A 144,179-nucleotide genomic window follows, 5' to 3' on the forward strand; every position below is an offset into this window, starting at 1 on the left:
GATTGCTCACAGCTGGGCAGGGACAGGGAGCGCAGGAACACCCAAGGCTCTTGTCACCTGAAAGTCTATCCTGGGGTCCTTGCAGGTAGAGAAATGAGTGGATCTAGACCAAGGATGCAGTCACGAACTGAGCTGCCCCAGAGCCTCTGTGCTTGATCCTGAGTGTCTTGAAGGTGACTTAAGCCTGGGATGAACAACTGACTCCACCCAACTAAGAGAGACTCAGCCAGCCTGACAGTCCCCCAAAGGCAGTGAAGACAGATAGACCCAAGGATGTGAGGCAGCTCACAGGCCAGGCCTCAATGCTATGCACTGTATATGCACAGTTCCCAAAACGGGCATAAGCCAGAAGCTTGATTTCTTGGTGTGTTGGGAGGTAGTGGAACCATTAAGAGTTGGAGCCCAGTGGGTAGGGATCAAGTCATGAAGGTGCAGCCCTGTGAAGGATTAATGTAAGTTTCTTCTTCCCAAGTCCAAGCACAATAGAAGGGCAAGCCTGGCCCAGAATCCCTCTGGGTTCTCAACACATGATCTCCCTCCCTCTTGTATGTGCTTCCACCATAATGCCACCAGCCATGTTGTGATGCAGCCAGGGTGGCTCTCACCAGGGCCCAAAAGAGGCAACCTGATCTTGAACTGCCAGCCTTCAAAACCATGAACTAAATAAATGTCTTTTATTTATAAAGCACCCAGCCTCAGGTAATTTGTTACAGCTATAGAAAACAGATTGAGAAAGCTGGGTTCACTGCAAAGCCATGGTGTTCTTGCCCAGTTATGATTTATATCTAGGTATCCCCTAAGACCCTCATGTTCTCACAGGTGGACCTTTGGAAGGTGATTGGATTAGGGAGATGCTATAGCTGCCTTGTTGCCAGGAGGTGAGCTCTTGTGGGAAGAGATGGCTCACTGTGGGAGTAACCTGGAATGTTATATCTCCCTTCCTGGCTCCTCCTTCAATGCCCTTTGCTTCCCAGACACCGGGATATGAACAGCTATTCTTCCTCCATGCCACTGTGCCATGCTGACCTGCCTTGGAGCCAGCCAACCACGCAAGGATTGAGACTACTGCAAAATGAGCCCAAATAAACCTGTCCTCCATTAAGCTGTGGGTGTCCTGTATTTTCCCCAGTGACAATGAAAGTGACAAACACACCCTGCGAAGGTGCTCGTGGAGAGCACCATTCCTGCTTTCATTTAGCCTGAGAGCTCTTATGATGACCCATGACTCACCCAGAACTTTGCCCCTCCACCTTCGACTGAAAATTGGACCGACATGTGCCCCCTGAGCTCAGGTGGTGGCGCTGTCCTGGCACTCAGTGCATTGTTCTGGTGCCACCTGGTCTCCTCCCGGCAGAGAGTGGCTCTACTCCAGCTCCATCCTCCATGGCTGGTCCAGAGGATGGTACAAAACAGCTGCCCTGGACTCACCTGAACTTGGTCTGCTGAGATCCAGATGGAAGAAGCCAGGGCTCACAAAAGTTATTTCCAAGCTTTTTAGAAACCTGAAAACAAACTTTATGTTTTCATGATTATAAAACTACAGACAACTTGCAAAGTGCAGCAAAGCCTAAGAAAAAGAAGAATGAACAATATTCTGATCACCCAGAGACAAGGCCTATGATTGTTCAGTTTACCTGCTTCTAGAGTTAATTTTTCACACACTGTCCTGTTTGTGTTCTTTGCCAGAGTTATAATCGTGTTATATACACAATGCTGTGGATTCTCCCCACCCCACTTGACATGGTATCATAAGCATGATGCTCTCAAGTTACTCTTTGTAAACACCTTTTATAAACAGTTGCATAATCTTCCTCTTGATGGGTTTGTCATGGTTTACTCAACTTGGGCTATTAGAAATTCAGATTGTTTCAACATTGTCAGTGATATAAATAGTGGTGTAATGGCACACTTTGTCCCTCTCTGGCCACCTAGGTGGAGATACAGGGTCCACTGAAGCTTGACATCTGCCAGGCCCAGCCTTGGTCAAAGAGGAGAAGTCACAGGTGTGACTTGTTTCATCCTCACAGTGTCCATGTCTTTTATTATTTTTAAAAGTAATTGGAAAAACCTAGAGAAATCACACAGAAATTTGGTTTTACAGTTTCTTTTGAAGAATCAGAAGGTCAGGTAATCTGAGTGCTATGATGTCACATGTTGGCAGCTGCTGAAGCCCCTTGAATGGGGCATGAGCTCACCTTGCCCCAGGGCCCACACCCTCTCCTGCCTTCTTGACAGGGAGGCCAAGTGGCAGTAGCCTTTATCACCATCGCTCAACGGAGGTTTTTTCCTAATGAGAAGTGCAAGTATTTCTCCTACTTATGCTTTCTCCAAAAGTGGAATAAGAGAGACAGACCAAGAAGACCTTGGGCCTCATACAACATGAGAGAGAACACTTTACTTGCTGGCATTGAATAATATTCCTAACGCTTGGATGCAAACGTGTTGGTGTAGAACGAATGGCCCATGCTGACATGGCGAGAGAGTGTGAACGGAGCACAGGTCCCTAGACCTTGGCTTGTTCCTCTGCTGTGATTCTTGGCTCAGCCTCTGCTCTCATCTCTGTGTGCACTTCCAGAGATGCTGGACCAGTCAGGAGGCTTCTTAGAAAAGAGAGATGTCTGATTCCAACAGGCCAAGGCACTGAGGAAGGATGTGTCTTCCGTAGCTCTTCGGCTGGAGACAGGGCTTTCAGGTGCAGGATCTGATGCTGTCATCAGAGACACAAGCTCTTTGCAGTCTCTCTCCTCTGCCACTTAGCACTAACATCACCAGGTCTGGTGCATCTCATGGTGGCCAACAGCAGCCAGTGACATTTGGGACACTATACCTCCTATTCACAGCCACCAGAAGGCAGGAAAAATAAATTCTCCTTCAGTCTGATTGGGCCAACTTAGGGCACATGCCCGTGCCTTGAGAGGTGACAGTGGCCAGGGGACTACTGGGTGCCATGGTTAGACCAGTGCCTGGGCTGGAGGAGACCACAGGGCATCAGCCTCAGGCCCCACCTGAGCCTTCACGGAGCCCTACTGCCTCTGTCCACCCTCACTCTTGGCTGTGTTTTGTGTTTGCAGAGCCCAGATCAGCTCTGAAGTCAAATCCATGTCCACCTGCAGCTGGAGCCAGTTGTTGTCCCCAGACCAGACAGAGAGACTTTCTCCCCTCAGCTGTCCTCCTGAAGGCCACACAGGCTGCTCTGACCTCAGAATCCCAGTAGTTTTCACTCTTCAGTTTGAGCCTTCAAATACTGTTCTCAATGATGTCATATATTAAAAAGTAATTTTTTAATTAACCCCAGGAGATTGGATGCCTGGTGCCTTGATAACGTGCTTTGCTGGATCATAAATATTTAAGTGAGCAGCAGTAGAGTTACTTTTCCTATCAGGCTCCTAGTTTCCTTGCAGCGTCTGCCCCACATGCTAAGACAGGCTGTAATTGTGCTGCTCCCGCACACACAGCTAATGTCCACTTGGGACCCATCCTGGGGTGCTGGTTTGCAGGTCCAGGCTCGCACAGTTGGTGGGCTGAGATGGGGAGGATTCCTAGCTAACAGCCCTGCCACACAGTTCTCAGCTCTCTGCCCCTGTGCCCTGGGCCACTGCCAGCTACAATCCAGTAAGCACAAATCCCTAAAGCGATTAGCCACGCAAAGGGTCCGGGATTTGAAGCTGCCTTCCAAATGCTGATGTAATTATGCCTCTGCTTCCATAGCCCCCAGACAGGCAACTGGTCTCTGAGGATGCTTCTAAATGCACATTAGGCCCTCAGCCAGAGCCACATGCTTATGTACAGGGGACCCTTGTAAAGATGCTCGCTTATACTTAGCAGAGGGTGAAATCATGCAGTATTGGAACTGCAGAGAAAGAGGTGGCAATGTGAAAAGTGACTTCTTAGAGTACTTACCTGGTGTCACCTCTGATGCTGAAGAATGGCTGGCTTTTGGACCTCTATTCCGTGCATTCCACAAGGGCACAGTAGAAGCTAGTGGTTTAGAAACTCCCACAGCCAGTTCTCCCCCAGCCACACCCCTCCCACATGCACAGGATGACTTATTTAGAGATGATGAAAATGAGCTTAGGAGACGGAGCGTGTCTGCTTAGGGCCACACACAAAGAAAAAGAACCCACATTCCTGTTCTCTTATCTGGTTTAAGAACTCAACTTTTCACCTCCTAGTCTGGGCACACCTGTCTTTCACTCCAGGAGGACACTGGGTCCAAATGTTAGCAGAACCAGGCAGGTGGTGCCCTGCCCAGGCCCGGGGGCCATGGTGCTTGGTGCTGAAGTCAAGCTTGCTTTCTGCTCACTGAGCCAGGTCCTCAGCACATGCCTTGCATACCTGGAGGAAGTTATGCCCTTTACATATACATTTCCTATTGTACCATTCAATTTTTAAAATCTATATAAAAATCTATTTTCTCATTTTTATATTTTTATGCATCTATATATGGAATTCTTCAGTTGATGTAAAATTTATTTACATATAGAGAAATCCCTAGATTGCAAATATACAATCTATGGATTTTGAAAAATGCATGTTTCTATGTAATAAACTCCTGATCAAGAAAGTGAGTGTTTTCCATTTCCATAGAAAGTTCCTTTATGGTCCCTTTGCATCAACCTCTGGCTCTCAAAGGGAACTGCTTTTCGACTTATGCCACCACAGATTAGTTTGCATGTTCTCAACCTCATAGAAAGGGAACCCTGTGTTGAGTGGCTTTTGTGTGTGTCTTCTCTACTCAGGGTTGTGGCTTTGAGAATTTCCTACATCATTGTGTGTATTGGCGCTCATCTCTACTGCTGCACAGTACTCATCAGAATAAAACAGTGCATAGGTTTGTCCACTCGCTTCCTGATGGACACCTGAATTATTTCCAGTTTGGGGACACTTAAGTCACCTAACGTGAACAAGCTTGTACAGAACATGTCATGGACAGATGTCTTTGTGGGCTCTTGGCTTCCGGGTGATGGTGCATGCGTGTTGGACTGTGTGAGCAATGGTGTGAGCGCACACATTGGTGTGTGGCACAAGTGTGTGCTGTGGTTGTGTGTGGGTTCCCAGTGTTCCATGTGCTCGCCCACAGTTGGTGGTGTCAGAGTTTTCAGCTTTTAGCTCTTCGAGTAGTATGAATGGCTCTCATTGTGGTTGTAGTTGGTATTTTCCTAATGATGAGTAATGTGGAACATTTTATCCATGTGTGTTGACCATTTGTAGATCTTCTTTTGTGAGATGTCTGTTTAGATCTTTTGCCTAATTTTTATAGTGCTGTCTTTTTGTTATCCACTTGGAAGAGTTTAAAAACTATCCTAGATACTTTTTATTCATCAGATATATGTTTATAAATATTTTCCCCAAGTATTTGGCTAACTTATCCACTTTTAATGAAACAATGTCTTTCGGGGGAACAGAGGCCTTAATTTCAGTCAATTTGAATTTGCTATTTTTTTTCATTTATACTTGTTGCTTTCTGTGTTCTGTGTAGGTAAGTTATACCTATCTCAAAGTACAAAGATATTTTCCTGACTTAGAATTTTTTATTTTAGTCTTTTTGTTTAAGTACTGCTTGCCATTTATAGTAGATTAACTTGGTTAATGATGTGAAGGGGACCAAATAAATAAACCTACTATGAACATGATCGTACAGAACTGATTGATTCTTTCTCTTATCCCATTATTTGGTTACTCTGTAATTTGTTGAATAGACTTTTCTTTCCCTATTGCAATGTGGTGGCACTTTATCAAAAACTAAATAACCATATATGTGTGAATTTACTTTTGCAGTCTTTATTGTGGTCTATGGATCTATTTGTCAACCCTTCTGCCACTGCCATACCCTCTTAATGAATAAGGTTTTATAGTAAATCTTGAAGTCTAAAGTTAGAAAGTATGTCTTTCAACTTTGTGGTCTTTTTTCAAGATTTCTTTGGATATTCTAAGTTCTTGCTCTCATAATTCAAATTTCAGAACGACATTGCCAAGTACTAGTAATTGACTTGATTAACACTCAATTAACCTCATACACTAATTTAAAGAAAATTGACATCTACAGAATATTGAGTCTTCAGATCCATGAGCAAAACGTAGTTCTCTGTTTATTCGATCATTTTTCATTTCTCTTGGCAACGTTTTTCAGTTTTCAGTGTACAGGATCTTACACATGTCTATTTTCTTTGTACATTTATTTCTAAATATTTAAGTACTTTTTGATATTTGTGTGGATGATGATGCTTTTTAAATTTCAAGTTGCTTGCTGGTAACATATAAAAACTGGATAAAGATGATGTGGGTTTTTTTCTAAAATGGAGTACTACTCAGCCATAAAGAATGATAAACTAGAGACATTTATAGCTAAATGGATCCACGTTGAAGATGTACTCTTAAGTGAAATAAATAGGTCACACATGTGTAAATACTGAATAGTTTCTCTGGTGTGAGAAACTGAAAGTGTAAATGAGGACCAAAGGGTGTAATAGATAACGTGAAATGGGAAGAAAAGGTCCAAAGGGAAGGGGGAGTAGGGAGGTGGAGTGGGGGAAAGGAAAGAATGAAAGAAAAATATGAAAAAAGAAGGAAAAACAGGAAACAAAACTTTTGTAAATAGAGGGGGTGGAGGGGGGAAGGGAAAGAAGGGGAATGGGGGAAAAACAAGAACCAAGATATATCATGTACAGGTACAAATTCCCAATGGTGAATGTGATCATAATGTATACCTAAAATGTACCAATAAACTTAATGAATAAAAAACAATTGATTTTATACATATTTACTTTGTATTTTGTGATCTTGCTAAATTCACCTGACTCTAGTACACTAATCATTTTGTAGAGTTCTTAGCATTTTTAAAGAATCATCTCATCTGAAAACTGCTTTATTTCTTCCTTTACTATCTTTTATGCTTTTTTTTCTTCAACTGTTTGTTACATGGCTGGAACCTTCAGGGCAACATAAACAGAAGAGATGAGAGCATTTGTCTGTGCCTTGCTCCTGTCTTAAGGAAAAGGCATTAGATACTTCACCATTATGTATAAGGCAAGCTGTGTATTTTCACAAATGCCCTTTGCTTGGCCTTTTCTGAGAATTTTATTATGAATGGGTATTGAATTTTGTCCATTGCCTTTTTTGCATGGATGTAAATTGTCATGTGGTTTTCTCTTTTATTTTGTCAACATGGCAATTTACTTTGTTTGATTTTCAAAGGTTGAACTAACCTTGCATTCCTGTAGTGAAACCCACTCAGTCATGATGCATTATCCTTTTTATGTACAATGTATTTGGCATGGTGATATTTTGTTAAGATTTTTGTGTCTCTATTTATGAAGGATAGTTACCTGTAATTCTGTTTATATAATGTCTTTGTCAAGTTTCGTACTATGGTTACTCTGGTTATGCCTGCAAAAAAACCCTCTTCATTCCTGATACTGGTAGTTTGTACTTTTTTTATTAATCTACCTAGGTGTTTATAATATTTTCTTTTATCTTTTCAAAGAAAAAAGTTTTGGATTTATTAATTTTCTCTATTATACATGTTTCTGTTTTTATCAGTTACTGATGTGATCTTTATCCCTTTCTTCTTTATATTTACTTTGCCCTCCTTTTTCTAACTCTTTTCTATAGAAGACTAAAATATTGTCATTAGAGCTCTCTTCCTTTGTAGTGTAAACACATAATGCTATTTACTGTCTCCAAGTGTTGCATTAGCTGCATTGCAAGATTTTCTTATGCTTTTAAATATTTTCTACCTTCTTTTGTGAGCTCTTCTTTGACCCTTTGGTTATTAGAAGTTTGTGGTTCAATTTCTGAATATTTTTTGAATTTCTTGATATAGTTCTATCATCTATTTCCAATTTAATTCCTATTGTTGCTCTGCATGATTTACATCTTCATAATTTTTTAAGACTTCTTTTACTTTGGTAAAAGCACAGTGTGCACTTGAACAGAGGTAGATTCCACAGTAGTGGAGTGGTTGGTTTGTTGTTCACATGTTATGTCTTCCTAAGCTTTGCTACAGCACTGTCCACTTTGCTGTCAGGTTGTTTTGTTAAATGTAGAGAAAGGGAAAGTGTTGAAGCTTCTTTAGGCCACAGCCAGAGTTTTCTCCCCAGCATATACTTTAGATCAAGCCTGCTGTGATTTGAAGATGGTTTGTACTTACAAAATCCACATTGTGACATGGTCCTCAGTATGACAAGTTGACAGGTATGGGCCTTTAAGAGGTAATTCAGTCATTAAGGGGGATTAATGCTTTTCTTGAAGGACTGGACCTGTAACTGCAAGAATGGGTAGATATAGAACACACCTGGCAGCTCCCTCCTCTCTCTTGCACACTTGACTCTCTTACACATATATCCCCTGGATATTCCACTTCCTGTCATGACTCAAAGCAAAGAAGACTCTCGCCAGAAGCCAATCAGATACCTGTGCCTTGCCAGCCTCCTGAACCAAGAGCCCAGATAAACCTCTCTGCTTTTAAATTACCCCACCTCAGGGATTCTGCATAGCAACAGAAGATGGACAAAGACACTCCCCTTCTTTTCAGAAACTGGCAAGGGCTTCCCCCATCCACAGGGCAAGGCCAGACTCTATGTTGTGGCTCTGGGGTCCACCAGGCTCCACTTGCCCCTTCCCCAGCTCCCTTTCAAGGTGCACAATCAATGTCCATGATGGACCTGCTGCCAGTGAACCCTTGGGGGGACCTGAGCAGGACTTCTCTCTAGCCTGCCCTCCCTCTAGCATCCAAGAGTCTCACTTTGCATGGCACTCCAACAGTGCCCCATTTCGAGCAGCAACTTTGACTATTTTCAGCAGGCCAATACACTCTCCTGGTGTACCACCCTGTGTTTCTGGTTTTCTCAAGTTGAAATGGACAGCAAAAAGGAAGCAGCTGTCACATACAAGTTGGGCTCTTCTCCAGTTTCCAAAGAGGAGTTTGAGGCTGTTTTGAGAGGTAGAAGAACCAGGACAAGTGACCACGTGCAAGAGAGGCTTCTGAGAACCAATGACCAAGCAGCCATCAACAGCTAAATAAAGTTGATTTATTTGGATTATGCTTGTGGGGCACCTGGATGCCATTTCCCCTCTTTCTCCTCTTTTAAAATTGGGCCAATCATTCAAATCCTTACTCCAGTGTCTTCTCCTCCATAGAGGCTTCCTTGATTCCCTTCTAAGAATTGTCACCCCAATCCCTGCACATACAAGTTTGCTCATATCCTACTTCAATGTAAAGTAGTGGACATAGGAACTGGCTTTGGAGACAGACTCCAGTTTTGTATCCTGGTCTTAATGTTGACTTTAAGTTGAGGCCAATGAACCTCTCCAAGCCTCTGCTTCCTCATCTGGAAAGTGGGGCTGGGAAGGAGAACTTCCAGGGCACAAACACATAATAGGCACACAATCCATGCTAGTGGCCATTGACTATGGCCAATTTTGTTTTGAACTACAGTGGCTATTCTTATCTGTCTCCCAGAATAAAAAAATGAGGGCCTTTTTTCTTTATCCCAAGTTCTACCATGGGCCTACACTTAGTAAACTCTCAGTAAATATCTCTTAATGTGCAAAGTGAAATGAACCACACCCTAAAACTGGCATGAAAACATACCTCTTTCTCCAGGAGTCCTGCAGAAGAGTAAGAGTTTAATTTTTTTCAGATTCAGATAATGTGTTTACTTGAGCCCCTGCATGCTAGAGAAATGCAAGCACAGATTTAACTCTTATTTGCACTTTGGAGTTCTTGTAGATGTTTTGTGCTCATTGAGTTCCTAAAGTTGCACGTCTCAGGATGCAGGCTGGGCGTGACCTGGGAGTTTTTACCTTGTTTTGGAAGCTGACTCTACCCTGCTTTTCAAACACTCCCCATTTCTGCATGGTGAGTGCTGGGTGGGGAATAGACTGAGGAACGGTCCAAGGCCAGTTTCATACACCACCCATTAACGTCTTGGTCCAGAGGGAATAGGCTGGCTGTGTTTTCCCATACTTGGCTCCTGTACAGAGAGTGTTTATCCTGCAGCATCTGGAACAGCCACAGGCTTAAAACAATGGTGAATGATTTATTTGGTAGTGTGTGTTTGAATCCAAAGTGTTGCTAAGCATGTTGAATAGCTTCAAAGTGTTGAAAGCGGAGTCTTCCCTCCTCTTTCCCAGCCAGCAGTTTCCGGATACATCCAGGAGGAATCTAGCTTAACCTACAGGAGTTTTCAAAGTGCTGCTTTATCTTTCCTCTCAATCTTCTCAGACTTTGCAGAGATAGGAAGGAGATCTAGGGGTGGAGGGAGGGAAATGGGAGGGGAGGGGACAGGGCAGTAAGAAGGATTAAGATGCATTGTGTATACATACCAATTCCCCAAGAAGGAGGTAGTTATTATGTATTGCACACTTATTCTAATAAAAAAATTTGCCTAGTGCTTGTATAATAATCACTGTACTCATCAACCTTTTAGCCATGTTAACTAAAAAACGTAAATTTAAAAATTCAAAAGTTTAAAAGATTTATTACAAATGAGCTCTGATCCACTCTGCATTAGAATGGTATTTCCTCATGCTCTGGCTTTCCACATGAATGTCATGTTTCAGTGTCTAAGTTGTTAAGATGTCCTGCCTGAGTATACCCCAGGGAGCTGGGTCAACTCTTAGGGACAACTCTTTTACCTTCTTGTGGCAAAACATCGCTCCTAATCCCAGCACTCCCTTTCTAGTCCATGCCACAGCTATGAAAACAGTCACAAATGAAACAAATTCCTCCCTTAGAGCATGAATTTTCAGTCAAAGCCCAAAGGATCATGAAGCACTTGTTTCTCCAAAAATGAATTGGACCCAGGCCAGGAATTGATTGATACCCTGTCAAGTTGTGGAAAATGTTTAGTTTGTTTCCTTTTTTTAACCAAATTGTGTTCATAATTTATGTGTTATTTTGTAACTTTCTCTTTGAAATTGCAACATCATGTCATCATTTTCTTACATCATTAATGTCATTTTTAATGATTGTAGACCACTGCATTGAATTTTTGTACCATAATTGATTTGTCCAAAGTATTATTGTACCTTAATGCAATTCATGAACTCATTTGCCAAACAACCTAGGAAACATAAGCTGTGTACCAGGCCATCTAGTGATAAATAAGACAATTTAATCTTCGCCCTTAAGGAGTTCCAGTCTTGGAAGAAGATCTTGTGACCTGTGTATTAGAGCAACAAGAACTCACAAGACAGACAGTGGGTGCTCTCCCTAAAACCTGCCTCCCTCACTCTCACCCCCAAGTGCTGCTCAGACCCTCATCTGCACCCACTGGAGGGGAGGCTCGCATCAGGTCATGTGCTGGCAAAGTCCTCTTCCTTCTTATCTCCTCTGAGAGAACGTGGTTCTCCGTCCCTCTGCATGTCAGTTGCATCTAAAAGACTTTCAAAGAGTACAAAACCAAGGCTGATCAGTCCTGATCAGGAATGGTGTTTGGGCACTGGTGTGCTGGGAAGTATTTAGCAGTCAGCAATTGGAAGGTGTATGCATAATTATACATGTATAGAAATTTATTATCATTTTTCTTGGCACAAAGGATGTGTAGGACACCATTTACAAATGACTAAAACTATAAAGTCATTTTTACTGTAAATTCTGTAACAATAGGTTCCTTTAGAAGGCTTGTGGCAAACCAAAACTAACCTACATTACAACTGACGGAGCAGCATAGTTCCACTATCAATGATGTTTGATGTTTTCATCTGCATTCGTGAGTCAAGTAAAACAAGGAAGACCTATTAGAACTTCACTCATGTATCAATAAGTGACTTCTTGGCTATATCAGGTAAGAGATTTCAAATATCAGAAGAATATTTTCTGTCTCTGTTTTGTACAACTCACAATGTAACAGCTACAGACATATCAGTCTGTTCAGTTGATTCTACATTATTAACATGTTATCCATTAATTTCTTCAGTGCAGACAATCAACAAAGTAACAAGTCAAGTTCTGACTTGGGACATTTGCCCATCCCTGTGGTGTAAATACCTCATGGCTGATTTCAGGCTGTGGACAGTCACAACGTTACTGAGCCCAGGGCAGGGAGGAGACTGCAGTAGCAGACTGTCAAACAGAATTTCCATCTGATAGGCACAGTACATCCAAATGATTTCAGAAACGTAAGTAGTCAAATCATAAGGATGACAACTTTTGGGTTTTTTTCACTATTGCTTTATACAGGCTTATACAGCTCAATATTTAATGATGCTGGTACAAAACTTGTGAACATTTAATAGTTGGCTCTCATATGCATGCCAAGAAAACCCAGTGCGTGTGCACCCTGGAGTCCAAACTAGATGCTGAGCTCTGATGTACAGCTGTAGTTATTCCACCACCCAAGGGAGAAGTCTTAATTTTTTTGGACTGCTACCTCCTTGAGATCATTTTGAAAATTATCCCCTTGTGCATACTTAGGTTGACAATTAAAATTCCTCTTAAAATAGTTAAAAAGCCTATAATTTCTAAAATGTTATAAACATTTTAATAATAAAATGGTTATATGTCCTTTCTGGATGCATCCTATGGAATCTAAATGCCACAGCAATTTGATAGTCACTATTAAGCATTTACATACGTACATAACCAACCTGTCTGTAAAAGTAATAATTTTATATTGTTCCTTTTTCTCTTTGAGCTCATATTTATGCTCTACTTCCATCCCCCAGATTTTATCTTAATGTATTATATTCTTCATCTGGCATGAAAGTGTGGATGTAAATGGAAATATAGACAATTACAATTGCCTTTGAATATAAGCTAAAACGTTAAACTTTTGTCTAAATTATCATTATGACTATTAGTTTAGAATTGACTAAACAACATACTCTATTATAAATTATGTTAATAAATAAAAAGTGCAGTGTTACCAGAAGAGCCTCTCCCAGTGACTACGTAGATTTTCTCCTTCCATTAATGCATGCATCTGTTGGATGCATAGTAATTATTGCTAGAAGACATCAGGAACTATCATGAGTTCTAGTTCTGTTTTTCATTTTTATAACTTCTGAGGAAAAAAGTGAAATTCACAAGGATGGGAACAACTCTCCTTCAGATGCCACTCAATCTTTCAAAATCTCCCAGCTCATGTGCCAGAAGTGACACGCCTACCTCTCATCCAAAGTGAGTTTGAAGCTCTATCCGTACAATCGAGTTCTTCTGCAATTTAGTTGAAAGATCCACTCCTCTTAAGTGGCAAACTCTCAAGCCAACTGTCTTTGTGTCTCTCTGCTCACCATGATTTTAACCAAGACATTTGCAGACACGTTAGAGATCAACAAGGCTGTGGTGGAGGCCATGGGCCACCCCCCCTCTCCCTTCTCCTTCTGTCTGTCCCAAGGACACCGCCTTCCTCCACTTACCTGGCTGTGGCCTCTGCTCAGGCCTGGCCAATGCCAAGCTTGCCACAGCCTGCAGTGAGCACCCAGGTGAAGTTGGTCCAGTTCCCAGCACTGCTTCCTGTGTCCGGGTAGGCTTGTTCTGAGGCCCTCTCGCCCCCACTGAGAGTTTACATTTGGGCTTCCGAGGAGAACAGTCGCACCCCCTGCACTGTGCTAAGGGGTGTGAGTGAGCAGCGCTGTCTGGACAGAGAGGGGAGCCCGTCCCCACCACCGGGCAAGTATTTGTCCTCAGAAGCTGACTTATCCTAAGTCATGCTTTTGGAGCCGCCGGCTTTCCCAAGTTAGACATCAAAGACTTCCTGGGAAGCTTATCTTGGAGTCAAAATCTCCCCTCTCCATCCCAGTTTCCTCTAAGAAGTTCTGGAAAGAGCCAGGGGTTATGGTGCAAGGCTGTAATCCCCAACGTGGTGGGAAGCTGAGGCAGGAAGATCAGAAGTTCAAGCTCAGCATGGACAACTTAGTGACTTAGTGACCTGTTTCAAAATAAAAATTAAAAAGGGCTGGGGATGTGACTGAGTTCGAAGGCCTTGGGTTCAATCCCGAGTCTCACCTCCACCATACATACTTACACATACAACCAAAAACACTTTCTTACAGACTTTGTGTGTGTGTGTGTGTGTGTGTGTGTGTGTGTGTTGTGAAGCCTAGAGGGAAAGAGTAGCATAAAAAAATAGAAAATGGAAACTCAATATGCAAAATGATTCAGAATTTTTCCTCAAGTAGAAAACCAGACTGCAGCTCCTCAAAATGAGCCTTGAACTTCCTCTGCTGAGTCTCGGAGGGAGAGGACCGTTCATGGAGCTGTTGGGATCCCAGGAACCCATGCAGATGTGTGCACGTGGACACTCTTGAGGTCTGCTGTGTGCTGGGTGGGACGTTCATTACGGGTCTGGGACGGAGCCTTCTGGCCAGGGAGCACCTGGCCCTCCTCTCAGGACCTGGGAGGATCCCACGAGGTTTGCTTTCCTTCATGCATGTCCAGGAGGTTCTGCCATGGGAGAGAGAAGAGGGCACCGAGTGTGACCAGAGGTCCAAAGAGGTGGGACCTGGGGACACAGGTGGAGAAGAGGGGACAGAGTTCACTCAGGGTCTTCAGTGGGGTGACCTGGTGGTGTTGTCCCCAGTGGCAGCACAGAGAGGCTGGTGTGAATGCAGGAGCCGGAACAAGGAGAGGTGAAGAGGACTATGCCTGCCTCCAAGGGTCCCACTAGGTTTGGGGATAGAAATGTGAGCAGAGCCTGTGGCTGCACCAGGGCTGTGTGCTCTCTGGTGTTAGGCTGGGGATGAAGGCCCCTGGATCTCCCACAAATAGAGGGTTGGTGTTGGGGGCCTAGGTTGGTCCCAGCCATCCTCCTGTATCCCCAGCCCTCTGGAACTGTTAAGTTTTGGGGTAAATTTTTCTGTAGCAATAGATAACTAATACGCATGCGTCTAAGGATTACGGCTAGAAAGCTTCTGCATAGGTGAGGAAACATAAGCTGAAACCACCCGTAGAATTCTGGAGAGGGATGGAGCCTTAGAAATCATCTAATTCAACTATGTCATTAAAAGAGATAAAGGAACAAATATAATTTATTATTATTATTTTTTGGTACTGGGGATCGAACTCGGGAACTTGTGCTTCGAGGGCAGGTGGCAGCACCACTGAACTAAATCCCCAATAATTTATTATTAAATAGCTTTGCAAGATCACAAAGTTGTACCCATGACACCATGGTAAAATATAAACTACTGTATTTACAGTTTTCCACAGTCCTTCCACTATCTAGTGGAATATAAACTGAGACGGTATTATAAGCTGGCTAGTTATTTTCCCAGTATATATTCAGTTTTGCGACCAACTTTTTGCAACTTGACATTCACACATTTCGTCTTTCTGCATAGCTATCACAGTGACCAGTGTAAATGCGTTATGTTCTGTGGCACCCACAAGCCATGTTTCCTAGGTTTCTTAGCAAACACTTCTGTTGTGTATTATAAGTAACACTAGGAGAAACAATATATACATGATTTTTCCATTTCCCCCTAGTAGTTTCTTTTAGATACATTCCCAGAAGTGGAATTAACAAGAAAAACAAGAATGATAGTCTTGTGTGTGTGTGTGTGTGTGTGTGTGTGTGCGCGCGCATGTGCATGTGTGAGATGCACATATATACATCCCGCTTTATAGATGGAGAAAGCCAGGACACACAGCTGGTAAGCACTAAAGAGAGCGAGTCAAACCAGCCCTGTCAGCCTCCCACACTCGTGTTCTTTCCACTGCAAAAAACTGTCTTGAAATCACCTCTGCTTGATACTCGGTGTTATATTTTGTGACTGCTTTGACCTCCAGGGTCCTCTTGCTTGATATTACCTGGGGACACTAGGTCACAAGGATGGCATTGGGTTTGGCATCCACACAACCACACCTGCTTCCCTGCCAACTCGCCTGCACCAGCAAGTAAACCTCTCTAACTTGGCCCTAGTTTATCACTGCCCTCAATTGAAATTCAGACTTGGGGAAATTCTTGAGGTCACCCAGTGAATGTGCTGAGCAGTTTCACTCAGAGCCCTTATTTCCAGTTCATTATTTTCTCTCCAGCGTCCACTCTCCCTACCTTCCAGCCTATTGTTCGTGTTTCAGAGAGAGGCTGAAAATGGCACCTTCTGCTCACTTTTTGAGGGAAAAAGCTAGTTGAGAATTGACTTGCTCAAGAGTCTTTTAGATGCCAAGTAAGGGTGTGACCAATTCCCGCATCTCTGTGTCCCCAGACTAAGCTGAGCCTCTCACTTCCATGTCTCAGGAAGCCTGGACCACAGCCTCTGCCAACTTTAAAGTGTCCATTTCCTCCGAGCTCAGGGCTGGGGCAGCCAGTCCATTGCCTGAGATCCCTCCCTATATGGAGGTTGTTTTTCTTTGCTCAGGCTTGGTTCCCAAAATAGGTGGTGATGAAGCAGGGATATTTTACTCACTTCCAGAAAGAACAAAGGGATCCTGCAATGGAGTGGGGGACAGGGAAGGCAGAGAGACAGTTGGACTTGGGGTTGGTCATTTGGGTCGGGGCATCATGTCTGGTACTGTGGGTTCCAAGTGGATTAATAAACTGTAAGGGGAGGAAGGGCATGTGAAGTGATAGGACTCAGGGCTCAGGGTAGCCTTGGAGGGGTTGAGGTTTTCTTGTTTGTTTGTTTCTGTTGTGAAGAGATCTTAGAATCATTTCTTTCAAGAAAAACTTAAGGTGAAATTCATGATAACATAAAAACGAGCCACTTTAAAGTCTGCAACTTAGTGGCCGTTAGTATGCTCACACTCATGCTTCTGAGCCGTTCACCATGTTTAGTTCCAAAAAATTTTCATCACTCCGAAAAAAAAACCCTTCTGTATCCACTAAGTTACCCCTTATTCCTCCCTGCCTTAAGCCCCGGAAACCACTAACCTGTTTTCTGTTTCTACAAGTAACTGTTCTGGATATTTCCCGTAGGTAGAACTGTAGAGTGCATGATCTGGTTGCTTTCACTTAGCATGTTCCTGAGGTTCATCCATGTAGTGGCCTGTAGCCATGCTTCATTTCTTTTAATGGCTGCATGATATTTCATTATATGGATAGATCATGTTTTGTTTATCCATTCATCCACCAGTGGACATCAGGGTGTTTCCGTAGAGCTCTATCCATCTGAGTATCTATTTTCAGTTCTTTTGCAACTATGCCAGGAGTGGGTTTGCTGGGGCACATGGTAAGTCTATGCTTAACTTTTTGAGGAGCCATTTAACTGACTTCCACAATGCTGTGCCATTTTCTATTCGATGTATGAGTGTTCAAGCACTTGTTGTTTTCCATTTCTTTAACTATGGCCATCCTGATGCACATGAAGTGGTATTTTATTGTAGTTCTGATGTGCATTTCCTTAATGGCTGGTGATGTTGAGCATCTTTTGATATGCTTGTTAGCCATTTGTACGCCTTCTTTGGGGATGTGTCTATTTAAGTCATTTGTCCAGTTATTTTTGATTGGGTTGGAATTGTTTTTTAATCTCAGATCTGAAAAGGACTTTGGGGGCCATCTATTATCACCCAAATCCCTCCTGGTTTATGGGTGAGAAACGAGCAACCCAGAAAGCACGCAGATATCCTCAGCATCACAGTGGTGGCTGAGTGGGGACAAGAAGTCAGCCCTCCTGGCTGCAGGTCACAAGCCTGGAAAGCCTGGGCTTTGGCCCTAAGGAGAGCACCTGAGGAGAGCAGGTGATCCATGGTCCTACTGATTTGGCTTACTGGTCACACAACTGACAGAAGTACAGTAGGACCTTAAAAGCAAGTTAAGAAGTCCAATGTGGTGGTGTATGCCTATAATCCCAACACTCTGGGAGGCTGAAGCAGGAAGATCATAGGTTAGAACCCAGCCTAGGCAAATTAGTGACTCAGCAAAACTCTGTCTCAAAATAAAAAAATAAAAAGATCTGGGGCTATAGCTCAGTGAGAAGGCCCTGGGTTCAATCTTCTCCCCTACACACAAGAAAAGCAGGTTAAGACCCATGGAAAGTGAAACCAGTCAGATTCACACACCAGTAAGGCTCCATCACCCACCTAGATGCCAACCTCTCCAGCACTGTGCCCCTTATATTGTTTAATTTCACTATATTTTCACTTTCATGCAAATGGCTGGCTAGCTAGTTGGTTGGCTGGGTGGGTAGGTGGGTGAGTGGTAGGGTGGGTGGATGCACAGGGGGATGGATGGATGGATGGATGGATGGATGGATGGATGAGTGGATGGATGGGTGGATGGATGGATGAGTGGATGAGTGGATGGGTGGATGGATGGATGGATGGATGGGTGGATGGATGGATGGATGAGTGGATGGATAGGTGAGTGGATGGATGGATGAATGAGTGGATATATAGAGCATCTGCCCTGTCCCACTGCCTTTTTTCTCCTCTGTTTTCCTGCCAAATTCTCTGGAATCCCCATTCCATGTCTGGTACTTAATCACAGGGGGTGCTGATAGCACATAGCTGCCTGTTTTGATGTAGACTTATCTCTCAGGCAGAGGAATTACAGATTCCTGCAAAAGTACGTTTCTATGGAGGAAGCATGGCATTTTTCACTCTTATCTTTAATGTTCACTCTCTCAGGGATCCCAGCTTTTAGTCTTTTCTTTACCAATCTCATCAGTTTCTTTCCATCAACAGTAAATTTACTTGCTCTCTCCTATGTTTACAAACCTCTCTTAGAACTCACGCCCCCATGTCATAGGGCTTTTTCCTCTCCTTTCCATTCATAGGCAACTTTATGGCCAAATTATTCTCCTCAGTCTTGCTTATTCTTCAACCAATCTTGTGGGTTTTGTCTCCCACTCTCTACTTAATCGGCTTTCACCAAGGTGAACTGTACATCTTTAAATGTAACCACGGCTTTTGAGACTTCGTCTCGCTCATTTCTTCTCAGCATTTAAACTGCTGACCTTTCCTTCTTAAAACACCTTCCTTTGCATCCTCTAAATCTAGTCACCTAGATCCCCTCCCTCATACCTGTTCTTTTTCAGCCTTTTTTGCCAGACCCTTTTCTTGTCTCCAACCTTTAAATGTTGTAGTTCCTCACAGTTCCATTCTAGGCTCCTTTCTTGCCATTAATTCCACATAGTGTATAATGATCATCAATCAGTTCTGGTCCCCAAATTTCCATCAAAAGCCAAGATTCCTCTTTGGGAGCCCAGCCCAGAAAGTTAAACTCCTATGAACTTACAGTTCCCTTAAATGCATTCCTGAGACCTCAGACTCATTGTGTCAAAGGCAAATCTTTCGTCTTCCTTCTCCAGGTTTGCTTCTCTTCCTAGGATTCTCTACCAAATGTAAGTGCATCATTTGTGACTCTAACCCCCAGTTCTGGTCTTGGCATTTCATCAGCTCTTGTTCTACGAGCTCCTTAATTTGCATATCAGTAAACCCCATAAACCAAAAGAGTGGAGGTGGGCAAATCAATGTGTCCACTCGTAGTATGCAAGATCAATCAGTTGGGGTTTGCTGGTTTGCATGCAACCAATTGCAAGGACATGAACACCAACATCCCTAGGGACCCTTATTTTTAGAAGGAAATATTTCACTAGGAGCAAAACTCTGAGACTGCATACCCCAGTGATTCCTGCTCCCAACACAGGGCTACATGCCGAGCCTCATCTCCTATTGCTGCACAGATGAGCAAGCCACAGCAAGAAGAGGGAGCCCACATCTCCCTAGGGTTAGATCTGGCATCTCCAGACACCCACCTCATTGAGGTCCTGCGGCTATCTGCCCAATCCCAAAAGTGTGTGTGTGTGTTGCATCAGTAGAAAGCTCTGGCTTAGATAGACTGAATAACTTTAATAGGAGATTATGCTGTACCATGATTCTACAATACACATGAGTAATTTGAGAAGTGGTGCCCATCTCCCTCTGCTGGGATTTAAATGTGTCCTCCCAACCTTAATTCCCAGTGAAGTGGTGTTGAGAAGAGGTGGGGCCTTTAGGAAGTGATTAGGTCGCTATGAGAGATTAATGCTTTCAACTGGGACTGGGTGAGTTCTCGGTAGTGAAGGAGTCCTTGCGTTCTGGGGACTCAGTCAGCCCTAGAGAGGGAGGTTATGAAGCAGGGCTACCCTCGTGTTTGGTCCCTTCCACACCCACCTGCTTCCTCTTCTGCTTTCTGCTGGGGGTTAAGGCAACACTAAGCTCTTGCCAGGTGCGGTCGCCTGACCACGGACTTCCGGCCTCCAGAACCACAAGCCAAAATAAATTGTGCATCAATCCACTTTCCCTTGTTAATAACACAATGCCACAACCTGAGTAAATTGTAAAAGAGGTTTATGTTGGCTCACAATTCTGGTCCAACACCACTGACCACATGTGGGGGCAGCTGTCTTGTTGGCAGAGTCCCAAGGCAGCATAGGGCACGATATGGCAGGAGACAGGAAGCATGTGTGTCACAGACTCACTCCCTCTTCTTTTTTTTTTTTTTTGCTTTCCCCATTAATTTATTGGTACATTTTAGGTATAAAATACAGTTACATTCATCACTGGGATCTTGTACCTTTACATGATGTGTCTTGGTTCTTCTTTTTTTTCCCCCCTTCCCCTGCCCTCCCTTCACCCCCTCCACTCTTTCCTATTTGCAAAGAGTTTGTTTCCATTTTTTTCCTTTTCTCATATTTTTTCTTTTCCCTTCTTTCCTTTCCTTTACCCCTCCCATTTCCCCTGCTCCTTTAGACCTTTTCTTCCTATTGCACAATTTCAATTATACATTTTTAAAATTACACCATCAAGATCTAGGAGACATTACCACAGATTTTACAGAATGTAAAAGGATATAGAAAGCATATTGCAAAAAATCTTTTTTGAAATAAATTTGACAACTTCTAAGAAGTACCTTGGAAGACAAATTAAGGAAACTAACTCTGGAGGAAATACAAAATTTGAATAGCACCCATTAAAGAAAGTATATTCCTAGCTTGAAAAACTACCTATATGACAACAACAGGCTCATATACATTTTAACTGATAAATTATATCAAAAATTTAAAGCAGAAAAAAGAAGGAACACTTCTCCCCTCATTTTAGGAAATCAACATTGTGCTAATCCTAAAACTGGATAAAGATAATAGAAGAAAAAAGTATGAACATAGATAGAAATTTATTTAACAAAACAAACTATTAGAAGTCAGATCTGGCAGTATGTAGAAAGTGGTTTTATTATAGGGATGGCAGTGTTGGTTCAGCATTGGAAGATCCACCCCCCAAAAGTCATCATTTTAACAGAGGAAAGGAAAAAGCCATATGATCCTGTCACTAGTTGCAGAAAAAGTATTGGACTAAATTCTACAGCTGTTCATGGTAAAAGCTATCAGGAGACTAGAAGTAGAACAGAACCTTCTCAACAGATCAAAGACATGTACTCCATACTTCCAGCAAAAACGCCTTATATGAATGGAGAAGATACAATGCTTTCTCCCTAAGGTAGGGAACAAGGGCAGATATGCCTACTTTTCATCTGTCCATTAAACTTTGAAACATAGGCCTAAACCAAAATAGCCTGGCAATAAAATGACACAATTAGAATAGGATTGGCAAGGTAGAAGCAAAATCTTTATATGTAGATGAAATGATCATCTACAGAGAAAATACTAAGAGATCTCTAGGAGCCCCTAGAACTTGTATTTGAATTTAGCAGGATTAGAAAACACAAGGTATATATAAAAATTCAGGTCCATGTATACTTGCTATAAATGAAGAATTGGATATTGAAATTTAAAAGTTATGTAGGAGTACAAAGGACCTAGAAAAGTAAAAAGAAAAAGAAAAAAAATAGTGTTGGAAGATGTTTAGTACCTAATTTTAAGACTTCCTTTAGAGCTACAGTAATCAAGGCAGTGTTGGTGTCAGGAAAGACATATAGATCAATGGAATAAAATAGAGAATCTAGAAATAGAACCACACATATATGGTCCACTGAGTTTTGAAAGATTATTTAACATTAACATTTTATAGAATATAAACTCAATTCAAGAGCCGAGGAAGAGATAGTGTTTTCAGCAAATGGAACTAGAACACCTGGTATCCGTATATAAAAATTTGACCTCAACCCTTTATTTCCATACATGAAAATAACTTGAAAGGATCTATGAACCTAAATATGAAAGACTAAAACTATAAACCTTTAAGAAGAAATTATAAGGGAAAGTGTTTATGAATTTAGGGTAGGCAAGAACTTCCTAGGATGCAAAAAAACATGATGTATAGAAGAAAAAAATTGATAAATGAGATTCCATCAAAATTTAGAACTTTAAATGACATCATTAAAATGAAAAGTAGTCCTTAAAAAGGCCATATTTACAATGCATATAACCTATGACCAGAATATATAAAGAACTCTTACAGTTCATTAATAGACAACCCAATTAAAAAGTAGACACAAGAAGATAAATAGCCAGCACAGAACAAGGAAAGGTGTGCAACACTAGAATCAGAAAAATACTAATCAGTACAATAACAAGATTAAATTATACACTCATTAGGGAGATGAAGTTAAAAGTTGTAAAAGCCTTGTCATGACTTTTTTTTTTATTGGATTCTCCCCCTTTGTGTTTAATTTGTCACGCCCAACGGATTCATTCTGCTGGGCTTCCTGGGGTTGTGATCCAGATTGTCTTTTCCTAGGATATTGTCTAAAATTTTTTGGAGTGCTAGTTTGGTATTCGTGAAGTTCCTAAGGTGCTCTATGTCATGAAAATATCTTATTTCTCCATCAATTTTGAAAGATAGTTTTGCAGGGTGCATCAGTCTGGGTTGGAGGCTGTTTTCCTTTAGGGCTTGAAATACATCGCTCCAAGCTCTTCTTGCCTTGAGGGTTTGCATTGAGAAGTCTGCTATGATTCTGATGGGCTTTCCTTTGTATGTGATTTGTTTCTTTTCTCTAACTGCTTGTAGAATTTTGTTCTTCTGTTGGGTTTCTGGAATCCTAATTATTATATGCCTATGTGTAGATTTTTTTTGATCAAGGCTAGTTGGAGTCCTATATGCCTCATTTATCTGTATGTCAGGTTCTTTTCCCCTGCTTGGGAAGTTTTCTGCCATCACTTCTGTGAACAGTTTTTTTATGTCATCTGCACTCTCTCCTGTTTCTTTATTGACTCCAATCAGTCTTATGTTATTCTTTGCATCATCTAGCAGCTGCTGGATTGATTTCTCATGGTCTCTTACAATTTTGAAGCAATTCTTCTTTTCCTGGTCACTAATTGCAATCTTATCTTCTATATCTGAAATTCTATCCTCACATTGGTTCATTCTGCTGCGTAGACTTTCAATGGAGTTTTAATCTCCTGGAAATCTGTTTGTATCTGTTTTATGGATACCATTTGTTTCCTATGTTGGGATTCCATCATGTTCCTCAGTTCCTCTATTTTTTTTTTATCTCTGTCCTCTCTAAATGTATTAATCATGTCTTGCGCTATGGGCAGTCTCTGCTGTTATCTGAGAAATTATTTCTGATTTCATTTTTTCCAGATCCTCTTTCATTGCCAGTTCAGTGAGTCCAGGTGGTTGAGTATCAAACTGTTCCATCTTATTTCCCTTTGGGGTTGCTGTAGGTGATCTGGAAGCCTGTTTTTGAGGCGTGTTTACGTGTCTTCTCATTTCGACGGGTGGGGGGAGGGGTGCTGCTGGTGCCACATGGCTCGCCTCCTCTGCCCTGAGTTGCTCCTCTTTTTACAAAGCCACCAATATTCAATCATGGATTCAGTCCTGATGACTTTACCTAATCCTAATCACCTCTAACTATGGTTGGATTAAGATTCCTCCCTCTTAAAAAATACCTCCCCTTGAGGATTGGATTGCAGTATGAAATTGCAGTGTGAATTTTCAGAGGTGAAAGCCCATACTCAAGCCATAGAAATCTCCTTACTTTGTAAATAACTCAGTCTCAGGTATTCTGTTCTAGCAACAGAAAAAGGACGGGACCACACTTTCCATCCCCTTACCCCGCTTTGACATTTTACCCAGTAAATAGTCCCACCATTTACCCAGTGCTCAAGCCTAACTCGCAGGTCCCAGCTGACCCTTCGTTTACATCTCATGACTGACCCATCACCAAGGCTTCCAATTCTTCTTAGCAGTGTCTTGAACATTCATCTTTGCAGACTGCAGGGGTGAAGCCTGGCCCTGCCACGTAACAACAGCTTGCTTGCAATGTGTTAGCCCTTCTGCACCTTGATTTCTTCATCCCTGAAATGAGAAAAATAGCACAGAAACCTGTTATACTACCACAATTATCAGTAATGTTTTCTTTAACTCCCCAAAGTGTCCCAACATGATGTCATATGGTCTAACTAATTGATAGGATTGTTTAGGGTGCTTTTCAGGCAATGCATCCATCACCATAGCTCTGGCTGAGAGCATCCTTTCTGTTTTACTCATTCACATATGTAAATATCAATCATCATTCAAAAGTCAGAGCTACCTTCCTTTGTTAATGGTAACTATCTGTTGACTGTGGCCCCTCCTGTGACCAGCACCTTGCCCTGGACCCTTCACTGGCTATTGTTTTCTGCTCCATCTTTGTTAGCCCCTTCCGGGGAGGTACCACAATCAGGAGCTGGCTGATCATGGTTATGAAGACTGAGCTCATTTGCCTCACTTGGTGCCACTGAAGTACCCTTGATGCTCCAGCTCTACATGCAGCATCATCTGAGGTCTCCGTTGCACTATGGTGCTGGTCTCCTTCCCTCTCCCCAGGCTTGTCTTCCTCCTGTCCTTACTAGTGAGTCACCACCCAAGAGCACCACTCAATGACTCTCTTGAATCCAGTTCTCCAGGGAGCTGAATCCTAGACACTAGTTATGGCTTTTAGCTAGATGTCCCCCAAAGCCTCATGTGCTCATAGGTGAGGCTTTTCGGAGGTGGCTGGATCATGGGTGTGTGATGCTGAGGTTAAGGGTGTGTGGCACTGGATTTGTTCACTGATTGCTTTAGCATAGTTCTGGGGTGGCTGAATGGACTTACTGAAGACAGACCCACCCTGGGTATGGGTGGCACCAACTAATAGGCTTGTAGCCTGGATGGAATATAAAGGAGAAAAGATAAAAGGCAGGCTTTGCTACTTTCTGCCTACCCTGCCATGGACTGTTTCTCCTCTGCCATGTTGCTCTGCCTCAGAATCAGGTGATTAAGAACTGTAACCTCTACAAACTGTGAGTTGCAACAGACCTTTCTGCTTTTAACTTATGGGGGTCACATATTTTGTCCAAGCAACAAGAAAGTAACTAAGACACTAGTGATCGTTGTCAGGTTCTTTGCAGCATGACAGAGTCCCTGGAGGGCTGGGCTCTTGTTCACCATTCTGGCCCTGGTGAGTGGCACATTGATTAGATCTACTGCCCACTGTAAAGTATTAAGAGGGAAGAATCTTAATCCAACCATAGTGTTTAGAGATGAGGCCTTTGGGAGGTGACTGGGATTAGATAAAGTCATCAGGATGGATGGGTCTGTGATTGAATACTGGTGGCTTTGAAAGAAGAAGAGACCAGGATACACATATGTGTACTCCCAGCCTTTTAAAAAAATTTTATTTTGAGACAGGATCTTGCTAACTTGCTAAGTTGTCCAGGCTGGGCTTGAAGTTATGATCTTCTTGCCTCAGCTTCCAAGTAGCTAGGGTCACAGGTGTGTGCCACCATGCTAGGCAAGACTGTTCATATATTTTATATTTTGTTGCCTTTCATGATCTCTCTCTCTCTCTCTCTCTCTCTCTGTCTCTCACAGGGGCCCCACCTTTTCACTTTGAACCCTGCAAATGATGCAGTCAACCCTGAGAGTGGGATGTGGTTGCTGAGGGGTTTCTAGCATCTCTGGGCTCCAAGTGACCAAATGGGGTCCCTTGAGGAGGGTCAGAGCAGTCAGATTTGGTGCAGAGAGCAGACATCATGTGAGGAGAAGGAATCCCTAGTGGGATGAGTTCTCAGGACTTAAGTAACGAGGCCCTGGCTCTGAAAGCAGTAACCAGAAGATCAATATCTGTGGGAGATGTAACAGAGAAGTCGCTGTTCTGAGTGCAATTGATTCCTAAGGCTTCATTCAAGGCTAACAATTCTGAAGCTCAGTAGGAAGAAGACAGGTCCTGGGCCCCTTCTCGGAAGCCTCTGGAACAGATTCTTTCAGCATTCAGAGCTTTCCAGATTTTAGGGAGAATATACTGTGCACACACTGTATGTTATGTGACACCCTGCATTAACTTTGCTACTATTTCTGGAGCAAGCCCTATGCAGATGATAAATAACAACCATGAAGTGCTTCTTGTCCCTGTCCTGGTTTATTGGAAATGAGCTCAGGGCAGGCTAAACCATCCTGCCATATACGGGAAGCCTTTTGAAGTTCTGGAATTGGCCACTGGTGTTGCAGATAAGGGTTTGTGGACCTGGGTGGGAACTTTCAAAGCTCTTCACTGACATGGAGGAAAAAAATCCCAAACAACATGTAAATGGAAGCACTGGATGCATCTCTAAATGTCATGACTGAAGAGAGAAGCCAGCACTTAAACCATGACTTGGCTTGATCAGCACACTGCGCTCTATGGTCCATCTGACAACCATATCTCCCTGCAGATAAGGACCTTTCTTCACTGCACAGAGGTGAGGAAACCAAGGATCCTACATGGCCAGTGCCACATGCTTGATAAATGCAGGCAGCTGCATGAAAACCCAGGGTTTGGGATTTCAGATGCCATCCTTTTCCTCAAAACCTCTGCGTGGTACCCAGTAGATGTCCCAGGCAGCCCTGCAATTCAGCAGGATGCTTCTGCCCCACAAACTAAATGCTGAGACTTTGCCTTACAAGGGGGTATGCAAACAAATCCCTAAGCCTTCAGCCTTAGTGTGCTTCTCCACCTCCTCCCCTGGAAGTCCCCAGATTGCCCCATATTGCAGCACCCAAAGGGCAGACGCCTGACAGAAAAGGAACCCCCTAAAGCCATTGCTAGTACCAGGGGCAGAGACTGTACCCTACTATAACTATGTCTAGTTACTTTCTCATCACTGAGACACAATGCCCAACACCTAAAACTTAAATGAGGAAAAGTTTATTTTGGCTCACAGTTTTGTAGAGCATTCAGTCCACAGTTGGATGGTTCCAAGGGAGAGTAGCATGGCAAAGGAGAAGCAGCTCATGGCATGGCAGCAGGAAACAGAGAGATCAAGGGAGGAGGAGGGAGACAGACTCTTCCCAGTGACCCACTTCCTCCCACCAGGCTCTACCTCCCAAGTCACATTCAACTATAAACCCATCAGTGGACTAATCCACAGATAGATATCACATATGAGCCAATCAATTCCCCATCCATGAGTGCATGAGGCTTTGAGGGGACATCTAGATATAAACCATAACAAACTACAAGCTTTGGATATGCCACCCATCAAAGGCATGCTAAGAAATCCATCATTCTTGATTATGTTGCCTTTGACCAAAAATAATGCACTTCTTGCTCCCCACTATTTTCCACATGTGTCCCTCTGAGATGAAGCTGCACAGCCCTGAGCAGCTGCATGCTACTATATCCCATGCTTGTTCCAGTGCCACAGTCCCCTGGTGCTCCTTTTAGAAGAGACTGCAAGGCACCCGGCCCACTGCAGCATCAGAATTTCCACTGGTGTTGGGTCTGTGAGAGAAGGTTTGGGGGCCACTCCATGTACTTTGGTAAGGAGAACCTACTCCTTTACATGAGGGCGTGCAGCAGGAAGTAACACTCCAGGTTCTTGTACTTTCGGACAACTTTACAGACCAAAGCAGGCTACAGCGGTTTCCACTCCTCTGCAGCCTGGTCACTTCCTCCCTTTGTGGGTGTATATGTGTACCTCTCCAGCCCCTGTTTTCTGTTTCCTGCATTGGCCCAGCAGGCTCACCCCTGGCCTGGCCACGGCTCAGTGAAGGTTTCTCCCTGTCCTAATGTTGGGATCACAGAAGCAGCAAGCTCCTTCTGGCGCTCAACCTCAAATGCCTCTCTGTCATCCTCACTTCCTATGGGCTTGTTTTGGCAACAATCTGATAACGTTCCTGAGCACGGGGAAATTTTCCACAGTATCGTCTTACTGAATCTCAAGGTAACTACAGGAGTGGTCAGCCTGACCATGCAGAACGCTTCTCCCTTCTTTGCTCTCCACTGCCACCAATCTGTGGGTCCTGCATGGACATGGGCTTGGGACCCCCAACTGCGCTTGCCGAGGAGTCTGCTTGTGGTTTTAATGCTTCTCTTTTTCTAAAGGGTGACACATGTGAGACGCGTGGAATATTTACTGAGGATAATCTCAGCCCCTGATGCTGCCAAAAAGGAAGCGGATTTCTTTGCTGGTTAGGTCTCAGCAAATTATCTGTCACATTCAAAATCATTTCAGAAACATCAACTGCTCGTAAATTTCCTGCTCCTCCATTCTCGGACCTGTTGATTCTATAGCTTTATAGAGGGAATAGTGGATTAAATGGCATAAATGCTGGAAATTCCCTAAAATCACCATGCTATTTTGTTGTGGTAATGGTTTGGAATTGGAGCCTCACCACTACGCATTTATTGGCTGTGTGACTTCAGAAAAATGACTTAACTTCTCTGAACTTCAGTTTTCTTCTACATAAAATTACAATAATGATTACAGTAGGTTGCAAAAATGTTAACAATCCTCTACCTTTCTGTATGAATGAACTAATGATTTGGCTAGGTAGCTATAGATTTCACACCTCCTGGGTAGAACCTGCCAGCTTCAGTTTCCTTAACTTATGTTAAAAGGTAAGCAAGTTTCCCTGAAAAGGTGTGACAATAGTATACGTAGAATGGTTCCCCCCAAATCCATAAAACGTACTCAGCATCCTACTGTTCCTAACACAGGATAAAGTCCAAATGTCCACAGGGCAGGCAAAATCCTTCAAGCTCACAACTGAGGCCCTGCCTGTCTTTCTTCCTCCTGCCTTTCTTGAGATCTTCACCCTTGTAAATGGCACCTGAGACATTCATTATGGAAAATGTCCTTTAGCTTTGGACCTCCAAAAATCTCAGTGGTGAAATGTGCTTTTAATCAACTTTACTGGGTATAACTTATATACAATAAGGTATGAAATGATGAGTTTTGACAAATAAATTTACCATCTAATCGCCACCTTGATTAAGCCAAGAGCTCTCCCAGCACCTCGGATACTTCCCCGTACCCCTTCTCAGTCAATGCCACGCATCAACAGTTTCCAACTGACACCAGTCTCGTTTCTATCATTATAATTGTAACATTTCTAGAGCCCTTATGAGTGGAATCCTTTGGTATATGTCCTTTCTTGGCTGGCTTCTTGCCTCCAAGAGGTTTTTGAGATTCATCCACGTTGTCTCATGTATCATCGGTTCACCCCTTTTGACTGCTGAGCACTAATCCATTGGACGGCTACACTATAATTTGTTTATCCATTACCCATTGATGTGCCTTTGGGTTGCTTCTAGTTTTGGGCTTTCTATGAATAAAGGTAGTAGGAACATTTGTATATAATTTTTGGTGTGTTTGTATGTATGTTTTTATTTTTCTTGCATAGATACCTGGAAGCATAACAGCTAGGTTACATGGTAAGTACAGTCAGTCCTCTGTATCTAGGAGGAATTATTTCTAGGACCCAGCATCAATACCAAAATCCTTGCATATCCAAGTTCTTTATATAACATGGCATAGTATTTGCGTATAACCCATGAACGTCCTTCTATATACTTTTAAATCATCCCTGGGTTACTAACAATGCTTATTACAGGGTAAATGCTAATAATACCTAAACAAGGTAAATGCTAAATAATAGTTGTATTGTTTAGGGAATAATTGCAAGAACGAAAGTCAATACGTGTTCGTGTTCCGTATAGCTGCAACTCTTTTCCCAAATATTTTCTATCCATAGTTGGTTGGAGCCACAGATGTGGACCAGATGTGGACTATGTATATTTAACGTTGTAAGGACTGTCACACGGCCTTCCAAACATCACTACCATGTGGCATTCTGACCAGCAATGCTCCAATGTCCCTGTGACTCCTCATCCCTGAGAATACTCTTCATTATCAGTCTTTTCAATTTTAGTGCCCCTAATGGGGATGAAGTTTTGTCTCATTGTTGTCTCAATTTGCATTTCTCAGAGGACTAACTATGCTGAAAATATTTTCATGGACTAACGGGCCATTTATATATCATTTGTTCTGAATTCACTGTTTAAATCTTTTGCTATTCCCATTTTAAATTGGGTTATTAGCCTTCTCACTTTGAGTTCTAAGAGCTCTTCACAAATTTTGTATACAAATCCTTTGTTAGACATATAAACAGGGAGTAATAAAAAATTCAGTAAATGTTTAAATGAAAATATTACAGTAAAAGGCATACTGGCATTAATTGGCCCCCCTTCCTTTCAACACTCTTTTGTCACTCTTGCCACTTTCAGAAGTAGTTCTGGATGTCCTCTTTTGTGAATGTCCTCTGTTATGTTGCTGCCTTGATGTCCTGAATTCATGCAAAACCCTCATGGCAATTTCTGTCAAATAAAAACATTACAGTGCTGCCAGGCATGGTGGTGCTTGCCTGTAATCCCCAAACTCAGGAGGCTGAGGCAGGAGGATTGCCAGCCTGAATAACATAGCAAGACCCTGTCTCAAAAAACAAAACAAAACAAAAATAATTACAATGTGTCCGCCCCACCTTCTTCACTGTATCTGGCACCCTGTGACTTCTTGCTCTTCCCCAAAGTCAAAATGACCATGAGAGGTCAAGATTTTGAGTTGAGTCAGGGTATCAAAGTAACCCTGACTATGCAACTAAAGACGCTCAGGAAAGAAAACTTCCAGAACTGCTCCAGGAAGTGGCAAGAACAATGAGATAAGTGTGCTCAAAATGAGGGGGAGGATTTTGAGGGAGATTCATGGCAATCTGCTTTTAACTGTAATAAACTTTTAAAAATTTAAACATTCACTGTATTTTGTGATCATACCCCTCACTGCCATTTTCTTCTTGTTTGAAGCTTATTTTCTTGCTTTCTTAATGGTGCCTCCTGAAGAGCAGAAGTTTTGGATTTATATGAATCCCAATTTGGCAGTCTTTTTTTTAGGGTTAGTGCTTTGTGTTTAAAATTTTTACCTACAGGGCATAAATGTTGTTTCCTTCTGGAAGTTTTATAGTTTTGGCTTTTTGATCTATGATACATTCAAATAAATTTTGTGTACACTGCGGGATAGAGGCTGAAGGATTTTGTTTTCCATTTACATACCTAGTTTTTCTAGCTCGACTGCTTGAAAAGATACTTCTTTCCTCATTGAGCTGCACTGGCACTTTGCTGAATATTCACTGACTGTATTTAGTGGCTTTCTTCTGGTTCTCTATGGAATTAGTTCCCTGGGGGTGCTGGAGGTTACTATAGACAGAGTAGCTTAGCAGAGCAAAGCTCATATTCTCACCTGTCATTCTGTTGGCAAGGCCACACTGCCTCCTGAGGCTCTGAAGAAGCCTTCCTTGCCATTGCTCCCTTCCAGTAGCTCCCAGCATTTCTGGGCTTGTGGCTGCAGGACTCCAATCTGCTTTGTCTTTACATGTTCTTCTGCCCTGTGTCTCTGTGTCCATTTTTCTTCTGCAAAAGCCAGCCGTTGGGTTTAGGGCCCATCCTAATTTCAGGATGCTCTCATCCTGAGGTTCCTCATGTGATTATGTTGGCAAAGGCCCTATTTCCAAATAAAGACATGAGAGTCTAGGAGGAGATGCTTTTTTGGGGGGGGGGTACTGTTTAACACACTGCATTTATTGTGTCCCACTCATTTATTTGTTTACATTTTTTAGTGCAGGGTTAGAACCTAGAGCCTTCTGCATGCTAGGCAAACACTCTGCTAGGGAGCTACTTATTACCCCTAAAGCCAATACCATTGTCAGGATTAGCTATGGCTTTAGAGCATGTCTTGATATCAGGGAGGGCATGTCCTCCAAATTTGTTGATTTTAGAATATGAATTGTCTATCCCATGTCATTGATATATTAATATAAAATTTGGGTCAAGCCTGTCAATTTCTCTAAAATACCTTGTTGGGATATTTTGGGGATGTTGAGTCAAATCTACAGAATAATTTTGGGTTAATAAACACCATAACGATAATATCTTCTTATCCATGAGATAGTATATTTCTATCTTTAACTTTTTTTCAGTGAAGCTTTATAGCCCTCTGTATATATAGTCTTCCTAAATATTTTTAAAGCTGTTATAATAATATTGTTTTTAAATTTTATTTTCCAATTATTCAATGTTAGAATATAGAAATGCAACTGATTTTCAGATATTGGCCTTTTATCCCATGGCATATCTGAATTTACTTACTGTAGTCGACATTAAATAGAGTCCTTAGAATCTTTTATATAAAGACAATCACATCATTTGTGAATAGAGACAATTTTATATGTTTATTTTTAGTCTGTATGGTTTTTATTGCTTTGGTTTGTCTTTTTATACTGGTTAAAATCTCCAGTAAAATGTTGAGTAGAATTGGGGAAAGTGGAAATCTTTGACTTATTCCAGATATCAGGGGGGACACATTGAGCCTTTTATCACTGAATATGGTATTAGTTGTCGCATTTTCATAGGTGCCCTTTATTAATTTGAGGGAGGTTTCTGGTTGTTTGTTTGTTTTGTTTTGTTTTTAACTCTTAGGTTTCTGATAAGTATTTATTCATCACAAAAGGGTGTTGAAATTTATCAAATGCCTTTTCTGCATCTATTAAGATGAACCCATGGTTTTGTCTCTATTCTGTTAATGTAGTCAGCTACACTGAGTTTTAAAAGTAGCTTCTGCTGTTGTTGTTGGGATAGGGTCTTACTACGTGTACAGGTTGGCCTTGAATGTGTTATATAGTCTAAGATGGCCTCGAATTCCTGATCCTCCTGCCTCAGACTCCAGAATCCTGGGGTTACAGGTGTACAGCACTGCACCTAGCTCTAAAAATAACTTTATTGAAGTATATTTTATTTACCATAACAGTGGCCCCTTTACAAAATAAGATGATTTTTCTGAATTTGCTGGGTGGTACAACTATGACTAAATGAGTTTTAGAATATCTTTGTTGCTAAAATAAGATTCCTCATGCCCATCTCAATTAATTCTTGTCCTACTGTACATTCTTAGGCAACTACTAATCTTATTTGTCTTATCTTCTCTGGACTCTTATCTATAAGTGGAATCATATAGCATGTGTCTCCTGTCTGCTTCTTTCACTTAGCGTACTATTTTTGAGGTGTAGCATGTACCAGTAATTTGTTCCTTTTGTATTGGCACATACTACCCTTTTCCTGTTTATCAGTTGATGGATGCTTAAGTTGATCGCAGCTTTTGGCTTTATGAATAATGCTGTTATGAATATTCATGTATACTTTTTAAAAAACATGTGCTTTCATTTATATTGGGCACAGAAGTAGAACTGCTGTGTGATAGTTCTATGTTTCACTTCCTCTGAAACTGCCGAACTCTTCATCAGAGTGCCTTTGACTAATTTTTAAATATTAAATCAAACTTGATTTTCTCGATAAACCCCACTTGGTCAGGATGTGATATACTTCTTTACAAGTTATTGAATCCATCTGTTAATCTTTTGAGGCTATGTGCCCCTATATTCATGAGCAATATTGGTTTGTGCTTTTCTGGAAATATCTGTGTTTATTTTGAACTGAGGATAATGTTGATCTCATAAAGCAAGTTGAGAAATGTTCCTCCTCCCTCTAAATTCTGAAAAAGTTTATGCAGTATTGATCTTATTTATTTCTTTAACTATTAACAGAATTCACCACTGAAACCACTTGGGCCTGGAGTTTTCCTTCTGAAAGGGTTTTTATAACTTTTAAATTCTTTTTTTTTGGAACTGTTTTAAATTCTGTAATAGACATTGAACCCCTTAGGTTACCGATGCAAAAATCAGTTTTGATAATTTGTGCTTTGTGAGTTATTGAATTAGTTAGCATTAAGAATAGTTTCTCTGGGGGGTGAACGGAGCTCGGTGCTGAGGCCCCTCAGGGAAAAAAATGTCTGCCTGAGGAGACCCACAAGTTCTGTCGGGGAACTGCAGCCCGCCTGGAGGAAGGCGGTCGCGGAGCCTGTCCGCGGGCGGCCTGAGGGAACTTTGGCCGGAGGCTGGACCTGCGCGAAGTGGCCGAAGATGAACCCCCAACAACAGCGCATGGCCGCCATAGGGATCGACAAGCAGCTGAGCGACCTGCTGGACTTCAGTGCGATGTTTTCCCCACCTGTTAGTAGTGGGAAAACCAGACCACCGACCCCGGGAAGCAGTCAGTTCAGTGGATCAGGCAATGCTACGCTCCTGTTTCTTTAGCAAAAGGAATTTCCAAAGGATAACAACAACAACAACAACAAAGACAAAACAAACTACACTTCAAGAACAATTAGCTATAGTCAGGGCTATTGTGCTGGGGCAAAAAAACCTGCTCAGGAATCTAAAAGCTTGATTATTATTATTATTATTTTGGTAGGATTTGGGCTGGAGCCTATCAGTTACGGGAAGGGGTTAGAGTTAAATTCTCAGCTTGGTGTGCTGGTGCATGCCTGTAATCCCAGCACTTTGGGAGACAAGTCAGGAGGATCACAAGTACCTGGGCAACTTAACAAGACACTGTCTTAAAAGAAAAATAGGATGGGCTGGCCCATAGCTCAGAGACAGAGTACCAACATTTCCACCAAAAAAATCTGAATACACATCAAGATGAAACATCTAAATAAATAATCAACAGAAGATTGAACCTGGAGGCCATTAAGCTAAACAAAATACATCAAGCACAAAAAGATAAATACCATGCAATCTCACATATATATGGAATCTAAAGAAGTTGAACCCAAAGAAGCTGAATAGAATAGGTTACCAGGGACTGGGATGGAGAAGGAACAGAGATTGGTGAAATGTTGGTCAGCGAATACAGTTTCCTTTGTTGTACAACATAGTAACTATATGTTAATATCAACATGTGTTGCATATTTGGAAATTGCCAAGAAAGTAGATAATTACTCTTGCCACAAAGAATGTTAACTATGCAAGTTTATGCATATGCTAATTAGCTTGACTAGCCATACCATAGTGTGTATATATATGAAAACATCAAGTTGTTCAAGATAAATATATATAATTTTTATATCAGTTTTTAAAAATAAAACTTATTCCCCCCCCAAAAAAGAAGAGTTTCTCTAGTGTGAAATACTAAAAGTGTAAAGAAGGTTCAAATGATATAATTGATAAAGTGAAATAGGAAGAAAAGGTCTAAAGGAGTAGGGGAAGTGGGAGGGGTAGGGGAAAGGAAAGAAGGGAAAAGAAAAAAATATGAGAAAAGGAAAAAATGAAAACAAAGTCTCTGTAAATAGGGAAGGGTGGAGGGGGTGAAGGGAGGGAAGGGAAATGGGGAAAAAATAGAAACCAAGATGCATCCTGTAAAGGTACAAGATCCCAATGATGAATGTAACTGCATTTGATACCTAAAATGTACCAATAAACTTAATGAAAAAAAAAAATTCATAGGATGCCCTTTGTTGTGGCTTGTGTCTAGATGTCTCCCCAAAGCCTCGTGCAGTCTTTTTCAAAAGTAGCTAAATCTGGAATGTGTGATGCTAAGATTAAGAGCATGTGATTACTAAACCACTCTACCTGAGTGATTGGTTTGGCACCGCCCTAATCCCCCGGTAGTCTGAATAAGATAAAAGGGCCCGAAAGACACTGTTAAGGTCCCTTGTTGGCTTGGCTGCCTTGTGTGTGCCGTGTCGTTTCTCCTCTGTGATGCCTCTTTGCCATCCCTGCCTTGGAGCCAGCAGATTATGGACTGAAACCTCTATGAACTGTGAGCCACAAAAAACCCTTCCCCTTTAACTTACAGTGTTCGGTATTTTGTCCCAGCAACGAGAGAAAAGTAACTAACACAGCTTTCAGTGTTCTTTGAACCTGGGTGAGATTTGGCTAGAACTCTAGCATCCCAAAGAACCATCCAACCTCAGGTAGCTTATTCTGTTCTCAGCCCCACAGCAGCCATTCCCTGGAAATGTCATAAGGACTTGTGGGAACCCCAAACCTGTGTCCACCCACCCCTCTATACTGCTCCCTCCCTCAGATGCGCTGGCCCACAGATCAGGCCATTTCTGCTTCCCTCAAGTCTGGCTTCTGCCTCCTCAGACCAGGGGAATTACGAGCTCTGCTCAGACTCCAGCATATGGTGTCACGGCTGGGAAGCTGTCCTCGTGGAGGGTCAGGCTTAGAATGAGGCATTTCCTGTGAGTTTTCCTAGAATATAAGTTTGGTTGGGTATTGCAGACTCAAATTTCTTTTTTTTTTCCTTTTTCATAGCCACCTTGCTAAATTTCTTCCTACTTTTGTTGTATTTTCTCTTAGCAAATGCAATGCCTTCCTTTGACTCTCTGAGCATCTTGAAAATATTTTTCATAGTCTTGTTAGATATAGTGTTTCATAAAGCTTTTAAAAATTCAGAGTGAACGTCCTTGTCCCTCAGTGCATTGACTCTTGCTTGTATTAATTTTTTCCCACAGTTCTGACATTTCATTCACAAACTCAAAGTACATTTGTGATTTCTTCTCTTTTTGCATTTATTTTGCTCACTCTTCGTGTCTGTCAGTGTAGCAGTTTTTCTGTTGTTTCTATCCGGCCTGATGGGGTGAGTGCAATGTGTTCTTATAATGATGTCTTGGCTGCAAGCACAGGAAACTGGGTGGGTTTCCCCAGCCCCATCTGTGAATTGTGTACTAATCCCCAACCGGACTTGAACCCCAACCCGGGGCTCTTCCCCTGGGGCAGTTAGCACTCTGAGTTTTGTTTGCATAGCCTGGAACAATGTGAATTCACACCTGAGCTCCCCTTTTGTACTGCTGTGGAATGACTCCAGTCAACTAAAGGCCACAAATGCTTATTGTGGTCAGCTCTACTTGGTTGGTGGGACTGAGGATTAAAATATAATAACAGCATTCTTCAGGCGGTTTAATCGCTCCTAATAAGGGAAAGTAACAGTTGCATGATTAAGCTTCCCAAAATGGCACTTTGAAAATCTCTGGCGGCCTTCAGAAGCCTACTCCTGGGGCAGGCTTGTATACCTTACTGTCTAATCTAGCCACGCCGTCGCCTCCCACTACTATCAGCTTCTGGCTCTGCAGTGCTGCTCAGTCTTGTGGCTGGGAAGTAGGCTGTTATAAATTCTGGTGTGGGGGTTAGGACAGCAGCATAGGCTGAAAACTGGGATTTGGGGTCTCAGCACAAAATGTGTATAGATTTGCTGAGGCTACCATAATGCAGTGGCACAGGCTGGCTGGCTTACGGAGACAGGCATTATCTCAGGGTTTCAGAGCCTGAAAGTCTGAGATGAGATCAAGATGCCAGCAGGGTTGACTTCCCTGGAGGCTTCTCTCCTTGGCTTGCAGATAGCAACTGCAAATGCCCAATAGGGTCACTGGTGCTCAGCCTTAGCTTTGGGGACACATTGGAAGTGGCAGTGGCCATGGAGACCCAAGAAGGACCCCTGTGTAGCATGCCCATCACTTGTAGATGACATGAAGGGATGGAGTTGACCCAGGGATGCTGAATTTCCATAATTTCAAAAGAAGCCAAAAATATACATTTGTAATGATCATCTCTAGTTCAGAACATTGGTTTCACTGTTTTGAAACCACTGTGAAATTCACATGAAGCACATCTCCAGGCTGTATTCAGATGATGAGACAGAGTCTAACCTGAGACTCGAGGAGAGTAGAAGGGGCACAGGAGGCAGGAGCCCTAGGTGATTAGCAAGGACACAGCCAGAGCAGTGCTGGCTTCTAGTGTCAGGTGGAACTAACTTCTTAGCCTCTCACGAACACCTCAACAAGCACAGCTCCATACTGAGCCACCAGAGGAAAGGTTAATGAGCAACTTTACAGGAGGAACCAAAGGCATTATTGCTGATGCCAGAGGAAGTGTCTGTCCACTTGGGAAGGTTGTTGCCCGCATCGCTCAACCTGAATCTAATGAAGCCTCTAGACCTAATTTTCAGGAAATTCAAAGAATAGAGGGACCGGCCAAGGACATTAGGAGGATGTGCTCAATCACATCCAGAATGTAGGAAATCCTATAGGACAAATGGCCTGGTTTGTTAAGGGAGAAAAGGTGAGATGAGACCACTATAGATTAAAAGAGATTTAAAAGGGGCTGGGAATTAGCTCAGTGGTGCCACCAACTGCCTCGAAAGTGCAAGGTCCCAAGTTTGATCCCAGGTACCAAAAAAAAAAAAAAAGAGAGAGAGATTTTAAAGACGTATCTACCAAAAGACCATATTTGGAGCCTGGTTTTAAAACTTTTTAAAACACTTTTGACACAGTTGGGGAAATTTGGACTTTGGACTAAGGAAGTCTTTTTAATCTCATTACACGTGATAATGATGTTGTGATGCTTTTTTATTTTTATTTTTTCAGATCTGGGAACTGAACCCAGGGTATTTGTACCACCAATCCGGTCCTTATCTGTTGGAAATACAAACTGAAGTATTTATGGGTGGAATGATAAGATACCTGGAAACAGCTTCAAAACATTCAGGGAAAGGTAAAAAGGGAAGCGATGGGGTGAGTGAAATGAAGTTAGCCAAAAATGTTGATCATGATTGATAATTATGCTGGTTGCAAAGGGTGGCCATGTCACTGTGTTACCCTCTCTGCTTTTTTTGTGTACATCCGAGCATTTCTAGCCTGAAAACCGGAAGTCCCAAAAGCTCTAAAATCTGAAATTTTTTGAGGCCTGACATGGTACCACACGCAGAAAGTTCCACACCTGACCTTGCATGACTAGATGTGTGTGAGGTACATAGGAAGTGTAAGTGAATTTCACATGTAGACTTGGGTCTCCTCCCCATATATCCCATTTTGCATATGCAGAGGTTCCAAATCAAAAAAACAAAAACCTCTGAAATCTGAAACGCTTCTGATGCCACACATTTTGGGTAAGGGATATTTATTGCCAGCATTCTTGATTAGTACTAGTAATCTTAATAAACAACTGAGCCTAAGCCCAGGCAGAGCAAGGAGCCCCTGCAGAGGGGAGGGGAAGCCACAGGCCCTCGGGGTTGCTCTGCCCTGTGCTGTGACTGGCTTGCAGCTGGGACTGCCTTCTGTGTTTCTACTTTCTTTCAGCAGACAGAGCATACACCTGCTAAGTGGCAGGGCTGGACAAAGACCTGAGTCCAAAAACTGAGATAAATGAAATGTTGCTCCCACCAACAAATGCCCCCTTTCTGAATTTGCTAGCAACAAGCTCCTCTGGGTGCCCTGAGTTCTGGGCAGAGTGTGACCGTGTGTGGGAGCCTCCTGGTTGCCAGCTCCGTGCTTCATGACAGGGTCATGATAGAGCCCCTCCTGGGACCACTGGCAGTCTCTGACCAGCCTGATGCCCCCATAGCCCCACTGTCTCTGAAATCCTGAACAAAGGATCGTTCATGGTACTTATCCACAGTTTCTCTGCCAAGCAATTATTTCTCATATATATATATATATATATATATATATATATATATATATATCTCAAAGATATGCATCTCTCATTCAACTTGTGGCAAAGGGAAGCTCACATCTGTGTGATTCGAGCCAGAAACCACCTCAACAGGTACAGAGACACAGGTCAAAGTGGCTCGAGGCTGCTTAGTCCACAACTGAGGAGACAAGTGGACTGGGGAGCACAGGAGAGGGGAGACCTTCGCATACACTGATGTCCCTGCCTGGGCATTGCTTCCCTGCCACGTTCATGAATTAATAATAACAACAGCTCTCCTGAGGGAAAGCAGCTGTTTTCTGTAAAGGGCCCCCAGTGAGCAGCTGCTGCCCATGGTGTCCCTGTGGATTCGCCATACTGTAGCCTTTGCATCACTGGAAATGGTGAGAAAGCCATATCAGGTCTGGGCATTGAGCTCTGATACGCTGCCAAGTGCATAGCTGGCCCTCAGGGAATCTGTTGACCACATGCATACATCAGCCTTTGGGTATCATGTGTGTGGTTTGGGGTTCAGCGGTTTTGCACAAGATCCGCTTCCTCCTCCTAATTTTCCTGGTATCTGTCCTGGGATGCCTGGCTCCCTCCATGATTGCTTGTGGCTTCTTTGTGCCTATGAAAATATCATGAACACAGCATGAAAGAAGGCTCTAGAGAGCAGGTGAGAGACAGGAGTCACTTTCCCTGCTTGCTGCCCACACCTGGTGCTGTATGTAGTCTGCAGGGGCAGACACCAGGTGGCTTGTCCTAGTGCCCTGAGCTCTTCACACAGCTGGCATCAGAAAGTGTGCTTTGAACAAGCAACCGAGAGAGGGCGCTCTCGCTTTTTTTTTTTTTTGTCAAGTAACACTTTATTTTTTTAATGTAAAAATGCTTCCTTACAAGTGGCATACATTTTTCAGAAAGTCTATATTCAAAGGCATATGATTTGAATGCTGACTATTTTAACATGAAAAGTAATTACATGAAGAAAAACTATGTATAGCCTCAGGAGAACTGACAAACAGCAAGCTATTTTGGGTGAATTTTTGTCTTTTCCTACATAGAAGAGCAAAAAAAAAGTTTTTAAAGTGTATGTGGTTTCCAGTAAAGGAATCCTGGATAAATTATCTTGTATTTCCCATGTTTTGTCCCCTAGTGTAAAAGGACACAAAGAGGACACCGTGATTTTCGAGCACCAGTTTGTCTCTACTCACAGCATCCCAGGGTAAGCACCTTGCTTCTTCAGAGAGGTCTGGGGTACCTTTCTGCCTGATGTTGATGATGGGTTAAGTTTCCTTTAGTCTTCAAATGGTGACTGTCTACTAATTCCATCCCATCACAACATGAACAACAAGAAGATAGCACATCCCGACAGTGCAGGACACAATCATCATTGGGAACCCCAACCTGAAAAATTCCACGAAAGAGAATCCGTATCCATGCTGCTCTGCAATCCCTGCACAAACCACGTTGGCAGATGCTCCAATCAGTGTCCCATTACCTCCCAGGCAGGCGCCCAGGGCCAGTGCGTACACGAGTGGCAAGGTGGGCAGGCTGACCCCAGGGTCTTGGCTCAGGCTCAGGAGCACAGGAATCATCGTGGCAGTGGATGGGATGTTGTCGATCAGGGAAGATGCCAAGGTCGAGACCCACATCGCCAGGACCATGGCAGCAGCCATGTGCCGGTCCTCTGGGACCATCTTTATTAGCAAAGCAGTCTGCTCCCCGACATATTCTGTTAAGTGGAGATGTGCCAGGGCCTCCATCAGAACAAAGAGCGCTGCAAAGAACAGAAGGGTTGCCCATTCCACTCTGTGTAGAATTATCTCAAAATCATGGACTTCAGCTAAAATCAGTAACCAGATGGCACCCAGAATAGCAATCCATCCGAGATGGAGGTGAATGCCAGAGGCAAAGGAACTGAGGAAAAATGTGAAGATAACAAATCCCAGCACTGTGAGGCATTTGACAAGCAGGATCCTGTCTGATATCCTGTGCATTTTTTGTAGCTCCTGGATATTGGTCTCCCAATTTTTATCTTCCTGTGAGATTTGTCTCCACAGCTCCCTGCTCGGCTGCAGGAACCTTTCAGCACTCCCGGGGCTCCTACTGGGCTCCAGAGTGACCACAGGTTGGTGCTTAGCACCTTGGAGTAGCGAGGAGCAAACCTCACCCATCTTTTTTTTTTTTTTTTTTTTAACAAATCATTATGCATTTAATTAGTCAACATTACAAAGTATTCACACCACATCCAATACACCTTTGATGTTGAACTCTGGGTCTGTACACAGCAGGTGCTCAGTAAAGCTTACTCTGCAGGAGCCCAAGCAGAAGTGCTGGGAAGTGAGAAGCATTTCGTTCTCTGGCAACAGCTGATTCCAGGCCGGATAAAGAGATTTTTCAAGTATTTGTGATTAGACCCACTTCTGACGCACATGCTTCCAAATTAATTTCTCTTTCTTTGACTCAGCTCCCACCAGGGCCAGAACAGAGGATGATGTTTAGCAGTCCTCGGAGGGGTTGGTACAGGGGGTTTCCAGGCCAGCACCAGGTTCCTGGGAGAAAACCAAGGGATTGGGAAACTAGGGTGGAGGTTGTGAGTTGTCCTTTTCCTCTATCTCTGCATCCGGTCAGGGGAGAGGACCCCAGCCAGAGCCAGGCATTCCCTGCCTGCTAAGCCTCTGGCAGCAGAATAAAGCTGAGTTTTCGTGACAGCCTAGGAGTGGGTGTTCTCCCTATTCACAGATTGGAAACTAACCATGGAGGCAGGGTAGATAATTGGTCTGAATTCCTGGGGCTGCAAAGAACACAGCGGGGATCCAAACAGGCTCCAGACCTGGAGTCTCTCACCCACACTGCCAGGTCCCAGCACAGAATAATGCTGGTGTTCACTGAGGGCCACCAGGAGCCAGGCGGGCTCTCAGAGCACTGTGGGAACACAGAAGGGGCTGGCCAGACCTGCACTGGACAGTCCAGGGACAGGGCCCAAGGTCACCAGTTAGTATCCAGGCCTAGACTTGAACCCAGGAGCAGGCTCTACAGCTCTCAAGCCCCACAGGTGCCTTGCCGTGTCCTCCTGGCCTTAACGTTCTTGGCAGAACCATCTGACATCTTGTCTCTCTTCAGTTTATCCCTTCCACCCCACCACCATGGGCTGAGCTGCTTTTTTGGCCCTACTGGGCCCTCTGCAGCCCCTTCTGGGAGATGCTCTGGTCCCAAGATCAGATGAAACCAGGAGAGCTGTGTATCTTGGAAATACTTTCTGCAAACACTTACTTTGGTAGCAGACATCCCTGCTGCTTTAGCAGGCTATATGTGGCACAAGCTTCTTGCCCTTCCATAATTTGGTTGTATTGCATTAGGGCTCAGACCAAAGCTTTGTGACTCAAATGGGTATGTCAGATAGCAGAGTTGGGCAAGTATAGCTCTTCCATTAATGGCTGCTACTGAGACTTAAGTCTTAGTCCATGAAGTGTCAGGGCCTTGCTGAGTTAACTTCCAGCCAAGGTCAGCTTGACTCCAACTAAATTCTTTCCTTCTGAATTACCCATTTGCTCTCTTCAACAAGATACACTAGTGCCTCCCTTTTACAGTCCTGCCTGAGATACCCACTATCACCACCTGCTCCTGTCCTTCCCACCCTTGTAATGAATAAACACTGGATGTCCTTGGTGCCTTTTGTCTTTGCTGCCAGATCAGCCCAAGACCTATCTTTCTCTCTAAGTTCTCTCTTGTCTTTGTTCTTGTCAGCTTGTGTTGTATTGCCTTACAGGAGACTGAGACCCATGACTGGGGTTCTCAATAATGTTCTTGATATACTTTATTAGTAAAATCTCATCTCCATTCATCTTAGCTTTCCCATCACTGGGACACGATATCCAACACCCATGGCCTAAAGGAGGGGAGGTTTAATTAGCAACATGTGAGGCAGCTGTGCCTGAGCTGGCTGCAGTCCAGGCCTGATGACGATGCCACTGTCCACATCTGTCTGGTGTCTGAGCCCAGTAGCACTAGAGCCCAAGAAGGGACCCAGAAGGGACCCTGTCTCCACAACCCCACCCATGGCCACACGGCCTTCCCATCCCAAGGGAGAATGGAAAGAGGGACATGGCTATGGTCATTGCTGTGGACATGAGACTAATGCGTTTCCACAACCAGGGGAGAGGAAGGATGTGCTCTGGCACCTTGGGTTGGGGTGTCAGTGGCAGCAGCTCCCCTTTGGGGTGTGGACATGTCTCCAGGGTGTGGCTCTCTGGCCTACTGTCTCACACAGAGTCAGGACTGGTGTGAAGTCTTGGCACAGATTTGAGGACTGGTTGTGTCAGGGGAATCTGAGAAACAGGAGCTGCTCTCCAAAGAGCACCGGAGGCTCTCTGTACACCTCTCAGCTGTCAGATAGACCACCAGTGCCGGCCACACTCCAGCAAGACTCAGGCAGGACAGTGGGTTCTGTGCCGGGGTGCGGCCCTGCTCAAGTAGAGGCTCCGAGTCTGAAGGACAAGGATAGCTTTGGGGCTTTCCCTCCTTCCTCCTCTCCCCTTCCTCCTTCCTTCTCCCCTAGCCCACACTTACGAGTGACAGCAGTACATCAGGCCCAGGGGCAGGTGTTGAGGATTCAAGGCTGGCATACAGCACAAGGGCCCTGGGCCTCCTGGAGCTGACAGTCAGGGGCAGGTGAGGACAGATGAGGCTATAGTGAGAAGAGGATGGGGTGCAGAATGGAGGGGACACAGCAACAGTGACCCCAACAAAGCAGGGTGGTGAGGGGCCCTGGGCAGTCCTGGCTGTGACAAACCAGAGGCAAGCAGGTGCTGGGCATGGGGTTAGTATGGGGAGGACCCTGAGGCTGGGCAGGACCCCAAGAAGCAACAACATCTTAAAGGGGAAAGAAGCATCCACTCTCGGGCGGGCTGTCCATGCTGACAGATGGGGAGGACTAACTGCCCCGACTTTCTGGAGACCAGGGGGCTTCCCTGGACATGGGGCTTTCAATACACAAGCCAGGAAAGTTCTGGGCAGTCTGGAATGAGCTGGTCACCGGGGGCTGTCGTCAGAGGAGGCCCCCAAGGGGGAGAGGAGCCGGCCCAGGAGGTGTGAGGGCCAGGACAGCCGAGGCAAGTGTGTGGATGGGGTGACTATCCCCATGTGGTCTACTATGGTAGAGGATGGTTTGCTGGGGGCGCAGCACTGAGGGCCAGCGGGGATGAACTTCACTTTTGCTGGCTTGTGTCGCTTGACAGCAAGGATGGGACCATGTAAACAGCGACACAGTGCTGCACAGCCCCTCCCAGCTTGGCATATCTGGAAGGGGCAGGGATGGATCACCGTCATCGTTACAATATGGCATCCCCCGGCCTCCTTCCCCTCCCCACACAGCGGCTCCCTGGGCGACTGACAGGGGCTCCAGGGAAGCAGAGGTCAGGCATCCTCCGTGGACTTCGATGGGACTGTGATCGCTCTCCCATGTCCCCCGATCATCCCCTGAGCCCTCACAGTTGGCTCAGGGTGCTTGAGTTTGGGTTGCCCTGTGCTGCAATAGCAGACCCTTGCCAACTGAGCGTCTCCAAGCCGGGAAGTGACGTCTTAGAGCGCAGGGTGAGAAGCTAAAGCCAGGCGCTGGCAGGGCTGCTCCCTCCTGTTCTTGCTTCCCGCACCAACCACGCCCCTTGGCTCACAGCCCCTGCTTTGCATCATGCTGACCTCTGCTTATGTTGTCACCTCTCTCGCTCTCCTCTGACCTCCTGCCTTCCTCTCACAGGACCCTTGTGATGCCATTGGGCCCATCCTGAGACCCTCAGCTGAATCCCATTTGCATGGCAGGCAGCACAGGCAAATGGGATTAGGATCAGGATGGGGACATCGTGAAAAACTTTTATTCAGCCTGGCTGGGGCTCTTCTTGTTCCCATTGTCCAGATGTGAAGACTGAAGCTGGGAGACCATGTATCTGTCACCCAAGGTTGGGGCCAGGGTGGGAATCATAGTCGAGTCCTGGAGGGCCACTGTCCTAGCCACAGGTTCACAGGCACCTCCATGAGAATGAGGAGAGGGTGCCCCTTGATCCAGGCAAAGGGAAACCATGCCGGGCACATGGCCTGGGGAGTGGGACCCCTGGATGACAGCTACACACGTCCCCTTGTGTAGATGGATGGCTGGATGCCCTGGGCAGCGACAATCAGTGCAGCCACAGTGGCTATTGAGGCCATACCCTGTGGTCCCTCTTAACCCAGGAGTAATGAGGGAGAGGAGGGTTACTGGGACAGACAGATGTGGAGTTGCCTTCCTGGGCTCCCGAGCGCCCCAGGGCGGTGGTCCTCAGGTGACAGAGAGGAGGGTAAGGAGGAGGGGCTTTCCCACCACTACCTGGGAAGACCTACCTGCTCTTCAGGAAGGCAGCTCCCACACAGGCTTCTACAGTGGGGTGGCAAACTCTCTATAAAGAGCCAGGTAGGAAAGACTTTTGCCTTTGCCAGCCACTCAGTCTCTGTGGCCACTTCTCAACTGCCATGCAGTGTTTGAACATCTAGAGGCAATATGTAAATGGATGTGCATGGCTCTTTCCAATAAAACTTTATTTACAACAACAAACACGACTGTTTCCAATAAAACTTTATTTATAACAACAGGCCTTGGGCTGGCTTTGGCCCTTTTTTGAGGGCATTTTGTCTTCTCTTACCACCTCCAGGACACTGGTCAAGGAGACAGGTCTTCCCTGAAAATCTTTAAGGCAGAACAGGCCCTGCCTAACTCTTCCAACTAGGAAAGAATGGGCTTTACTGGAAGGCTATGCTGTGCTATTGACAGTGAGCTCCCAGAAAGGCAGTAACTGCTAGAGGCTGTAATTGTACCCCATGTGTGAAGTCGGCTTCTGACACTGTTGCACTGAATCCCCAAGATGCTCCTGTGCCTTGTCCTGAGGCAATGGGATCAGTAACCCTGTCACTCCTCTGCCATATGACCCAACACAAGCTGGGGGTGGGGAGGGCTTAGCAGAAGGTCATAAATCCCCATGCACTGGGGCATGACTGATATGCACAGATAAGTTAATAATGCTACCCACCAACATGTCTTCCAAACCCATATTCTTTAAATCCAGAGCTACAAACCTACTGCCTTCCAGAGCAGACGAGTAAAGTCAGATGGACTCACTGCTACAGAACCATCTGGAGTTACAGGCAGCTGCCCTTAACTCCTGCTGGCCTAGGTCAGCTGTACAAAGGGCAGATGGTACTTGTCAGGACATTTGAAAGGTGTGAGTCAGCTAGCTGATGAACCATGGTGTAAAATGTGTCCCATCCTCTTACCTGGACACACACACACCCAAGGACCTGGTGAGAGGGCCACATCTGACAGAGCTTTCTGGGACCCTGTGATGGTTCCTCTGATGTGGCCCAGTTGTTTGGTCACATACCTTGCTGGGAAGGTGCCTTTTAGATGTAACTGACACTTAAGTCAGCAGACTGTTAGGACAGATCACCCTTCATAATGTAGGCAGGCCTTGCCTGAGTTGGAGACCTTACCAACAAAGATGGAGGCAGACTTTGCATAGGAGAGGAAGGAATTCTCAAGGGTGCAACAGGGAAGTCTTGCCTCAGTTTCTGACCTGTTATCAAGGGAATTTGGATGTAAGATGGCAACATTAACTCATATCCAAATTTCTAGCCTGCCAGACTATTGGCCTCCCTACAAATTTTGGATTTGCCAAGTCTTACAATTGCATGAACTATTACCTTAAACATCTCACTGTCTTTCAGCCTCTATCCCTTGGTCTCTGTCTCTCTCTGTCTCAGACTCAGCTCTCTCTCTCTCTCTCTCTCTCTCTCTCTGTTGTCCCTCAGTATCTGCAGAGGAGTGGTTCCAGACTCTTGCAGATACAAAATCCTTGCAACTCAAGTCCCTTATATAAAATGATGTAGTATTTGCACATAGCTTACACACATCCTCCCATATACTTTCAATCATCTCTAGATTAAGCCTAATCTTTATACCTAATACAGTGCAAATGATATGTGAATAGCTCTTCCACTGTATTGTTTAGGGACTAATGACAAGAAAAGTCCATACCTATTCAATACAGAGTCAATCATTTTTGGAGATATTTCATATCTGAAGATGGAAAAACACAGCGAGCAGGGCCCAGCAGGGGCCAGTGTGGTGTTACGAACCAGCAGATTTCCCAGCTGCCCACTGGGCTTTCAGGCCTGGGGTGCACACTGCTTAAGAACCTTGTGGTTGGTCGAATCCTCTAACATGGGACCCGCAGACCGAGAGGGCTGACTCTGTGTGTGTGTGTGTGTGTGTGTGTGTGTGTGTCCCCACACGCACTTGTCCCAGGTCTGGCCCCGTGTTTTCTCCCCTCTCTTCATCTCCACAGCTGTCCCCACACTGTTCTGGGGCCTGCAGGTGCTGACACTTGTGGCAATGAGCTCTACAAAATGCGAATCTGCCCAGGCTCAAGGGAGGCAGGGGTTCTGGCCTGGAGGGAAGTGGCTGAGAGGGTGGGTGTTAGCCACCCCCCCAACCCTTGGCCATGTAGAACAGGAAAGAGCCTTTAAAGTGGGGCCTGGGGGCCAGGCGTGACTGTCAGGGCCTCAGTCACTCACACTGGCAGCCAATGCCAGCCCAGCTCTTCATTACTCCACCCCACAGCCGGGTGGCCACCCTGTGGATCCTTCCATTTTGTAAAAAAAAAACAACCCAGAAGTCAACAGTTTTGGTTCCTGCCCATTGGCAGCCAATCACATCCCATTTCTCAAGGCGAAGGGGCTCAGGGTGTCCTGAGGATGCTCTGTTCATTGGCCTGGTTCCTGGTTTATGGGCACCATGACTCTGGGAAAATTTGCTGAACTGTGCACATAAGACACGGGCATTTTTCTGTCTCGGTGTCACATTTCAATAAAAAGCCTCATTAAAACAAATAGAGCCCTGCCCAGAGCCGAAGGCCCAGAGCCGAAGGCCCAGCGCCTGGCCCCGCCCAAAGGCCTGCTGGGCATTTCTGGAAGGCAGGGCCGGGCTCTCAGGAGTTGTTGGTTAACCTCCTCTCTGGGACGCTGTGGACAGGGGCTGCTCCAGGAGGGGACATGATCACTGGAAAGGCATGGGGCCATCTCAGAGCTTCCACTGTCCTTCCTGAGGCCGCCAGCAGCAGCAGCTGGGCAAGGGCCCTGGGCCTCACAATAGTTCTTATGTGATCAGTGGCAGCCACAGGCCTGAAAGCCAGCCGACAAAGTGGGTCTGCTGGTTCCTAACACCACACCGCCCCCTGCTGGGCCCACCTCCCTGCGTTTTTTTCCATCCTCTGGCAGATTGTCTACAGCCCCTGACAACTCTCTGTGCACCCTGGGGGCAATTTTGCAGGGAGAGTTTAATGCCCCTGGGTTTCTTGGGCACGGCAGGAGTTTGAATGGGCTTCCAGAGAGTCAAAACCGGAACATCAACACTTAAGACAGACAGCCGGGACAGACAGGTGCACACACTCCCTTCTGATGGGCCCAAGGGTGGGAAGGGGGACATGGAGTGGTGACCTTTGACAAATGCCCCTCTGCAGGCAGCCCCAGCTCTCCATGGCTCCACGCTACCTCAGGTCTAGGTGTGACAGAGCCAGGACACAGCTCCAGCAGCCTGCAGGGACTCCGCCTCTCGTCTGGCCTTCAGCAGCACTGGGGATACCGCCACCATGTGCCCACCTGAGCTGCCATGGGTCACGCTGCCTTCTCACGCTCTCATTCACCCACCGATGTGCCTACACTGTCCCCTCTCCCCAGACCAACTCATCCTCAGCCCACAGGAAGAGGGGAGCCCTGAGCGGATGTAACAAGTGCCACTCGGACAGGGACAGTCACAGCGGTGTCTGAGGCTGAGTGTGCAGGCTGGGGTTTCCTCTCCGGGCTTTTGGGGATGGCCAGGAGATGACAGCTACAGCCCAGGTCCCACACCCTCTGCTCACAGAGGTCAAGGTGGAGGGAGGGTGAACTGCAGGCTGAGGCTGCCAGTGCTCCCTTGACTCTGGGTCCCAGGGATGCCTCACCTAGCCCAGGCTCTGCTCTGAAAGTCTGGCTTCTGAAGCCTGACTGCAGTGGCAATCAATAGGGAGTGACGTGGCTTGGGTTGTGGGGTCCAGGAGAGCTGAGTTTGAAGCCCATCCCGTCATTCAGTGTTTGCGTGATGTTGTATGGGTCATGTAACCTCTCTGAGCTTCAGCTTCCTATCTGCAGAGTGGAGATGACTGTATCTGGGTCTCGGGCAGCTGTGGTGATTGTCTTGGAGGCATTCCCAGAATCCAGTGCAAGCAATTTCCTAAGGAAGTGCTTCTGGGAAGACTGGAGGGTGTTAGGGGCAGCAGGGGAGCAGCTCCAGGTGGAGTCCTGTAGGGCCAGCTTCAGCCTGACCGGTCAATGAGCCCCAGGGTGGAAGTGGCGTAGTCAATATTCCATGGAGGTGAAGGGCTGGGCTCGCAGCTTGAGCACCAGTGTGTCAGTCAGTGGTCAAGGCCACCTCAGGGTGGGCAGGGCTCTGTGGCTCCTGTGTCCAGTGCAGTGTGCCACAGAGACAAAGCACAGTGCAGCTGAGCCGAGGCATCCCCAGATGCACACATCCCTTGCTGTGGTTCGGATGTGCACTCTCAGAGTTCATGTGTTCAAGGCCTGATCAGCCAGGCGCTTTGAGAGGTGGAGCCTGGCAGGAGGTCCTTGGGTCATTGCAGGTGTGCCCCCAAGGAGGGCCATGGGACCCCAGGCTGTCCTTGTTCTCTTTCGGCTTCCTGGCTGTGATTAAGCTGTTTGCACTTCCATGTGCTCTGACAATGATGTGCTGCCCTGGCCAGAGGCCAAAGCAAAGGAGCCTTTCAGTCTTGGACTGGAATCTTTCAGCCAAAGTAACCCAAGTTAATTGCCTCAGGTATTTCATTATAATAATGTGAAGCTGACCAATGTATCTTCTGAAGGAATCTGAGCAGAGCACTGCAGGTGGAGTACAGCAGGGCTCACGCCAGGATCGAATGAGAAAATGTGTATGAAATATGTTTATCACCTTAACTGCTGTAACAAGGAGCCAGAGACTGAGTGGTTTATAAGCAGTGGCAATTTATTTCCTACAGTCCTGGAGGCTGGTTGTCCGGGATCATAGACCAGCACCTTCCAGGTTGTGGCCTTCTCTCTTCTTGTCCTCACATAGCAGAAAAGGGGGGTGGGTCTCTGGAGCCTTTGACCAGGGCACTAATCTCATTCAAGGGGGCTCCACCCTCATAACCTTCTCTCGGCTCTGCCTCTGATACCATCACACTGGGGGTTAGGAGCCCAACGTAGACACATATATTTAGTCCACTGCATGAAAGAACTTTGCAAACTGTAAAGTGCTGGGCATAAAGTGGCTCTGTTTGGCATCTGGAAGCGACAGTAGCTACACAGGGTTGTGCTGAGGCTGCACGTCCTCTTACCTCCACCGCACGGGTGTAGAACAAAATTAGGAAGAGAATTTGTCTGATACATTCTAATGCTTTGGGGGCAGGGCCAGGCTGATCCCAGGGTGATCCTAGGTGCTGGGACTCAGTGGTGGGCAGGACCTGGGCCTGGCAGGGGCTAGCAGACAAGGAGAAGGTGAGGGACATGGTGTCAAACTAGAGACACTGAACCTGTGGCCATTCTCCAGGCGCAAGCTGCCAGGGGCGTGAGGAGCCAGGAACAGAGCAAGAGAGCAGGCAAGAGCACCCAGGGTGCCCAGGGTGTGTGGTGGCATTGAACAGGATGGGGCCTGCAGCCCCTCACCTTGAAATGGGCCACTTCCCAAACAGGTTGCAGGGCAGAGCTCATTGAGGGAATATCAATCAAGACTTTCTGTCCTAAGGAGCAAAACCGAACTCAAACTGACTCATGTACACAGGGGTTAATCAGCTCACAGAGGCTCCTAGGGTGGGGCTTCAGGTGTGGCTTGATCAAAGGGTCCACTTAGACACATCAGGAACCAATCTTTTCTTTCCATCTCTGGATGCTGCTTCCTGTATGGATTCATTCTTAGATGGTTCTTCTTTTGCAACTGCATGATCTACTTGGCCTGCACCAGCTTGGCTGTGTGGTCATCCCTTACCTAGTCCAGGGGAACTGAATGTCTCAGCTGACCCAGCTAGAACCACTTGTACACACTATGCATCATGGGATATTCGGGACATTGAGCTTGGCCAGACAGAGTACACAGACTGAGGGGTACAAACTCCCCAAAGAAGGGGGTGCTATCCTGGATGACAGGGAAGTCTAAGACCAATACATGTCTGCACCTCAAACCAGTCTGACTGGCAGAGCCTCCCGAAGTCTCTTAGAGGAAGGGTCCAGAGAGGCGGAGAACAGGGCCGTCACCAAGAGGACAGTCAGTCCAGCCACAATGACACGGCCCAGAGAGGGGCTTTGAGACGGTCCTGAGGGTGTCTTGGGAGCAGGAACCAGGCTGGATTCCTGTCTGTCCCGCTCTGAGCAGAGGCCCAGCACGTGCAGGAAGAGTGCTACTGCCAAAGGCCATCCAGGAAGTAGGGACGGGGGGGGGGGGAGACATCGCATCTCCTCTGGGAACTGTCACCCCAGCCCGAGCCACTGCTGCCACCTCTCCCCCTGACCACCCCCTCTGACGTCGCACGCCCTCACTCACTGTTTCACGCGGCCCACTTCCTGTGTGAAACCCTGCTGTTTAACAGCGTCCAGGCCTGCTTCTGCCTGCGGTCACCATCAGGAGAGCAGGCTTTGCTATGTTCATTGTCCACCCTGGTGTCGAGGACAGCACCTGGCTTACCACAGCTGCTTGCTCATTCTTCCCTGGACCAGTGAGCGGTGGAGCTTCAGTTTTCTCTCCTAATCCCGAGACCTGGCTCTGTGGCCCTGGGAGCAGCTGGTTAGAAGGGGCTCTTCTGCCCCCTGCCAGGCCCACCATTCTCATTGTCACATTGTACATCTCCCTTAGCCAGATCACTAGTTCCCTCCCCCAAAGAACAGGTGTCTGGAAGGCTGGGTGGATGTTAGAAGGGCAGCTCCAGAGGGCGGAGGCTGGACTGGGAATGGTTGCAAACCCTGCCTGAAGCACCATCCAGTGCCATTGCTATGATAGTTAATGACCTTCGAGTTGTTTGCAGAACAGGCCTGAACAGCCTGGCTGGACCAATTAGAGGCCAAATGGGAAAGTCCTGGGAGGGCAGGTTTTGGAGTGGGCAGTGGCAGCCCTGAGAACCGGGGAGCTTGGCCAGAATCGCTAGGGGGCGCTGTTCTGCCCCTCTTCTCCTCCACTCTCTTCTCTCCTCTTTCCTCCCCTCCCCTAGAGGCACAGGTAGCTCTGCTTGCTGAGGAGTCACCAAGAGAGGCTATTTTCCTCCCAGCTCTTCTGTTACTCGCTCACGAATGTGAAGTCAGACATGGCGCCTCCTGGGCTGAGCTCTGAGGGGCCTTTGCCCTCCAGGGTGCCCAGTTAATGGAGTGGCAGGGCTGTCCCCCAGAGAGGGGGGATCCCACCAACTCACAGCGTAGCCAAAGGTCAGGACAATTGGGCCACAGCCACTCACGGATGTGTTTACAAACCAAATCTGTAAAGCCAAAAATGTCCTAAAATGCTGCCAGGGAGGATGGGGCTGGGGAGGACAGAGTTTTGTGATGTGGGCTGGATGATGTGTAGCTCCTAAAGAGTCAAATTTAGAGGCGCTGGGCTGTAGAGGCCTCGTTTTCTTGAAAAATCTTGCAAACTCTTGCAAATGGTCTTTTCCGATATTTCAAAACGCTGCACCTCCAACCAGAGGACCCTCTGCCGGTGGTGTGTACACCTGAGCCATCCTGGCAAAGCATGTGACAGGGAGGAACACCCAGGCACCACCCAGTGGACGCCAGGGTGGGGTCCCCTTAACCAGCATGGAAGTCACTCTTGTCCCCTCCACCCTGGCACCAGCCCTGCCTTAGGGACAGGTGATGGTGCCCCACTGCCCCCCCCCCGACAGTCAAGGCCCCCTCTGGCTGGCTTTATCCCTTCATCCACCATGTTCTTCAGGCTCCAGCCTCACCTCCCCTGCTATGCACCCATTTCTGCATTCTAGCTGCAAAGCCAAGTCGTGCCTCTCCATGTAGTCCACAGGGATCTCTGGCCTTTCTTGCTGTCCAGGAAGCCCCGTCTTTGTCTTACCCAGCCTCCCTCTCAGCTCACCTCCCTGTTGGGGAGCAGAGGGCAGTGGGAGAACCAGGCCATGGTCTCTCTTTGCTCGGCTGCCAGCCTCAGCTCTGAAGGACTCCAAGGAACACGTGAGCCAAGATTTCTAGCCCTGCTCCCCGGTTACCCAGCCTTGGGCAAGAAACTTCTGCATGCCTGTTTCTTCATTTGTCAAGTGGGGATAATAATAGTGCCCACATAGTAACAGTCACTGTGTATACAAAGGGCTCAGAATTGCGCTGAATGTCTAGTAAGTGCTATGTAAATGTTTGCTATGATTAGTGAACGAATGGCTAAAGCTACAGTTGCATGCTCAATGTTACCTGTACTGTTGAAATGTACCAGACTGGTCGTTCAGGAATCATTCATCCATTCTCTGATCACCTGGTGGGTGTCTTCTAGGAGCTGGGCACTGTACCCAGGTGCTGGAGGGAAGAATGGGGGTGAACTTTGCTCTCAGAGGCCTCAGGTGCCCGGGAAGACGGAGGGGGATCCCAGGGGGCCTCCACAGCTCACTGCAGTGTGACTGTCCAGTGGCCCTGTGCGGGGAATGGATGAGGTGGGGACCCATCCCGCCTCAATGTGGCAGGATGACCAGCATGGAGGTCACCTGGAGCTGCCTTAATGACATGAAAATGAGGGGAACACAGAAGTTTGATCTTCCTTTCGTTCTTTTTTATTATCATAATAGAATATGACAACCACAGCAATAAAGTTAACAAAGAGATTTCACTGCCACATTTTTACATCCTGGAGGTTACAGATTTTTAGTCTAAAAGCACATTGAAGTCCCACATTAAGAAAGAGCCTTTTCACACTAGTAAAAGTCAGTGGTCACAGGGTCAAATCAGGTGCTGCAGTAGCAAAGGCCTAAAAGAATAGTTAAAATACTTTTATATCAAGGAAACTGCATACTTTTACAAGTTGATTATGAAAACGTTAGTAAGACATAGAAACATTTCTGATTCTCTCATCATGGAGTGTTGATATCTACAGTGGCAAGTTACAAGAATAAGGATTCTGTAAAAGTCTAAATTGTAGAAAGAGTGCTTAGTATGCTTTCAGCTAGGGAAGAGGGTGGGCATGTGGGAAAGGATCAGAAATAAGAGAAGATGCAGACTTGTCCAGTGGCTGTTATCCAGCCTCCTGAGCCGTCCTACACTCCCCTGGAATGGTGCTTCTTGGGGCACTGATGGGGACCAGTCACTGGAGGCCCGCAAGAGGCACCTCACTGCGGGGCAAGTCCAGCCTCAGCGTTCCACCCACTTTGTAGCGCACCCTCCATTCCAGCTGGCTTCCTCCAGAAGGCCCCAGAGAGTGGAATCAGAGCCAGGTCGGTTTCCAAAGTCCGATCCAACTCAGGAGGAATTCCAGATCCTGGCCCTCCACCGGAATTATGTGAACCTGGGTCAGCAACCATGATCGCTGCTGTTGCTCGGAACAGCTCTGATTTACTCAGTGATTCATGGATGAGGAAGAGTGGAGCTTTGGGGAAAACCCATGATTTTGAAATCAGAGATAGCATAACCATGTGTAAAGTTTCCTGACTTTGGCAGGACTAGCATTCTGAGGCAGGATCATTCTCTGTAGTGGGGACTGGGCTGTGCATTGTAGGACATTGCTAAGCACAACTCTGGCCTCCGCCCACCAGATGTCACTAGAGCCCCTCTAGAGCCAAAATGGTCTCCAGACATCGCCAAATGTCTCCTGGCATACTAAAGTGCCAGCAGTTGAGAACCACGGGCTGCTTGGAATCAGAACCTCTGTAGTTAGAAGCCCTGGGCTTACGATCCTGTCCCTCTGCTCCCCAGCTCAGCCCATGCCTCCTCAAGACTCGGTTTCCTCAAGGTCAGTGGATGAGGTCCCCCTCCTGCCAGAGCCATCAAGATTGCCATTTGTTGGAGAATGCTTTTAACTATGAATGCCAATTCTCTTGCTCACAAAAACCCTGGCAGAAAGATTACTGGAAAGACAGGCACAAGGGGCCCAGGGGCCACTTGGCCACATGGAGGGGTCTGCATGTCGAACGAGGGTCCAGAGTCCCCTAGTTGCCGAGGTCCACACATTCCCTGCACATATGTGCATTTCTGTTGAATTTAGTCCCAGGGCAACATGGGTCTCAAACCTCCTCTTGGGGAGGAGGAATAGGGCTGGAGACGGACCAGAGGTGGAGGATGTGCCTCAAACATGCCGGGACACAGAGGCCTGGGCAGGCTCCCGGCCACCAGCGTGGTCACAGGACAGCATCAGCAACCGACACCATCAGCCTCTTCGGGCCCAGCCCAGCCCTCTTCCACTTTTACTCTGTCTTGAAACATTTCTGGGACTCTGAGCAAAGCTCACAGGCTTCCCTTCTCAGGAGTGTTGCTGGCTTGGTGTCCTTCTGGCGATCCCATCATGCCTGACAGTGGCTTTTCCTCTCCCTGGGGCCTCCTTGCACCTCCCTCAGTCCCGTGGTTTTTTGCGTGCATTTGTCCTCTTCCCTCAAAGACATAACTGCTCAACTCTAATCCCCGAGCTTGCACTGGGCATATTTGGGGCTGTTGTAATTCTGCTTCTCGGGGTCTCTGGGAGAGGCCTCCCTTTCCACTTGGAGATCCTGGGCTCCCTGTCTCTGAGGTCATAGTCACGGTTCACCTGCCCTCTTCTCTGTTTCTCGCTGAGTGGCCTTGGGCCAGGCCTGAGGAGCATGCTGGGATGAGAGAGCTCGGGACAGGGAGATATGGACACTCAGGGCTCCTGAGCATGGAAACCTAGGCCTCCCCACCGTGCAAGGCAGCCCACCCCTGGGGCTCACTCTGGGACAATCGATGGTCATCTGCAGGATGCAGCCAAGCCGGTGACAGCTGGCAGAGAACACAATCACATGGCAAGGCTGGATTTGCTGGATGGCCTCAGCCGCTCTTTCTGAACATTAAAGGTCCTGATCAGGTGCTCTCTAAGCCGTGCTGCTGTGAGGTCCAGGACTAAGTGTACTTGCAAGCTGCCTGCCCCTTTCCCCAAGCACACTGGATGTTGGCAATCTGGCTATAGGTCCATAGCCAGGCCCTGGATCCGGAAACCCCTTCCCGGGACGGCCCATCCCACAGGGCTCATCTCAGAGGGCGTGGGCACGGGGAGGCAGTGGCTGAGTCCTGACTGCTTACCCGTGGGCTCTCAGGCAGAGGGGAGGGCCTGGCCTGTTTTCTTGACAGAAAAATGGGAGAATTACTATGCACACCCTACCCCTCACCCTGTCCTCAGAGGAGATTTAGGAACACAAGGGATTTACACACAACACTCAACACAGGAAGATGTGCAAAACAGCTGTGGGGAACAGCAGTTAGTTTCTGCCCTGCTCACCATGAAGGGAGTCCCGCCCTGCAGAAAGAGGGGATCCTTTGCCTGGAAGGGATCAGGCAGCCATTCTGATGACGCACGCATGTGGCCGAGTCTCCCCGGCTTTGTAGACAGGTCCTGATAAATGCCAGTGTGATCTGTGACTATTCCAGTCACCACTTTATATAGGCTGGAAGCCGGCCTGTGGTCACAGCTGTCTGGTGCTAGCCTGTCCTCCCTGCCCACTCCCTGGCACTGTGGGGATTTCTGTGTAGAGACCCCTCCTTTTCTGGAGTGGGGAGGGGAGGGGTCTTATTTTCTTCTCAGCCTTCCAGCAAATGCATGCCTTTCTCTGAAAAGCAGCTCCTGGAGAGCCAAACCCCTTTCTCCCTCAGCACTGACCCTAAAATCAAAGGGGGCCGGGGGTTCACCCCACCCAGGGAAAAGGCAGGACAGGGCCCTGGCTGTGGTCTGAAAGCAGAGGGTGCGTGTCACCTGACCTGGAGAGCCTGGGGCTCAGAGAAAGGCCTGTGCCACACAGGTCCATGACTGACTGATGGAATTCCCCCCTGCGAAGAACCTTCTTCCATGGCGACACAGTCTGCGGGGCTCCCATGTCTCAGCCAGCGTCTCTTCTGCACACATCCCTAGAAAGCCAGCTACTTGGAACTTCACTGCAGCCGGAGGGAGGCTTTGTGAGTAGAGTCTGGGCAGAGAGGGCAGCAGCAGGAGGCCTGACATGCCCCGTTCTGAGGACATCAGGGGCCCGAGGGAGCCAGAGCTGGCCTGGCCCATCCCACAAAGTGGCCCTCACGAAACCGCCTCTGGAGGTCCGGGTGCTGGTGGAGCTGCAGAGCCACAAAAGGGAGGATGGTGTCAGTGGCTTCAGAGCCCAGCTTCCAATCCCAGCTCCCTGCTTTCATGCTGGGCGGCCTGGGGAAAGTGACATCCTCAGGTCTCTGTTTCTTCCTTGGCCCGGTGAGGGCAGCAGGAGGTTGCGGAAATCTGCTACTGCTCACTGTTATCTGTGATGGTGGAAGAAAGCAGACCAGGAATGCACAGGAGACAGGGATGGGGACACGGAGATCTGCTACCTACTGCTCTCCAGGGCTGCAGGCCCCCTTGGGATGTGGGGTCTGAGGGCGCTGGGCTAGAGTGACCCCCGAAGACATCAAGCGTCGCCCAAGCCCAGCTGATTGGGTTCTCTCGGGCTGACATCTGCCTCAGAAAGTCCTAGCTCAGGGTTCGGGAGGGCTCTGCAAAGGCACCCAGCCCAGCCCAGCCTGCCACTCACCCACAATTCCCTTCTCTTGGGCTGGCGCTGCCCCGACAGCCTCTGCAAAATGGATGCATTTGTTGACGGATGTGTGGCTGGGGTGACAGATGAGGCCAATAAGAAGAGCCAGCTGCTGTCTATGGCCCTGTCTGGAGGCCAGGCTGGTAATCCTATTAGCTGGCTGCTCCCAGAGCCCAGTGTCTGCCTTTGGACAACAGAGGTGCCTTTTGTTGTCATCGAGAGCACTCACGTCCCAGGAGAACGCAGAGGCCCGGACCATGGCCTCTCCTGGAGAAGAAAAGCAGCCCGTTCCAAAACTGCTCCTACAGCAAGTCACTGCTCCAGTTTCTGAGGAGCCTCCTTGTTCGCAGGGATCCCCAGTCACCACTTTTTAAACATTTAAGGAAACTGGATGGGTGGAAGCACCTTCAAACCTGCCCGACAGTGCACACGATCACAACCACATTTGAAATGCAGGCACTGAAGGACCTGCCCATTTCGCATCTGGCTTCAAGAGCCCCTGAGCACACATGTTCCTGCTGCACACAGCTGAGCCAGAGCGAGGAGGAAGGGGATGCCTTTCTGTTCTCTTTCACTAACTGGCCATGGGCCCACAGGCAAATCCCAGGCCATCCATGCAGTAACTGAGCATGAAGACTCATTCTGTAATTCCTCAAAGAAAGAGTGGTGGAAGAGCTAAGTGTCAGGCAGGGATCCTCTCTTCTTCAAAAGATCAGTGAGTCCATCCATAGCTAGAAGCCACCACCAACCACCCAGAAGCCACACCTCAGCACTGGTAACCCCACCCATGTTTCCTGATGTTCCCGGGTCCAACGGGAGCCAGGTGACAAAGTGTTGTTTCTAAGTCCTATTAGAAATGCTCTATGGCCCCACAAGATCACCTTCAATGCTCCAAGGGGTTGGACATGAAACTAAGATTGCATTAGGAGCATCAAAGTTCTCAGGGCTGCTCCTGCCCCAGTACACACACACCAGTTTGACGAGTTTGCATAAAACCAAGATACACAAGTGATTTTTACGGCTAGCAATCAATCACTAAACCATGTCTACATTTGAACCCCACCTGCTGTCCCTCCTGGTCTCATGTGCTGGGGCCTCAGATTCCAAGACTCCTCAGCCAGCTCTCTGGAGGCCCTGTCCTGCCATGCCCCGAGGGCCTGGGAGTCCAGGCTTCCACATTTCCAGAATCCACTCAACTGTGGCATGGAATATTTGAAATCAGGACTGGCAGGGAAATTCCAGGTGCATGGCTGCTGCCCATGGACAGGCCACTCAAGTGGTCAGAACTCCTAGTTCTAGACCCTAAGTGCAGCCAAAGACCAAGATCGAGGCAGGACATTGAGGGAAGTCTTAGCCCAGCACAGAGTGGCCATCCTGGACAGGTGGGGACTCCGGGCCCTCAGAAGGTGAAGGCGTACACCACCCCAACCACCACAATGTTCCCCAGTGTCGCTATGATGGCAATCCACAGCAAGATGGCGTCGTTGGAGGACCGAGAAGGCTCCTCGGGCTGGCCCTGGCCATTGGAGGCAGCGTGGACGTTGGCGGAGGAGTTAAACAGGGAGTACTCGGTGCTGAAGTCCTCGTTGGGCGAGTCCATGAACACGCCTCCCATAATGGGCAGCTGTGAGGGAGGAGAGAGAGAATTATCCACGGCCACCACAAGAAGCAGAGCCCCCAGCGGGGACTGGTCTGGCCAGGTGACCCGCATTAAACCAAAACGGGCCAGCTACACAGGGCTTTGCTTGTGTTTTTGTGTAACTGGCCATGGGTACGTTAATGGACTCCACTCCCAGTAGTGTGATGAACTAATCCCCAGCTGCTGGACACCTCCTGGGAACCCACAGCCTCACCCTACACCAGGCCCTGCAGGACAGCAAGGGTTGTAAATGCCTTTATTCTTCTCATTTAAAAAGTAATATGTGACCGGCAGAGAACATTAAGAAAATGTAAAAGACAATAGAGAAAAATGAGGATCATAATCGCCACATAATCACCGTTACTATTTTGAGATATTTTCTTTTCAATCTTTTTTGTGTCAGGGAGGGAGAAGGAGAAGGGGGGGGCTCATTTAAACATGTGGCTTTATATCCCTGTCTATAAAAGTCCACCAAAATCTCATTTGAGTTGTGCAATACTCTATAATAAATATTCTATTGTAAATATGAATAATTCAAATTTTCCCCTGGAGTTGGAGTCAGGAATTCCCTCATTCGCCTGTTATAAGTCACGTGATGAGACGCACTCTTGTACACCCACCCTCGCACACACATTTTTACCCATGAGAGCAGACTCCCACGTACACAATTTCTGACTCAACAGGCGTGACATGTGAGTGTCCGGCGTAGGAGCAAACTCCCCCAAGGAAGGTGATTCTGATTCCTGCCTGGCGAGCTGCACAGCACACCCCAGGTCCTCACGTGCCCAGCTCCAGGGATCAGAGCGTCCCATCTGTTTCTTTAAAGGCCTTCTACTGCCCAGCCTTCGGGGTGCAGAGGTGGGGGGAGGGGACCTTGGGGGCCGTGCTAAAAGGGGTCCTCCCTGCTCCAGCCCGAGGGCCAGCGTCCAGGCTCCCCAGACCCTGCACGGCCCTCCCTCGCCAGAGGTTAGGTATGGATGTGCACTCATCTCCAGGGCTCATCCCAGCATTTGTTTGGCCCACAACAAATGCTTCTCCAGAATAGGACCTGAATGAAGAAATAGAAAACAGTCAAGCCCTCCCTGGACACACATTTACTGTGGCCATGCTACTATCAGGATGCAACCGCTGCTACGGTCAGGGACTGAGCTGGAGATATTAAAATACTCTCATTTAATCACTCAACTATTCCGGTGGAGGGGACTGTTGCACCCCCATTTTACAGATGGAGAAGCAGAGGCCAAGGTCACAGTGATAACCTGACTCCAGAGAGTCTGGGCTAGAAGCCAGGAGTGTCTGCCTGGGTGGGCTGGCCACTTCCTGCTCTGCCTGGGTCCTCCACGACTCTGGGTCAGACCCGTACCAGAGTTGCCAAGGCACCGGCTGGTTATGCTGAGCTGGCTCCGTTCCTGAGCCTCACCAAGTCCCAGGGCCTCTTTGTAAAGTATTATCACTACGGGTTCAACAAGCACCTGCCCATGCTAAGAGCAACTTCGGATGGGCCTGTTCTCTGAGGGGCACGGCACTTTATTTCTAACACAGCTCTGAGCGAAGGTGGAACCTGGAGTGCAGTGACGGGAAGCGGCCACCAGGGGGAGCTTGGGATCGGCCAGGATCCGTTGATGGGGGCTGCTGCCAATAGGAGTGAGCTCACAGACAAAAATTCCTCCAGCGTTGCGTGTACTTCTAATACGTGTGCGTAACATATACACGAATACACTCAAATTACCATCGTTTCGGTATATCGGTAAATAAAATGGCAGATATAAATAAGAATGTAACACATTGCAGATGCTCCTTGGCTTACAATGGAGCTTCGTCCTGATAAATTCATCTAAGCTCAAAACAGCATAGGAAACGCACTTCCTACACCCAGCCTAACAGAGCTCAGGGCCAGCAGACAGTACTGTACGCTGGGGAGTCTTGGCCGGCGGCGTTCATGATCACAGAGAGCAGGGACTACACAGTATTAGCCCAGAAGGAGCCAAATCCAAAATCTGAAGGGCAGTGGCTAGTAACTGTGCTTCACGTTTACACCATGGTAAAGTCAAGCAATCCTAAATCGAACCCTTGTTAAGTCGGGGGTGGGGGAGAGGAAGACAGGGAATGTGTTTGTTAAACATAGGGCTGAAAGCTGAAATAAATGAGATTTGGGACCTCGTTTGGGCCCTGAGCTGGTGACACGGGTCAGATGGGGCATGATGACTGAGGCACACACCAGCCTGACGGGGTGGACTCCGCCCCAGGAGGGCACCTCCTTTCTGCAGGCCACTTCCGGGAGTCTCTTTCCGGCCCCCACTAGGGGGGCCTCCTGGGCTAAGGTGAGGCAGCACTGTGTGCAGCTGGCTTCTGGGGAAGGGGCACCCTCTTGGGCAAAAGCTGCACCCTAGTTTCCTTGGCCCCCGGAAGGAAGGCACTGCACAACCTGCCTCCTCCCCGCTGGGCCCTGCGTGGGGGGCTTCCAGACAGTGCCTCCCTAGACTCCTCGGGGCAAGCCACCCTCCTTCCTTGGAGCTCTCTGGGCCTAAGTATGCCCACACACAGCCCTGAGGAGGACAGGGCCCAGGACACAGCTTCCCTCCTGGGGACCCACACTGGGTGCCTGTGTCCTCGTGGTGTTTATTCAACTCCTTTGTTGCTAAGGTTTCCTGTTGCTGCTGTGACAAATCACTGTGCCAGCACCACCAGACCTGTTCCAGGAAGGACTTGGGATGGGTGCCACAACCGACGTCCATGTCCCGCTACACAGAGGACTCATGTGAAGACAGGGGTGTGGCCTGCTCACCACGAGCTCCCTCAAGCCCTTTCTAACAGACACAAAGGTGACAGGGGAAGTCACAGGTGTGCAATCAGCAGAAGGCTCCCCCAGCCTGTACTTCACAAACCCCAATTCAAGAGGTCCCCATCCGTGGGACAGTCCCACCGTGCGAGACGCCCCTCTGCCCCGCGGCTGTAGTGGCTGGAGGTGTGGCTCGTGGTGCACTGACTCTGCTGCCCCTGAATGTGGGGGACTAGAGTAGGCTGGGGGTGAGAAAGACTTGGGGCTTCACCATGGGTAGGAGGTTGTGAGGAGTGTCATTCTCACACCTGGCCCAATTTCCTTCCCATAAGTGATGGGGAGAACACGGGCCGCGAGCGAGCGTGGCCAGGCACGAACAGGATGGTCCCTGCCAAGGTTGGATGCAGACTTCCCTCCGAGGTGCCAGTGCCTGCAGGGTGGTGATGCCAAGAGGAAGGGGGGACCCTGAGGGGGTGGAGCCAAGGGAAGGTGACTGAGGTGCTGCTCTGGGAAAGGACGAAGTAGCTCTCTGATACCCCCGAGTGAGTTCCTGAGAGAGGATTGTTAGGAAAGAGCAAGGCAGCCCCTCCTCAGCCTCCGGCTTTCTGTCTCCTGAAGCAACCCCTCCCTGTCATATGAGTCCTGTCGTGGTGCCCTTGGCCAAGATGGGAGACAGTCAGGGGCCCCCGCAGGAGCTGGCACTGCGCTGTTTGGACCTTCTGCCTCCACCACTAATAACTCAATAACCTCTTCTCTTTATAAAGTACCCAGCCTGGGCTCTTTCATTACGGTAACAGAATTATGCACTCAATAATTACTAATATTCTTCTCTTCTGTTGTTCTTGCAGCCATTGGACACTGAGAATATTCTCATCTGTCTCTTATCCAGCTGCTTGGCTAAAGTGAGGGAGTCGCGAGCAGGCATTTCAGGCAATTCCTACGCCTCCCGCTTATGCTAACCGGGCTGCTGAGCACTGCTCCAAATCCATCTTGCTCTTGTGTTTCTGTTTTTGTTTTTTTTTCTTCCTTTGTGAAAGAGATTCTAAATTCAAAGTGCTTCAAACAGCAAAACCTCATGACTGGAAAACAACAGGTGTCTCAATTCCATGCCCTGGAGGTTGGAGAGGTTTCATCAAGAGCTGGGTCCTGGTCAGAGGGGACCCGAGGTCTCATTCCCATCTTTGAACTCCTACCCTATGGCTGGGGCCCCTAAGAGGCTGCTGTGGATAATGCTCAGGCTGGCGAGGCAGTGGTTCAACCTGTGGAACCCTGAACAGGAAGCAGGAGGCAGCAGTGCCGAGGTGCCTGCAGGAGGGTGCACAGTCCACTCAGCCGTACCTGTTGGACAGGGCCATTTTTTTTGTCCTTTGTGGTACTGAGGATTGAACCCAGGCCCTTTGCACTGAACTACATCCCCAGCCTTTTGAAAACTGTGAGACAAGGTCTTATTAAGTTGCTGAGTTGCCCAGGCTAGACTCAAACTTTCATCCTCCTGCTTCAGCCTCCTGAGTGCTAGGACTACAGGTGTGGCTACCACGCCCAGCTTGGATTGGGCCACTTATATTGCTGGGTCTGTTGCCTTCTAAACATGAGGATTCCTGCCAGAGCGGTGAGGATGCAGTGGCCAGGGGCCCTCAGACCCAGGGGCAAACCTGCTCCATGAGGGTCAGGAGGGAGAACCTGCCCCAGGACTCCGCCGTTGGCTGGGAGATGGGGTGCCTTCTCCCTAGGTCTCTTCATGACACCTTCCCTCTGTGTGTGTCTGTGTCCAAATTTCCACTTCTTTTTGAGACATTGGTCACACTGGCTCAGGGCTCACCCTGACACCTCATCTTAACTTAATCTCCCCCTGAAACCCCACCTACGAATTCAGTCACATCGGGAAGTGCCAGGGCTAAGACTTCAATGACTGAGGTTTGGTTGGCTTGTTCTTTGTTTTGTTTGTGTTTTGACACGAGGTCTCACTGTGCAGTCCAGGCTGCTCTCGAACTCACAATCCTCCTGCCTCAGCCTTCACAGTGCTGGGATTACAGGCATGCGAAACCTCTCCCCTGGCAACATAGGAATTTTGGAGGATATATTTCACCCAACAACACCCAGTGTCTCACATCCAAATGTACCTGACTGCAGCTCCCGGCTCTTAGAAATAGAAATCGAGAGTGAGTCTTGAATGCACTGTCGAGGCAGAGCTGAGCAACACATGACTCTGGCACCCGAGAGCAGGACAGCCCTCTTCTCCAGCACAGGCCACAGCCTGGGCCACAAAACAACCTGCACTAGTACGAGAATTACGGCTATATAATTAAACTAGAAATCATAACAAAGATAGTGGGGAACTCTGCCAAAGCTTGGAAGTTAGACTACCTACCATCTGAGAGTCAAAGAGAAAGTCTCAAGAGAAAGTAGGAAATACTTTGAACCAAGAAAAAATGAAAATACCAGTTATCAAAATCTTTTTGATGCAATGAAAGCAGTGTTTAGAAAAAATTTTATAGTATGGAATACATATGTTAGAAAAGATCTCAACTGAATAATCAATGCTCTACCTTAAGAAATGAGGAAGAAGATGGAGAGTAAATTAAAATCAAATAAGCAGAAGGAAGAAAATAATAAAGATGAGAGAAAAAAATCAATAAATTAAAAGCAGGTATAACAGAGAAAATTAATGAATCCATGAATCAGTTCTTCAAAAAGACCAGTAAAATTGATTGATCACTTTCTGTCCAGATTAAACAAGAAAAGGAAACACAAATTACCAATATCAGGAATTGAAAATGGGATAGTACTACAGGCTTTACTAACATTAAAAGAATAATAATTACTGGGATTAGTGGGTTTTTTTGTTGGAACCAGGGATCAAACTCGGGTCCTTTCACTTGTGAGGCAGGTGGCAGAACCACTGAGCTAAATCCCCGGCCCTATTACTGGGATTATTAAAAACAACTACATATGAAAGTGAAATGGGCCAATTCCTTGAAAAACACTACCAGAATTTACTCAAGAAGCAAAGATAGACCAAAGAGTCTTTATAGCTATTAAAAATTAAATTCATGGATAAAAATCTTCTACAAAAGGAATTAACCAAATGGTTTCAATGACAAGTACCAAAAACATAAGAGAGAATAATACCAATTCTATACATTCTCTTCCAGAAAATAAGAGGGAGAACACTTTCCAACCCATTTTCTGTAGAGTACCTGCTAAGTCACTTTCATGAGGCCAGCAGTACTGAGCTACCAAAGTCAGGGATGTTACAAGAAAATAAATCTGCAGATCAATTTCTCAACTGAACAAAGACAGAGTAGTTAACAGGGTATCAACAAACGGAATCCAACAGTATATAAAAGGGATGACGTAAAGCAGAGTCAACACTCAAAAATCAATCAGCTATTCCCCTTCTAGGTGTCTTCCCAAAAGAGTTAAAGACATTATATTACAGTAATCCATGTAAACCCATGTTTATAGCAGCACAATTCATAATAGTTAAATCTTGGAAGCAGCCTATATGTCCATCAACAGATGACTGGATATAGAAAACATGGTATTTTACACACAATGGAGTACTACTCTGCCATAAAGAAAGATAAACTTGAGTCATTTGTAGGAAAAGGCATGCACCTTGAAATGAAATAAATCAGACACATGAGCTTAAATACTGTGTGGTTTTTCTTATATGAGAAATGCAAATTATAAAGATAAGATAGATAATAGGAAATATGAAGATAGATCTTTCTCAAATGGGAAGAGAACCAAGAGATGGAGGGAGGTGGGAGAGAGAGGAGGAGAACAGATGAAAAAAGTATGAAGATGCGTTATGTACACACACCAGATCCACACAAGGGAGGACACCATTATGCACTGTAAATAAGAAAACAGCAAAAATCAACCAATATAATTCACACCACACAAACAAAAGTTAAGAAGAAACAACACAATTATACCAGTAGACACAGAAAAAGCATTTGGTAAAACTAAACGTAACAAAAACTCTTAGGCTCCCAGCGCAGAGGAGGCTTCTGGGCCGCCGTAGCACCACTCCCAGCCCAGAGGAAGTGAGCTTCGCGGTGCCAGCAGCACACACACACACACACACACACACACACACACACACACACACGTCGAAATGAGAAGACACGTAAACAAGTCTCAAAACCAGACTTCCAGATCACCTACAGCAACCCCAAAGGGAAATGAGATGGAACACTCTGATACTCAACCACCTGGACCCACTGAACTGGGAACAAAAGAGGATCTGGAAAAAATGAAATCAGAAATAATTTCTCAGATTACAGCAGAGATTGTGCTCATAGTGCAAGACATGATTAATAAATCTAGAGAGGATCTGAGGAACATGATGGAATCCCAACATAGGAAACAAATGGAATCCAAAAAACAGATGCAAACAGATTTCCAGGAGATTAAAAATTCCATTGAAAGTTTACACAGCAGAATGAGCCAATGTGAGGACAGAATTTCAGATATAGAAGATAAGATTGCAATTAGCGAACATAACAAAAATTCTTAGTAAACTAAAAGTAGAAGAGAACTTCCTAAATTTGATGAAAAGCATCTACAAATAAAACAACCTCTAGCAGATATCATACTTTATGCTAAGAGAGTGAATATTTCCCCTGTAAGATTTAGGGACTATGTAAGAATGTGTCATCTCACTACACCCATTTAATATCATACTGGAAGTCTTAAATAGTGCAATAAAGAAAAAAAGATTAGCTCAATGGTTTTGTGGCCTGCTGCGCAAGTGCAAGGACCGGAGTTCGATCTCCGGTACCAAAAAAAAAAAAAAAGAAAAAAAGAAAAAAAGAAAAGCACAGCTTTCTTACATATAAAAAAGACACAAAACTATCTCTAATTATAGAAGATTTATACATAGACAAGCCCAAGGAATTTACAATAAGGTCATATAACTAATAAATGAGTTTTAAAAAGTCACAGACTATAAAGTCAATATTTAAAACATTAGCTGTATTTCTATATTCATTCAATGAGCATTTGGAATTCAAAATTTAAAACTACCATTTACAATTACATCAAAGAATAAAGGACTTAGTATGCATCAAAGAAAATATGTGCATGATCAGAATGATGAGAACACAAACTGATAAAATAAAACAATGAAGATTTAAATAAACAGAGAGAAATGCTATGGTCATGAACTGCAAGAATTAATATTATTAAGATGCAAATTCTTCCCAAATTTATACATAGATTCAATGCAATTCCAATGAAAATCTTAGCAGGCATTTTTTTTTTAGAGGCCTACAAGCAGATTTGAACATGTATATGCAAAAGCTAAGGACATAGCATAGTGAAAACCATTTTGAAAAAGAATAAATTGAATGAACTCACACTCTTTTACAACAATAGTCATTATAGAGTTATTATGACTCTATAATGTTGGCAAAAGGATAGAAACATAGGTTACTGTGACAGACTAGAGCAGTGAACTTACGGCACGCATGTTATTGTGTTTTTCTCTTAAAACAAAGGATGTTAATGTATGACTTGTTTTTCCAAAATTAAAACCTCAATAATTCAGGTTTAACTGCAGTGTTGGCGCTTTGCAACAAGTAAGTGGGTTTGGCGTTGGCCCCAAGGAAGGAGAGACTAAGAAAACACGGGGCAGCCCCAAGGGCCCCACCTAGAGTTGGGGACCAGACCAGCTCTCCAGACTGCCCGCGACACAGGCGGCGCTTCTGCTAGTGCCTTGGACAGATGTGGCACAGAAACTGTCCTCAGAAAGGGGTAAATGACTTGCCCGAGCTGAGCTGGAAGGAGTGTGTGTATGTGTGCACACTCGTGCGCATCCACGTGGGGGTGGAGAATATGAAGAAAGGAATTCACACGCAAAGGGGGACAGACCTTTGCAATCCACACACCCGCCTCCACTCGGAACCCGGGTCTACTGGTGACACACTGAGGTGCCCACATGTCCCTGAGGCCTTGCAGTCACAGAAATAGGTCTATGTTTTGTCTGCCACAGGCTCCCTCAAGGGGAAGAGGGGGTCACAGGGTACAGAAGGAGACTGGAGGAGGTGACGGGAGCCAGCTCCAGAGAGGAGGACTGGGCTGAGGTCAGCTCCAGTGGCCCGAGAAATGGCAGTGTCCTGGGGTTAGGCCACACGAGGCGCATGCTCTGATTTATGAAGTAGACCACCAGCTGCGGGCTGCAGGGCTCCCGGCATCTGAGGAGCACAGACGTCCACTAGGGACAGCCTGGACACCCCACCATGGAAAACCAGAGGGTCCCCCTGCTGCAGGCTCCCTGCCCAACTTGGGGAGCAGGTGGGGTGCAGTACAGGGTTCAGGGACTGCTCCCACTAAGGCAGTTCCGCTCTTGGGGAGAAGGCGAGGCTGTGGGCAAAGGATGCTCAGGGGGAGCCATGCAATTCCCGGATGGTGCTAGGAGAAGCGCTGGCCAACTCGGGTCTGAAGAGTCCCCTTGAGACAGCCGTTGGTTTTTCCTGTGTCTCTCTGAGGCTGCAGTCAGTGGCAGTACATGCTGCTCAATATCAAAACCTGGCTGGCTCCGTGCTCCAGAGCTTGCAATTAAAAACAAGGTGGATGTAATAAAAATGAAAGTCATACTGACTGAGAGCTGCTCCGGGCCAGATTTGCGCTGGGCGCTTTCAGTCACCGTGGAATTTTGTCATCGACAACCCATGGCGGGTACCAGTGTCCTTGTTGTCCAGGAGAGGAAACTGAGTCATAGTTGGAGAGGAACTGAGGCTCAGAGAAGTATGGTCACCTCCTTGAGTTTGCACAGCTCTTTAAGTAATTGATTAGGAACCGAACGCCATGCCTGCCCCCTCCAGCACTGAATCCATAGCCTCCTCCATGACAGCCTCACACTCATTGACTCCTATCCTGACAAAACATTATTCAGTTACATTACACTGTATTGCATTATGTTGTTATGTTACTTCGTATTCAGCTGGCGCTCACATTGTGTACTTGTCTTTCTTAGGAACCTTGGACTTTCTTATTCAAATTACAAATGCATGTTAATTGTATAAATTAATGAGTTTGTGACATTTCCAGGCACCCATATTCCCTACTTAGGTCATGTCCACCCTCCTGTCTCCCTTCTTTTCCCTTCTCTCCAACCTCTTCCTTCTCTAAGGGGACTGAGAATTCTTTAAGGAACAGGATAAGTCTAATTTCTCTGAATCCCAGTGCCTAGCACATCCACTTGCATAGATGCTAAGAATATTTTATATTAAAAATGTTTGCTAAATTGCTTGCTATGCAGGGAGCCATCTAATGCAGTCTACACATGGAGGTGCCTCTGTCTGCCCACTAGGTCTAGACCACTGAAGAACCCAGGAAAATAAGGGTATTTTTAGAAAACCTGACAGCATTACAGAATTAAGAGGAAAAAGCACTCCTTTTGAAAACTATTGCTATGGTAACTCAGCACACTGGAGTAGGGGAAAATGCTGTCCTGACTGAATGCATCGTCTCTGATTACCAAGGATGAAGTGAACGTTTGCCTGGCAGGACAGAAACGCTAGATGGTGCCAGTTGAGGCCCCCAGGCCTCGCCCCTGGGCTGGAAGGACCCCAGAGCCACACATGGCCTTAGAGGAGACTGGCTGGGAGCCCCAAGAAAGAACAGCCAAGGCCAGGTGGGACACATGCAGCCTCTCTGACTGTTATTTCTGCACACCCAAGTGGGCTGGAAGCCAGAGAAGAGGTGAACCCTGCTGCAGTCCGGGGAAAGAGCTGCTGTGTTGTGAAAAAACCAGGCTGGGGGCAATGGAAGAGGCTGCAGCCACCACCTGCCCATACGGGCTAACTTGGCAGATAGGGCTGGACCCGAACCCCAGCATGGAAAAGGGACCTGCGAGAAGCAAGCACTGATGGGAGTGGGACTTCGGTCACTCCTCAAAACGGGGCCACCATCCTGCGCCCTGGGTGAGGGCTTTTCGAGGGCTGGCTCACGCCTCTTCATCCTCCCTGCCCAGTCCACCTGCCAGATGTTTCACCAGCCTCAGATGAAAGGATGTGTCTTCCTAGCTGGTAAGGTTCTCCTATTTTCTTTGTCTTCTGTGGACCAACACCCAGCCCTATGTGACCCTGAGTGGAACAGGACTGTGCTGCCTCTTTGGTCCTGTGTTGTGCACACAGTAGCTGCTCAATAAACAAACACCGGCTTGTCTGGATGACATCGAGCCCATGTGTTGGGCTCCATTAGCAACCTGCCTGCTGGGGAGAGCGCTGTCTGGAAGTGAGTCGGATTCTTCCTGAGAGATTTGGGGTGTAGAGGCTGAGAGGTGCAGGGCCCCTCAGGAAAGGAGGTGCTCGAGCATCCAAGGAGAAGATAACACTCCAACCCTCATCTTGAGGTGATGTGGGAAAGGGCCCTGGCCCACACCTGCAGGGGTGAGGGGAACGTGACTCAAGCGGTTTCCTGAGGACATGAGCAGCACCAGCAGCTTTCGGGGAGCAAGGGGGCAGGATTTTCCCAAGGAGAGGAACAGGTGTCCTTTTTCCACTGGAAAAGACGGCGCTGGTGTTCGAAATGATCGATGGAGAGACACATGTGGGTGGCTGGAAGCTCTGCCTCTGCGTTTCCAACAGGCAGGGAGAACAGGGAGGAGGCTAGCCAGGGAACACACAAAGGCCCGTGGGTCCCTTCTGCTTGCTGGCTGCCTTGATTAACTGGGAGCCATTGGAGACTGCGCACCGCCATCTGGAGTGTGGACACAGGTGTGCTGCTTCTCCGTGGGCCCACTTTCGTCACCTGAGCTGCGGCACAGCATCCCAGCTGCCAGCCTGCAGGCAGGTTCCCATGACAGGTGCTCACGGCAGGCACTCGTGAACAGAACAATGGGTGAGGTACAAGGGCTGACTCCCAAATGAGAGCCTGGAGCCTCAGGAGTTTGATTAACACCTAATTAAAGTGGAGGGTGATGACCAAAAAAACGATGAAGTGTTGAAGTAACTGTTCCCTTGAGGGTTGGAGAGTGGGCTATGGGTTTATGCTGAGGTGTGTATTGCTTTAGCTCTTGCTCACCCAAAGGCTTTGCGTGTTACGTCGTGGTTACACCGTGGCTAATGAGTGCCACTTCAAAGCAAATGGTCACCTGCACATGCAGGCCCTAACTCCACCTCCGGGGAGTGTACCTGCTCCTGCAGCCAGACCTTCATCCCAGGAGCTCTAGCAGCGCCACAAGGCTTGCTATCTGTCACACTCTTAAGCAGGTTGCTGCTTCAGGGAGTATGTGAGTTGAAGTAAGCAGTGACAAGACACATGCCCCATGACTGCTTGAAATAACACCCAGCCTCTCCAACTGAGGCGGGGGCCAGGAGTTGGGCTGATTCTGACCTCAATGATTAATTTGGATTGTCAACTTGATTGCATTGAGAAACACCCAGGAAATTAGGAAAGCACACTTTTGAGTGTGTCTGTGAGGGGTTTGTGGACACGACTGGCCAACTGGGACTAGGGGATCCGCTCTGAATGGGGCAGCGCCATCCCACAGCTGGGGACACGGATGGAACAAAGGCAGGAAGAGGGGCCACCCGGGCAGGCTGTCTTGGTCTTTCTGCTTCCCTGCTGCCATGAGGGGAGGAAAGGGCTGCATCTTAGCTTCATGGGAGAGGAGACTCTGGGCCTTGAAGGAGGGCAGGGGACATTTTGAGAACAAACCACTGAAAGTGTGGACACAAATGTTCAAAATGCACTGCGTGTATTCAGCCTGGCTGAAGTGGGACTGGGAGGGTATGTCGGGGCCCAGGCCTGGAGACCTGCCTCTGCTCCTGGGACCAGACTGGTGGTCCAAGGACTTGACACTTGATCCTGCAGATGGGGGGCAGAAGAAAGCTCCCTGCGGCCAGGGCAAGGAAAGGAAAATATGTCAGGAGGCAGCTGGAGACCCCTTCTCCCACCCCGAGGCACCTGCAGTGGTGCAGGCAGGGAGGAGTCACATCTGAGGGCTGTGTCAGCGTGGGAGAACCTGGGGGTATGTGTGTTTCCATGTCAGGAAAGCAACCGTCCCACTGAGGTCCCCTAAAAGCTGTGTTGGTCTGACAGGTCAGTGTGATGCAGTGGAACACAGAAGGAGCACCAGGCCATAGATCTTCAAGTCTTCCTCTGCCACTGGCTCCTTGTGGGACTTGGGCAAGTGACAACACTTCTGGGGCTCAGTTTCCTCATCTGTAGAATGGAAATAAGAGCTCTTCCCAGACTCTCGTGCTGAGGGCAGTGCCTGGCTCTCAGTGACAGTTCAGGATATGTCTCGGCCATTGTGCCACTATTCGTAATGCTTGCAAAGCTGTCCACACAGGCGAGCACATCGAGTGTTCCAGGAGAGCCAGACGGACAGTAATACTGAGTCCCAGGTCGGATGCAAAAGCACATTCAGGAGGTGCGGCTTTCTCAGGACACCCATCCAGGACAGGGTAGGCACTGGAATCCCCGGAGCAACCTGCGGCCTCCAGCACGGAAGCATCAGCAGGTGGGCACAGGGACAGAATGGCCAGGGAGCTGGGCAGAGATCATGGGGGGAAGAGGGAGCCCAGCAGGTGGTTCATGGCCCAAGCCGACAGCTCAGGGTCCTTCACCTCTACAGCCTCCGCTGTTTCCTCTGATAAATGGGTTGAATTACTGTGTTAGTCAGCTTTCTGTCACTGTAACAAATACCTGAGATCATCAACTCAGAAAGATTCATTCTGGCTTATGGTTGTGGAGGTTCCAGTCCACGGTCGGCTTTTGGGCCTCTAGTAGAGAACAGTACATCATGGCCAAGAATGGGCAGCAGACCAAAGCCACCCATGGGCAGGAAGCGGAAGAAAGGGGAAGAGACTGGTGTCCCACAGACCCCTTCCAGGGCAGGCCCCAAGGACCCAAGACCTCCCCCTGGGCCCCTCCTCTTAAGTTTTCACCACCCCCAAGGCTCTGAGCTGTTCCTGAGGTTGCAGCCCTCAGGGCCTGATCACCTCCTAAAGGCCCCAGCTCTTACTGCTATGGCACTGGGGACGAAGTTTCACGTGAACCTTGGAGGGACACATACTTGCAAACCACAGTGGCCCTCTCCCTCTGACCCTGTCCAAGGGCCCCTTGAGTCTCACTCAGCGTCCAGTGTCTGAGTCACCTTTATACTGGCCATGACACTGATAAGAGAGGCCATTCTCTGGGGCCAGCACCCTTCAGACTGATGATCTTGGAGCTGAGAGGGACCCTGAGGACCCAGCAGATGCTGTGCCAGGCACAGTGATCGGTGGTTTTGCCAAACATCACAGAAGGCGTGTGATTAGTTGCCAACACTGGCGGGTAAGGGGTGGAGAAGCCACTTGACTTGCCCAGTCAGAAAGAGGCTGGAGAGAATCGGGATCAGGATGTTCTGGGCTCCATTCCGTGAATCTGCCCATCTCCGTGTGCAGATACTGAGCCTGTGGTCTTTCTGCTCCACCTTTGTTTTGCAGACCAAGAAAGAGGCAGGAATGTAGCATCACAACAGGCGCCAGGTACCGACCAGGCCCTGTCTCATCCTCACGACCCCACAAGGTGCAGAAGTCACTGTCCCCACTTAACAGACGGGAAAAGTGAGCCTCTGGAGGTGACATCATATGCCTGGCCTTGCTGCTCATCCCAAACTCAGGATCCAAACCTGTAAACCTGCTTTGCTGGAACCCAACCTGGGACGCAGAGACAGCATGTTGTCACCCCCACCCCTAAAGGTGACACAATATGGGCACAGTGCTGTCGCAAGACCAAGAGCAGGTCTCTGGAAGCCTAGTTCCAGGCTCCCCCACCTCCGGCCCCAAGCACGGCACCCAGGACAGAGTAGCACCCCCACTCTGGAGGCTCTGGCTGCTCTGCCAAGTGAGCCCCATGCAAGCCTGTGAGGTCCCTGGCAGGCAGAGCCTTCTGCAGGGGGGTAAGCTGGCTCCCTCCAGCACTCTGTGCTCCGCTTTCCCTAATCAGCCCCCTCCAGGGAGCAGCACCCACTGTCCCCTGTCAGCCCCAGACTGTGTTCCAGGAGGCTGTGACCACCGGAAATGGCACCACGATGGTGTTCCTGAGCCTGCCTCGCAGGGTGGGGCGGCCCACACACTGCAGATCTATTATCCCCGGTCACTCACTCTTCCCCCAATCCCAGGAGGTGGGTTCTGGCGATGGATTAAGAAATAGGCTGAGAAGGTGACACTGGGGCCTCAGAACCCAGATGTGCCTGGGCTCAGTCCTCCTCACCTGGGCACCTAGGTGCTCACCATGACTGGGGGCTCAGGGCCATGATGGCCACTGAACCATCTGATAGGGCAGGGACAGGAGGTCAGAGAGCACGGTGCAGGTGGAAGGATCAAGCGGCCAGCGGGCTGGGCCTTCTCTTCATGTCCATTCTATCCCAGGCACAGGGACAAGGCTCCAGGACATGAGTTCAAGGAAGCCCTAAGCACTTCTGGAAGTCAGGGATTCCGCTACAGACACAAGGACCAGAGAGGTTAAGAGTCTTCCCACGGTGATACAGATCAGGAGCGGCCCGGCCGAGGTGCCAGCTCAGATTAGTGCAGCTGCATTTTCAAAGGATAAATATAAATACATGTTTGGGAGAAAATCCTCCATGGGTCTCATACTCTGTATCCCTTCTGAGTAGGCATTGATAGCTTTTGTTCCGGGCTATCTTTTCAAAGCTCTTTGTATGGTCAGCAGCCTTGAAGAAAGAGCGTCCCCACTGGGCACTGGGCACACTTGTTTCCTGACGAGGTTAACAAAGAGGATTCTCTTTTCTTCAAGGCAAAGGCTGGCCAGGTCTGTGGCAGCCTCTGAAAGAGCGGGATACCCTCAGCCTGCGGGTCCCCAGCTGTCACATACACCCCTGTGTGCACAGAAACCTAGGAGGGTACGGAGGTGCCTAAGAGCCCAGCCACAGGCCATGCAGAGCTGGGAAGCCCTTTGAGGCTGGGCCTGGAGTCTCCTGTCTTTTGTCGGCATCTTTGACCTTGCAGGGTAAAATTTCAGATCCTTCACAGTTCTCAACATATCTGTGCCGAGGTCCAAAAATATCAGTCGCACAAATTCCAGAGGGAAGACCCTGCACAACAGCAGCATTCAGGAAAGAGCAAATGCTCGTCAGGTCAGAATCAGCTGCAGGTTCAGCATCGCCCAAGGCAAGACCAGGCTCTGACTAGAGCTCACTCTCAGCTCGAGGTCCCAGGAGGTGACATTTCCTAAAGCGCCAAGTCCAGTTCTAAAGGGAACTGCTCTGTAAAAGCACTCAGACCAGAGTGACTTTACAAAGATTCCTGAGAGAATGTTCCTTTGGGGAAAGTGGCCACAGTTAGTTAAAAAAGGGAAGACACAGGATGACTGCTGACACAGTAGTAAGTATGGCATTTGTGCAGTCCTGTGCAGCTGTGCTTTTTAAATTTTTGTGGTGCTGGGGATGGGACCCAGGACCCTCCTTCTGAGCTATACCCTCAGCCCCCACCTCATTTTTTAGAGACAGGATCTCACTAAGTTGCTCAGACTGGGCTTGAACTTGTGGTCCTCCTGCCTCGGCCTCCCAGAATGGAGGGATTACAGGGCTCTGCCACTGCGCCCAGCTTTACCCAAGGTTAAGGAGCAAAAACACAGTGAAACACAGGAGAAGACTCTTTCAAAACCAGCCCCACGGCCTGTCTGCTGCAAGACAGTGAGCAAGTGTCCAGCCCTCTCCGGGATGCTCTCCTCACTGGCACACTGTGACGCACCCGAGGATCACAAAGGGACCGACCAGGCAAGGAAACCAAGCACTGCCAGGACAGCTGGACCCGCAGGTTCGGCACACGGCAGACACACAAGAGATGACTGGGGAGTTGGAGTCTGAGTGATGCTGGCCCGGTGGCCCTGGGGAAAGGTAGGGCCCAGGGCCAAACAGGCATCCAGCAGGCTGCTGCAAGATGAGGTCTGGGGTCTAGTTTTTCTCCTACTTTTATTGATTCCCTGCTCTCCCTTCATTTATTAAATATTTACCAGGCTGGGCAGCAGCAACCCTGACCTGAGTGAGAAGAAAACTGCTGCTCTGTGGAACTCTCAGCCAGGAGGCTACTCTAGTGGAAGCTGGACAGAGTCAGGGACAGAGGAGGAAAGGGGGTGATGGGGACCCCTGGCCTAGGAGCGGGGGCAGCTCCTTCCTCCCCAGCTTTGGCACCAGCTCGGCCCAGACAGCTCTGCCCATGTCGGGTACAGGGAGGGTGGGGCGCAGCACTCATTCGTGGCTCAGGGCTCCCTCCTCACCCACCCCAGCACCCTGCAGTACCGCAGATGTCACTCAGCTGATTCCTGGGCTTGGGTCAGATCTAGCCTTGAGTGTGGCTTAGCCCTTCCTAGCAGGATGACTGGGCCCAGACCCCTGGGCTCTCTGGGCCCCAGCTGATCTCTAAAATGGGCACACAGAAGTGCTTCCTGCACAGCACGCTCGGTAGCACCTAGCTTGGCCCTGGGCCGGTGTCCGCTCACCTACGTCATCGGACCCTTCCTTCCTCCCCAAGGAGAGAGCTCCTGCCCCCCCTGCCTGCCCACGGATGATGCTCTGTGACACCCATGACCCACAGCGCTGGTGAGGGATGACAGGCGATGAAGGAGGGCTTCCTGCTACTCCCACACAGCCCATCTGCCTGATCTGCCTGCCTGATCTAGCTGCTGGAGACACAGCAGGGCCAGGCGGAGCCTCTGTGGGAGGGATGGAGGAAGTCAGGGAGGCCAGCAGGAAGTCAGTGAGGAGGTGGGTGATGTGGCAGTGCTGCTATCAATGACACAGGGGACCTGGGAGAGAGCATTAGTCAACCCCTCAGAGCTCCCCCCCAGCTGCCAGAAGCCAAGTCTTAATGTATTTCTAATCATCTTCCAGATCGCTGTGCTGAGGAGACAGGTAAGGGGGGCCTCATGGAGCCAGGAGGTCCCAACTATTTGCTGAACCACCGGTGGCCACACCGGGCAGGACTCAGGTTGGGATTACCTGCCTTGTCCCTTGTTTCTTTCTTGTGGGGAATGAGCTTCCTAGGGTCCAGAGTTTGGGACAGAGGCCTAATGCAACCCAGCCCCCTCATGAAGCTGCCACCCTTCCAAATGCCAGCATGCAGACCCCACACCTGGGTCATGGACGGCCTCCTTCATATCTCCTGAAAGGCCCGTCATAGGACATCCAGAAGAAAGCCACGTGACAGTGGCAGCCAGGAAGGAAACTGCTCAGTGTGGGTGTGGCCTGGCCTTCTGCCTGGTATTGGAGGTGTCCTCCGAGGTAAGTCTGTGTGTTACCCGAATTGCACGGTGCACAGGAGGAGGAACTGGGATCATGGGATCAGCTGGGAGAGGCGCAGTGATGCAGGCTCAGACCACGTGACAGTCAGACTTGACTGTGTCAGCTTGATTGGCTTTGGGATCCCCTGGGCATTGGCGGGGCACATGTCTGGGTGGATCACAAAGGCGTGACCTTGGGGTCTGTATGTGGTCCCTCACCCCTTTTTCTCCCAGTCACATGCACTAAGAAGCTGTGCTCCTCCACGCCCTTCTGTCATGTTCCTGCCTTGGAGCCAGCCAACCATGGACTGAATCCCCCAAAACCATGAGCCAAATTAAACCTTTCCTCCTTTAAAATGTGGGTGTCAGGTGTTGCGTCTCAGTGACAAGAAAGGTAACTACTACTGACCAAGCATTACATTCCTCTTCCCACAATGGGAGGAAAGGAGGAAGGGTGGAAACAGAAAGCACGGACTTGACAAAATTCTGCTTCCGGCCAAGATGGAAAAACAGGGACTGGATTTATTCTCCCAAGTGAAACAACTGGAAAAAGAGACAAAATATATGAGAATGGTTTTCCAGATCATCAGAGCTGACAGCATCAGATCAAGTGACCCTTGAGAGATGGGGACCAAACAAGGTGATCCCTAAAACTGCTGCAGCCTCTGGCCTGCTGAGTCTCCAGGTTGTGGGGCAGGAAGAGGTGCAGGGGCTGGTGGGCCCTGTGAGCAAAAGAAACAGAACTGAGGGGCTGGGGAGACTGAGGCAGTTGGAGAGGTCAGGGCACAGCATGGGGAGGAGACAGCTGAATAGGCAGAGCCTTAGCAGTGGGGAATAATTCCTCCTGACTTAATACGGCTCTGGTCGTGCCTGGTCCCAAGTAACTGAAATGCATCCCAGGACAATCTTCAAGAATATTTTCAGGAATACAAAAACACGTAGCCTGGAACATGGTAAAATTCACAGTGCTTGGCACCTAGTCAAAACTATCAGCCATGCAAAGCAGCAAGAAAAAAAAAAGAAGCACATTTGGAGAAAAGACAGTTGATCAAAACCAACTCTGACCCAACACAGATTTAGAACTCGTAGACAAGGACATTAAATCAGTGTTTATAACTGTATTGCACATGTTTTTAAAAGCTAAAGGAAACACTGCATGTATTAAGATGAAAATGGAAGAGTTTTTTTAAAAGATACAAATTAAGCTTCTAGAGATGACAGCTACAATTTCTGAGATCAGAAACATGGTGGATGAGATTGTTAGTTTAGATATTGCAGAATAAAATGTTGGCAAACATGAAGTTATTTCAATCATTATCCAAATGAAACAAAAAGAAGACTCAAAAAAATTAAAAATGAATACAGTATCAATGAACTGGGAGAGAACTTTAGGCAGTCTAATACATGTATAGTCTCAAAAGGAGAAGAGAAAGAAGGAACAGAAATAATATGTATATAAGTACTAGAAAAATGTACAAATGTGATGAAAAATAAAACCCACAAATGTATCTACAAACTAAAGCATAAAACAAATGAAGATAACTGCATAAAGCCACATTGTAATCAAATTGTTCAAACCACATTATAAGGAAAAACCTTAACAGCAGCCACAGGGGTAAAAAAGGAAACATGTTCAGAGGAACAAAATAAGGACAGCAGCAGACTCCTCATTGAAAACAATACAAGTAAGGAGTAGGTGGAATAGTATTTTTAACCAACCTGCTAATTTAGAATTCTGTGCCCAGTAAAAATATCTTTCCAAAATGACGGCAAGGTAAAAATGATGTTTCACAGACACACAAAAGCTGAAAGAATTCATTACCAGTTTTTTTGTAGCACTAGCCATGTAAAGTCCTTCAGGCATAAGGTCAGTGATGCTTCATAGAAATATGGATTTACACGAAAGAATGAAGGACACTGAAAATAATAACTCTAGGGAAAAGACCTAAGGCTTTTTTCTCTTATTTAAATCATTTAAAAGAAAACTGACTTTCAACAAAGATAGGAACAATGTAACGTGAGGTTTATAACATATGTACAAGGAAATGTGTAACAACAATAGCACAAAACTGAGAGGGAAATTCACTTGTAGAACTTTCTTACTACATATGAAATGACATAACATCACTTGCCCATGGTCTGTGAGCTAAAATGTGAAAGCAACCACTAAAATAAAAAACAAAGTATTGTGTCTAATAAGCCAACAGAAATAAATGGAAAAATACAAGTGTCTCAACCCAACAGAAGGCAGAAAAGAGAATAAAGAACAAATGAGAAAAACAAAAAAAAATGATAAATCATATCTTTAAACCCCACCAGATCAATAATTACATTAAATGTAAATGGCTTAAAGTGTAAACATTTTAATTAAAGGGCAGAGACTGTCAGACTGGATTTTAAAAACAGATTCTTTAAAACTCATGTCCACACAAAAACCTGCACACAGATGTGTATAGCAGCTTTTTCCATAGATGTCAAAACTTGGAAGCAACCAAGATATCCTTATGAATATGAACAGATAAGAAAAGAGATAAACAGATTAAGAAAACTCCTATATCCAGACAATGGAATATTACTCACTGCTAAAAAGAATGGGCTATCAAGTCAAGAAGAGACATGGCAGATACTCATGTGCACATTACCAAACTGATCTGAAAAGGCTATGTACTGTATACTTCCAATTTACTATGGAAAAGGCAAAGCTATTAGATAGTAAAAGGATGAATGGGATGTTTTACCAGGGATTAGGGGGAAGGACAGAGAAAAAGGTGGAGCAAGAGGGATTTTAAGGCTGTGAAAATACTCCACATGATCCTATAACAGGGGATACATGTCATTATACACTTGCCCAAAACCACAGCACATTCAACACCAAGAGTGAACCCTTGTGATTGCAGACCTGGGGTGACAACAACCTGTCAATGCAGGGGCATCAATTGCAGCACATGCGCCACTCTGAAGATGGGACAGGCTGTACGCATGGGGCAAAGGGTACAAAGGAAATCACCGTATTTTCGGAACCAAAAACTTCTCAAATATATCAATCCATAAATAAAAACTAAATCAAAAAATAGGATATCTTGGCAGAAGTAGGAGAGGTTGGGAGACACACAGCAGGCGCTGCATGAACACGCGCCATCCACCTCTAGCTGTCCCAGTGCTGAGCTCCGTGAGATCCCAGGGCTCAGCTCAGAGATCTGGAGTCTTAAAGCACAGCTACCAACTTGGCCCAGAAAATGTTTCTCCAGATTCTCACCTCTTCCTTCACTGCGTATTACACCCTTCTCTCCTGAGGCAGATCTAATTAGAATGATAAAATATTTATATCTTTTCCTGGGGAATCTGAAACAAGGCAGGCCCTTTGGTTAAAAACACTTGAGATAACAGACAGTTTGTATCCCAATGATAATTCCTGTCTTGAGAAACCACTGTCTCAGTCGTGGATTGCTGGGCTCCCCGGAATTCTATTTTCCTGGGCAGTGGTGTGCTTGTGTCGGCGTGGGAAGCCTCTGCTAGAACGAAATTGCTTCTCCTACATTACCAGACGTCTTTGGTGCTTTTCCTTCTCCATGAAAAATAATTAAAATGCAAATTAACTGTGAGTTTCCTAAGGTCCTGGGGCTGAGACAAAACAGGACTGGCAGGGAACAGCTCGACACCTCAGCTACCTCAGACCCGCTTGGTGTTTCCTGGAAGCACAGGCCAGTGTTAGCGCGACAGCCAGGGACGACTGTCCCCTCCCTCTGATGAGGCCAAGGAAGGCTCCCAGAGGCGGGCTGAGGGGAGCAGCGGGGGACCCCCAGTTCCTCGAACACAGAAAGCCTTCCCAGACCTCCCTGACATGGGGTCAAGCCAATGACCCTGGCATTCTGAAGGCAGATGGAATCCAGTATCAGCAGCACCGTAGGTTCAGCCTCCTACCAGCCTGGGCCACTCCTTAGTAACACCGGACTTCTCTCTGGGCTTGGCAGCACGCAAGGTTTTGCCAGACTCTGCACACACCTGTCCACTCTGGAGAAAAGACCCCCGCAGCCCCAGAAGGACCCCAGCCCTCACACCTGTGCCTGACAGTCCATGGCGGTCACCAGTGTTCCTTCCCTCCCTCCTGGACACATGTGCTGTCCCCACAACAGGAGTCAGAATCTGATTCCCCTCCCAGGACTTTCTTGACCTAGCGCCTCCGGTGTTGGTGACATTCTGAGACTCTCCCGGGGTCATTCTGAGAAGCCACAGTTCCCCTGGGAGCGCTGGAAGGAAGCCTAGGTCATCCAGAGAACCCGAAGGATGAAGAGCCTCGTGACAAGAGCGCCTGGGTTGTCCGGAGGTGCCTGCCGTGTGCAGGAAGGAGTCTCCTGCTGGAAGTTCACACACCAGCCCCGGCACCCCTGCTACTGTTTAGAGCAGAAAAACAAACAGAGCAGTTGAATCCACCAGACTGAGCACAAAGCACTGCCTCATGCCACCGAGAACCAGAGCAACAAGCAGTAAGTAACTGGAGCAGCCCACACCATGGTTGTTTGGTTTGTGAAAAATGTCTAATTAACTGCCAACATTAACTAAATTAACAGTGAAAAGCATAACTTTGGCTTTCTTCAAAGCCCAGAAGCACCAGGAGCCCCAGGCCTGTGTGTCTGCCTGGCTCAGCCAGGAGTTTGGAGCCGTGGGCTGCCTGAGCCCCTCCAGGCCAGGGCTCTCTCTCCACAGCCCACACACACCCTCTGCACCCGAGGTGGCCTGGCTCCCCTCCCTCGGCACTGTCCCCCCTTCTGCTCCCCACCAGGCAGGGGACCCCGCTGCGGAGCCTTGCTGCCATGTCTGCAGATAGCTACTGTGCTGGGACAAAGTACTGGACACCAACAACCTAAATCTGGAAAGGTTTGGCTCATGCTTTGTTGTGGCTTCAGTCGGCAGTCAGCTAGCTCCAAGGCAGGGGCCTGGCAGGGGAGAGCTGCTCATGGCCTGGCCTCTGACCAAACCCTCCTCTCTGCACAGCCAACTACGCCACCCCGTAATCCACCACCTCTGTAAGGGGTCACCCACGATCCCATGAGGCTTTAGGGGACATCTAGATATAAACCATCACAGTACACAGGATCAAACTGAGCAACCCGTGGAAGCCTCCCCTACTTACTGCACTGTGGGCACTGCACTGCGGTGCACTGTGGGCTCCCAGCACCTCCCATCTTGCCACTTACGACCAGATCATAGCCTCTCAGCCCCAGCACTTCCAGTAGTGAGCATATCTGCTGAATGACTAAAATGAAGTGTTCTGTCCCCATTTCACAGATGACGAACTGAGGTTTAGAGAAGTGATCTGCCTCGACGCACCTCTTAAGACCAGTCGCCAGGAACACAAGAGCCAATGCGCTTATCCTTTGTGGTCTTCAGATTCTATTACGTGTTGAATTGTGTCCCTTCAAAAGATATATCGGTGTCCTAACTCCAGTACCTTTGAACGTGACCTTATTTGGAAATAGTCTCTGTAGAATGTCATTAAGATGAGGTCACGCAGGTGGGCCTTAAGCCAGTAAGTCTGGTGTCCTCAGAAGAGGAGATACAGACACAGGGCCATGTGATTGATCATTGTGGCAGAAACCTGAGCAACTCGTCAACGCATTCATTCCCAGGGCTGCACGGAGGCCCTAGCCCTACAGTGTGGACCTCTGGCTCCCAGGACAGTGAGAAGACACAATTCTGCTGTCTTAGGCCCCCTGGCTTGTGGTCAGTTGTCACAGCACCCCTTGGAAACCTACAGGAAGTACTTTAAGAATTTGCTTTAAAATGTCCAAAACAGAAATAAGGACTGAGATGTATGATGGATGTTGGGAAATGGGAAGAAAGTGTTCAGATGGGAGGGGAACAAGGGAGGAGAGAGGGAGAAAGGAAGGAAGGGACAAGAAAAAAAATGAAAACAGAAGGAAAAAACGGAAACAAAGTTTCTGTATATGGGGAGGGGAGGGGGCTTGAGGGGATGAGATAAATTCTTTTTTTTCATGTCCCAAACACAACATGAGCGGACTGTGATTCCTGGGACCTGACTTGTGGAGGGTCCTTGCTCACTGAATGGGATGGAGGGACAGCTCCGTGCTCTGTCCTTGAGGCAGTACAGCACCTGCTTTCCACTTCCTCCACATTTGAGTCGGGATTACAAGGCACCTGCCCCCTGCAGGCTCCTGCCTGCAGCCCAGACGGTCTGGTGGAGGGGAACCTTCATTTAGCAAGTCCCCAGGTTGTATTTTCTCGGCTTGTACTTTAAGTTGCTGAATCAATGTTGTGTTTAGTGACTTCCTGTGGCCAGATGACTTTTTGTGGCTGAGGACAGACCACAGAGCCCAGGACCTGTTTCATGTAGCTGAGAGGAAGCGGGGAGCAACGCTCGCTGGGTTCCTGCTCCCGGCCTCAGCGTGGACCCTACAGCAGCAGCACTGAAGCCCAGCTCCAGTCCACCTGGATTGTGCCTGGAGCAGCAGGTGGGGCCGGGGGTGTTTCTGGGGTGCTGGGAAAAGTGGCTGAGCACCCGGTCTTCACACCTTCGGGGGCAGCAGCTTCTCCCAAGCCCTCTAGAGCGAGGGAGCCAGCTGTGCACAAGGGTCTGTAGGGCCGCTGATGTCATCCCCAGCACATCCATGGAGGATATCTTTTAAACGTTCAGCACGGGAGACGCAAATCTTCCTAAAGTGGCTTTGTGCTGAGGGTCGTAAGCCACAAACAGGAATCGTACTTACCACAGTGAAGGAGAGCTCCAGCTTTGCAGTCACACAAGTCTGGTTTCCTTCACTTCATCAGTCAACACACAAATGTGCATTCCTGACCCCACCCATTCCTGCAGCTTCCACCCTGTACAGAGGTGGAGGTTTTTCCAAGGCACTGCTTCAACTATATGCCATTCCCCTGCTCAATAACCCACCATGGCTCCCACTGCCCCCTGATTAAATGTGAACTTCTCATCAAATGTGCACTTCTATAACCTACCCCAGCCTCTCCCTCTCAGCCCCACTGTGTCCCTTACCCTCTAGCTCTTTGGAGAACTCAGTATCTCCTGGGCTTCCCTACCTCCCTGTCTCTCTGCCTAGAATACTCATTTGCAGGACCACCAAGGAAATCTGCCTAGAGTTTTAATCCATCCCAGCCCCATTCCAGAGTTCTTGGGATGACAGGCATTCACATTTGACACTTCGCATTCCCTCTTTCCCTGGACACACACCCCATCTGGTCCTCATCCACCCGTCTGTGGAGGATCCACTTTGTGCCAGGCATGTTCCCCACCCAGCACTCGGCCCATTGCCCTTGCTGTGCTCCGCCCTGACCCATCATTTGTCCAACATCTGTGAGCACTGGAAAGAAAACCTGTGTCCCTTTCAGCCTCGGGCCTAAGTCCCTGTCCTGGTGCCTGGGTAAAAGCTTGACACAGGCAGGTAAGCGGCACCGAGGAAGTGGGGAGCGCATGGACGTGTGGACGTAAGACTGTGCGTGGGGACAGTGATGGCCACTCAGCCCTGGTGTTCACTGCACACACCTGAGTGGAGAGCGAGTACACACTGGGGCAAAGCACTGCAAAGTCCCATACCGGTGGGGACAAGCGAGACAGACCCACACTGGAGAGCCATCCACCGCCCAGAGCCCGGGGCCCTCAAGAGGCACCATGGTGAGACTATTCTAGGCAGCTAAGTTAGACAGAAATAAACACACAGTCAGAGAGGGCCTGGGCTCTCAAGGAAGTCAGCAGAAAAAATAAAGAGATCAGAACTGCGGCTGGAGGCACATCTGAGGAAGACCAGGCCAGCCCTGCAAGCCTCCCTGAGGGATAAGGCATTATCCCTTGGAATTATGTTGCAATTAGCACCACCTGCTCCAGGAAGTCCAGATAGGCATTGGTCACTGAGGTGGTTGACCAGAGCATGCAGACCAATCCGTTCCCAGAAATGCCTTTGTTCTTTCCATGCACCCTTGCCATGTGACCCACTCCCCTAGAGGATCAGTATTAGCTAAGTGGCTGTACTTGTGATCCTACAGGTTGCTTACCGTTTGACCACGCTGAACCCACACTGTGACTTTCCTGTATAAATTACCCCTGACAAAGGACCTCGGGGGGCCATCCACTTGGGACCCTTCCTGGAAATCCAGGAGCTGTTGCTCAATAAATCTTTCCTACTCTTGTTTTGTTTTTGTTTTTTTTTGGTACCGGGGATCAAACTCGGGACCTTGTGCTTTCGAGGCAGGTGCCAGAACCACTGAGCTAAATCCCCAGCCCTAAATCTTTCCTACTCTTAACCCCCGTTGTTCCTTAGAGTTCATTCTTTGATTTCAGGAGATACGAATTGGGCACATCTGACATCTAGGAGGGACAGAGTCACATTTCTCCTATATCAAGACCACTTCTGGGTGGAGGGGAAGAAATGAGTCATCTTGAACTGTGCTGCCCCATCAGTAAGGTGGAGATGCAGAACTGCTGAGTAGAGAGCTAGATACACAGGCCTAGAGCTGCTACCAGCTCTCCTTACTAACAGTGTCCTGGGGTAAATTACTTAATCCTGTTGAAGTCTGGCACCCACCTTACAGACTGGCAAGGGTTTAGGGCAGTAAAGTGTGCCAAGTGCCCTGCATCTGGCATGAAGCAGGTGCTCAACAAACCTAAGCACGTCTTTCACCAGTGTGATCTTCATATTTCTGCTCCTTGCAGCTAGCCCAATACTGAGCATGTAATCAATGCCAAACATCTGTTAGCAGGAAAAATTTGGCCAATTGAATGTGAATTGTAAATAATAATAATAATAATAATAATAATAATAATAATAATAATAATAAAAGAATTCAGTCTCTCTGCAGGTGTTGCCTACAGGTGCTGAAAAGGCCTGTGTTTATTTTGTCAAGTCACCATAGCAACTGTTGGTGCTCCAGGATCAAGGATCAAATTATCTTGTAACCATGGAAACCCAGGGGTGGGTGTCCAGAGGGGAAGGCAGCCACAGACACCTTGGACACCCTGTAAGCTCCTCTCCCCCCTGGAAATAAATCCCCCCCAGAAAACTTACTCATTTATCACATAGCTAAAGCCATTTCTATCTGCAAGAGTGATGGCTGTTTTTCTACATGACAATATTTACCAGCCTGGGTTCAGGAACAGGAGATGGAGGATCAGGCAGAAAAAGGAGGAGCAATACTGCTAAGAGCAATTAGCATTTGGAAAACTTGTTAAGGGGCAGACAAAGGGATCTGGATTCCCCAGGGCTGACCTGGGGACTGTGTGCTCCGTAGCCTTCGTGCTGGGACCTGGGACCCCGCATCCACATACAACCTGGATTTTGCCAGTACATTCTGAACAGGCTCCCACCACAGGTGAAGTTGGGGCAAAGGAAAGTGTCCCCTCAAACGTCCTTCCAGTGGAAGCAAAAAGCAACAGGTGGGGTTCCTGCCATACACCCGGGGGGCAGAAGGGGGCCTGGGTGGCCTCCCTGCCCTTTGGCCCCCAAAGCAACCAACACAACCACAGGAGGTGCAAGGTCTGATTGGTAGACAGAGCTTTCCGTCCCCAACCTCCTGTCCCTGGAGCCAGCCTGTGGTCGCACTGAGGGTCCCCAGGAGCCACATGCCGCTCCAGAAGGGGGTTCTGGCTCCAGAGAGTTGAGGGCAGAAATGCACTACCCAGGAGAGCTGGGAGCCCGAGGGGATTCTGCAGGACTAGCTGAGCTGGTGGAGGGGGTCCTTTGTTTTCCCTGCCCCAGCAGCCTGTTTGCACGCAGGGGACTGTGGTCCTGCCGGGCACTGATGGCCATTAGAGCCTGAGCAGAGCAAAAATGGATAAAATGATCGCCGGGCTTGGACCGCTTGTCAGGTCACAAAGCCGCTCCCGCAGCCTCCCTCAGGCAGCAGGGGGTACAGACCCCGCTCACTGGGGAGGAGGCGCGCCCGAGGTCACCAGCAAGCCACAGATAACCCGCGCAACACAGGGCCTGGGACGGCGCGGTGGCCCACCCACCCGGGCCGCGCCTCGCCAGCATGGCTCCGTGTGGGGGTGGGGGGAGCTGTGGGGGTGGGGAGGAGGCGGTGCCTGAGGCTGCCCCGCTTCCTCGAAGCCTTCTGCTCCTGGGGGGCCCGCACACGGGGTGCCAGGGAGCCCCGCGCCCCACCCAGGAGGGCTGAGCCCGCCGCCCCGGGCGCGTGCACAGGTGGGGCCGCCCGGCTCAGGACAAAGGACCAGGACGCAGATCCGGGCGGGCGCCGAGCGCAGACCTGGCCAGGAGGGCGAGGCGGGGACCCCCGAGCCTCCTCAAACTCGGGGAGCAGGGCGCGTGCGGAAGGCGTCCCCCGTTACCTGTGCGGCCATAAAAGAGAGATCCATGGTGTCGCTGCTGCTCGGGCCGCCGTCCGCGCTCGAGTCCTCGCTGCCGCTGGAGCTGGTCCAGCTGTCTACACCCCCGGACGGGTGCGGGCAGAGCAGCGAGCAGGCGACCCTGGACCCCCGCGCAGTCCTCACCAGCCCCGGCGTGGCGGCGTCGCGAGCCCGCGCGGTACCGAGGCTGCTGCTGGGCTCCGGCTACAGGGGGAGGGGCGGGGCCTGCGGGGCGGGGCTCCGCGGCCTCCCACGTGACCTCTGCAGCCCCAGCCCCGGGGCGGGGAGTGCCGGGACCCTGGAGTGCGAACCGCTGTCCTCTATCTGCGTGGGCCACGCGGGGAAACTGAGGGCTGGGGTGGTTACAACAGCCAGCCGCCAGACGGACTGCCTCCGTGTCGGCGCCCCGCTCTGTGCAGAGGACCCCGGCCCTCCAGGCGCTTTCCTGGGGCTGTCGTGCTTTGCTCCGGAGCCTGGGGACTAGGCTCTAGGAGAGGAGGAGGACTCAGCTTTCTGTGCCAACTCTGCATCCAGTGTCCACTGTGTGCCTGGCTCTGGAACTAGGCAGAACGAAGTTTAGAACCTAGCTTCACCCTGTGGCTTGGGCAAGTCGGTGTCTCTTGAAGCCTGAGTTTTCTTGTCTACAAAATAAGGATTACAGAACTCAAGAATTGAATGAGAATTCAATGTCCTATAGGGCAGGACACAGTGAACTCTAACATGGCCAGGCTGTGGGTGGCATCTTGTAAGATTGCACAGTGCACAACCTTCACAACTGGTACTCTTTCGAGCCAAGCCTTGCAGATGCCACAGCTGAAATAAGGGGAGCAGCAGAGGGGCCTGGAACTGTGTAGACACCCCAGGCTGGAAGGCAGGTGGCGGCTTGTCCAACTCCAAGGGCGCACTCCACACTCTGAGGGTCTCTGTGAGTGTTACCTGGTCCCTCCTGAAGGTGGCTCTCCCAGGACTTACGCGAAGCCTGGGAACAACCTGTGAGGGCGGTGGCCAGGGACTCCTGCACTTTGTCCTAGACCCGAAGCTGTGGAGTGGAGAGATGCGGGAGGTATTCAAGGTCTTCCAGCAGTTTAGGGCCAGGCGGGGCAGGGGGCTGGGGCCCCGCACCTTACTGGCTTCCAGGAAGGCCTCTCCCGCCCCTCCCTCCACCTCTTCCCTCATCTTGCGTTGCCTCCTCCCTTTCTACTCTGATATCCAAGCCTCCCACCCCCACCCCCACACCTGTCCTCTGGCCCCTGTCCTCAGCTGGGCCTGCGCCTCCTCTGCACCGTCCCTGCCACCTGCCTGGCCACTGCGCAGGACCTTCGGCACCTCCTTGCCTGCTGTGAAAACATTATGTGCTTTAGGGTGGTCTCACCTATCTGAAAGGGCACACATGCAATGTATGTGCCATTAAAACAATGATGAAGTGTCTTGCATTTTAACAAATAAAAGAACAAGCAACAGTCTTTAAACTCTGGTGGGACTGACTCCAAAAGCATCTCCTACCTGCCCCGCTATTCAGGGTTTCTTCTATCCTAAGTGTTCATCTTACTCTTGCTCTTGCTTTTTCTTTGTACTTTACCTGCTTTAATCCTTTATGGAAAAGTGAAGTCATTCTTTGATGCCTTCTTCCCTTATGCTTCCCCTTTCAAAATCAGCATTATGTGTTTGTGTAGCTGAAGGTCTGTGTTGATGCACAGCCTTTTGAGGGATGTGTGCATCAACTCCAGATCTGCTAGAGAAAACAGTGCTTCTGTGAACATTCTTGAACTTGTCTCTTGATGCAGAGAATGTGCTAGGAGCAGGGGCATGTGCTCAGCTTAGCTGCATTTTTACTCAATATCCATCGCTTTTCGGTTTCCAATTTCCAAGGGGTTTTTACCCATTTTACTATCCTACCAATAGCATGCATGAGTTCTTATTGCTGCATATCTTCACCAACACCTTGTATTATTAGACTTTTTATTCTTGCTAACGTGGTAAGATGAAGCAGTACTTCATTCGGATTGTATCCTCATTTCTTTGATGACTAATGACATTAAGTATTTTATGTACATCTGTTGACCAACCTCACACTTCTTCGGTAAGAGACACTTTTCATAAGGTGCTCTTTTAAAATTCAGTTGTTGGCCAGGGATTTGGCTCAGTGGCACCACACCTGCCTCGCAAGAACAAGGTCCCGAGTTCAATCCCTGGTACCAAAAAGTAATAAAAACAATAAAATAAAATTCAGTTGTTGATATTTGTTTTTTGACTCTTCGTGAAAGTATTTGTGTATTTTAGATGCTAATCTTGCTGTGCCTAAGTGTGGAAAACAGCTTCTTTCAGTTTTTATATTTCTTTTCACTCTATTATGTGTTTTCATAGACAGAAGTTCTCAATTTTAATTTAGTCATAATTTACAATATTTTCCTTTACAGTTAGCCTTTGTTCAAGAAATTATTTTCCAGGCTGAGGGTGAGAGAGAAGGCCACATTCCAGGTTGAGACTCTGAAAATAACCCATTCCTGCCTCTGTTCCTAGCCTTGCACTGTGCAGTGGAGAATTCTCACTTGTGATTTTTCAAAATCTGGGTTTGGATTCTTGGAGCAGCTGAATTGCTACTGCTCAGCACTCTATTTTCCAGCACTGGAGATGTGAAGGCTTCTGGTCCTCAACAAGTTCTTGCTGTCCTCATGGCTTCTAGTCAAAGGAGTCAATCCTGTGAGGGTTCAAGCTCCTTGCAGGATGCACACTTCTCTCACATCCTGCAAAATGTGCTCCTGAATGCCAAGTTATGTATGTTGGTGTCATTTCTTCTGCTCCACAAGTATTAAAAGAAGGAGCAGGTCACCATGAAAGAAATGCTGCATGTTCTGCCCCATGATTACTGTAACAACTTCCCTCTGAACTTTTGGGAACTCTGTGAGTCCATGTATCTGGGCTTTGGCATTAAAATCAGGAAAGTGAATTACTCTGGCAATACATATGAGTTAGTCCCCATTTTGGATCTTACATACAGTGGGATGCTAGATGGGGATGATGAAAGAATCAATCTCAAAATCGACATCATTATATCAGTCCTGCCTCTAATCTTCATAGAGGGCAACCATATCAGTGAGGAGGACCTAACCAAAAAAGTGGAAAGATGGGTCATGTTAACTCACTCCAAGCATATTCATTTTGAGGAAGCCTGAAAATTCATCACTGAGGATTTAGTACAGGAAGAGTACCTGATGTACCGGTAGATTCCTAACAGTGATCCTGCTTGGAATGAGTTCCTGTGGGGTCCAAGGACCCACACTGAAACCAGCAAGATGAAACAAACTCCTAGTTCATATGGCCCATCTTAATGGAGCAGATCCCAAGTCTTACCCAGAACTATATGAAGAGGCTTTGGAAGCAAAACTAGGTATAAAGCCAGGGTTCCTGAGAAACAGGGGATATTGCACAAGGGTGTCAGTGAGTTTGTTCTCCCCCGAGAAGAAATGAGGCCCATTTTCAGTCTTTGTGAAGAGCAGGCAGTTTTCTAAGTAGTGAAGGCCAGGGGAGGGGTAAAGTAGCACGCATAGCATCTTGCTGTCTCTTCTACTTGGGTCACTTGGAAATGGACAGGGGTTTCCTTTATGGTTTTTTGAAGTATTGGTCCTTTTGGGGGGAGACTGAAGTAGCTTGCATATTTATTGAATGGTATTGATCTCCCATATATTTTTAGTTTTGTGATATTGATGTTTGTGTTTTCTGATGGGAATGTGATTTTGTGTGACATTAATCACAAATGGAGTGCCTTTTCCATTCCAAATGTAACAGCCTTTCCTGTTTTATCATACAAACAGAAAAACTATTCAATTTACTTATGGTAAAATGGGTGGAATAGGAATTTCCTTGGAAACTGTAAGTTTACATCAAATTAGAGGGGCCCTAGAAAAAGTGATAAGGATGAAAATCAAATATTGGCTGCTTCTTATTTCTTTTCCCCTGTTGATTTATACTATTAAACTTATATTTATTGCATACTTGAAAAAAATAAAATAAAAAAAGAAATTATTTTCCAACTTGAGACCACAAAGACACTACCCTATCCTACTCATAAAGTTAATATCCTAAGAAAATATTTTTCTTTCTATTCTTCAGCTCTTGTATATCTGAGCTTTTAAAGCACAGGGTAAGGAAACAATTCCCATTTTTCCATATGAATGATCCATTATTCCCACCCCCGATTGACCAGACTGGCCCTTTTCCCAGGTGTGCATCCTGTTGCTCTGGTGTGTGTGCAGGTGTGGGTGTGTTTCTGGGTTGCTCTGGTCTATGGCTGCTCAGTTACTGTACTTTCAGACTTCCTGAAATATGGCCAGGCAGGTGTCCTCACTCTGTTGTTCTTCGGGAGTTTCTCAGCTACTCTTGACCTTTTACTCTTCTGGATATGTTTTGGAATTACCTCATTGGCACCTTCAAATAGCATGAACTGGATCCCAGTTATCCAACTCTTTTGGGAGATAACTGCCATCTTGAAAATTAGAAATATTTCTCTTGAAGTGCATGGTGTATCCTTATTTAAGAGATGTAGGGAGAGAAGAGGAGGGAGACATAAAGAGAATTAAGGTGTGTTATGTACAGAAACCAGCTCTCCAAGAGGAATGTAATCATTGCATACTGCCAACATGCACTAATAAAAATAAAAAAGATAGCAGCATGAACAAGTGCAATCCTGAGATGTAAAATAATAATAATATTTTTATATGCACAGCTTTGCAAATCTTTTCCTAAGGTAATTCCACTGTGCCTCTTGGAAATTAAATTTTTAATCTTGAAATGACTGTGGGTTCTCACGCAGTTGTAAGAAACAACACAGAGCACTCAGTGTGCTTTCCCCTGCTTTCCCCAGGGGTGATATCTCTCCAAGTTATGGCACACTGTCACCGCCAGGCCTTGACCCTGTGAACGTGATGAGCATTTCAGTCACCACAGAGTCTTCTTTACTTGCTCTTTCACAGCCAGCCTTACTTCCTCCAGCCCTACCCACCCTTTAGTGCCGGGCCACCACCACAATTTGGTCACTTCATGCATGCTGCCAGGCCTGCCGGGAGAACAGAGGACAGAGGAAAGAGTTTCCTCCTTGCTGCCCTGCCTCACTCCTTGAGCTGAGACCTCTCATGGGACCTCCTCTGCTCTGGGATTTAGGTCACCCTCCTGGGCCTCGGGTCCATGGGCTTGGTCTCAGCTGCCTCCTCCCTGCATCCTCAGCTGGTGGGTGGCAGATCAGCAGTCTTCTCAGCCTCCATGTGTCATGAGCCAGCTCCTCACGCTGACTCTTCTCTTCCCCAGTGATTTCCCTGGAGATCCTAGACAATACAGTCCTAGAAGATGTGCAGTGGCATCTCATTGTGGCTTCATTTTACATTCCCTAACAGCTAACCTTGTTGAACAACTTTTCCAGTGTGTATTTGCCACCTGTATATCTGTGGGAAACATTCCTGCCCAGTACTAGCAGGCTATGAGTGGCACCTGCTTCTAGCTTTCCATAATTTGGCTATCTTGTTTTATATCAGGAGTCAGACTGAAGCTCTGTGATTCAAATGGGCATGTCAGATGACCGACTGGGCAAGCAGAGCACCTCCCTCAATGGCTGCCATGGAAACCTGGTCTACGTAGTGACAGGACTCTGCTGAATTATGTGCAGCTGAGGTCAGTGTGACCCAAATTGAAATCCTTTCCTCTGAATTATGGCTTCTCACAGACCCAATGGGTTGCTTGCTAATTGTACTCAGTCCCAGTACCTATTTGTTCTGTTCAAGTAAGATAATCAGTGCTTACTCTCTTACATCCCTGCCTGGTGCCATTATGCCAGGTGTTCGGCGGTATTTCACTGAATGCCTTCAAAGCACACCCTGCTCCCTAGTCCTTCCCACACTTGTATTCAATAAATGCTGGCTGTGCTTGGGGGCCTTTGTCTTTGCTGCCATCAGTAGCACTGATCATGCCTCAAGACTCAGATTCTCCACTCTAAGTCTCATTTCCTGTCTATTCTTTAATTCACCTTGTGCTGTAGTGGCTCACAGGAGGCCAGGACCCATGGCAGAGGTTCTGGCAACTTCCCCCTCTCAGTTCCCTATATAGATCCTCTTTGGTGAAATATCTGCTAGCATCCTTTACCACTTTGTAATTGAATTGTTTGTTTACTCTTGAGTTGCAAAAGTTATTTATGTATCAGAAACTACTCTTTCATCAGATACAGGGTTTGCAAACACACACTCCTAGTCTATAGCTCATCTTTTCAATTTCTGAACCAGGTCCTTGACAGGGTAAACGTGTTAAGTCTTGAGGCAGTCCAATTTACTGGGTTTTCTTCTATGATTGTGCCTGTGGTGTCAAATCTGAGAACTTCTCATCTATCCCTATATTCTAAAGACTTTCTCTATTTCTTCTCGTAATAGGTATAGATTTAATGTTAATTTTGAGTTAATTTTTATACAAGGCTTAAGATCAGTGAAGAATTATGTCAGGCATGGCGGCACACTCTGGGAGTCTGAGGCAGGAGGATTACAAGTTCAAGTGAGACCTTGCCTCAAAATAAAAAGTGAAAAGGGGCTGGGGATGTACCTCACAGCAAAGACCCTGGGCTCAACTCCAGCACCAAAAGCAAAAACAAAAAACAGATTCAGTAGAGGATGAATATCATACGGATGTCCACTTGTTCTAGCACCATTGATTAAACGAATCTTTCCTCTCCCAAAATGCTTTTTTGTCTTTGTCAAAAATCAGTTGAACATGGGCCGGAGATTTAGCTCAGTGGTTTCTACCACCTGCTTAGCAAGCGAAAGGTCCTGAGTTTGATCCCCAGTAATGAAAAAAACATCAGTTGAACATATTTGTGTGGGTCTATTTCTAGATTCTCTATTTTGTTCCACTGGTTTATGTGTCTATCACTCTGCCAGACACCACACTGCCAGAGGCTCCTGCAGTAAGTCTCTAGTCCCCCCCTGCCCAGTGCATGACACAAGGTTGAAGAAAACCTTAAGACAGGGTTAAAGAGAAAGTGTGAACTGGGATGGCCAATGTTCCTTGGGCAAAAGGTACTGGCCCAGCTCTTCCACTGAATTTTATTATTCATCAATCAAGGTAAAGGTGCATGTATAGATGTGCAGTACATGAAATCACCATGGAAACTAATGCAGGCAAGGCTTTAAAAAGAAGTCAAAGCATTTTCAAATTAGAAGTAAGATAGACAAAATACATGGCTGTAATCAGAGCACTGTCCTGCAAGCTATGAAGGCACTAACTGTGGGAATGGAATTTGGGTGTGATTACTCCGACCTCAGCTATGGATGTTGTCTTGTATTAGTCCCACAGCTTCATAGGACATTACTCTGGCCTCAGCTGTGGCCGTTAGCTGGGAGGTCATGTTGACCTTTGAGCTACCGCAGTGCTCATGAGATACTTCTGTGAGTCACGTAGCTTCAGTCAGACTCATTTCTTAAAGTAAGCCAATTGAGGGATTTAACTCTTTGCAACCTGCACTGCTTGCAGCATATTTTGGGCCTAATCAATATTGCGGGCTCTGGCACTACATGGTCTCAATTATTAGAGCTTCATAAGTCTTAAAACTGATAGACAGACTCTGCCCGCTTTTCCCTATTTTTTCAAAATTATTTAACCTACTCTTTTTCTTTTCCATATAAATCCTAGAGTATGCGTATGTGTGATAATTATGTTAACTATGTATCAAACTGGGGAGAGATCACACCTTTACTATGTTGATTCTTCTAATCTATGAACACAGTATGTGTAGCTATTTCTTTAGATCTCCTATTTCCATCAATATTATGCAGTTTTCAGTATTTAAGTTCTAGAAAAATTTTGTTAAATTTATACCTATATATTTTATATTCTCCCCCGGCCCCGATTATAAATGGTTTTTGTCTTCATCTCTTCCCTTTGCATAAACACCATAAACCGGGTAATTTGTTAGTCATGGGAATGTGTTACTTACAGTTCTGGAGGCTAGGAAGTCCTAGGTCAAGGTGATCCTGGCAGACTCAGTGTCTGGCAAGGGCCCACTCTCTGCTTCCAAGACCACATAGTGTTGCTCATCCTCTGGGGAACAGACGTCTTGTTCTCCGATGGCAGAAGGGCGGGAAGATGCACAGACGAGCACTGTGTGGAGTTTCTCTTCCAATTCCTTGGGTCCAATTCCAGCAGGTAAATTTTGGAGGGAGGTCTATTGTATCCTGCGACCTAGAACTGATTAGTCCTTGGAAACTTTTATTTGTAGATTTTTGGGGGATTTTCTTTGTAAACCACCATGTCCTCAGCAAATAGGAGTCTCTTTGTTTCTTCCTTTCTAATCTTATTACTCTTTATTTCCTTGCTTTGCTATATTGCACTGGCTGGAACTTCCAACACCACGTTAAGTACAAGTGGGGCGTGCAGACATCTGTGGTTTCTCGAGTTCCCCTTGAGGATCAGGGAGGCAGGCAGAGCCATTGATGAGGACAGAGAGGGCTGAGCCGTGAGAAGGTCTGAGTTCGTGGACAAGCGCTCAGCGAGAAGGCACATGCGCAGCTCCCAGACCTCAGACCCCGCGCAGGTGCAGGTACCCGCGCTCTGGTCCGGCCTCACTCAGTGGCAACCCAGAAGTCTCAAGACCCAGCTCCGAAGGAAAAGAGCGACTGGAGAGAAGGCAAGCTGACTGCATGTTTGGTTTCGGTTTTACAAACTCAAACCACCCGGTGGTCAGTATCTGCATCAAACCATGTGTCCCTGGACATGTCCTTCCTTCTCCAGGACCTGATCTTTCACCTTTTAAAGAAAGGACAGATGTGGCCTGGCCAGTGTTGAGTTCATTTCTAATGTTCACCGTGTCCTAGTGGTAAATAGAACATTTAATCACAATGTCTTTGAAGAGACAAAGTATCCTCATACTTCTTATACAGAGTAATAAGAGGGCCAGAGGATTCAGAAGGTTGCCAAAAAGATGAATCTTGAGGTATTTTTAAAATCACTCCATAGATGTCTCATTTACATAAGTGAACCCATTTTATGTATACAAGTTGGCGAGTCGTGGCACACAACTGGCACAATAATCAAGATCTAGAGCATGTCGATCCCCATGGAAGTTCCCTTTTGTCCCTGTACAGTCAGTCCCCAGCCCCATCCTTGACTCCAGCTTCCGACAGCAGGATCGGCTTTCTTTCTCTTCTAGGTTTTTCCATGGATGGAATTATATAAAACAACCTCGCCTGACTTCTTATATCACTCATCATTCAGTGTGAGGTTTTGGGGAATCATGCATGTTGGATATGTCAGTGGTCCCATTTTTACTATGGAGGAGTATTCTGATGTATGGATGCGTCAGTTTTGATTTTCCTTCTCTTGTTGATGGGTGTTTCCAAGCCCTTGATAATTATGAACAAAACCCATGAACATTTGTGTATAAACCTTTGTGCAGACATCGCATTTGCCTAATTGTATGGTTATTAGGAACTTCTCATCTGTTTTACAAAGTGATTGTGTATTTTACCTCTCCATCAACAGTATATGAGAATTCCAGCAGCCTGGCTTTCTCACAACACTTGATATTTTCATTGCTTCTAATTTATCTGTTCTCTTGGATGTAAAGCAGTATTTTGATATAAATTTGTATTTCTGTGGTGGCTGATGACATCATTCATCAACTCCTGCTTATTGGCCATTTATTTCTTTTGTAAATGGTCAATTCAAATCTCTTGCCCACTTTTTAAAAAGTTGGATTGCTTGCCTTTTTATTATTGAGTTGTAAGATTTCCTTATGTATTGTCAATAGAAGTCCAGTGTCCGACATATGTATTGCAGATATTTTCAGTCTTTTTTAAACTTAAAAATTGTATTTAGTTAATTTTGGCCTTCTGTTGCATATATTTAAGTTATACATGATATTTTGATATAGTTATCATGATATACATTGTGAGATGAGTGTACAGCAAGCTAATTAATATCTCATCTCATATAGTTATGCCTTCCTTCCTTCTTTCTTCTTTCCTTTTTTGTGATGAGAATCCCTAAGACCCTCTATTAGCATATTTCCAGTATATATACAATATCATTGACCACAGTCCTCGTGCTGTACATTAACTCTCTGACTTTCCCATCCTCTATAGATGCACCTTTGTTCCCTTGACCTCCATCTCTCCATGCCTCCTCCACCCTAAAGAACCAAGTTCTGCTTTCTGTTTCTAGACATTCAGTTTTTTCTTCTATTTTTTAAGATTTCACTATAAGAAAGATCATCATTTGAGTTATTTCTTTGTGAGTTTTGAATTACCAGTGTCATCTATGCTCTGGAAAATGGCGGGATGCTCTTTTTCTGTAGCTGAATTATATTGTGGGATATGCCCCACATTTCCCTCCTCTCTTAGTATAGCAGAGGAGGCCATCTTGCTTCCTTTAGGGATGTCCCCAAGGGAGACATGGCTGGCCCATGTGGACATTCCAGTTTTCATTTCTTTAGGAGACTCCCCACTGGTTTCCATTGTGGCTGCACTGATCTCCTCCCTGACTTGTCCAGGCCTTTTTCTTTCCACATTCTTGCCACCTCTAGTCTGTTCCAGTCTGTAGCTTTCTTTCTCTTTTCTTTTCTTCATTTTGTAGTGGTATTTTCTCAAAGAGAAGTTCTTACCTTTGGTAAAATCCAGTTGATTTTTTTCCTACCTCAAGGTCATGAAAGTTTTCGCCTGGTTTTCCTCAAAAATTTTATAGTTACAGCTTTAATGCTTAGGGCTATGATCTATTTCTATTTTTATATATGGTGTGAATTAAAGGTTGAAGTCCCTTTTTCTTTTCCAAAAGGATGTCCAATTAAAGAAGCATGTTTGTTTAATGACTATTCTGTCTCATTTAAGGACTAGGGCTAGATATAAGCAGGCACAACATTTAAGGTGGCATTCAGGTTCCAAACACACATCTGCAGGACTCTGACAGTGTTTGCCTCCTTAAAGTTTGATTCCAGGTCCTTCCTGAACCCTCACTGCTGGCAGGCACCTTCCTGGCAGATATGGGCATCTGGGAGATCACTTTCCTCTATGCTCTACTTGAGTGACCTATCTGGGCGTGTAAAATGGCCCACTGAGAACATCCAGAACTCTGTCCTGAGCTCCAGAGGGACACATCCAGCTGCCTGCTCAGCAGCCTCTCCTGAGTGCCTCACAGTATCTCAGTTTAATCTGGCAGTGCTGAGCTATGAGTCCCTCTTCCACCTGGCTCCATCTCAAGTAGATCACAGTCCTACCCAGACCTTCCAAGTACGATTCTACAGGTTGCACACTGCACAGGGGTCTCTGGCAGGGAAGCGAGTGGGTATTTAATTCACCCTTGCTCTTTCCTATGGCCAGGTGAAGGGCTGCATCTGCCCAGAGGAAAGGATGCTAAGTCCCCAGTAGGGTCTTAGATCTGGGAGTCATCCCTCAGTCTTCTCTGTCTCTCACTCCCGTTCTCAGGCCCTCATCCCTCTCCTTCCGGCCACACGGTTTCTTTCTGTCCCAGGAGCACCTCAGTAAAGTGTGTTTCCCTCTGGGAATCAGTCCTGCTGCGCTTCTGCTTAGAAATCTCTTTCTCTGGCTCTTTCTGTGAAAACTGCCTCTTCCAGGAGGGCCTCAGCCTAGCTTAAGTCACTCTACCGTAGCACTTTACTTTTGGTTTGTGACCTAGAGAGGATGAGGCCACATCCTGGACAATGAGCAGACCTGCTTACCTGTCTGTCTCAAAGGGTTGAAACTTGTAACGTAGTCCACGCTGTGTGCAATACTCATCACAGGCTGGTGTCTCCCCTGTCCCTAAGGTGGAGGTGTGAGAGGGGGGGTTCAGAGTAACAGGGACCCTGGATCTCTGCGAGGCACTGCTGCCTGCCTAAAGCATAGTCTCTCCTCTCTGGCTCCTACTCATCAGCGGGGAGATTGGCAAGAGACTGGATGATTCCGAAGCCAGTAGCAGCCAGGTGACCTACCTCAGCCACAGAGAGCTGAGACGCCAGAGGCCAGAGGCCACCTGGCTGCTGTCATCCCAGGCAGTGTGGCATGGGGCTGCGCAAGGGATGGGTCTTGGGCTCAGGGACACTGTGGCTCTGCCAAGTGCTGGATACACAATTCATGTGTGCTGAGAACTCGGGATTCCGAGCTAAGGAACACCATGTCCCTTAAAAGGCTCTAAGCCTGAAAGCCACAGCAGGGGGCCATGACCTTGTCTTCAAGCCCCATCTGGGACCCAGATGGAGGTGGGAGGGAGCCACCGAGATCTTGGGCGGATGCTGGTCCTTCCTGGAAAGCCCTTAAAAGTGTTTAAGAATTCATGAGCTCCTTGCTGAGTGACCTGATCAATTATTCAAGCCACGTTGTCGCTGGTTGGATGTGGCCAGGACCCATCCCTTTCTAACAGGCAGGAAAAAATGAGGCCATCAGGGACTAAGCACTGGTGTCCTTGGAGGCTGGACCCCAACACTCTGTCCTTTGTCAGCTCATTCGGTGAGACTCTTTTCTGCCTGTTCACAACAGGGTCTCCACCAGTGCTTTTGAAAGAGACTGGGATGCTGGTATCTGTGTTAAAATGCAGAGTCCTCCCCAAGCTGATTCAGCGATGGTACCTGCTCTCCAGGTGGTTTGCATGCCAGCGCATCCTTCTCCCAGCCAAATTAAGCCTTCCCTCCTCCAGGGCTCCCAGGACTCTGCTATGAAATTGCAATTCAGTTCTATTCAATTTAGCAGGTATTCACTGAGCACCTACTCATCTCATATAAGTTGCACCTAAACCACAATAAAGAAAGAGGCTCAGAGAGGTTAACCTTGCTCAGATCTCTCAGCAAATATTCAGTGTCAGGATTTAAGTCTAGATCTAGATCATTCGAAAGTCCAAATGTCTTCTCTGTTAGTTTCTGATCATAAGGAAGCTGTGTTTTAGTCAAGACGATCCAAAACACTAGTAATTATAAAGCAAGGAAGAAATAATGCACTAATTCCTCTGTCTATTCTTTAATTCAACGAGTATTCCACTCATCTATTCAGTATAGATTTCTGAGCACATACCAGGTGCCAGGGAAGGGGAGAGGGGAGGTTAGGGTCCAGGGAAGAGGAGGGTGTCTGTTTTACACAGAATCCACTCTTTCACCTGGGCTCTGTCCAGTTTTCCAAGTGTCCCACTGGAACAGATACCCCAGAGGGCTGCAGAGTAAGAGGAGAGCAGCTTCTCTTTTACCACAGAATGCGCCGGGGCCCCGAAGATGCCTGTCCTAGATAGAATGCCCTGGGAATGTTTCATGAGTGATCAAATGAATGTGCTAATAAGCATTTATGGTTGAATAAATGAATGGAAAAAATAACCAGGAGCATGCAGGAAATAAAGTATCTCCTTGGGTCCCTCAATAGCCTTGCCTGCTTTCTCTGCCCGGACACACAGACACACATGCACATGCATACATGCACATGAACACACACACACTTGCACACACATACCAGGGCTGACATTAGCAATGAGTGAATGCCAGGTGGACAGAGGTTGACTGCTGGGTCTGCTCATTCCTTTTTGGTGCAGGATTCCTGCAACACGGGAAACAGAAGGGAACTTGGAACATGATTCCTGGGCATTGCACTCCCAGAGAATAAGAGACCTCATCTCCTTGCACCATTTCTTTTCATGAGGCCAGAGGGATCCTCACATGGAATCACTCATTCATTCAGAAACCAAAGCTCTACCAAGTGCCAGGCACCCTGGATGAGGAATACCCCATCCTGGGCCACAGTTCCAGAGAGTGCAATGTAACAAACTGGCAAATGGAAACCAGGCCATTGCCTAATGTGCAGAGCAGTGCTGTGCAGTATGGCAGCTGCAGGTGGTTCCTGGGCACTAGAAATGCCTGCTCTGAGTCGAGATGTGTGTATAAAATACACACTGGATTTTGGAGACTTAATGGTGTACAGCCATAGTGATCTTAACTACTGATTACAAGCTGAGGTGACAGTCTTTTGCATATATTAGGCTAAGTGAAATCTATTATTAAAATTAATTTCATCCTCTTAAGTGAAATAAAGAGGACAAACACATGTAAATACCGAACAGTTTCTCTAGGGTGAGAAACTGAAAGTGTAAAAAAGGACTAAAAGGTACAACAGATAATGTGAAATAGGAAGAAATGGGGCAAAGGGGAGGAGGAAGTGGGAGGGGTAGGGGAAAGGAAAGAAGGGAATGGAATTAATATGAGAAAAGGAAAAAATGGAAACAAAGTCTTTGTAAATAGGGAGGAGTGGAGGGGTTGAAGGGAGGGAAAGAGAAGGGGGAAAAATAAGAACCAAGAGAGATTATATAAAGGTGCAAATTTCCAATGATGAATGTCATTATATTGTATACCTAAAATGTACCAATAAAATAAAATTTAAAAAAATTAATTTCATCGTTTCTACTTTTTAAAAACTGTGGCTACTAAGGCATATTAAGTGGTGTCTGTGGCTTGCATCCCATCGACTGAAGACCACTGGAGCCTAGTGCAGAGCAGACTGCCCAGCTGGGCTGGGAGCAGGAGGCCTGCACTGGGTCGACACAGTGGCTTCCAGAGTGGCAGGTGCAGGGCAGGTGTGTGAAGACGAGAAAGACAGGAAAGGGCTCCAGCAAGGGGGCAGACTCGGGCAGCTCTACCCAAAACAAGGCCCCCATTTCCCAAGTTGACAGAACCAAGAGACATTACACATCCAGCCATGCTTACCCCCAGAAATCCAGGCTGTGTCTGCCAGTGTCTCCTACACGCAGAAAGCGGCTCTCTTCCCAGTCCCCACTGCAGTCCCCAGGGCCCCCCATACTCCCTTCCCTTCGGAGGAAATTTCCAGATTTCCAGCCTCCATCCTCAGAAAGTAATTGCTGTTTTTGATGCCTTTGTTGGCTGCACCTCCAACGAGTCTGATGAGGTCATTTTAATTAAAGCACGGATTGCACTGGGAGGAAATAATGGGGAACACACAGCTCAGCCAGGGAGGGTGGCCAGCGGTGACGCAGGAAGATAATTGGAGGATTCTTCTTCCTCCAGCTCTGCCTGTCCAGGGCAGCCAAGAGCCATGCCACACTACCTCCCAGTGATAGCAGCGTGACAATTACAACAGTGATCATCGGGTCTCCAGCCTGCTCCTGTTTTCCTGCATGTCAGTTTCCCGAGCCCCTTCACCCACCTTTTGCTCACTCCCCAGAGCACCCCTCCAACTTTCCCAAAGTCACACAGCTCGTGAGTGTGAGGGCAGGACTGAGCCCCAAGTCCTGGCCTAGCCTCTGTCCACTGCTGCCGCTGCATATCCTGCAGCTCCCCGAGTAAGATGAGTCCTTGGGGTACCTTCCTGTCACAGCCTGGTCCAGGTTCTGCTCTGCCTCTGCCTAGCCTGTGTGATCTCTGGAAGCCCGTTTCTGTCTGTGTAGTGTAAAATGGGGCTGATACCACTGACTTCACAGGTCAGCAAGGGTTTGACTGAAATACCAGCACCTCCATGCGAACCCTTCACTTACTCTGCAATGGCTTCTCGTGATGTCAGGACATGTGAGGATGTGACATGATGTCCTCACATCTGCATTCCCCAGCATGGCTCTGCTAACCCTCCTGGTTCTGCCCCTACCAGACCCTCGGCTTCCTCTTTGGCTTTTCCCTCTTCGATTTGTCTTGGAGCTGATTGCGCTCATCCACACAATCTCTGCTCCCTCTGCCTGGGGAGGAGCACCGCCCCTCCTGCCCCTCTGCTTCAGCCTCCTCACTCTTCTCAGCTTTGCAGAGAATCTTCTCCTCCAGAGCCTGCCTGGGGTTGAGCAGGTGCATTGCTACTACCCTGAGTATGTCTCCCACCATGCGAAGTCCCTGGAAGAGACTCCTGGCTTCCTCATCATAGGGAGCCTAGGTTGGCTTCTAGACGTTGGGCTGGATGGGAGGAAGGACTCAGAACCAGGCCTTTTTGGGATGCTGTCATATTCCTCAAGAAGATAGCTCGAAGTCTAGATCCCTAGTACCTGTAAATGTGACCTTACTTGCAAGTAGGGTTGTTAGGGTTTAGATCTAAATTGTCCACACAAAGTCTCATGTATTTGGAAGGTACATCATATACTCATCAGTGGATCCAGCATATACCAGTTCAGGAGCAGAATGTGCTGATAGGAGGTGAGATGGTTGACATGGGTCACTGGGGATGTGACCTGAAAGTCTGTATTCTTGTTTGAAGCTCTCCCCTTCACACTCTGTTTTCTTGTTGCCATGAGGGGAGCAGGTTTACCATGCCCTTGTACCATGCAAGTTCCACTGTGGAGCCAGCCAACCATGGACTGAACCTACTGAAACTATGAACCAACATAAACCTTTCTTCTTTAGGTTACAGTGTCAAACACTTTGTCCCAAAATGGGGAAACCACTAATATAAGGGTCTTGTATATGGAATCAGATTAAAATAAGATCATTAGGGGCCCTAATCCAATAGAATTGGTATCCTTACATGAGGAGCTGAGACACAGAGGTGTGAGGAGGAAGAAAGACTGGAGTGATACATCTGACCCCCAAGGTTTGCTGGCCACCAAAACCTGAGAGGCAAGAGAGGAGCCTCTCCAGAGTCTCAGGGGGAGTGCTGCCCTCATAACACTTTGATTCTGGACTTCAAGCTTCCAGAAGTAAGGACATCGAATTTCTGCGGTTTGAAGCTGCATAGTTGTGATACTCTGTTACAGAAGCCCGAGAAAATAATATATAGATGCTATGCAATCTAGAATGATTTGCTTATTACCTGTGCTTTGGTTTCCTTTACAATTACTGTACCTTGGAGAGTTGCAAGTGTCAACTGAAAAGCGTCAACTCCTTGGAGCCCCAGGAGTCATACATGCCATAAGCATTAGCTGTTATTATTTGTAATATTTTTCCAAAATTGATATTGAAAAAATAAGCAGATGAAAGACAGTAGGTGTTCAAGAGTTGTTCATTCTCCCTCCTTTGTGCTCTTCACAGTAGTTGCTAGTTAAGTCTGGAAACTTACCATTAGTGTATTCTGTCGGTGCCTATGAGGGTCCCTTCTTCCTCCTGCAGTAACAACACCCCCATTTCCCCAACCTCAGCTGCCTGTCTGTGGGCTGAGCTGAAGCTGATACTGCCCCCAACACTGTGGGGATTTGATTCAGCGGTGTACACTTAGTCCCAAGCTGGCCGAATAAGCTAGCCCTAGCTTTTTGACTGGAAAGAGAATGTGCCTTTTTCCAACATTGCTCAGATGGCAGAACTGGGGACTGCTAGGAGCCTTTTTCCTGCCAAAGCCAACCTTAGGGAAGCAAAGGTGAAAGATGAAGAGAGAAAGTCCCCAGTAGCATTGTTGGAGCACCTGGATCCCCTGGGGCCTGAAGATAAACCACCCCTGCACTTTCCAGTTACCAGAGACAGTATGTTGGAGATCTATCTCTGAGACCAGAAGATCTGACTTGATATTAAAATTGGTAGCAGAACTGGAGTATTGAAAGTGAAAATGGCTAAAATGAAGAGTCAGCTGAAGAGTGGAGGGTGTGGAGTAAGGAGAGTCCCTTCTGCAGCTGGTAAGTTGGTGGTCCCTGTTACACAGGAATGAGACTGCTGGCTGGGAGCTGTTTGCTCGTCCCGGGACAGGGCTGGCTGTCTACCTGTGTTGGACTTTAAGGGTCATGACAGGAAGAAAAATAGTGCACATGATGGCTGCTTACCAGAAAGAGATGAGCTGTAGTGGAAGCTGGGCCATCCCAGTGAAAAGAGAGTAGGTCTGGCTTTCCTAAGGGAGGCTTTAATAATCCAAGTTGGCTGTGCCTCAGGCCATCTTCCTTCTAGCAGAATTAGAAATCCCAGATCTATCCCTGAGTCAAATTAATTTGGAGGACAGAAACAGGAGAGGCAGGTAAGGATTTTGGAAATGTGTGACATCCTCTCACTTCCAGAATCCCTGTCAATGTCACCTTTGGGTCCTGAATATATAAGGTGGGAGTTGTCCTATATAAAGAGGCATCAGTGGACTTTGGCCTGGACACAGAGCAGACAAGTGCATTCACCTCTCTGCCCTTTGTTTGTCAGGTTACCGGCCAAAATAGAGGCCAGGGGGTGAGGGATAATTCGTATGGACAGAGAGCAGAGAGGCCAGGTTCTCACCCGTGGAATTTCCTAAGCCATGTCTTGCATGCAAGGACACCACTACAAGCAGAGATCTGGCTTCAGATGCTGGGCCAAGGAGTTTTCCTGAAACAGACCAGAATATTAATGGGTTTGTACGTTATTTGACTTCTAGAGAAATCTCAATATTGGGAAGCTAAAAGCCAGAGTTGCCAGTCCTTAAGGTAGCCATGAACCCTGGAACTTACACCAACAGGAATTGGATTTCTAAAGACATGCGGCTTCTGAGGCATTGCTACAGTTTAGACGTGGCTCCAGAGGCCCATAGCAGTACCCATGTTGGTCCCTAAAGGGGTGCAGTTGGGAGGTGATGACAAATTTAAGAGGTAGGGCCAAATGGTAGATTTTAGGTAATTGGGGGCTTGCCCCAGAAGGGGGTGGTGAGATCCTTGTGTCTTCCTTTGTCTCTTTTCTTTTCCTCCTGCTTTCTGCCCATTAGGTGAGCACCTTGGCTCTGCCATATATTTCCACCACAATGAGGAGTCTCCTCACAGGTTGGCAGTGACGGGGCCACTCAGACGTGGACTAGAAACTCCAAAACAGTGAGCCAGAGTAGGTTGATTGCCTCAGGTATTTGTTACAGTGATGGAAGGCTGAAGCACAGGCACCTTCATGACCATCAGGTGGAGGGGTCTTTCTGGAGGCAGAAGCAGGTCAGTCTACAGTGGCTGAGCAAGAGCTTATATTGCCAGGAGGGAGGCCCTGCTGTTATGCAATGTGAAGTGACAGTCTCATGCTGTTTCCCCCTTTCCCAGGGGAATTCTGGTACCATTGTTCTGTTTCCTTTCTCTGCTGTTGTGCCGGAGTGTGTTAGGCACCTTTCAGCCATTTGTTTCTGACCGTGCAGATGTAATGGAAGCTAATGACATCCACCTGGATAAGGCTTTGGATCTGGATCTGGACAGACCTTAGGCTGCCTCTGTTTGGGGGTGGGGCAGTATTGATCCTGTGTGACTCTGTCACACTGTGTTGGCTGCAGGGACTTGGAGGGCCTGGGAGGACTGTGGCATGTGAAGTTGGGCAGAGGATGGGACATGAGTGCCATATGCCATTTTGCTTTACATCCCTCCTGGCCTTTTCTTCGCTAGTGGCCCTGCCTTTCCCTTGGGAACAGACCTTCCAGGGGCCACAGGAGTGGTGAGGCCAGCGCGACACCTCCTCTGCCTCCCAGCTTCTCAGCTGCTTCCCAAGCCTGGACTATCAGTGATTATGTGTCAGTCTCCCAGCAGTGGACATTTAATTCCGTGGAGTACCTGTTGTTATTTTTCTCTGGAGCTACTAAGGAAAGAGAGAGCTCTTTCTATGAAGCCGGTAGAAGTCAACAGTGGAGCTGCTGGACATCTTGCACCCAAGGTGGGAGAGCTTGCCTGAAAGCAGAGGCCTCTGAACAGAAGGCAAGTGGCACAGGTCTGTGACACACGTCTGACCCCCTGGAACTCTGGACCCTGGAGCTGGCAGCTAAGTAAGCCAACAAGACTCTTCTGGAAAGCTGTTGTGAATTGAATTTCTGCCTTTTGCAGCAGAAAGAATCTTGAACTCCAGTTGATTCTTGGGGCCATGGTGATTAGATTTGGGAGCACTGGGAATCCTGGTTAGGATTTGCTTCTTGGCATTCTTTCCCCTTGCAACTGACATGACAAACCACCATCACCAACTTCTGTTTCTGCAGCTCTGGAAACCCAACAGAAATGCAGACTACTTAGTTACTGAGGTGTAGAAATCTTCACTGTTTGACTATATTTAGCTTTTTCCCCTTATGGATGGGGTAGGAATGGCTGAATATAATTATCTTTGGGTTTTATTAGGTTGCTCTTTATTTTGATATCATTTCAAACATCAAAATGCTGCAAAAATAGTATAAAGATCTCCCATATTCTTCTGACCCAGGTTCATCAATTATTAACATTTTTCTGCTTTTGATTTATAATTGTTTTTATACATGAATATTCAAATTATCATTTTTTCTAAACCTTTGAGAGTAGGAGTGCAGATATCATCCATCTCTGCCCACAGTTATTGCATATTTTTAAGAACGAGGATTTTCATCTTGTGGCATAAGTATCAAAATTAGATAATTTAATGTTAATATGCTATTATTACCTCTTGTGTGTAACATATTCAAACTTCACTAATTGTCCCATAAAGTCTTTTAAGGTCATTTCATTCTGACCTATGATGCAATTTTGGCATTAAGTGTTGCATTTAATTTACCATTGCCCCCAATCTCCTTTAGTCAGGAAGGGTTCATTAGTTTCTCTGATTTTTATGGTATTTTCGTTGTATAGAGTATGTCTTAGCTAGGTTTGTCTGATGCTCCCATACTATTTGGTGCAGGGCATGAGCTTTTGGCAGGAGACTTCACAAGAGGGATTATGTGGCCCCAGGGGTAAGTGTGGTTGGTATCCCATTATTGGTGGGATTACTGATCCCCATTATTGATCACTTGGCTAAGGTGATGTCTCACAGGTTTCCCCACTTCAAAGCCACCATTTCCCCTTCTGAGTAGACATGGGATTGTGGGGAGATACTTTGAGCAATGTATCTTGTTCCTCCTCAGATTTTCCCAGTGGTGTTATCACCAAGCAATGATTCTTGCCTAGCTATGATGTTTCTATGATGGTTGAAAAATGTCTGTTTTCTAATTTCACCTTTCTACTTCTGTTGTAAGGAAGAGGTGTCCTTTCTCCTCTGCTGGCTTCTTTGTTTATTCATATCTACATGGATTCTCGGATCCTTATTTTATTCAATAGATTATAATTGAATTACTATTGACTTAGCTCAGGTTGTCATAAGAAAATACCATAGACTTGGTGGTTTAAACATCATAAATTTATTCCTCATAGTTTTTGAGACTAGAAGTCTAAGATCAAGATGCCAGCATGGTTGGGTTCTGGTGAAGGCTTTTTCCTTGGGTTACAGATGGTCACTTTCTTACTGTGTCTTCCACTACATGGGGAGGGTGAAGAGGGGGTAAGTTTTCTGGTGTCTTCTTGTAACTAATGCCTTTATATTAGTGACATGACAGCCCTACCCTCATGACTTCATCTAAATCTAATGTCTCCTAAATCTCTATGTCTAAATATGATGATGATGATGATGAGATCTGTGGCTTCAACATAAAATTTGAAGGGGACACAATTCAGTTCAGCACCTATCAGTATTTTTATGTTTTCATTGTCTTGGATTTGACCTTTTGGAACCCTTTGAAATTAACTCAAGGTGCTTTTAGTGTCCTCTTTATAGATTCCCAACATCTTTTTTGAGCACTTACTTTTCAGGCACCATTAGATGTATAAGCCTATATTGTACGTTTTTGTCCTGGCTTGGGTGCCATTTTTCCAAGAAGCCTTTTTTTCTTTTATCTTTTAAGTGAGATGTATGTGTATACAACAAGATCTAAGCATTGTTGGGCTTTTGGAACCAGTAGTTGTCAACATCTGAGTTGGGTCACTCTCTCCTCCTCCTTTTCTGCCCTCCTCTTCCTCCTTACCCTTCTCCTTTTGCAGTGCTGGAGATCAGCCCTGTGCCATGAACATGCTAAGCAAGTGCTGCACTACTGAGCTACACCTTCAGCCCTGGGCAACATCTGAAACTGAGGAGCATCTCTGACCGCGCAGACAGAGACTCTGGGGTGCCTTCCAGTCTCTCATCTGTAAGATCTGAACTGTGGGGCTGAGCTGTTTTGCCCATTTCACTTTTAGCTGCAGTACAGTTTGTTCAAAGAAGCCTGGTGGACCGAACAGAAGTGACAGGTGAACGTTTGAGAAATTAATTGACGTCTGGCTTCTTCAGGCAAAGAGAAAACATCTTTGTCCTCTCCCTGGCCCAGCAGGATGTGCAGTCAGGCTCATGGTCTCACAGAAGATTTAATAACATTTGCAATTGTGATTCAGCTGGATCTTCTCATAGAGAAGGACTTGCTTACTTATGACCTTTGAAGGAGGGTATGGGGTGACCCCGAACTGGGAAAAGGGCCAACGCTGCATGTTCCTGGGGTGGAGAGTGCCTGGGCTCTGCCCCATACAGTTGCTGAGGGCAGGGATAGTGACCCCGGGGCCTCAATGGAGACAGCAGGTCTATGCCCCCCTTCTATGGGTTTCTAGTAACTGAGGGGTGAGGGAACACTCCAGTGTTGGGTTTGGACTTGTTGGGCACTTTTCAACACAAGCTCAGACTTGGATTTGATTTACTTTTTAATATGATTTTTACAGTGTTTCTGTATCTGTTGGGGGGCCTGTTGTACCTGACACATAGAGAAAAGGAAAGTTCTCTTGTTGAAGAGGGATGTCCAAAGACACATGGAATTTTCCATATTCTATACACGCAGTGGGCTGAGATTCGATACAGGGCACAGGATGCCCAGCCCTGGGCACTGGGGTGGAAGCATTTGAGGATGTGGAACCCAGAATTTCTCCATTTGAGAAGTGGGAACAATGACAGTGGGTCACTGGGTTGTGATGACAATTAAATGAGGTGGTTTCAGGCACGTGCTCACCCCTCAACTTGCACATGGGACTTACTCTATACATCAGCTGTTATTACTCTTTGCTTAATGGCTGTGTCTGTGGCAGGTGTGGTGTAGATGGGCCATCCTAGGAGAGATATCTGGCAGGCAATCATGCAGTGCTAGAGCTCAGAAGAAAACCCTGAGTGGGAGAGAGGTGAGGGAGTTGCCAGGGTACAGCATGTAACTGTCAGATTCTAAACAACTGCGAGTAAAAACACTCAAATAGACTGGCTGCCTCAGGAATGATCTGGGAAGATTGTTTACTCACTATTCCCTGCATATCTATTTCATGCCAGAACTGCTAGGCACAGAATTCTACACTTTATCCATGGTTTCTTCCTTTATGGATGTAGTAGGCCCATCATAGTTTCCAGATCCTTGGCTAAGAGTATATAAAATGTATATAAAGTAGTTACATTACTGTGGGTAATTATTCCTTCCCTCTTTCCTGGGTTTTCCAGTTACACACACACACACACACACACACACACACACACACACGCACACGCACAGAATCATCCATACGTGGTAAAGAAAGCCATTGATTATGGTAACTAAAGTTATCCAGCATTGTTTTAAAAGTATATTGCCATGGCTTCCAAAGAAACCCTGTGTAACTTTAGAATCAAATCTACCAGCTGCCTCCTGGAAGGAAGGATTGTTGGAAAATAAGATAAAGGATCCACAGAAGGGTTTGTATCAGTGAATTCAATCTGCCAAAGGGGATAGTAGTGCTGGAGACAAAGTCTCTGAATCAAAAAGTATCCGACTCCTAGAAAATGAAGCAGTGCTGCCCAGGTACCACCCACACTCGGGGTAGAGGGATGGTCCAGGCTGTCACTGGGTGGGATTCCCTCAGGGCCAAGCACATTTAGGGTGCGACTGGCCCCAGGTGTTCAGTTTGTAGATATCTTAGGGAGTGAGGGGGCAGGTGCAGGACTATTTATTGAAGCAATGCTGAAATAGCAAGAAATGGAAAGGAAAAGAAAGAAAAAGAACAACCTCAATGAGAAGCAGTTAAGAAATGGAGAAATAAACTCGGATCTATCTGTAGTGTGCAATCTATGTAGCACTCTGAAAATGAGTCACACTTACATCCTGACACATAAAGACTCAAGCCATGAGAGAAAAATTGAATGTTTTTTTAAAAAATTAAGGTACAATGCCCACAGTAATACTGGCTCTTGAGTGTCCAGTTCTGAGTTTTGTGTAAACCCCCACCAAGATTTAAGAGAATTCTGTCACCCTCCACAGGACCCCATGGCCCTTTGTAGTCCACCCTCTCCCTAGCCACACAAAGCCACAGGCCTGCAGCTGCCCCTTGTGATTTTGTCTTTGCAAGAAGGGCATGAAAATGGAACTGTACAGTGCCCAGCCTTTTTCTCCTGGCAGCTGTCACTTGGCAGAGTGCATCTGAGATGCAACCTCATGGTGTGTCTCTGCAGCTCATTCTCTTCCTCTTGCTGATGCACAGCCCCTGCACGAACATGCCAGGCTCTTCTTTTTATCCATTCCTCACTTGAGCGAATTGGAGGCTTTCTTCTCTCCTTCCCTCCCTGCCCCCCATGATCCTTTGTCATGCAAATGAGACTTTATAATCATTCATACAAAGTTTTCAGAGTTGAGGTATAAGTTTCCTGCATTAAAACTCACCCATTTAAAGTATATGATTCTCTAGTTTTTAACACAGTATATTTCATAGAATCGCACAGGCATTACCACCCATTCTACCACATTCTCATCACACCAATAAGAAACCCCTCATCTCCAGATTTCTTCCCCCTTTCAGCCCAGGGCCACCACACTGATCTGTTTCCTGTCTTTATTGGTTTTCTATTCAGAGCGTATCATATAAACGGACTAAGAAAGTATGTGGCCTTTGTGCCTGACTTCTTGATGAGCCCAAGGTTCATTGGTGTTTGTAGCGTGTGTCTCATACCATTTCTTTTTACCGCTTTAGGTCATGTATGGCATCTTCCACTTGGAGTATCAACTCAGTGCTTAAAAATTTTCAGATTTTTGAACATTTTAGATTTTGGATTTTTGGACTAGGGATGTCCAGCCTGTATTCTTCTGCATAGATACACATTTTATTTAACTATCCGTCAACTGATAAGTATGTTGTCTTCACTTTTTAGCTACTGTGAATAATTTTGCTGTGAACATTTATGAACAATTTATGTACGGATGTATGATTTCAAGTATCTGAGTAGAATTGCTCATATGATAACTCAATGTTTACATTTGGGAACTGTCATATTATTTTCCAACATGGCTTACCATTTTATATTTCCATCAACAATGTATGAAGGCTCTAGTTTCTTCACATTCTAACCAACAGTTGTTACTATCTGCTTTTTTGAGTCTGGCTATTCTAACGGGTGTGAAATGTTATCTCATCATGACTGGTATTTAATTAAAGGCTAATGGTGTTAATCATCTGCTATGTACCTATTTGTCTTTTGCATATCTTAATCAGAGAAATGTCTGTTCAAAAAGTTTGCCATTTTTTCCCCAGTACTGAGGAATAAACGCACAGCCTGAGCTACATCCCCTGTCCTTTTTGTTTTATTTTGAGAAAGGGTCTTGCTGAGTTGCCCAGGCTGTGTTTGAATTTGTGATTATGCCACCTCAGCCTCCCATAGTGCTGAGATTACAGGCATGTGCCACCACACCTAGATCCTTTGCTGAGTTTTAAACTGGGGTGCTTGTCATTTTGTTGTTGGGTGCCAAGTGTTTTCTATGCATTCCACATACAAGTCCCTTATCACATCCATGACTTGCAAATTTTTCTTCCATTCCATGGGTTTTCTTTTAACTTTCTTGTTTTTTTTTTAAGGTGTAATCAGTATTTATTACACACTTTGCCCAATAACCAGAGACTACATACACTTTTCAAGTGTTCACAGGACATTTCCCAAGATAGACCATATTACAGACTATAAAACAAACCTCAACAAACATTAAAGAGCTGAAGTCACACACAGTGTGATCTCTGACCACCATAGACTCAAACTAGAAATCAGCATCAGAAAAATAACAGGAATACCTTCAAAACACTTAGAAACCAAGCAATACTTTCTGAATAATCCATGAAGTGAAGAGGAAGTTGCAAGGGCAATATATTTTAAATAATGCATTGAACTGAATGATAATGAATAGCTTTCTTGTTATATCATTTGTAGAACAGAAGTTCTTAATTTTGGTGCAGTTTACGTATCTATTTTTTTCCTTTGTTGCTACTGCTTTTGTTGTCATATCTAAGAAATTTTGTCTAATCTAAGGTCACGACAACTTAATTTTTTGGCATATGATTGTTCATAGTATTTCTTTATAACTTTCATTTTTCAGCCATAATGCTCCCTCTTCATTTCTGATTTTAGTAATTTGAATCTTCTTTTTTCTTGACCAATTTAGTTAAAAGTTTGCCAATTTTGTTAATATTTTAAAAGAATAAATATAATTGCACTAATGGCCTTAATTTTAAAAAATGTTCTCTATTTCATTAACTTCCATTCTGATCTTTACTATTTCTTCTTCTGTTGTTTTGAGTCTGAAAGTGGAAGGTTAGGTTAGTGTTTTGGGGTTCTCTCTTTTATACTGGGCATTTTAGAGCTATAAATTTCCTTCTTTGCACTGTTTTATCTACATGGTATAAATTTTAGTATGCTGTGTTTTCATCTCAAAATATTGCCTAATTTTCTTTGTCATTTCTTCTTTGACTCACTAATTAGTTAGGGATGAATTATTTACCTTCCACATGCTGGTATTTCTGAATTTCTCAAATTTCCTCCAGTTATTGATTTTTTTATTTCATTCCATTGTGATCAGAGGAATAGCTTTGCATGATTTTGATCCTCTTTAATTTGTTGAACTTTTTTAATAGCCCAACTTGTGATCTGTCCTGGAGAATGTTCCAGGTACCCTTGAGAAGATGGCATTTCTGTGCTGGGTACAGGGTTCTATAGGTGTTTGTTTTCCTCAGTAACAGACATAGTTGTCCTAGAATATTGTTCAGGTCTTCTAGCTCCTCATTTATCTTCTCTCCAGGTGTTGTGTTTTTGCAAGTGGGAATGAAATTTATTATGTAAGGCCCTCACCACCATTCGTGGTTATATCATTCACATACAGTTTTTGTGTGAATGTGATTTAAATTTTACTTGGATAAGTACCTTGGAGAGGGGTTGTTTAGTAAGAACATGTTTAACTTTGTGAGAAAATACCAAACTATCACCTAGCTGAACCATTTTGCATTTCCCTTGCTTCGTATCTTTGCCTGAGCTTGCTATTTATTGTCAGGTTTGTTTTTCTAAAAGGTCATTGTAAGGGTATGCATCTCATGTTGGTACAAATGCTCATTTCCCTAATGGATAAAGATGTTGAGCATCTTTTTATATGCTTATTTGTCATTTTATATCTTCTCTGGTGTTTAAATCTTTTTGTGTATTTCTAAGTTGTTTTATTTATTGAGTTTCGAACATTCTTTGCATGTTGCAAAGAACTTTTATCTGACATGTGAATACAAACATTTTTTTCCCAGGTTTCTCATCTCTTGACAGTGTCTTACAAAGAGTATTTTTACTTTGATGAAATCCTATTTATTGTTCTTCTTTCATTTGGATCATATGTTTAATGTATCTAAGAAATCTTTGCTGAATTAAAGATCATAAGGAATTTCTCTGATTTTTTTCTGGAAGAATTGTGATTTTAAATTTTACATTTAGTCTTGTGACCTATTTTGAGTTATCTGTATTTTGTATCTGGTACGCTTTGAATTCCATTTATTTGCATAGGGATATCTAGTTTAAGTTCAATTTCATTTCTCCATGAAGTTGCCCGTAGAACTTTGTCAAAAATCCAATGACTGTATATATATTGATCTATTATAGATGTTCTAGTTTTTTCAATCAATCTATATATTGATCCTTTCTTTTTTATTAATGTATTTTATTAGTACATGTTTGTAGTACACAGTGATTATGTTTATCACGGAGAGTTTGTACATGTATACAACACATTGTAATTCTTTTTTCTTTTTGTTCCCATATTTCCTTGGTCCTTCCAACTCTTAATCCCCTCCCTACTTGAAAAAACTCTATTTCCATTTTTTCTTTGACTTTAATAAAGCAGCACTAGCTTTATACTAAGTTTGAAAATCTGCTAATGTGACTCTTCAAAATTTGCTCTTTTTCTTTCAGTTTGTTTTGCCATTCTAGTTTTTTTTTTTTATCTTTTATTTATCTATTTATTTTTTGGTGTTGAGGATTGAACCCTAGTTTTCATACATGGTAAGCATGTGTTCAACCACTGAGCTACACCTCCAACTCCTGTTTTGTTTTGTTTTTAATTTTGCATATTTTAGAATCACCTTGTCAATGTCTACTAAAAATAAAAACCCTTTGTTCCACCGCCTGCCCTACAAGTGCAAGGACCCGAGTTCAATCCCCAGTACCAAAAAAAAAATAAAATAAAATAAAAAATAAAAATAAAAATCCTGCTGGAATTTTTATTAGAATTGCATGAAGTCTATAGATAAATTTGATGAGAATCAACATCTTAATAATATTAAGTCATATAATCCATGAACATGATATGTATCTTCATTTATTTAGGGGTTATTTTATTGTTTTCATTAATGGTTTGTGATTGTCAATATATAAATCTTGTATATATTTTGTGAGACTTTTACCTCAGTATTTTTTTTTTTTTTTGGTACTGGGGATCGAACTCAGGACCTTGCGCTTGCGAAGCAGGCATGATGCCACTGAGCTAAATCCCTTGCCCAGTGTTTTATACTTTTGATGCTACTTTAAAAGTGCTGTTGCTGGGGCTGGGGATTTAGCTCAGTGGTTTCCGCCACCTGCTGTGCAAGCGCAAGGACCTGAGTTCGATTCCCGGTACCAAAAAAAAAAAAAAATTAAAATGTGTTTAAAAAAAAAAAAGTGCTGTTGCTTTTAAAGTTCCAATTATTCATTTGTAGTATGGAGACATGTGATTAATTTTTGTGTGTTGGCCTTCAACACTGTGACCTTGTAAAAACTACTATTTCTAGAAGCTTTAAAAGGGATGCTTTAGGGTTTTCTACATAGAAATTCACAATGTCTGCAAACACAGGCACTTTTCTTTTTATGTCTTTTCTTTCTCTTACTTTATTAAACTAGCTGAGATGCCCATGTTGAATAAGAATAAGGAGAGGGAACATCCTGGCCCTGTTCCTTCTCTTTAGGGGAAAAAATTCATTCTTCCATCATTAAGTTTGATATTAACTCAGCTTTTGTTTTTTTGTAAGTACTTGTTCTTCTGTTAAGAAAGTTCCCTTTCACTTACTACCTTAAAGGGATATCGAATTTTATTGAGTAATTTTCCTGCATCTATTCAGATAATGTTTTTTTCATTTTTAGTCTATTTATGATTAATTACATTGATTGATTTGTGAATATTGAAACAACCTAAACTTCCTGCAATAAACTCCACTTAGTGGTAATGTATAATCTCTCTATATGCATATATGGTACAATTTGCTAATATTTTGCCGGCAAATTTCATGTTTTTGTCAGTGAATAAAATCATCTCTGGTTCCTTTCAATTTCTCTGAAATGGCAGCTGGATGGATTTGGTATCCTGGTGATGCTGACCGAGATGAACTGAGACGTTTTTGCTCCTTTACTGTTTTCTGGAAGAACCCGTGTATAACTGACATAATTTCTACCTTAACATTTGGGAGAATTCACCAATAAAGTAATATTTAGCATAGAGACTGCTTTTACAGAGTTTTTTTAAATCAATGTCTGCTCTACCCTCAACTTGAGGTTTTCCTTTGCGTCGTACCTGGTGGGGAGAGGTGAGGGGATGGACCTCTCTCCCAGCTGCAGACCGCTGTTACCCACTGTTTGAGGACACTGTCATAGCCTGTTGGCAGGATGCAGTACTTACTTTGCAGTGGAAAAATGAAAACGCAAGGCCCTCTGCTCAAAAATTATTTTTAAAGAGTTCAAGATGGCGGCGGCAGGGCCGGGAATTTAGCTCAGTGGTTCCGCCTGCTGCGCAAGGGCAAGGACCCAAGTTGGATCCCCGGTACCAAAACCAAACAAACAGACAAAATGATGGCAGCAGCAAAGAGTTGCACCGAAAGGAAGGCCCTTCCGAGCTGGGCCCTTTGTGGTGCCCACAGAGTCATCGGCTTCTGGGGAGCAGGGCTTTGCGTCTTGTTCTGACGGAGCCTCTGCGTAGCGAGCCGAGTTCCGGGTGTCAGAGACCGGGCCTTCTCAGCGGTGCCGCCTGCCTCCCATTGCGCATTTTGGTCAAGGGACAGTAGTCCCGCACCTTTCACAAGGCAAGGGGAGGGTATTTTCTGTCCCCTTTCCCCAGCTAGAATGGTTTTTACCAGTGTCCCAAGGTGACAGGCAATTGCCCTGCTGCAGTGGCTTAAGGCATTTGTTCTTTGTTTTTTTTTTGGGGGGGGTGTTAGTACCAGGGATCAAACTCAGGACCTTGAGCTTGCCAGGCAGGTGCTGTGCCGCTGAGCTACATCCCCAGCCAAGGCATTTGCTCCCTAGGAGACACAGGCTCTGCGTGGTGTTTCCTCCTTTCTCGAAGTGGCCTCTGTGCATCCCTTCCAGGTCCTCCTCTTCAAGGGAGTGCGCTGGAGGACAGCTCCCCAGCAGGTTCAGATGCTTTTGTGCCTCTGACCCCAGGGATTCTGCCTCCTCTGACCTGCCTGCATTTGTCTTGTGACAGCTCACCGACCTTTTCTTACTGGTTACTGAGGATGCTTGCTCAATCCGTCTCTCCTGGAGGCTCTTGCCTTTCCTTAGAGTTCAGGTCAGTTAGACTTGGCCTGGGACCTTAGCTTTCTCATGGGCTCAAAAACATTGTTTTTGTTATTGTTGTTGTGAAGGTAAAACAATATTCTTTCCACTTTCATATCTCCCAAGTGGAAACAAAGTCTATGAATATCCAAACAACCCTTATGCTGGTAAATTATGGTGTGGTAGATGGAATACTGCTGCAACAATGGGCAAGCCAGGTTCCTTTTGTTTCATCTGTTCCTCCCCTGGTTTGTCTACCTCAAATCCTATACTTCATTGAACTTCAAACATAATGTCATTTTATGATGTGTTTTAAGTCAATGAGCATATCGCAGCAATGAAATAATTCGATGTGACCTCTTCTGGTTTAAATAGTTATATGTTTGTAATTGTTTGGACCAGACTGGGAAGGGACACACCATGGTGACGAGCATGTGAGCATGTTGGAGCGTGCTGGGTGGGAGTCACAGTGACGTTTCTCTGTAATGTCTGTCAGCAGTGAGGCTGTGTTCTTGCATTTGTGTCTGTACCCTGTGTAGGAGCTGGCACAAACTTGAGTGACCTGAAATCTTGATTATGGTTATCCTCTTCTGCCCCGCTGTGGCGTGTTCATGTTACTGCTGGCACTTCTCATTAGGCAGATACGGTGATTACTTATTTTCCCCTTCCATTGAAATTTGTCCCTTTTATTTCTTGGTCCTCCAAATCTGATCCTGTAGTATCTTATTTAAGGGCAAGTGCTTACAACATCTCTGTTTTCCTCACTAGTTTGTAAACCTCTAGAAGTCGGGGACCTATTCTTTGAAAACATTTTGTAAACTACGAAGTTCTTTCGAGATCTTTCATCTGTTCATTCACAGACTTTTGTTATGATGTCTTTCAGCCAGTGCTCTGTCCAAGTTGAAGGATACAACTCGCACCCTGTGACCTTGTAGATGGTGAGAGAGAACAGTTATCAAAAACTGCGGGGAGTTTATCTCTGGTGTTGGACAGGACAGGGACACTGCTGCTGGGGCCAGGGCAAGCCAATGGTTGACACAGAAACCCAAGGTGTCAGCAGCACCTCCCTGAACACAGAAGGTGAGACAGAGGGACCCTGTTCAGCTAACACAAGAGAGGCAGAGCAGGAGGCTCATTTGGGGACCACCCCAGGGCCTGTTGGGCAGAGTGGCCCTAGCTGGAGAGTACTCTAGAACTGCGGGCAGAGCAAGAAGTTGAGGACTTTAAATGCCATGCCGAGAGCACAAAGTAACCAATCAGAGGGTACGTATTCAGCAGTAACTCGTGAGGTTGAATTAAACAGGAAGCTCCACCACCTTCATCATGAATAAACTATTTCTTTTACTTAGGAAAAGGTGATATCCAAAGTTTCAGTTTTGCCACATCTATCTGAACAATAACATTTCTCCCAATGCTTTGAAATTTTTCTTTACTATAAAGAAAAATCTCATTCTTGACAGTGTCATGACTTTTTCTTAGAAATTAATCTCTAAAATATGACATTTAGAGGCTTGTACATGTAAACATTTGCAGGTTCTGTGGTCCTAAACAGATGTCTCAACATCTACGCAGGGAGCTAATTGCTTTTTTTGCTAAAAGATAAATTTTTCTCAAAAGAACTTGACTATTAAGTCAGCAGTTGGCAGCCAGCATTCATCAAAGATGTTAACATTACACTTTTAAGAAAAATGAAGAAATTGGAATCAAAATGAAACATAACTCATTGGAATGGAGGTTGAAATAAATTATGGTGGAAAGTTTTTAGATTCTTAAAAATATCTTTAAGGCTTTATGAGTATGGAAGACCAAGTTTCCAACTCATAATTTACTCCCAAATTACCTTTGTGGATTGGTTGTGTATTTGTCCATTTTCTGTTGCCAATAATACAGTGACACAGATTGGTAAGCTACAAAGAAAATAGGTTTATTTTGGCTTGTGGTTCTGATCCAAGGCTGAGGGCCACATCTGAATGTGGTCTTCTTGCTGGCAGAGTCTTAAGGTTGTGCAGAGCATCACATGGCACAAGAGTGAAAGGCCATGTGTCTGTTGCTGTTCTGGTCTTCCTCCTCCTCTGCTGTGTTATGGGTTGGCTTTGCTACGATGGCTTGGTTCCCATCTGATGGTGCTCTTGGGAGATGATGGGAACTTTAAGAGGTGGACTGAGCTGGAAGAGGTGAGTCGCTGGGTTTTACTGCTGAAGGGTATATGTTGTCCCTGGGCCTTCTTCTCTTGCTCTCTCCTTCCAGTCTCTATGAGGTAAGCACTTCCGGTCTCTATGACATGAGCAGCTTTGTTCCACCACACCCTTCCAGGCCCAGAAACAATAGAGCCAGTCAACTAAGGGCTGAAATTTTGGAATCCATGAACCAAATACATCTTTCCATCTTTAAATCACTCACCATCTCAGGTATTTTGTCACAGTGTCGGAAACCTAACACAGGAAATTGGTACTGAGAAGTGGGTTATTGCTGCTCTGAATACATCTGATCATGTGGTTCAGAAGTCTTTGGAACTGGTTTGCCAGTGCAGTTTAGAAAGATTTGGAAATGCAGGCTGGAGAAGCCCTAGAATATTGTAGGTGGAGACTGATGGGTGATTCTGGTAGTGACTAGGAAGGCCAGAATGTTGATAGAAACGTGGACTGTCCTGGTGAAGCCTCAGACGGGAAGGAAGACTCTGTTGGCAACTGGACTGGAGCTCATTTGTGTTGCATTTTGCTAGAGAGCTTGTCTACATTTTGCCCATGCCCTGAGATTTTGTAGAGGCTGAGTTTAAAGGTAACAGACTAGTTTATATAGCAGAGGAAATTTCAGGGCAGCACACCATTCAGGCATTGACATGAGTGGTGCTGGTTGCTCTTAGCTAGATATATAATGACAATCAGAAGCAAAATGCATTCCAGAGAGATTTGAAAAACTTACAGTTTGGCCAGAAAAGGAACACATGGAAAGTTGAAGCCAAAGAAGGCACAGTTGCCAAAAAGTTTAGTGCCATTAAAAAGAAGTCTAGTGCTCTGTACCAGACACCTTGTAGGGAAGACGCCTTGAGGAGTCTGGTGGGATCACGGTGGCTTCCACCTAGATTTCAAAAGAAGCCCTGAGAATCCGGGTAACATGTGGCAAGGGGAAGCCCCTGCAGGCAGTCCCCAGAGGGCCATGTGTGAAGCTACGCGTGTGAGGCAGACTGCCATGGAGACCCCCAGGAGTCAGAGGTGTCAGAGATGTGGGATGACTGCTGAGAAAAGCTGCAGGCAGGGAGAAGAGCCAGCCCAAGAGAGGCCACGTGGACTGTAGTGAGGCCATAGGAGTGAGGGCATCAAGACCTTGGCACTCACATTCTATCACCAAGTACTCTGGACACTGGTCACAGGGCCGCAGGATGTAATGTCTGCCCTGTGGATTTCAGTCATGCATTAGTACCATCCTTCCTTTCTATTCCCCTGTTCCTCCCCTTTGGAGCAAGAACACTCACTCTGTGCCATTGTATGTTGGAAATACGTAGCTTGTGCTGTAAAACCTTGGATTGCGAATAACTTGTTATGCAAGACAAATATTTCTAATAAATCTTAACTTGATAAAATTTATTGAGCCACAAGTGATGCCTTGCAATACTAGTATGTGATGTCACATGATCACAACTGAGCCAATGGTTGTCTCTTTCTCTCTCAGTCTCCCTCCCTCCCTCCCCACCCACCCCAGCCCATTGTGGGTGAACATCTCCCAACGGCAAGAGATTATGGAGGAGATTTCATCTGCAGAGGAGGAAGGAAAAAAGGCAGAGGAATCTCTCACTTCAGGGAGATGAGGGACAATGCGTGAAATGTGGAAAACAGTGCAAAATTTTGTAGAAAAGCACCTCCCTAATAACGCTGTAGCAGTGCAAGCAATGAATCTGTTTAACCACAATGCGGTGTTACATTTCTAGGAAACTTCAAAAGCAGGCAAAAGCAAGTGTCATTGGATAGGTTCCTTATTAAAGTCACATGGAAAGGACAAGATTCCACTGAGCCAATAGCTATGATTCTGGTAGTGATAATGAAAGTCATCCTACACAATAACCCTTCTCTGTTTCGCCTTCCTCACATCAGCCAGGAAGGTTTTCAAAGGTGAGTGCAGGTTAATTTGTTTATTTTTCTTTATATTTTGTATTTTTATTACTATTTTGTATTATACTATTATAATTGTTTTTTATGAATATATTTGGGTTGTGGAATGAATCACCCGAGTTTTCATTATTTCTTATTAGGAAATTCACTTTGATGTATGTACAAGTGCTTTGGTTTACAAGCATGCATCCAGAACAAATTATGCTTGCAAACCAAGATTTTACTGCATTTTTATTCTTTTTTTTTTTTTTTTGGAACAGAAGTTAGATGTAATAAAACATTATAAAAAGACCACATGGCCATGTACCATGCTATTAATTTTGGAGAGAGTACTCTGTAAAATATTAGAGATAATTCAGAGAAAATTTAAAAGAGCATTAAAGCAGGTGTGACATTAAGTTTGCAAATATATTCTTATAAGAGTACATAGAAAATGGAATGGAAAAAACTTGATGGCTGTAAGATCATCAGCCCCATAAAGTGTCTAAGGTACAGAAAGCCAGGCGTGGAGGTTGATGCATGCCTGTAATCCTAGCATTTGGGAGGCTGAGGCAGGAGGATTGCTGTGAGCTTGAGGCCAGCCTGGGCTACATAGTGAGTTCAAGGCCAGCTTGAGACCCTGGCTCAAAAACAAAAACAAAAACTTAAGGTACAGAGATTGTCCACACCTGTGTCCTAAGAGGACAAATTCAAAGCCAGCCATACAGGGCTGCAGATGAACAATTGCTCATGAATTATGCATGTGCTGAGTACATGAGACGTTTGGAAAATCCTTCATTCTGCTTTCCTGGTTATGTAATGGTCTCTTATTAAGACTACAGTCATAGCCAGGCATGTGGTACACTAAAATCCCCAGCACTCAAGAGGCTGAGGCAGGAGGATCAGAAGTTCAAGGCCAGCCTGGACTGCAATGCACAGTGAGTTCAAGGCTGGCCTGGACAACATAATGAGGCCCTTACTGGAACCCAATTTCAGGTATGGCTTTCCCTCCACTTCCAGGCCCATCACTCCATCAGAGATAAAATTAAGTTTGCCTGGTATAATTTGCACTTCAAAAAAATCACGTTGATTACTACCCAGTACCTTGTGTTCTTCTAGGTGGTTGCAAATTGATTGTTTGATGATTTGTTCTTCTATCTTCCCAGGTACCCAAGATAAACTGAAGACTCTATAATTACTACAGTTGTCCTTTCCCTGTTATAAAAAACAGGTTCTCCTGCTGCTGACTTTGCATATCAGGACTCTCTTCTGCCCAATCTTTCTGCATTTTGTAAAACAAAGGCTGGTGGTCTTGCAATTACATTTTCCAGGCCCTTGAGTGCTCTGGGATGTGAGTAATCAGGCCCTGCTGATGTAAACGCACCCAGATTTCTGAAGGGCTCTTCAATCACTCCTTCCCTGTTTGCCTTTGCGCCTCCAACAGGATAGCACTTAATCTGTTTTAGTTTCCCTATCACTGGAGTGGTGGCCCGCCTGGAATCTCAGCACTGGGGAGGTGGAGGCAGAAGGATCACCTCCAATTTGAGGCCAGCTTGGGCCTCCATAGTTCAAGGCTAGCCTGACCTACATAGCAAGACCCTTGTTTGTCTAAGCCCAAATGTTCTGTTTTAGTAACACGAAGGTATCTGGAATACCTGTATTTTGATTCTTATAAGGGCTCACAGCTAAGATTGTACCTTAAGTCTCAGAAAACACTTTGGACTTAGACTTTTTTTTGGGGGGTGGGGGGGAAACATTGTAATAATAAAGGATTAGACGATTTCATACTTTTGGACTTAGACTTTTTGTTTGGATTTTTTTTTGGTACCGGGGATTGAACTCAGGATGTTGCACTTGTAAGGCAGGCACGGTGCCACTGAGCTAAACGCCCTGGACTTAGACTTTTGAATACTGGAAATGTCAGAACTGTGAGGACTCCTGGCGATGGACTGAATGCATTTTTCACTGTGAGGTGGGCATGAGCCTTTGGGGGCCATGGGGAAAATATTATAGTTTGGATGTTGAATGTCTCCGACAGCCTGTGTTGAAGGCATGGTCCCCAGCTGGCAGTGCTTTGGGGAGATGGTGGAAGCTCCAAGCAGTGGGGCCTAGCTGGAAGAGGTGGGGCACCCAGGTGTGCTGCGGAAGGGTGCATTCTGTCCCAGTAGGCTTCCTCTCTCCTCTGGCCTCCATGAGGTCAGCAGTTTTGTTTCACCGCACCCTTTTACCATAATGGTCTGCCTCCCCGCAGTCCCAGAAACAACAGAGCCAGTTGACCCAAAACTGAATCCTCTGAAGCCATGAACCAAATATACCTTTCCTCCTTTAAACAGTTTTCAGCTATTTTGTCATAGTAACAAAAAAGTGACTATTTAATCACGGAAACACCACCCTGATGACCCTGTCGAATCTTAATCAATTTCCAGAGGTGATTTTACCTTTATAGTCACACTCAGATGAAGATTCTACCCTCTTAATAAAACTCCCAAACTGAGTTTTGGTTGGGTAGGGATAACCACAATCAAATCGTAGCAGGTTATTATGCAAACACCCACTTTACAGGATAGAAGAGGGAATCAGCACATATATAAACAAAGACGCTTTAACAATTCAAATCAATCTTCAATTTTTTAAACCTGTGTCATTGGCAGAGACTGAAAAATATCAGTTGTCAGTGTTGTCAAGGGAAGGTTAAAATGGGCCTAGCCACACACAGTGGTAGTGGATGCCACCGAGATTCCACTGAAGAATGGAGCCACCAACCTCCTCAGTCTCCAGGAGTGCTGGCTGCTGGTGGCATTAGTGGAGTCCCTTCCTGGGAACCATCACTAACTAAAGAAAGTTACACTCACTTCCAACGGGCCATGTGGCCTAAGCCTTTGGCCTTGATTCTGGGGAGTAGAAGGTGCCTTCCTCAGCCCTGTTGGAATTGCATTGCATTTCAGCTTCTCCTCTTCCCATCCTGCACTTGGCTCCTTCTCTGTGTCGTGCTGAGAGTCCATCCCAATAAACCCTGCACACAAACCACCCTGTGCCTTTTCCTGCCGAGGTGACTGCCACAAAGAAATGAACATCTTTCCCCTTCTCAAGTCTACTCATATTTTCCTTTGTGAAACCTTATTTTGGTTCCATGTTTATAAGCCATTTTCCACAGCAAATCAAATTACAATGCACTTGTGTTTATTTTTCTCTTAGTTCTTTTATATTCCATATTTTGCATGTAACTTTTCAGTCCATCTGGATTTTTCATCTGTATGCTGTGTGAAGCAGGATTCGAATTAACTCGCCTCTGTGTAGTGGGCCCAACACTCATTATCAAATAAAATATTCTCTGCATGGATTTTAAAGGTGTGTGCTTTGATTTCACAAGTAGAAGTCGCTTAAATTGAGAAAGTTCCAATTTGGAGAGTCCTTCGGCAGGATTGGCAAGATTTACATGTAGCCAGCAGGGGGCTCTCTCGCATAATGAATGGACCTCTGCCTATGGGCTAAGGTCCCCCAGTAAATGGTTTGCTTTTCCTGAACAAGGTGAACTCTGCTGCTCATATTAGCACTCTGAGAGGCTGAGGCAGGAGGGCCTCAAGTTCAAGCCCAACATGGGCAACTTAGCAAATTAGTGAGACCCTATCTCAAAAAAAAAAGAAAGGAAGAAAGAAAGAAAGAAAGCCAGGACCCACGGGGAGTCCTTTTTGTGCAGTGGACAGAAGCAAGACTTGTGTCACTAGAGCTTGGCCAAGACATTTGAACTCCACCCCCAAGCATTCCCAGTTGGAATAAGTAATCTTAAGAAAAGAGGACGTTCCTGGTGCTGCATGGGCTCCAACAGAAGCTCCAGAATATTTTCATTAGCTCTTCATAGGCCCAGTCTGATGACTCCTGCTGCTCAGGGTGGCTTCATACAGTACAAACTATTGCACCAAGAGACCTTTATGGAATGTACAGCTCTTCCTGATATCTCTAGTTTCAATGTTCTCAGCAACGACTGAGTGACCCTGCTCTAGGATTTAAGGCGCAGGGGGAGGACCTCACCTGCCCAAACTCCTAGGTCCCAGCACCTGGGTTGTCATCACTGCAGATATATCCCACTGGTTCCTACGACCACTGTGTTCAATTAAATGGCCCCAGGGAAGGACAGGGAATCTCCATTCACTGGCTGGCCCTGACCTTGACAACCAGCTGAGAACCTCTGGCCAGGGCTGTGGCAATGTGGAGCAGGGGAAGAGCACATCCCAGCTCTGTCACTGGCAGATGGCTGCAGCTGCAGGCAGAGCCTCCCCTGGGAGTGACGCACAGCGCAGGCTGAGCTTTATGTCCACCAGGGCCCTGCATCATGGCTTTAGAAGATCACCATGAGCAGTTAGCTTTAGTCTGTTAGCCAGGGTGGGGTTGAGCCAAGGGGTTGTCCACAGGCTCTGCCTCTCCCCCCAGCAGGATGGCTCCCAGGGCCACCTGCACAGGGATCATCCAGGTGCTTGCCGAGCAGACTCCTGTCCCCTGCCCAACCTCACTGGAGCAGCACTGCAGGAAGGGCGTGGCGACCTGCAGGCATCAGCCCCTGGGGACTCTGGGGCTCTCTGTAGCCAAGTGTGCCTTCCAGGGCCTGGAGGTCTGGACCCTGGCTGCAGCATTGCCTGTTCGCCTTTCCCCCATCACTGCACTCACACACACACACACACACACACACACCCACAGGCTTATGCGCACATGGCCAGGCACAAGCGAGGCACATTACAACCAACAAAAACATTTATTTGAGCATCAGTGATTCATGAGTGGGTCAGGTCTGGAATCCAGTGGTTCAAGATTCCACTGAAGGGACTTTTATAGTTCAAATGGGGAAGCAGAGCAAAGGGATTGTTTGATTGGTTGAAGTTTGAATGGTTGCCTTTTCTGGACTCTTCCAGTAGGAAGGTCAAGACAATACGTAACCTATACCCTGTTGGCTGCCTAGGATGGGCTAGGTTTGCCATTCAGTTTCCTTTAAAAGTCTGAGTTAGGTTTCAGTTTGACTACATGAGAAGCCAGAATGTTAGAACCACCTAAGTCGAAAGTCTTCCATCCGGTTATTCTAACAACTAAGACTGGGCCATCCCCTACTGCCTCGAGCCTGGAGAGGGCAGATGGATGAGCCTTTCTGTTGCTCATGCTGTCTCCTTCTCCTGAATGCTATTCCCTACACCAACACTAATCTATCCCTTCTGGAAACCCAGGTCAGCTGCTCATGCTCCCTGTGCAACTTGAGACATCACCTCTTTCCTGGAGCCTGGAATCCTCTGTCCTCAGAACATATTGCCTCTACCTTCCTTTATGTCCTGCTGTTCCATCCCCAGCCTCCTGCCATGTCTCCCACCATGATTCAGGGCCCTTGTATGTCCATCCTGTTGTGCCTGTGGCTCTGGAAGACCTCACCACTCTCTTCTTTGTAGTTGTGTCCCAGGGTCTACCCCAGGGGGACCACCACCAAGAAGGAACCCCTGAAGTGTTCGGTGGGCAAATGGGCAAATGTGTTGTCTACAGAGCTCATGAGAAGAAAGAACACAGTGTGTGGTCAGCTGCAGTTGGGAGAACAGGCAGTGGGTTGGCCAGCTTTGGTGAGGATGGGGAGGTCCTTTCTGGAGGGTGGTGGAGAATCCTCAGGGTATCTTGAGGATGCTGGTGTCAGAGAATAGGTCAGGGAAGGTTCCAGAACAGGGAAAGCAGGAAGCTAAAATGACAAGGGACCCCTGGCCATCTGGGCCTCTGTCCTATGGTTAGCTGAGATCAATCTCGGCCATTCGGTGAAGCTGCCCTTCCTGCCACTTGCCATATACACCCCGATCATCCCAGACTCTCACTGGCTGGCACAGTGCCTAATTATGTAGACAGTGGGTCAGTGTTGGCCGAGTGGGTAGGAAACTTGGAATAATGCAGACTTGACTCCTGTCAGACAAAAGTACAAAGCAGCAGGTACTGGATGCAGACAGTAGTAGCTTTGGAATCTGACAAACCCGTGTATTTTGAATCCTAACTCTGCTATTTGCTGTGTGTCTTGGCTTAGTCAGTTAACCTCTCTGAACTTTAGACTCCTTCCCTGTAAACAGAGATGGAGAACTTGACCATGAAGAGCTGTGCGATGATTTGAGATATGGTTTATGAAGTACCTAACACATTATACGTGCTCAATAAACAGCAGCTATGGTATGTGATGTTCCTGTGCAGATGCCTCCTCCGTCTGTGGGGTGTGAGGGAGAAGTACAGGAGTCTCCACACTTGAGGGAGCCATTGCTTGGCATGCATCCAGGTCCCTTCTCATAACTAACTTGGAAAGAGCCTTTGGGGACTCGTTTCCCTACTGGAATATACCACTGTTAGTTGACTTTCTGTCTCTGTGACAAAATACCTGAGAAAATCATCTCAGAGGAGGAAAGATTTATTTCGGCTTACGGCTTCAGTGGTTTCAGTCCATGGTTGGCTGGCTCCATTGTTATGGGCTTGTGGCCAGGCAGAAACATCACGGCAAAAGGGCATGGGGGAAGAAAACAGGACATGTTCCCAGTGACCTGCTTCCTTCAAGTAGGCCCCTACAGTTTTCACCACCTCCCAATAGTCCATTCAATTATGAGCCCATCAGTGGATGAATGCACTGATGAGATCAGAGCCTTAATGACCCAGGCATTTCTCAAAACCCTACCTCTGAATATTGCTGCACTAGGGACCAAGCCTTCAACTATGCATGAGCCTTTTAGGGAAAGATTTCATATCCAAACCATACCACTACCCAGGCTTAAAGCTGCAGGTGCAGAGTGGGTACAGTCCATCTGGCACCCATTGCTTCCTCCAGGTCACTCCCTCTTGTTATTGTGGTTCCCATGAGGACACCTTCATTCTTGAATAGTGGAGCTTGGATAAGACCAAACTCCTGTCCTCGGATCCCTTGTGCTGAACCCTTGAGGACTTCTAAAGGGCTCCCTGAATATCTAGGAAGAGCAGCAGGGACATTGGAGCACAAGTCTAACTTGCCCAACACATTCCAATGTCTGATCCCAGCAGAGTTGTGTCTCCTGGACTTGTGCTAGTCCATGAGGAATTCTCAAAAGAGAGCCTAGCCAGAGACTCCTCCTTTTATAATTCTTAGACTTCTTTCTGCAACCCTCTTCCTGGACTTCTTAATGGTCCAAAGCAAAACCCAAATCCAGCCAGGGGAGGTTGCTTGCCCAGTCTTAGGTGAAGCTGAATCATAGATTCACCCTTCTGGTTTTAGCATCCCAGAAACTTTCAAGCCTCAAGTGCTTCTCCTCCCAAAGGCAAAGTCATGCAAGCAAAGACTGATAAATAACTCCAACTGAGATGCACTAATGCAGGGGATGGAGTTTTTAGATCACAGATCTTGGCCTCAAGTCCTCACATTTGAGAAGGGAAGAGAAGACAGAGTTCTCCAGAGAAGCAGAACCTGTATGATATATAGAGATGTATAACAGCGAATTTACTGTGGCAATTGGCTCATGTGATCATGCAGGCCAAGATGTCCCGTGATCTCCCTTCTGTAAGCTGGAGACCCAGAAAGCCAATGGTGGGATTCAATCTGAGTCCAACAGCCTAGAGCCAGGGAGCTGCTGGTCCCCGAGGCTGAAGTCCTGAGGACCAGGAGTAGGAGATGGACGCCCAGCTCAGGAAGAGAAGGACTCTGCCTTTCCTCTCAGATTGGGTAACTCCTGACTGCTTCGGTGAGGGTGCATCTCTGCCCGGTCTACTGACTCAAATGCGAGTGTGTTGCAGAAACACCCTCGCAGATTCACCTAGATAGAATGTTTGACCGGCTGTCTGGACAGCCTTATCCCAGTCACAGTGACACATAAAACTAAGCATCCCAGACAGGGACATCTACAGGACCTTCCCATGATGAGGCAGGGGTTCAGGAGGCTCAGCACCTCACAGAGGAGGAAGTGATCTGTTCAACCAGGAGCATGAGACAGCCCAGTTTGGAGAGATGGACTGGTGTGCATCAGGTGAATGTGGGTCACGGGAGAGGGACTGAGGTCATGCCAGGGAGGGCATTCCAGACAGGAAGTGTGCAGCGAAACAGATGAATGAAATAACCTGGTCCCTGGTGGACCTCAAGCTGAGTGTAATCCAAAGTGGGTTCAGGGATGGCAGAAGAGATCCAGTAGAGTTTGTCATCTAAAATGGCATTTATAAATAAATGCATGATTCATTTTATTTATAAATACATAGCGTTTTAGTAAATAACAATATAACATCAAGTAGACCAAGAAGAAGGAGAAGGAAGAAAAGAAGAAGGAAAGGAGAGGGGGATCGGAGGGGAGGAAGAGGAGGAGGAAAGAGAAGAAAAAATATGTAGCACACAAAGCCAACTGAAGGAATGGAGCTAGGAAGAGAAAGAATATCCTGTGTCCTCCAGTACATCCCTTGCATCTCAGAAGTAAAATCAGAACAAAAAAAAGTCTAACCAAAGCTTCAGACAGATTCAAAAGAGGTTCTAAAAGCCCAGGGATAATTATTACCAGAATCTTGTTAAGATTTGGGGAACTCTGTAACTTCCTAAATGTTTTACTTTGTTATCCAATTGCTGTTTCTACTCATAAAGAGTAGTACATAGTAGAAATCAGGATGGGTTAGGGTCCGCTGCAGAAAGTAACCAATCTAGGAATATTTAGGGTTTAGTGCAACAAAGGCTTGTTTTATTTTCCTATATTAATGTTACCATGCTCAGGGGGCCTGTGTCATTTGGTATACACTGCCTGACACATATCACATAGACCAGACTTGGACCAGAATGAGTCACGTGACCCAAACCCAACTGGAAGGGAGACTGGGAGGTACAGAGAGGCTCATGGACTACTGGTCTGCACCATCCTTGCCCAGTGTGCCCTTCTTACCACTAGCCATCCTCTCATTCCTTTCTGCCCGTTCAAGCAGTCCTTTAAAATCCCTCCCAGTCACTGCATCCAGATAAGACTCTGATCTACAGGTGATGGATGGGCAGCCACAAGTTCAGATGTGGCTCCTCCTGGTTTAAAGATCAACTGAAAAAGAGACTCACCTGGTCACCTTATCCCCCGTACATAATCCTAGACTTGCTTTCACATGTCATCAGTAAGCACTCCCATTAGGAAGGGGAAGGATGGGAGGCACACAGGATGTACCTTCATGGTGTTGTGGAATCCCACCGAGCAGACTGGAAGCTGCTGTCTTAGGAGTTTATGGCTAGTCTCTGACACTCCTCTCTGAGAGATGCACCCTTGTTCATCATTATCCACGAGCCCTGGTTCCACACTATGGGGAATTCCTCCTTCTGGTGAGCCTCCTTGGGAGCTCATGAGTTAGGCATTAAGAAATAGACCCTTCCTGGGGTCTGCTTGGCTCTTGGGCCCACACGCTGGTCCAGAAGTTCAGTGCAAGGGTGTATTATGACTCGAATGGCAAAGGGCTGCTCAGTTTGGCTATGTGACGCTTTGGCAATCTGACTCTAATTCTTAATACACTTCTGATCTATTTGTTCCCAGCAAGTCCATTCATCGGTAAATACCTAAACACTAAATTTGCTCTAAAACTAGTTCCTAGTCTGCACTATTTCTTTTTTACTTTGTCCTGTGTTCCACCTAACTTAGCAGAAGCTGTCTTGACATCATCTGGCGGTGTAGGCAGGGAACCCCATACTCTTCCTCTGATCTCTCCTGGGAACTTGACTTTATGGGGAAGTTTGGATGGACTTTTGTGCCCCAAAGCCTCTTTTGCTCCTATGTTTGAAATCTAGAAGTAGTTGGCTTTTTCGTCCCTCAAGTCTCCACATTTCTGGACTCCCTTCTCCCCTTTTTTTGATCAGAGCTCATCAATTCTTTTTTTTTTTTTATACCGGGGATCAAACTCTGGACCTTGTGCTTGCGAGACAGGAGGCAGCACCATTGAGCTAAATCTCCAGCCCAGAGCTCATCAATTCTTCTAATAACTTATCAAATGCAGCCAGTAATGCACACCATGTTTGACAAGTTTCCCAAGCACTGCTGCCAATTCATGAGGCATGTAGTCTGCTTCACCAGGAACCGTAGGCAACACTTCTACCATGTGTTGCTGTTTCATGGTAACACGAATTGACATATTTTCATCCTAAGTTATATTTTTTCCTCAATGCTTGTCACCCTGCCCTGAAGAAAGTGTCACATATTTCAGGTTTGTAGCTATGGAAGAATTCCACTTCTAGTCCCAGCTTCTGTTTTAGTAAAGATAATTAGTGACAGTTGCTACAACAAACCAGCACAGAAATCATATGGCTCCTTCAAGGATCATAAGGGCGTGGGCTGCAAAGATCTGTGTGTTAGATTGAGCTCACTGGAGACAGACTTAAGAAGGTTTACTGGGAGGGTTTCTGGAGGACACAGCTGGAGGGAGACGAGGAAGGATTAGGCAGAGGGAGCAGCTGTCTTGCAGTGTTTGCTATGAAACCTCAGCCAATCCTGAGTGGAGCTCTGTAGCTAGAGCGGTCCTTCAGGGCTGTCCCAGACTGAGCCCTGACTACTGAAGGCTGGGGTCACAGTGGAGGCACTACAGCACTACAAGGGATCCCAGCTGCTCACAGGCCTAGAGCAAGAAGGCTCCAGTGGACAGCCAGAGCAAAGGGAATCTGGTATTGATGGTCCCCGCTGCCTGCCTCCTGATTCCCATGAATACTGAGAGCTTCTCCTCTTTTCTTTTCCGTATCTCTTGTTTTCAGAAGTGAAACAGGACTCATGGTGGAGAGGATTCTGGGAAATGAGGTGATACCTGCTTCCACTGTGATACCGAAGAGAAGAGAGAAGAGGGCTCAACACTGTGGGATTGAAAAACCACTCAACAGTCCAAGAAATTAATGATCCAAAAAAGGATAAATTCTGCCCAAAGATATTGCTGTGGTCTAAATGTGTGCCTGCAAAGTTCTTGTGTTGGAAATTTAATCCCCAGACTCATATGTTAATAGTGCTTGAAGGTGGGGCCTGTGGGGTGTGTTGGAGTTAGTGAGCCTGGGAAGGCAGGGCCCGCATGATGGCATTAGCACTTTATAAGAAGAAAAGGAGAGACCCGAGCTAGCAGCTTGCTGTGTCTCACCCTGTGATGCCCTCGGCCATGTTATGCAGCAAGAAGGCCTTTCCCAGTGCCAACACCTTGATATTGGACCTCCTAGCCTCAAAGCCATGAGCAAATGAACCTCTATTCTTTATGTATTACCTACTTTGTGGTCTTCAGTTGTAACAACAGAAAATGGACTAAGTAGATATTAACCAAGACTCATTTACAAAAAAGAATATTAATGATCCCCAAACATCTGGTAACAAGGAATATTGAGTAGGCAGGAGCATAAAATCAAATCGTGAAGCCAGGCTGCAAGCTCTTTGGAGCCCAGATGGACCAACACAGTGCCCAGCTCCACCACGGAGTGAGGAAAGGATGATATGATGACAGGGAGACTCTCACCTTCAGAAGGTTTGCAGCCAGGGCCGCAGCTGCTTGGAAGCCTGTCTTTCCTGCTGGTTTCTGTGCCTGAGTTCCTGCCAGGCCCCTGGTAGCTGTGGCCCATCAGAGGCAGAATGTGAGCATCCTTTGGTTCTTGTGCTGATGTCACCTGTCTCTCTTGGGTGGACCAGGCTCAGGTGTGTTAAGCACTAAGTGGTGGAAGTGGGATGGGGGTTCAGATGTGGTCATGGCATGCTGTGTCCTCCTCTGCACTCACTGTTGCCCTGTCCAAATGCTGTTGTTGAGTGGCATCTGTGGGCATGCACATCCCTCCTTAGACCGGCACTGCCTGCACTGTCCATAGTCCCATGGATCAGTTCATCAGCAGACCAATGTTTGTGTGCCAGGTGCTCTTCCAGACACTGGGGAGAATGCAACTAATGAGAGAGTCAGGCTACCTGTCCTAGGATTCATACAGGAGACAGCCGGGCAGCAGAATATGAAGTATGAAAAAACTACCAGGTAAGAGGCAGAGGGAGCCCACAAAGCAGGACAGAGGAAGCCGCAGACGGGGGAGGACGGGCCCCTTGTAGGAAACGCATCATAGAGCAGTGGGAATGTTCCTGGGAGCGGAGGAGGGGCTGGAGCCGCGCTGCTGGTGGGTTAGGTCAGGTGTCTCTGACCACAGCTGCTGCAGGCAGGGCTGGGGTGCGAGCCTGATGGAAAGAAGTTCGAGAGGAGAGGAGGTGGAAGCTGTGAGTCACTGGGCACGATTTCCTGAGCACTTCTGATGTGCCTTGCTGTGCAAGCCGCTCACAATACCGCTCCCTTTAACCCTCGAAAGCCTTGGGGTGGGCACCATCTGCCCGCTGTTGACAGGCGAGGAGCCAGGGTTCAGTCCTAAGACTGAACATGGCAGAGCTGGGGTACAGAGCCAGGCCGTCTGCTGTGGAGCATGATTTGAAGCCAGAGAAAGGAAGGATGCTTCATCTCATCTCGGTGGGTCCATTCCAGGGTCTCCCTTGCTTCCCTTGTGTCCTGGGCACAGACATCAATGCGTCCTGGCTATTTCTCGGCAGGGAAAGGATCTTCCAGACCACCCAAGTGACGCTGAGTCTGGGTCTCAGCTTGGCTGGGCCACAGGACTCAGTTGTCGAATCAAATACAACCTGGTGCCAGTCACTGGGGAAGTATTTTGTAGATGGGGCGAACACCTGCAGTCACCGGGCTTTAAGGAGGGCACTGTCCATGATATGGCTCAGCCTTTTCCCGTAAGTGGAAGGCTGAGGATAAAAGCAGAAGTTCCCGGAGGACAAATTCTGCCTCAGGACTGCAGCTTCATGCCCTGCCTGGATTCCAGTCCGCCGACTCCACTTACAGATCTGACTCGCCAGCCCTCATGACTGCGGGAGCCCATGCCTGAAAATCAATCTATTCCTCTATATCCCTGGGTTCTGCTTCTGAAGATTCAATCACAGATGGAAGATATTTGAGAAAAATTGTGTCTGTACTGAACATGTTCACTGGTTTTTTCTCGTCCTGATTCCCTAAGCAATACTGTGTAACAACAGTCTGCATAGCACTTACATTGTATCCATGCTACAGGTACTCTAGATTGATTTAAAGCATACAGGGGGATGTGCGTAGGTCACACACAGATACTAGCGGAGGCACTGGAACACCTGCAGATGTTGGTATGCGTGAGTGTCATGCCCCACAGGGTGGCTATGTATATAAACACATATAAAGTTGTGTGTATCTCAATGTAGATATAAGGATAGACAAGGTCTTTATATGATGTGAATTGAAAAATATGGTGAATAATTAATTTTCTAAAAATTTGTTACAGTGAAAAACACACTGCTATTAATCCCCCTCACTCAAAGCACACTTATCCCATTGTTAACCTTCTGCAGCAGCTCTGGATGTCCTCTTTCGTGAACATCTCTAGTTGTGTTTTCATGGCTGCCTCGATGCCCTGAATGGATTCAGAATGTTGACTCTCATGGTCATTTGGACTTTGGGATAGAGCTAGAAGTCACAGGGAATCTGAGCTGGTGAATACAGATGAGGACGCATCATAATGTTTGTATACATCCACTTTGCTGTTTGATGGCCCTCGGCAGCAGCATTCACTGCATTTTTTAAAAATCACATAGCACAAAGACACAAAAGAGGATTTCAGAACTGCTTCAGAAAGTGCCAAGAATGATGTGTAAGTGTGTTTGAAGCGAGGGGCAGTGTTGTGAGAGGGATTAATGGCGATGTGTCTTTTACTGTGATGCATTTAAAAGATGCAGACACACTGTTTTCATCACACCAAGTACACAAGGCAGAACCCATATGGCCACAGCCTGGCTACCTCCTGTCCCTCATCACACAGATCTGTGCCCTGTGTTCAGGGGCATCGGGTTTCCTGTCTCAGACTCCCGCTGCACGGGGAAGGAGGTGGCGCACAGTGAGCCGTTGTCTCTGATTCCCATTTCCTTGAGATTTTGCATAATTTTGGCCATTTACTCTGGGGTGCATTCTCAGACCACCCCATCCCCTGGGGGGCAGTAATGACATCTGTGGTGCGTGAGATGCATTTCCAGGTGGAAAACCGCAGGCAAAGAGGGCACTCAGCATTGGGGGCTGACCCAGTTCCCCAGAGAGCCAGAGAGGCTCTGCTGTGCTTCAGTTCCTGCACTGCCATTGTCCCTCATCAGGGGGATCTCTCTCCGTTGTCACCTCTGCTGCACCTGCTCTGGAAGCTCCATCACACCTCAAGGATGCAGATACCAAGCCTTGGCTTTTGCCGATGCAGCCAGTGCACCGGACCCAAGATCCAGGGTCCTGGGGTCCCACCTCAGCTGCCTCTTCCCTGAGCTGGGGAATTTTGCTGGAGTCACTTCCCCTCTCTGGGCCTCCCTGACTTGTCTGCTTTCCTCTTGAGGCTCTCCTACTCCACAATTTGTTCTATATAGTAGTTGTCATGTGTTTCAAAAAGTCACTTCAAGAAATCCAGGGATGTGTGGTAGTAGAGAGCTCAGATGCCTGGTGGAAAGATTTTGGGTTGAATCCAGCACGGTTGTTCGTAGCTGTGGGACCTTTAACTTGTCACTGAGCCTCAATGTCTTCATTTGTAAAATGGGCACAGCATATTCTTTGTCTTGGGAAAATCAAGGGAGATAATGTGCTGGTAATTGGGAGAAGCTCAACAAATGTGATGCTTTACCCACATGAGCATTATTAGAGCACCTCTCTCCCCTCTGCTAGTAACATTGTGCCCCTGTGAAGCAGACTCGCTGTTCACATTCTTGCCTTTGGTGTCTAGCCTTGGGCATAATAGGTCTTCTCAAAATGCTGAATGAGTGATTAGGTAAATGAAAATACTCATCAGTGAATGAAAATATGCATTGATGAATTAATGGGAGCAGGACAGGAATATGCTTAGGGGTAATTCTGTGCTCTGAGTTCCAAATTACACTGAAACAAAATTGTTTGCAGAAAGCCAACATCTGGGGGACAAAAGCAAGGCTCTGGCTGGCATGGGTTGGGTGTTGGGCCCCAGCCTAGCCAACCGCTTGGCCCTCACTTTTCTTTGAGTAGCTCCCCCTTCTCTGGCTACCAAGAGTTCCACTAAGATGAAGTTTCTAAAGCGCTCCTCCAGCCCAACTCCTCCCAACTGCCTGCCGCCCATCCATCCACTGAGCCTCGCAGAATCCTCCCCGGATGGCAGCACTCCTCTCCCGACGAGCTCCGCCCGGTCACGGTCACTGATGGTGGCACACCTTGGACGGAGGTAAGAGGTTGCATCAGGCGGGACAGTCACACAGCAAGTCAATGAGGTGTGCTCCACTCAGTGGAATCAACTTTGGCTCGAAACAGTGACTCTGACGTAATGCTCAGCCCAGGAAAGGCATCTAGAGCTTTGCAGGAATCCATCTTCATTGGCAGAAGGGAAGCGGAGGGACAGAGGAAAATGAAAACAGAGTGTGGGCTGGAGTGGAGAACCCTTGCCTGGCTTTCTCCCTGTCTTCATTGCTGGCATAAAGCTGTTTGCACAAGACACAAAAAAGACTAGTTTTTTGAAATTTTGTTTTGTTTTAATACAAAGAGCATTGACTGGGAAGTTAGTATTCTTTACTCCCACGCTAAGCTCCCTCTGTCTCATGAGAGCCTGGATTACATTCAAGTTGAAGATGGTATTAAACTGCGCTGTGTGTGTATTCTGTGTTGTGTGTGTGTGTGGGTATGTGTGGTGTGTAGTGTAGGCCTTGCATATATGAAAGGATGTGCACTTATGAGTTGTGAATGCATGTTTATGTGTGCATATGTGATGTGTGATGTGTGCACCTGTGTACGTGTGCACATTTAGGTATGTGGTGTGTATATGTGTGCACCATGCATGTGTAAGTGTGTGCCTGTGTACATGTCTATATGTGTAAATTGGGTATATCTGTATGTATCTGGCATGTGTTTTATGTATATGTGCAAGTGTGCATGGAATATGAGTGTGTCTTCTGTATGTGGTATTTGTGTGTGTTGTAAATGAAGTGTGTGTATATGTGTGTTTTGTGTGTGGTGGGCATATATGTATATTGTGTGTGATATGTGTTTGTGTGTGCTTTGTGTTGTAGTGTATGTATACTGTGTGCATGCATGTGATGTGTGCATGTGTGTATGTGTGGTAGGCTTATGGAAGGTGTGTATTGTGCTGTGTGTGCTGTGTGGCATATGTGTTATGGTGTTTGTATGCCTATGTGTGCTGAGTGTGTGGCTTATATACATATGTGTGATGTACATGTGCTGTGTCTGGTGTGTGCATATGCACATGTGGTGTTTTTGTGCAGTGTTTCCATGTGTGTGGTGTGTGTAGAGAGTAAGTGTGTGGCATATGTGTTATAGTGCTTGTGCCTGTGGGATCTATGTGCATGTGTGCATATCTGTGTGTCAGTGTTGTATATGTGTGTGTGATGTGTGTATATATCAGTGATGTCTGTGTATGTGCAGCTATATTGTGTGTGGTTGTTTTGTGTGTGGTTTGTGTGTATGCGTATTTCAATGTTTGTGTGGTTTGTGTGTATGTGTGCCATGTCTGGTGTATTTTAGTGATTTTGTGTGATGTGCATGGGTGGTATGCATAATAATGTGTATACAGTATTTGTGGTATGTAATGTATGCATATATCTATGATATGTTTGTGCAGTGTTTGTATACATACAGTGTGGTGTGTGGTGTGGGGTGTGTGTACAGTGTGTAGTATGTTTATGTGATGTGTGGTGTATTTATGTAGTGTGTATGTGTGTGGTGTGTTTACTTGGTGCATGTGTGTGTATGTGGCGTGGTGTGTGTGTCTGGTGCACACGTGTGTGTCCTCACATCCAGGAGTGAGAGAGCCCGGAGTCTCTGCACTGCAGTCCTCTCTTGCGTCCCTGGGTCCCCTCCTATCGTTAGCCAAGTGACGCCTCACCAGGCTGGCACCGGCTCGCAGGAGCATTACTAACACACAGAGAGGCCACCAGCCTATTCTCAGCACTGGCGGAGTCCAGAGAAGGAAAATGAATTCTGCTCCTGCTCGGGAAGGATTAGTTCATTCCAAGCAGCAGCAGCGTCATCGCAGGGAGATGCGAATGTCGCCGAGCCTTAGGAAATAACAAGGTGCTTTTGCCCAGAGCTCTTCTTTCTTCCTTTTTGTTTTTTGTCTCCAAGAAAAAACTGGAGTACTCACGTTCACCCTGCACAAAGATCATGACCCTTGGAATAGGAAGGCCTAGAAGTCACTCTCATGTCTGTGCTTCTAGCTGTTGGATTTGGAGGGGGGGTGTTCAGTCTGAGTCTCTCACTATGGCTGCATTCTCATTTGCAACTGGTGATAAATGTATCAAATTCCAGGATTGATGGGAGAATGAAATGAGATAATGTGCAAAAAATATTGATGCCTGCCTGGCACAAAGTAGATGCCGAATAAATTCCTTCTCAGGAGTGTGGTGCATGCCTGTGATCCCAGCACTCTGGGGGGCTGAGGCAGGAGGATTGCAATTTTGAGCCTGCCCTGACTTAGTGAAAAGAAGAAAAAAATTTTAAAGGGTTGTGGATGGAGCTCAGTGCAAAGACCCTGTGTTCAACTCTCAGTACTGCAAGTAAATAGATAAATACACACATACATAAATACACACACACACACACCCTAAATCACCGAGCATCGTGGGTTGCTCCTCTCCCTGTGCCATCGCTCCTAACAGTTAATGCTAATAAGAATAAAATGGGAGCCCGGGAAGTGCAGGAGCTGGCTGTTGTGCGTCTCCCTTCTCTGTTCCATGGGCCTTGCTCGTGGAGCCCAGAGACTCAGGACAATAACAGGTAGGAAGCGTTTTCCAGGCTGGGCGTGGTCAAAGACACAGGGGTCACCTTCCAGGAGCCCCAAGGTGAGGACTGGGCACAGTAGGATGCCCCATGGGAAGGGTGCAGCATGTGCGTGTGGGTGGCCCAGTCCCTGGGACCCAGTGAGGAGCCCAACAGCAGGGGCCAGTGCCCACCCCTTCCTCGGTGCACAAGGGTGCTATGGTGTCTGCAGGCCTTGCTGCACTTCCCAGGTCGGTTCTCAGACACCCGGGAGGCAAGTTCCATGGGCTCCTGGCCTTGTTCCACCCATTCTTTACCGACCCTCTTGTCTGCTCCTTCCCTATACATCCACCCTGGGCTCAGTACCTCCTTCCAGACATTAATCACTTGTGCGTCTCCAAGAGATTACATAATCTGAGGACTAAATGTCCCCATGTATCATGTTTCCAGCTTAGGGCTTTGCAGATGTATTCACTGTGCTTTCCTCCCCTTTCCCCAGAGATCGAAGCCTGCGTTATTTTTGGCCTTTTGCTACCATGCAAAGCAGCGTAATGAGCACTTTCAAATTTGTCTCCTTCAGTGGTCACGGAGTTTCTCTCTAGGGGCTGAAGGAGAGGATGGAATTGCTGGGGCACTGAATGTCAGCCCAGCCGTTTGACACCACCAAGGCACAGCACTGCATAGCGGGGACTCCAAACACAGGGCACAGAGCCCTGCCCGGGCCGTCTCTGCTCAATCACACCCATGCCTGCCTTCATGCACGACTTTCACTGCTAAACTGATGGGTGGCAAGAGCTCATGTCAGCTCACACTTCTCTGAACACAGAACACTAGCTATCTGACTCAGAACTAGTTGTACATCTTTTTGTGCCTCACAAAAGGCACAAAAGGGGAGTGGACAGTGACTTTCTAGGCCTGAGTCCACTTCTCTGGAAACTGCTCCTGCCTTTGGTCCTCACTGAGGAGACAGAAGTCATGTGTGGGATGACACCCTTCGCAGGCTCCCCTGGACTACTGTGGACACAGATGAGCACAGTGCCTGGGAATTCCAGCTCAGGGTTAATTGGCACTGGACACTGGCGGTGTGGATTTGAGGCCCGGGAGGCAGTTAGCATTTTTGAGCAGGAGCTGCTCTGGCCCTGTGTGCAGCTGGACGTCCAGTGATTAACTGCCTGCCTGAAGTTGCCCACTATTACTGCAGCAGAGAACGTGCAGATGTCTACAATGGTAAACGTGACGACTATGCAGACAAGATCTTCAGTGCTTGGCTACCTGTCAGTGAAAACATAGAAAGCAGAAATATAGATCAATGATAAAGTCGAAAACCCTTTGATGATGATCAGCAAAGGCCATGGAGAACTATGACTGGCTTTTGTATTGAGATAATGGAGTTTTATGTTTTTACATGATGCTGACGTACAAAGAAGGATGTAAAATAATATTACCTGGGTGAATATTAAAATATGCCTTTAAAACATTTCCTGACAAGTACCTCACATATAGAATACACAATCTACCCAGTGATGCCCACCTAGGCATCTGTGCCACTAGCCAGGATGGAGTGTGGGAGGAGCCAGAGACCCAGGAAGTGCTGGCTCCCTGGGGAGTCTGCATAAGGTGGGTGTTATTCCCACCCTGCGCCCAACCCAACCTGGTATTTGATGCTCTCATTACATCCAGTCCACTTATCTTCTCTTCCTCGTGCATTCATTTCTCAACCAGCAACAGAGGCCAAGCACCCAAAGCTGACACTCGTGTTGAAGCATCTCAAGTTTCCTGTAGGGTCCTAGGCCCTGGGATGAAGAGGACTGAGGCTGAGTACATCAGCTCAGGGTTCCAATAATGAATGGCAGATAACCCAGCCCGCACTTGCCTACACTGGAAATGCATTGTGAGCAGAAGTAGAAACCCAGAGGTCAAGGACCAGAGCTTCCTAATGCCATAGAGAATGCAGCCTTCCATCTTCATCTCCCAGCAGGCACAGGTTGTACACACTGAGGCTGGCTGCCCTCATGGTCAAAGGGTCATGGGACCAATATCCTTCCTCATTCATGACCAGGGGAGAGAAGGTTTTCCTCTCCTAGTCTTCGGGAACAGCCTGTGACTTCCTTCTAGTGGGACCAGCTCTCAGGTCCTGTTCCCCCTGAGCAATAACCATCTCCTGAGCTAACCCTGGGTTCATGACTACTACAGTAGTCACTAACATGTGCCCATCCTGTACCTGGAGTCAGCCGGACAAATTTCATTTGTCATATGGCAGTGGGACAGGGAGGAGAATGGCAGGGATGTGGGCCAGTCAGCCTGTGTCCACACACCAGGCTGTCTGTCCTCAAGAATCCCCAACTTAGGGGAGGCAGTAAGTGAATCACTCTTGTGCGGGGTTGGGGGAGGGACACACAGGGCCCACTTCTGGGGCACTGGGAGGATGGCTGAGCCTGGAGCCCCTGGCTGACTGGGGAGCTGGGGAAGGATCCAGTGGACAGGCATCCCAGGAAGGAAGAGCAGAGCAACTTTGTACAGAGGTCAGAAAGGATGACATGTGTCTAACCGAGCACTCTGATGGGCTTAGAGCTATAGATATGGATTAGGATGGAGTAAGTGCAAGTAAAGTCACAGGATGAGCCAGAACTTGATGCTCTGCCATTCTGCCTTGACTTGGTGGCTGAAGCAGAGCCATGGTGGTCAGTATAGTCACCACGTGTGATCAGACCTGTATAGTTCCATAACACACTTCCTCTTTGGAGCCCCCAGATCCTTATTTGGGCCAACTTCTGGGGGCCTCCAACAGGTGGAAGGAGGCCTACCTCTCCTAACTTTGCTCTCTTTGCATTTGCCATTGCTCGCACTTCTCCAGCAAGTAGCACCTGCAGCAGAGGCCTCTGTGACTCAGCTTCCTGTCTGCGGCTTTACTTAGCAGCTGCACCTACACTCCGGGGAAGTGACAGCCAGTGACTAATGGGTAGATGCAAAGGTGTTCCTCCAGCAAGCCATAGGGAGAAGATAAATAGAATCAATTCTTGTCCTGGGTTTGGGTTTGGGGGAACTGATTTTAACCCAACAGTGAGTCACAAAGTTTACTTTGTCCTTCTAATCAGAGTAAATGAAGAACAGTCTTAACTCTGACCAGGGAGCCCTGCCTGCTCAAATGATTGTCATTGGCTTCGGGGACCATTGAACAAGAGTAATGACTCAGTGATATATCATGTTCTTCTCCTAAGTGTCTCTAAGTCTCTCTCCTTCTCCCTCTCTCTCTTTCTCTCAAGTCAAGGCAGCATTTTATGTGGACACCCCACAAATATTCATGCTAGGCATTATTAATTATTCAAGGGATATGAACTCATAATTCTCAGCCTTATTGGGGAGACAATTTACATAGCTGGGCAAAGCTGTCATATCACAGAGAAGGCTCGCTCCTGTGACATGGTAGCACCAGCTCTAAGCTGCAGGGACTTCCTGATCACAGCTGAGGTCTTCCTCTGCCTTGGAGCATGGGGTGCACCTGGGAAGACTTGGCTTAACAGAGAAGTTTAAACTGTGAACTGGCCGCCTCCTCTGTGCCTGGCCCGTGCTGGGTTCTGGTGACACAGGTGAGTTAGGTTGAGCCCTTGCTTCGAGGAACCTGGAGTCCAGGAGGGACAACACACAGCACAGACAGTAACACCCTGCTTTCCCAGGCTTAGCTCGATACTGGAAAATCCCCTCTGATCTCTGATCCTGAGAGT

General features: G+C 46.7%; 1 protein-coding gene and 2 long non-coding RNA genes across 3 annotated transcripts; 2 read left to right on the top strand and 1 right to left on the bottom strand.

Annotated features, from left to right (window-relative positions):
• The first annotated feature begins 27,789 nt into the window (after nt 1–27,789).
• LOC147822817 (uncharacterized) lies at nt 27,790–43,180 on the top strand. Its single transcript, XR_015445121.1, has 3 exons — nt 27,790–27,993; nt 38,365–38,491; nt 40,566–43,180. It is a non-coding gene; the product is annotated as an uncharacterized LOC147822817 (long non-coding RNA).
• Nucleotides 43,181–54,226: 11,046 nt separating this feature from the next.
• Nucleotides 54,227–88,381, bottom strand: CUNH14orf132 (chromosome unknown C14orf132 homolog). The gene is made up of 2 exons (XM_013066679.3): nt 88,162–88,381; nt 54,227–59,812 (listed from the first exon to the last, which is right to left on the bottom strand). The coding sequence occupies exons 1-2, from the start codon at nt 88,186–88,188 to the stop codon at nt 59,588–59,590; spliced, it is 252 nt and encodes an 83-aa protein (XP_012922133.1). The 5' UTR covers nt 88,189–88,381; the 3' UTR covers nt 54,227–59,587.
• A 32,387-nt stretch (nt 88,382–120,768) lies between these two features.
• On the top strand, nt 120,769–124,690 carry LOC110346772 (uncharacterized). Its single transcript, XR_002390999.2, has 3 exons — nt 120,769–121,029; nt 122,547–122,727; nt 123,873–124,690. It is a non-coding gene; the product is annotated as an uncharacterized LOC110346772 (long non-coding RNA).
• The last annotated feature ends 19,489 nt before the right edge of the window (nt 124,691–144,179 follow it).

Source organism: Heterocephalus glaber, unplaced genomic scaffold (genome assembly GCF_053883595.1).
Source record: "Heterocephalus glaber isolate CG9 unplaced genomic scaffold, H.glaber_assembly_v1.0 deba00001608, whole genome shotgun sequence".
In the NCBI taxonomy this organism is placed as follows: domain Eukaryota; kingdom Metazoa; phylum Chordata; class Mammalia; order Rodentia; family Bathyergidae; genus Heterocephalus; species Heterocephalus glaber.

Excerpts from the sequence above, each read along its gene's own strand:
- CUNH14orf132 (XM_013066679.3), bottom strand. The coding sequence starts at position 88,188 with ATGGATCTCTCTTTTATGGCCGCACAG. Across the intron at positions 59,813-88,161 it reads TCTCTTTTATGGCCGCACAG|CTGCCCATTATGGGAGGCGT; the intron begins GTAACGGGGGAC and ends CCTCCCTCACAG.